The sequence below is a fragment of the Cololabis saira genome, chromosome 18 (assembly GCF_033807715.1).
Source record: "Cololabis saira isolate AMF1-May2022 chromosome 18, fColSai1.1, whole genome shotgun sequence".
Taxonomy (NCBI): domain Eukaryota; kingdom Metazoa; phylum Chordata; class Actinopteri; order Beloniformes; family Belonidae; genus Cololabis; species Cololabis saira.
Genome location: NC_084604.1, coordinates 21,208,845 through 21,323,974, shown reverse-complemented (window position 1 = coordinate 21,323,974; position 115,130 = coordinate 21,208,845). Strand labels below are relative to the sequence as shown.

At 40.7% G+C, this 115,130-nt stretch overlaps 4 protein-coding genes across 5 annotated transcripts; 2 read left to right on the top strand and 2 right to left on the bottom strand.

Moving 5' to 3' along the window:
* Positions 1 to 29,970: 29,970 nt before the first annotated feature.
* LOC133464700 (potassium voltage-gated channel subfamily F member 1-like) lies at positions 29,971 to 32,871 on the bottom strand. Its single transcript, XM_061746831.1, has one exon. It carries the CDS (start codon positions 32,723 to 32,725, stop codon positions 31,241 to 31,243), a length of 1,485 nt encoding a protein of 494 aa, XP_061602815.1. The 5' UTR covers positions 32,726 to 32,871; the 3' UTR covers positions 29,971 to 31,240.
* A 7,344-nt stretch (positions 32,872 to 40,215) lies between these two features.
* pdia6 (protein disulfide isomerase family A, member 6) lies at positions 40,216 to 47,193 on the top strand. Of its 2 annotated transcripts, none has more exons than XM_061746322.1 (13): positions 40,216 to 40,329; positions 41,072 to 41,213; positions 43,054 to 43,111; positions 43,622 to 43,748; positions 43,958 to 44,061; positions 44,179 to 44,309; positions 44,949 to 45,063; positions 45,274 to 45,414; positions 45,704 to 45,788; positions 45,920 to 45,992; positions 46,072 to 46,230; positions 46,327 to 46,423; positions 46,524 to 47,193. In XM_061746322.1, the coding sequence occupies exons 1-13, from the start codon at positions 40,230 to 40,232 to the stop codon at positions 46,593 to 46,595; spliced, it is 1,404 nt and encodes a 467-aa protein (XP_061602306.1). In that variant the 5' UTR covers positions 40,216 to 40,229; the 3' UTR covers positions 46,596 to 47,193. The 2 variants fall into 2 exon arrangements, with proteins under 2 accessions (XP_061602306.1, XP_061602305.1); XM_061746321.1 differs by having other exon boundaries at positions 44,176 to 44,309.
* Positions 46,870 to 54,366, bottom strand: hpcal1 (hippocalcin-like 1). The gene is made up of 3 exons (XM_061746323.1): positions 53,989 to 54,366; positions 52,001 to 52,106; positions 46,870 to 47,767 (listed from the first exon to the last, which is right to left on the bottom strand). The coding sequence occupies exons 1-3, from the start codon at positions 54,364 to 54,366 to the stop codon at positions 47,676 to 47,678; spliced, it is 576 nt and encodes a 191-aa protein (XP_061602307.1). The 3' UTR covers positions 46,870 to 47,675.
* Positions 54,367 to 74,976: 20,610 nt separating this feature from the next.
* Positions 74,977 to 94,154, top strand: apobb.1 (apolipoprotein Bb, tandem duplicate 1). Its single transcript, XM_061707298.1, has 30 exons — positions 74,977 to 75,025; positions 75,777 to 75,987; positions 76,340 to 76,372; positions 76,496 to 76,608; positions 76,719 to 76,864; positions 76,962 to 77,109; positions 77,216 to 77,368; positions 77,633 to 77,757; positions 77,879 to 77,964; positions 78,301 to 78,745; positions 78,849 to 78,963; positions 79,667 to 79,813; positions 79,917 to 80,128; positions 80,211 to 80,406; positions 80,503 to 80,682; positions 80,769 to 80,972; positions 81,089 to 81,256; positions 81,348 to 81,553; positions 81,637 to 81,819; positions 81,909 to 82,039; positions 82,134 to 82,344; positions 82,430 to 82,602; positions 85,149 to 85,309; positions 85,409 to 85,521; positions 85,607 to 85,980; positions 86,214 to 92,198; positions 92,280 to 92,391; positions 92,486 to 92,509; positions 92,657 to 92,843; positions 92,930 to 94,154. The coding sequence occupies exons 2-30, from the start codon at positions 75,933 to 75,935 to the stop codon at positions 93,923 to 93,925; spliced, it is 11,382 nt and encodes a 3,793-aa protein (XP_061563282.1). The 5' UTR covers positions 74,977 to 75,025; positions 75,777 to 75,932; the 3' UTR covers positions 93,926 to 94,154.
* The last annotated feature ends 20,976 nt before the right edge of the window (positions 94,155 to 115,130 follow it).

Genomic DNA, 115,130 nt, shown 5'->3' with positions numbered 1-115,130 from the left:
TACCCACACAGCCCCCCCCCCCCCCCAACGCGCACGCACACACACACACACACACACACACACACACACACACACACACACACACACACACACACACACACACACACACACACACACACACACACACACACATAGACATTAAAACATAATCATCATAAATAAATGAATAAATAAATACCTAAATAAATAAATACCTGCACGCTGAGGTGAGAAATGATATCTTGGTGATCTATTTACCCCAGCCCCTCCACCAATGACCAATGAGGGCATCACCACGGTAACCGCCCAGATCAGGGCCGGCCGGCGTCCACACCACAGCCAAGGCTGCAGGGCAGGGCGATCCCCACAGTAACGAAGTGGGCATAGTCCCCGGTGTAGAGGATCCCCATGAGGAAAAAGCACTGGAAATAACAAATTAAAACGTAAAAATCAACCTTGAAATAAACTTAAGAACAAAACAAAATAAAAAAGTTAATATAAAAGAATAATTACATAATAAAGTAATTGAAAAATAAGTAGTTAAAATAATAAGAAATAACTAGATAACAAACTAAACCAAACTAATAAAATAAATCAAATTCAGTTATAAGCTAAACTAAAAAGGACGTTCTTGAGCCTCTTTTTAAAAATGTCAACAGTCTCTGGTGATTGATGGAGATTGTCCGTGGGCTTTTGTTGCTGAAGTTTGGGTGAATAGCTTACCTTTTTGCTTCTGGGACACTATTTAATTTGTGTGAAATTGATTTATCTCAAATGCTGTATTGTTAGCACTGAAATTAGCACTGAGTTATTCAGCTATGATATCTCACTAATGGGGATAGTTGATGTAGCTGATCTGTTGAAACGTAAGCCAGATCAGGAATTGGCTTTCCATAACTGCATCATATCATATCTCATATCAACCCAAACTGAACCATACCTCTCATTACCAATGTAGCCTTTCATGCTTCAACTTCAATTTCTCCAGTCTACCCTGCAGCACATTGCACCTTATGGGAACTGTTCCTGGATGTTTAAGTACCGGGTACTTTTGGTATAAATGTGCCCAATGGTGCTTCAACTTTGTCGTAGGTGCTCTCCCAAAATTAGGTGGAACCAAAGGTGGCCTTACTGTAAAGTAGCTGGTTTACTTTAGATAATGCATGTGTATGGAGTTAGGTTAGGCAACACTGGCACCTGCACTTAAAAAAACCTTGTTAACACAGATGATACATCACTCATGCCAGCACCTTTCCTTGACTTCAGCTTTAATTAACTAAACAGCACAACATATGTGTGCATCTATAGTGAAGCCCAGTGCTTATTGAGCCTATTTACAAAAGCTACTAGAACAGCTCCCACACCGTGCTACAAAACAGTTCCCAGGTCTCTGTACTCTTGTCTTGTCTCTTGTCCATCACTGATACACTCCACACCTGCAGAGTCACCTGGTTATTTCTGCAGAGGAAAATACTCCAACTTGTACTGGAAGTCTGAGGTGTACAATGTAAAGAGGAATGTCCCCCAATGGCGCTCCTGTGCTGCTGATCCCCTGGCCAGACACACAACCATTCACTCTTACAAACTGTGGTCTGTAATCCACAGGTAGTCAGTAATCCAGCTGACTGTAGAGGCATCGCCCTGTGTCTTCTGGAGTTTATTACATACTAATGCAGGCTGGATTGTGTTCAATGCACTGAAAAAATTGAAGAACATGATCCCCAAAATCCTTTGTCTCCCTGCTTTGTCCAGATGAATGTTGGTACATTGAAGCAGGTATATGATGGCATCTTCAACTCCAACCTTACAATGCAGCATCGTCTGATGTGTTTGGAGACAACAGTGAAGCAGCTGCAAGATCCATGAGTGAGGTGGAAGATGAGACAGCCAAAGTGTAACAGGGAAGCTGTGGGTCAAGGGAGGATGCTTATATTTATTTTGAGTAACTAGTCTAACTATGTATGAAAAAGATTTGGTCATGAGCTTTGGAAAAGGAAAGAAACCATTAAGACAACACATAAAAGTAATAGCAATTATTTTCCTTCATCATCTCAGCACCTGAGAGAAAACCAATGAGCTTTGATATTCACAGATAGGTGGAAGTAGAGACATTAGTCTTTGTCTTGAAAGAATCCAATTGAGGCTTTTTGGGAATCTCATTAAAATGCCCAGTGAGCTCTGAGGACATTCCTTTGGAGATGGTGTGGGTACAAGGAGCGAAAAAGGAAACCTTATAACAGACCTGGGGCCTCATGTACAAAGATGCATGGATTTCATCGTGAATCGTTGCGTGGAAATCTAGCAAATAAAATATATATTCAGATGTTCGTACATGATCCATACACATTTCATTTAAACATCACAACCAACGTGAAGTTGAACATGGATGCGTGAGCACGACACTCCTCCCTGTCTCCTCCCTCAAGCAGATACATTTGAATATTCTGATGAGGATAAATATCCATGAAAAACCGCTCATCCAAACAAGGAACCTGCAAAAGCAAGTGAAAAAATGAAGAAAAAAAAAGACTGTGAGCTGGATATGCTCCTGTCAGAAGTTGAGGCCTGAAAAACCATTTATTTGGCAGCATTTCCTCCGATTTAAGCTGTAAAAGAAATCAGAGTAAGATGCTGTTGTTGTGTTGATCGCTTAGGTATTGTTGTTTCTTGTTCTGTGTTGAGTTCTGTGAAGAGTTGTGGGTTTATTATGTTTGCGCGGGTTTGTGAGTGTTTATTTTCAGCTTTTGTGCATCATTAAACTCTTTTTTTTGTTTGTATTTTAATAATCGACACCATGACGTCACGTGACCATCACGTGATTTACATGCTGCAGCATCCCGATCTGATACTCTTCCGCTGCTGAAATAAAGACAAGTTGTGCCAACGTGACTATCGACGCGCAAACGTGAAAAATAAAGAAAAAAGGCGCTGTAACTTGGAGTGTTGCAGCCGCAGGAGGACAGAGCAGTCTTGGTCCCGGCCTCCATCACCAGGAGGAGAGACCGGTGTAGGTCCCGGCCTCCATCACTGGAGAAATACTTTCTGGAGTCCTGCAGCTGACTCGATATAAGACTGAAAGTAGTCTAAACAATCAATAACAACTTTATTCATATGTTGCTGAGTCACATCAGCTCGTACCAACCAACCTTTCAGTGACATTTTAGTTTTATTATAAAAAGGACAACTTTAGAGAACCGGATCTTGAATGTTTGTCTGTTCAGACACAGTTATGGGATATTTTCAGGATCTGGCTTTTATCTCGAGTAATTGTCCCATGCGGTTGTCATGGCGACTGAGAGATGTCCGACCTGCCAGCAGCTGCCACTGACTACGTTTACATGCAGTCAAAATTTGGGTTATTGCTAATATTCCGGTTACTGAAACATTCAGAATATTCCATTTACATGGTAATGAATCATTTGGGATATCTGGATCAAACCAGACGATGCGCGGAGAACGTGATGACGCAATTCCCGTAATTTCCGCTTTTTCTTCCTGTATCCAAATTCAAAACAAATGCTGCTTCGCGCAACTTTTCGCTCACCTTCTTTTAAATCTCGCTATGTTCATATCCTTCATTAAATTTATGAAGCGATTAGTCTCCTCCTCAATCCAAAAGTGTGGCATGGTCTCGCATTTCTCCGATATTCCGTTTGGCGTTTACATGACCAAATATTCTGGTTTTAAAAGGAGTAACCCAGGGGTCATATTTTAAAAACCTGAATATGACCCCTGAAAACCCGAAAACCCGAATATGAGCAAATTCGGGTTATTCAAAAGGGTTATTGGTGTTTACATGGCCGTGCAAATTCGGGTTATTGCCAATATCCGGGTTTTAAAAGGGTTATTAACTGCATGTAAACGCAGTCACTGAAAGGTTCATGTTCAGAGCGATCCAGAAGGATCCTCTTGCTAACCTGAACTGGCTGATTATCCAGTCTACTTCCTGGACCAGCAGATCGGTGTGGTCCCTGAAGACTCGCTCCTGATCCTGCATCACAGGTTCCTCTAACAGAGCCAAGGCTGTCATTGGGATTTGTGGGTTACGTTTTCTTGCGCCTACCTTTATTTGGTCATGTGGTTAATTGTGAAATTGTTGCAGTTCCACTCGTGTGTAACATATTTGGTGATGTGGGGGCTGTCATGGATGGATGGATGGATGGATGGATGGATGGATGGATGGATGGATGGATGGATGGATGGATGGATGGATGGATGGATGGATGACACTAAGACACTTCAACCGAAGACTATGAACTCTACTGGAATGTATTGCAATTAAAAAGAAAAGTCCAGGTACATTTCCACATATAATGCATCAATTTTCATTTATTCTTCATCCTGGATGTTTCAGAGGTCACACTGAACTTTAAATGTTCATCTCAGGCTGAAATAAGAAGATGTTAGAATCATTAAAAGGTTCCCTGAGGTTGGTCAGAAAAGTCACACTGCAGCTGCTTTTAGAAATTAAATGTCATTACCACCTGAGCTCCTAACATCTATTAAATGCTTTTACTGAACTCTTCATCAACTTTTCAGCAGTTTTTATGCAAGACTAAGTTATTTTTCCTCATTCCCCCAACCTGTGTGTCAATAGATCCAGCATTCATCGCAGCTTGCCTCCCCAGCACATTGAATCAATATACAGTTGAAGGTGAGTGTGAAAAGCAACTGGATCCATGCGCTTTAAGCAGAATCTTCATTTATCTTAATCCTTCATGGATTTTAGTCATCTCATTCCTCCGCTCATAAATCATTGCCTAGCTTGACAACATACACACAGAGAAAGAAACATGCACTTTGTGCATTATCTCATTAATGACAAAGAGGCCCGAGGTTGCTTGCACTGCTTTGTGCCGGGTTGGTGTAAATGGCTTCCTGTTCTCCCCAGAGAAACAGGCTATTAGGGTTGAGGTTCCACATGGATGTTGAGTTAAACAATCTGTAACAAATTGAGGCTATTTTTTTTAAAAGGAGTAAAAGTTGTTTTTCTTATGGTGCTTAAAAAAAGAGAAACATCTCTCAGGATCAAGGAAACAAATATTCAAAATTAAGAATATTAAACTTGTTTTGTAACTAAAGTGTAATATGTTCTTTTATTTTATTTTCTTTGTGAACACATTTAGCACCTTGTTTTGTTAACCCTAGAAATGTTCATTTGGATTATTATGATATCTCAGTCACCGCCTTCCTCACACGGCATCTGAGCTATATGGCCCCCCCTTGGTGGTGAAAGGGGGGTCAACATTACATCTTCGTGCTTTGCCTGGCTGGGCCCAGTGGGTGCAGACCCGGCCACCAGGCACTCATTACTGAGCTGCACCTCCAGACCTGGTTCCAGAGGGGGTCTCCGGTGTATTGTGACCTGGCAAGGGAAATAAAGACTGGTGTTTTATGTCATCATATGGGGTTTTTTGCTTAGCTACTCATCAAGGACCTGTTTGTTTTGGGTGACCCTACCAGGGGTATAAAGCCCCAGACAACTGAGCTCCTAAGATCATTGAAATAGACAAACCCCTCCACCATGATAAGGTGCTGGCTCTAGGTGGAAAAGTAGAGAGGGGCATGGGAGTTTGCACTGGGGGAGGTACTCCGGGAGTACGGGGTGCTGGTGTGCTGGTAAAATAATGCTTCTAAAACACTTAAGTTGACTCTATTAAATGTTAGGTCTTTAGCTGTGAAAACATTTTAATTAATGATTTTATCATCACAACCTGTATTTTATGTTTAACTGAAACTTGGTGGGACCAAAATGACAGTGCAGCTGTTCCCATCAAGCCAACCCCACCTAACTTAAGATTTATCAGTGAGGCCAGAGTGAGCATTGTTCTAAAGCTGCACGGGGAACAGAGCGGTATGCTTCCTTAATTACAGTGTGAAGGCTGGATTATGGTTCTGCGTCAAATCGACGCCGAGTGTGCGCCGCAGGTTGCGCCGCAATGAGCACCCCACGGCGCACGCCACGCCGTGCCTGACACGCACCTCCAAAAAATTGTAACTACGCGTCAAGAGGTCACAGAACAAGAGGGCTGTGATTGGTTTGCTTGGTAGCAACACATTTTCAGTTCCGGTTCGTGAAGCAGTCGTGAACTTTCAGCTCTCTTTTCTTCGTGTGTGTGTGATTTTTTTTGTTTTGGTTTTTTGCACAATAGTTGTCCTTATCTCTTTGATTCACTGTGACCAGAAAAGTCGGATAAACCATTCAGGAAAAGAACCCGCTTGCGGGGGGATTGCACCACGGCGAAATGGAGTGACAGAGAAGTCTGAAGGATTCACGACGGCGTCACGGCAACGGCGTGTGCTCTGCGTTGGTTTAGCGCAGAACCATAATCCAGGCTTAACAGTGGTCCACTGTCTGCGTGTCCCTGGTGGGGCACGTAACATCTTGCCTGTATTTAGGAAGTTCGTGGGTGAGGTTTGCTCTGTTGAAATCCCCCAAAACAATGAACATTGAGTTCGGGAGTTTTTTCTCCTAGTCCGTTATCTGGTCGGTCAGCAGCTGCGTGGCTTCAGTCACACACGTGTGCGGCGGGATGTAAACGCCGACCAGAACAAAGGAGGAAAACTCCTGCGGTGAATAAAAAGGTCTGCAGTTCACAAAACGTGTCTTTAAGTGAGGGCTGCAAGAATCTTTTAACAATGTGACATCTGTACACCAACGTTCGTTTATGTAGAAGCAGATTCCACCTACCTTTGTCTTGCCTGAAAGTTCCTTGCTGCTATCCGCTCAGAGGAGCCGGACTGCCGGCAGCCGCACCGCGCTGTCCGGGACGAGATCACTGAGCCAGGTTTCAATGAATCAAACGGCGGCAGATCTGCTAAAGTCAGTGATGAGTAACAGCAGCTCATCCATCTTGTTCGCTAGGGAGCGGACGTTCCCGAGGTGTATGGAGGGGAGCGGAGTACGGACGCCTCTCTCCCTCAGCTTCAAGAGAGCTCCGGCACGCTTGCCTCCGAAATGCTCCGTCGAAGTAAGTTTAGCCTGACCCACTTACATGGGCTCATCGTTTGTGGAAGTGGGGAATGGAGTGGACTAAACATCATGCCTGGGGAGTGCTCCAGGTCCCATGAGTAAAGGGTGCAGACCGAACACTGGGTAGCATTACACAACGACCACCAAGTTTTGGATGCTGGCAGCATCTGCTGCCAGCATCCAAAACTTCTGAGAGTAGTCAGCTACACTCATTGCGCCCTGTCCAAGATGTTTGAAAGCGTTTCCACAATGGTTACTGTGATGCAATACAGTCTTAAGCTTTGCCAAAAATTCCTCCAGAGTAAAAGTAGTAAGCGACCGGTGTGAATTAATTGCCTCTGCCCAAGCCAAAACCCTCCCTCTCAATAACCCTACAATGTACTTTACCCTGGATTGGTGTCACGGAAAAACCTATTAAACGCTCTTTAATATGTTCTTTCCAACTAGGTGAATAACTGGACTGAAACTGAGTGTCTAAGTTACCAAGAATAAGACTTGAGAGATGATCCAGATTTCAATAGATTTAATTAAAAAGTTACATGCAAAAGGGTCAAAACATACATCAGGCGTCTCAATGCAGAATGACAATGAAACAAAGGAAGCATAATGACTTTAAGGAATAAGGGATGATTCATTCTTTGGATTCGAGTAGACAAAATCTTTTCTTATTCCAGGACATGCACTCAAAGATGACAGAGTGTCACGAGCAATAGGGCTGTGCAAGAAGGTGGTGGGGCACTTCTCACAGAAGAAGAAGGCAGCAATGACTGAAGCACAGAGGGAGCTCAAACTTCCTGAACACAGCCTTATCACTGAATGCCCAACAAGATGGGGTTCGAAAGAAATGGTGATTGCCAGGGTGCTAGAGCAGCTCAAAGCCATTTCCCATTTCTGCATCCTCTCCTGGACTTTACAGATGCGCTCTCTGGAGTAGAGTATGTGAGCATCTCCTACCTGTTCTGCACCTTCTGACCACATCAGTCCTGGCTGAAGACCAAGAGGACACTGACCCGACTACGTCAATAAAACTAAGGTCCTGGCATACCTCAATGCAAGTACGAGTTGGTTTTCCTTGCAAAAAATTACTTACTTTACCTGCAGTTTAGTATGCATGATGTTACTGACTAGAGAGTAAGAGGATCTTTGCAACTTTAATAATTTGTAGCTTACAGCTTTTAGATGGCTGTTAATGTCTCATATCAAGAAGTGTCTTTGAAATCTCCAACTCCATTTGAGAAGAACAAAAATTGCAAGGCCGGTTTGACACCAAAATTCAGAGAAAAGAACAGATCCTGTTTGTGGAAATGTAAACATTTTTAAATGTACATGCCATCATGTGTACATTTCATAGCATGAGACACTTTATAGTATTTGTAAGTTTAGTTCAGACTCAGGTCAGCGCTCGATCCTGTTTATGATTTGCAAGTTACATCTGACATTAAATAAGTATGTATTTGTTCTGTTTCTCAGAAGATTTAAGGTGTTTTTTAGCATGAGCCAAATGTCACGAACCGGGCTGCACGGCCATGACAAAGAGGGAGACGCAACACAAGGAAAGTCAATTAAACATGGTTTTTATTAAATAATACCAAATAATAAAGCTAAAAGAAGAACCTTAATTAAGTATGGCGTGTGTAGTCAGTAGATCAGTGGTGTAAGTGAGTGCATGCGGGAAACAATGTGGGTGTATGTGTGTAAGGTGTAAAACTAAAGCAAAACCAAACCACAAACAAAATGCTGCCTCAGGGATGAGAGAGAGGGGAGAAGTGAGCAGCCAGAGCTTCTTAAAGGCTCATTGAGCAACAGGTGCTGCCACTTCTCTGATGACCCTCAGCTCCTCCCACTGCCACCTGCAAGGGGAAGACCAGCCACAAGGCAGGAAGGTAAAGAGGGTCGTCACACCCCCCCCCATAAGACGAAGGTCCCAGGACCGGAGTCCCCAAACAATAACACCTGCCTATAAGAAGAGAAAAAAAAAAACATAAACCACATGCAGGCAATATTAAAACTAGAGCCCGCGACAATGCATCTGCTACCACATTAAAATCATCGCTTCAAACGCCAAAGCCTGCGCTGTTGGCAAATATCTAAAAAGGCTCCTCAAGTTCTTCAGGGTCTCTGAATTTCTCAGCCGACCAGACAATAAAACCCTCATCAGGCTCAAACACAGCCTCACCTCCACACATCAGAAAACTCACCCACTGTGTCAGCAATCAAAACAGGACTCTCCCCCATTGACTCCTGCTGGACAGCACTGGATGGACTAGCAGAGTGAGCATAGTAGGGTTTCAGCAGATTCACATGGAACAGTTTCAGGGGACCACACAAACGTCCGGGACTCAACCAACGTCCGGGACTCAACCAACGTCCGGGACTCAACCAACGTCCGGGACTCAACCAACGTCCGGGACTCAACCAACGTCCGGGACTCAACCAACGTCCGGGACTCAACCAACGTCCGGGACTCAACCAACGTCCGGGACTCAACCAACGTCCGGGACTCAACCAACGTCCGGGACTCAACCAACGTCCGGGACTCAACCAACGTCCGGGACTCAACCAACGTCCGGGACTCAACCAACGTCCGGGACTCAACCAACGTCCGGGACTCAACCAACGTCCGGGACTCAACCAACGTCCGGGACTCAACCAACGTCCGGGACTCAACCAACGTCCGGGACTCAACCAACGTCCGGGACTCAACCCCAATAGGCACTTCCCCCTGCACCAAGCCACAATCTAAAGTCATCCTATGCACTGGGACAGGCAACAACCCCATCCCCATCCCTCGCATAAGGATCCTATCTCCAGTGTCAGTCTTCTCTGAAAATGGCAAAACAGTTTCCACAACATAAGATTTAACAGCACCGGTATCTCTCAAGATCTTAACGGGAACCTTAGTGTCACTCCCAGTCTGTGTTACAAACCCATCAGAAACGAAAGGCCCATAAGACACGCAAGGGTCCTCAACCACCCCGAATTCAGCCTGCCCATCTTGACACCGTCCAACATCCACAGAACCAGGAACACTTGCCGCCAGGGCAGCCGGCTTTACATGACCGCTTCCTGGGTGCTGCCTCTTACCCCTAAGCTGTGGGCAGTCTGACTTCCAGTGGCCTGGCTCCCGGCAGTAGTGACACAAATTCTCACCTCTTCCAGGTGTTCCCTGGGTCCCCTTACCCGAAGAACCCCCAGAGCGAACCGGCGATCCACCACCAACATTCTTATGCCCCACAGGCTCCCACACCGGGTCACTAAACCGGCTTTTATGAATGAGGACATACTCATCTGCCAGTTCCGCAGCCTCCGCCGCAGTCTTAACCTTACGCTCCGTAAGATGTGTGGCAACACGACTGGGCAGAGAGTTCTTAAATTGCTCCAAGACGATCAACTCGCGCAAACTCTCAAAGTTATCAACATCAGAGGACATACACCAACGATTGAAATGGGTAGTCAGTTCCCTCGCAAACTCCATATGCGACTGGTGAACCTTTTTCTCCCACGTCCGAAAACGCTGGCGATAGGCTTCTGGGACTAACTCATAGGCTTTTAACACAGCATCTTTGACTGACTTATAAGTCAGATTGTCATTCCCGGGCGAGCCCCCACTTGTCACGAACCGGGCTGCACGGCCATGACAAAGAGGGAGACGCAACACAAGGAAAGTCAATTAAACATGGTTTTTATTAAATAATACCAAATAATAAAGCTAAAAGAAGAACCTTAATTAAGTATGGCGTGTGTAGTCAGTAGATCAGTGGTGTAAGTGAGTGCATGCGGGAAACAATGTGGGTGTATGTGTGTAAGGTGTAAAACTAAAGCAAAACCAAACCACAAACAAAATGCTGCCTCAGGGATGAGAGAGAGGGGAGAAGTGAGCAGCCAGAGCTTCTTAAAGGCTCATTGAGCAACAGGTGCTGCCACTTCTCTGATGACCCTCAGCTCCTCCCACTGCCACCTGCAAGGGGAAGACCAGCCACAAGGCAGGAAGGTAAAGAGGGTCGTCACACAAAGCACAATCTATTTTGGGGTTTAAACGACTGCCCTGGAAAATGAATGCAGGGACATTGTTCCATTTTCATTGCAGTTCTTATACATACTGTAAATAATACTGTACTTGCTAAAATTGAGTTTATTTTGGGGGGTTTTTGGCAGTAGTTTTCAGTAATATGCAGGTGTCACCTTCTTATCCCCTATAACCTACTCCTGCATAAGAATATAATTGATGACCTAATTTGATCCAGCTGGCATTGTTCCCTGAAGCCTATACCCACCACACATTTATCCAGGTGTAAATATATATTTTCTTTGATGTTTTACATTAGTCAGTCATTGATGATGTAGCGTCGTAAGAATGTTGGTGCTTAAATGATCAGGCGTTAATCTCCTCAAGCTGAACATTTATTAAACTCAGCTACTGAAGCTTACAGAGCAGGAGGAAAATATAAAAACAACTCAACGTCTATTCTCCATCTCGCAGTTAGCAAAAGAGCGCCAGTTACTTTCTGTTGTAACTGATTTCAAAATAAAAGCATTTCCTGTCTAGACATATTTTGCTGTAATTCATTTTAACTGATATCTGTAAATAACGTAAATCATACAACTCATACATTGTTAATATTTATCTTAAACACAATATGAACTAACTGCTTTCTATCCCCTAACCAGAATGAATTACTCCCAACTGATGATTATTTTGCAAGAAATCTTCCAGATTATTTTTTGTTTCTGATTAGAACAAAAAAAGAACAAATTTGCTCTCACTCCGACTTTATAAACTCCCTAACTTCGTGTTTAAACTATTTTTTTGTTTCTTTTTTTGTGTATTTAACTTTCCAATTATTTGAATTTGAATCTTCTTCAAATGATCGTAATACTTTGTTGTATGAGTCAAACCCGTTTAAATGTCTACTGCGTTTCATTACCGGGAAGACTGAAAGTTACAAGTAGGACGTATGTGCTAATTTCCTGGTACAGCATTGTGATGATATAATGGCAATCAATAGGGAATATCAGGTAGTGGGATACCCTGCTACACACACACACACACACACACACACACACACACACACACACACACACACACACACACACAGAAAAAAAGACAAAATACCCCCCAGAAAGAACAAAACATAAAATTATTTAAACAGAACACAAACTACTTAATTTACACCTCCAAACCACTCAGTAGATAACAGGCCATGGCAATTGAGAATATGTGCACATTTTATCAACATACAGCTAAAGGCCTCATCCAGAGTCCTTAATGTTCTTAATGTTTACAGGGCCCCCAAACACTGTGGGGACTTTTTTTTGATGATCTCAGTGAACTGCTGTCTATGATTTGTGTTGACCATATAACTATTGCTGGTGATTTTAACATCTATGTGGGCAACCCTCAGGTTGAGGGACTAAAAGACCTGAATAACACTCCTGACAAGTTTGGCCTGACTCAGTATGTAACAGGGGCCATGCACAATAGGGGGAACACTCTAGACTTACTTATCTCTAAGGGTCTGAGCATTTCAAAGGTTACTGTGACTGATGTGGGCCGGCCTGGTTATTCTTGAGTTTTCTTTGAGAGTACAATCTCAGTGCACACAAATGTTTCAACAGCAGTGTTCAAAAATGGTGTATAACTGAAAACAGTGGTGATATCTTTAACCAGGTCCTCTCTTTAACACCTGCCCTGCGCGGAGTTCAGTCAATGAGCTTGTCAAAAGCTTCAATGCTAAAATGTTAAATGTTATGGATATTATTATTCCCCTTTAAGGTGAAGTTTATCTCTGGAAGGACAAAGTGTCCATGGCAAAATTCCACACTGGTGAAAAACGGGAAAAGAGAGTGTTGGAAAGCTGAGCGCAGATGGAGAAAAACAAATCTCCAGGTTAATTTTGATGTCCTCAAAGAAAAACACTCTTATAACTTACAAGGAAGGCCTACTTTTCTGACATAATTCCCAAAAACAGTCATAGCCTTATTTGCTACAGCCGATGGCTAAAAAACCTTCCAGTGTCAGTGGCAACTGAATTTCACTCCGCCATGGCCTGAAATGACAAATTCTTCACAGAAAAAATCCAAAATATTAGACAAGCAGTTGGTACATCAGCAGCAGGTTCGGATTATGTACCGTGTCCACCGCAAATCGGTTTGAACACCAAGACATCCCATTAACAGCTGACCTGGAGGACATCTTACGTCATCTGAACTCCTCGTCTTGCTGTTTATACATCATGCCAACAGGTTTTTACAGAAAGGTCTCAGATTTTGGAGTCAGACCTCTCACAGATTGTGATTGTGTGTTTCCAGAGCCAATGAAAACAGCTATAATTAAGCCTCTGCTGAAAAACAGACTCTTGACAAGATACAAATGAACAACTACAGGCATCTCAAATATTACATTTTTAAGCAAGATAATTGAAAAAGCAGTTTTTCAATAGCTAAATAAGTTATTAACACAAAACAACTGCTATGATGTCTTCCAGTCAGATTTTAGACAGCACCACAGCACGGAGACATTTTGGTGAGCACTGTGACAGTAGAAACATTTCAGTCTTATGGCACTTTTCCACTAGTACCTCGGCTCTACCCATCTCAACTCAACTCAACTTGGCCCAGTTTCTTTTCCATTAAAATCCAGTACCCGGAGCAGAAGTAGGCGGGGTTGGAGCGAAGCTGCTGTGACGTACCTGACTGTGTGACACAAACGAAGAAGAAAAAAACAAAACTAAAGATGTACAGAGGAGGAGATGGTATATGTGCTGTTTGGTCTGTGGCTTGTGTTCCATATCAAGCTAAAAAATGAGAGTGAGAGAAGCTTCAAGCAGCAAGGCCTTTTAATATTTTTTTAGTTTGTCTCGGCGCCGCTGAAAAGTCTGTCGGTAGCTTCGAGCAGCTATGGACTGACAAAGCTTCTGGTAGAATTTTTCGTTCCTTATCGCCCATCTAAATCCCTTTGAATTATCTCCTCAGCCATCAGATTTAGGAATGTCTGCACCTCAGAGTTGGACCAGAACAGACTTTTGTGCTGCCATTCCTGGTTGGATAAAATGAACAAGAAGCCGCCGTCTTAGTTGCTCTTCAAATGATATCCTGACTCAGACAGTCTTTGGAGCCGAAGAGAAACGATTACAGATCTCAACAGAGCTTCAATCTATACACCTAAAGCCCACTAATCAGATCAGAAATCTGGGTGTCATGATGGATTCAGGCCTAAATATGGAAAGACACATTAAGGCAATAACAAAGTCAGCCTACTATCACCTTAAGAATATATCAAGGTTAAAAGATCTGTTGTCTCAGCAGGACCTGGAAAAAATAGTCCATTCATTGATCTTTAGTATGTTTGATTATTATTATTTTGATTATTGACAGCATCTTTACAGGTTTACCTAAAAAGTCAGTTAGACAACTGTAGCTCATTCAGAACTCGAGTCCTCACTAAGACCAAAAAAGTGGAGCTCATCAGTCCAGCTCTGAGGTCTTTACACTGGCCGCCTTCTAGGACCAAAATACATCAGTGACCCCCTGACCCAATATGAATGTTCAACACCCCTCAGGTCATCTGGATTTATCTTTTTTTATCAGTTCCCAGAGTCAGAACCAGATATGGAGAAGCTGCATTCAGCTTCTATGCTCCTGAAACAAACTCCCAGAAAGCCTCAGATCAGCTGAAACCAGTTGAAGACACACCTGTTCTCAGCTGCATTTGAATAAAGCTCCAAATCTGCACAGTTACTTTTAAACTTGAGTTTCAAAACTCAATTATATTTCAACTACTGTTTTAATCTATTGTTTTAAAAGGGCCAGAGTCGACTCCACCTGCTGAGGAGACTGAGGTCCTTGGGCGTGTGCAGGGAGCTCTTAGGGACTTTTCATGACTCTGTGGTAACGTCTGCCATCTTCTATGCAGTGGTCTGCTGGAGCTGCGGGAGCTCGGAGAGAGAGAGGAAGAGACTGAACCGACTGGTCAGGAGGGCTGGCTCGGTTCTTGGTTGTGCTCTGGACTCTGCTGAGGAGGTGGGTGAGAGGAGCATGCTGGTCAAGCTGAACTCCATCATGAACAACCCTCTCACCCCCTACATGACACTGGGGGAGCATCAGCAGCTGCTTCAGCCAAAGACTGCTCCACCCGCGCTGCAAGAAGGAACGCTACCACAGCTCCTTCATCCCCACAGCCATCAGACTCTACAACAACCAACTCTAGTCACTCAAGTGCAATAACCTGCTTTTCTGAAAGTGCAATAACCTTCTCCCTCTAAATACTTCACTGAGGGGGGCACAGTGGCGCAGCTGGTAGTGCAGCGGTCTCACAGCAAGAAGGTCCTGGGTTCGATTCCCGCCGGGCGACGCTTTGGGTGCTGAAGTGCGTGTTAGTTCGTTAGTTAGTTAGTAGGTTGGCGAAAGGGCCTTTCTGTGTGGAGTAGCTAATGGGAGCTACCCTCACAAAAGACTGTCACTTAGGTAGGAGCACGGGGGGGTAAAAATGGGAAAAAACCAGGATAAAAATATTTTAAAAAAATAAATAAATACTTCACTGGTATTTTTGCACATTATTAGTTTTTCGGGTTTAGTATGTCTTTTGTACATTGCTTATTTTTTTTATTTTATATTGCTCTTTTTTTAATTATTTAGCTATTTATTGGTTGGTTGTCTTTTTTTCGGATATACTTTTTTTTATACCTTTTCATACTTCCGTGTGTATTTTGTAAAAATTGTTGAGCGTGTGTATGTTTGCTGTTGCACAAGTGAATTTCTCCTCTGGGGGATCAATAAAGTTTATTCTATTCTATTCTATTCTATTCTATACTATTCTATTCTACTGTTCTATTTTTTTCCTTTCTTTTTGTTTAAATTTCAAATCATGCTTTTTATTGTTCTTTATTTTCTACTGTGTGATAATGTTTCAGTCCCTGTAAAGCACTTTGAATCACCTTGTCATCAAATGGTGCTTTACAAATAAACCTGCCTTACCTAAAACCTGCTCTACCTGCCTTATTCTCTTTCTAAGTCCTATTGTCACACTTTAATTCCATTGCCAAATACCTTTTAATCCCTGCAGCATCAGAAGGCATAACATTTCTGACTGAGAAGCTTATAGCCTATTAAAAGAAAAGCCACATTTCTTACACTTCCCCCAACTTCTCCTGTTCAGCTTCAGACTGTTTATATCCCTGTATTACTGTATTCTACTGCAGCAATGTGCTGTGTACAATCCCTACCGCTTTGATCTGAGGTAAGAGCAAAAATCACCCTGTCGCTGGGACCTTTATGTGTCCTACTCTGTAATTTTTCTTTCCAGGCATGGCAGATTGATTTCCACATTACCATCTATCTGTAATTACCCAGAGTGACTGACCACACAGCGGACAAATGGTTTAAGGGAATTTAATTACCTTCAGGCTCGGAGACAATAGCACAGCATTTGATCACAGCTTGACGTCAATCTCCACAATGACCTCTTGCATCCTTTTCCCGAAACTTCCGTGTCTACTCACTGAGGTTCTTTCACACCAAGCTCATGTACTGTACATTGTCATCTATTTATTTTTGTCCTTAGACGCCATAAACTGTGTCTTTATCAGAACTTTCACTTGTTGTAATAGAGTCACGCTCAGGCGCCTGCATGATCTAAAACTTGTTTGCAGCATCTATAGAGACAAGGCCCGAGCTACTGAGCAACATCATGTCTCACTGTTGACTGGAGTGGGAGGAGGTCAGGCCAAATTCTTCCAAGGTCAGGCTTAGATGGAGCAGCTAGAAGAAAAAACAGAAATAAAAAAACTACCATGAGCTTAAACATTCGTGCGCAGCTTACTGATTCAACGACCTCTGAAAAGGTGTGCTTCAGCGTGGAAGAGACGTCAGAGGCTGACCTTCTCCTGGCTCTTCCATCATGCCGCTTATCAGTTTCTTATTGAGAGGTTGACAAGAAGGTGAAATGAGAAGTGGGACCAAGTATTTTTTTATGAGGCCACAAGAAAATGTGTTAAGACTCTCCGTTCACCTTAACTGGGAGCTCGGCGGACAGATCGTAGATAGTAGAGGTTGTCTTTCTGATTTCTATCTGTTATTGTAAAGCACTTTGTGATTTTTATCTATGAAAAGCGCTCCATAAATAAACCTTATTAACTTACTAGTGCAAGCATCATTCAAATGCTTTGGTGAGCGTGTCAACTGTAGGGTTGTTTCTTTCTATAAGACACATAGCTAGGTCATGCCAAGAATTACAAAAGGATATTGTGAGTTGTAAAAGTACAAAGTTACTGTTCTCTGGAGGGAACTTTGTATCTTGACTCATAACTGTTTAATCTCATACATTCAAAACCATATTAAGTGAATCCATCTTGCCATGATTCGACATCTGTAACACACGTTCAGATCAACTGGTTTCTTTGTTTCGTTTCTTCGTTTGGTGATACTGGCATCAAGCTTCTTTATTTTTGTCTCAGTCTTCTAATTTTCGGAAATGCACAACGTTTGTACGCTGGCCAAAATGTAAATGCCCAAAAAACATTGCTGTCACTTTTTTTCTATGCTCTTTTTTTATTTTGTATTCTTTTGTTTTTTACTCCATTGTGTAGCTTGGTATGCAGACACCAACATTACTCTTTTAACTCTCACAGTTCTGGCTTACATTTTGGTTCCTGGGTTTTGTAAAGCAGAACGTACCTCTGAGCCTTTAGGTATCAGACTCTTATCTGGTGGAAACAGCTCTCTGTTTGGGTTCTGGGGAGAAACAACCTCATAAGATTAGACTTAAAACTTTCCTTTTTTTTTCATAAAGCTTAGAATTGGTGGCTGGCCTGAGTGGCCCCAAGACATCTTTTTAGCTGCTATGGCCCTAGATCACCAAGGGGACTTCCCATGATGCACTGCACATTTTCCTCACTCATCTTATTCTTTTTTGCATGTATATACTGCCCACGTCTTGCCAAGTGTCTTTATGTTTGTTAGCGTCTTTCTCTCTGATTTCTCCTCTCTTTTCTGGACTTATGTCTTTAAGATCAAAATCCAGGAGAACTCATGAATCTTTGGTGTTTAAATCCAAGCGACGTGGTGAGATCTGATCATCACAAGTTGTGTAAAGTTTTGATTTTCTTCCACGCTTTTATTTGAACCGTCGCCACTTCTTGTCTACGTAACCAGCTGCTTAGAGGGTCCCCAAAGCCAGTTACCCTGTTTGAAAAAGTGAAAACAATAAATGTGGTCATTCATGACTGCTTTCATGTTACTCTGAGCAAGACGTGATAAGTTTCCTTCAACCTCTGTTTCACTAATTCCTTAGTGCATTCAATGTTTCATAATCATTGTTTCTCTAAATATCTTCAATGTCTCCTACACCTCTCCTGCGCTGCATACTTTGCACATATAATTAATTCTCTTTTATGCTCTCCTCTCCTGGTTGTGGTCTTTTATATTTTTCATGACAAGCATAGCACACTTTTTATGTTCACCTCATTTCCGCACATTAGCCTGGAGGGACACAATCCCTAGGCTGCTCATTTCCATAATGCAAAAGCGTTGCTTAGGCAAATGGAAAATGCAGGTCTGTCTTTTTTGTGACAGACACAAATCCTGTCTCATAGGTCACATAAATCTGGTGTTACCGTCACTAAATGTTATTTTCCACTGTATAAACTGCAACCCTGAACTAAATCTAATCATTGCAGCAATCCACTATGAGACAGTGACGTTCCACTACATAAAACTTAATTGTCTCCGGACATGATAACATGCAGAGGCTTGCCATCATTGAAGGGTCATATCTATCATCTATGGTCTTGCCAGGCCAATTATCATAATTAAATGTCCATATATCCATCAGCAAAAGTTACACAAGGCCAAAATAACATGTGGATTAATTGATATGTGTCCTTTGTAAGCTGCTTTTAAAATGGGGTATGTCAGTGAAGGGCATAAACTGTGTGATGGAAACAAAGAAAGAACAGCTTGTGCCGGAGAGATGGTAGTCAGAGCTCTTCAGAGTGCAGCCTGTTGTACTCAGGAGAGCTGTTTCTTTTATGTTGCTCTTTATATCATTTCTAATTAAATTCATTTGCTCGAAAAGAAAAAACCCGGCATTGGAGGGATTGATTTTTAAATAAACTCAAGCTTTAACAAGCTTTGGCCCCGAACAAGTTATCTGAAGCAGTCCGTCCTCACAAGAGCTGATCAAAGCAGCCGGCACTACAGGAACACAAAACACAAGAAGACCAAGTCAAACTCTCTGGAATGCATCAAAACTGGCTAACATTTTTATTTTTTCTACAAGTATAACAAGAGTCTGACTTTTAAATTACGTATTACATATGTATATGTGCTGAATGAGAATTTTCTGAACTCCGGGGTACACTGCAGTATCGGCCTGGCGAGCCAATGGGGGAATGTGAAGAGTTGTTTTCTTGCCCCCACAGTGAGCATTTCTCTTATTATTTGTTTGAATTTTACTTTCAAACAAACAGCTCAACAGTTTACTGAGTTAAGATAAAAGAAGAGCTCAGACTCAGAGGTTTAACTGTGTTTTAACTACACAGCCGGGAGGAGATGTGAAGAAAAGCCAGAACCAGGGGGAATTCAGTTCGTGTATCTCGAGCCTAATTTACCCTTTAAGAGGAGCATGTTTATTTGTTTATTTTATTTTATGTTGAAACAGTGAAACAGTGAGACAGTGAAACACCGGGGTGATGTCGCTTCAAACGCGTGGCCATGCTTGACGTGTTTCCACTGGCGCATTAGCTTTCTTGTGCCACAGTGCCTACACACCGTCACGGTTTTATCCACTAAACTTCTTTCCGTCATCATATTTGACAGGGAAACCAAAGTGCTCCCATACTGGGGATTTCAATGACACTGGTCGTTCCAGCTCCGCCGTTCCTCTGCACTGAACATGCGCACCACTTTTTTTTTTGTTATAAATCAGTCCGCAGATCACGTATGTGCCGAACCGAAGTTATTGATGCAAACGGATCAAGGATCAATGATGATCCGTTGCACCACTGTTCATGAATATAGATGATTAGCAGTTCCGGTGATGTCTTTAAACCTTTAGCTATTACTCTTTTCCTCATTAAGGATTCTGCTTTGTACCTTCGGAGTCATCTTGGCTGGAACTTTTTATCCCTTTTGTGAGGTATGGCTCATATCAGTAGATGCCTCTTCTGAACACTCAATTCAAAATGTTTGAGTGTTTTTTATACATCTAATTAGCTCTAAAGCACATCTCCAGTCTGAAAACATTAATTACACTGTGAATGTTTAATGGGTTTGTTCAATAAAGACATAATCACAATGGATTGTGTGTTATCAGTTTAAGCATATTGTGTTTGTCTGTTATTGTGATTTAGATAAAGATAAATTCACATTTTATGGCAAATACATTTGGAAGACTACTAAAGTCAGATTTCTTCTTGTCACTGCAGTACATGAGAATACAGTAATTAATATAGAGCACCATTAATATACACTCCCATTATGTTTTATATTGATCTTGTGATTATATCTAAAATGAGGTCCATTCTCCAGGTGCTTACGTTTCAGGATTTGTACAGCAGAGTATTAAAAATGTCAACCCAAGCTCCTCTATCCTCAGCAGTTCCTCCTCCTGAGGAACACGGCGCTGATTGTGGGTCAGATATAATCTCTCCAGTGAGTCCTGGGTGACCTGGTCTAAACGAAGACGCCAAGGGAGTCATTCTCATCAGATGTCTATCAATATGAAAAAGGAAAACTGCTCTCCTGTGTGAGATCCGCTCAGACTCCTAGATGATGTTAGAAGCTCACAGGAGACATTGATGGAGTTAGAAACCACAATCTGCCTCTGGAGAAGCATCTGGTATGTACTTCTGGTTTCACCAGTTTAATTGAATCAAAGTAGAATAAATGTAACTTTTCTTTTTCTTTTGGCTGGTCAAGAGAAAACATGAATTTGTGTTAAGTGAGATTTCTAGAAACAAGGATCAAACTGAAATGTAATAGCTCTAAATGCAATTCCTTTTATTCCTTTTATTTATCCCTCATTATGCATGCTACTTTAACATACAGTGAAGACCAAATACAACATGCTTTTGTTGCCATTTCATTATATAAAAGTGTATAATACTGTAATATCAATAAGTCCATGCTCCCAAGTGGTGTAATTAACACAGGAGAACAAATACATTCGCAAGCACTGAGTTATGACATAATGAGCATTTTTATTACCTGACTGGGCAAGCAAATCAATGACTAATTCTTTAATGTTAGGCCTAAAAAAACATAATTTACCAAACCAATAATGCACTACGAGCTGCTATAATACAACGCAATGAAATAATAAGTTCATAAACATTTTATTGGTCCTCTTGGCATTCAGAGTGAATCTAATCAGGCGTTTTCTCTAGAAAGATCTGCTGTATCTCGGCTGAAGCAGGATTTGTTATCAGCAGCAGGGGACTGGTGGAGAACAGGTCAGTCATGACGAATATGGAGGTTTTCACGGAGTTCAGAGCACATTGCTTCCTCGAGACTACACATTCACTGCCATAGTCCACAAGCATGCGACCTCTATTTATCATGAAAGACAGTATAAAAGCCCTGCGCTCAACAACCAGAATAAAATGAGGTCCAAACTTACCAGCCAATCTCAAGATACTGAGCCCACACTCAGACCGAATTAAACTCTTGACACCCCTTTTCTTTCATCTTTTTCTTTTCAGGTGGATGGGTTTTTCGGATAGCGGTAGATTTAAAGGTCTGGTGTGGGTGTCAAGGCTGCAACCTTGATCACAGTTTAATTTCCAGCTCAGGAGTTTCTCAACACGAGGTAATAGTATCAGTGCTCTCATCACCATCACTCAGGCTTTTCTTGCAGCTGTGTTCGAGCAGGATCTTAAGTGCTTGCAAACCCTTTCACCTTCCTGTAGGAGTAAAAGCTTTGCTTCTGTTAGTCCTGCACACAGAGATGTATTCTACAAGCAAATCTCTCCTCTAAATTTGCATCGCAAGTTCTGTTTTGGAGTCTATTTTTATTCGTCCACATGTAAACAGCTCCTTCATACTGACTGCTCGGCATTTTAATTACAGATGTTTCGTTTTGTAAGGCTTGAAATTAACATTTTGCATCGTCAACTGAGAAGGATTTGAAAACTATAAGCTCTTTATGGTCCATCCATTTTAATCTGCATTGTTTTAAACCCACAAAAACAGGTATGGACATGTTTTAAAAGAAGGTATTAAGCAACATAGAGGAGTTATAAGTGATGGAGTAGTTGAGTGAGGGGGGCACAGGAGTCGTTTTTTGCAGACGGGTTGAGTGGGCTCAGTGCAGCGTCGCATTGTGCTGTTTTTGAAGGTCATATTTAATCAGAGTAATTAGTTTCAGGGAATTTCATGCTTCTCTCGGTCGAGGTGTCGAAGTGTACTGGGGTGCAGCTGTGGAGCGTTTCCAACACATTTGTTGAAAAAAATGAAATTGGACTCACAACAACGCTTGGCTATAGTGTTTCCTCCTGTCTTCAAACCTGACATCATGCGGATTACCTTTTCCCTTTCCAACTGCTGAAAATATCTTTCAAACAGCGATTATGCTCAGAGGGGCAGGCTGATAAGCTGTCGGAGTATTTATGCACAAACACGCTTACACCAGCAGGATATGAATCCATTAAAAAAGTTCAATTTATTTGCTGTTACTATATCTTGAACCTCTTCTTTCGTCTCTCCCTCTTCCTTTGATTTTCTTTCTTTTTTAATTACTTGACATGTTTGTTTCAACCTCCTACTGAGATCTAAACTTTTACCAAAGAACAAAAAAAAAAAGTTTGTGACTTTAACTGGGAAATTCCTGTGACACACTGCACGATTTCAAAATAAACTTCTGCCATCATCCACCTGATCTTGTCTTGAGCTTTCATTTGTCTATTTGTTTCCATGGATCTTGCTATTTTTAGGAGGAGGAACAGGTGTTGACAATTCCCCGAAAGGTCGAGGGGGAAGCGAAATGGGAAAGCTGCCTGTGCTGTTGTTAAACTGGTTGAGTGAAACTCAACACTGACAGCGTCAACACTTAAAAATCAGCGCTGGGGCTCGGGCGAACATGAGACGTGGGTTCTGGGAGTCGCACTCATTACCTGAAACACACACAACGTCCACTGGTGATGCCTCCTCTCGCTGTGTCGCTGTGTCGCTGTGGAGTTTTACTTGCTGCATCACACAAACATGATTCGTACATAAATTGTAGACCGGCTCACACACTGGTGTCACACTTAACAAACTTGCTGGACAATTATTATTTCAGCTTTCCGTTCGTCCAGCTAAAGCAAGAAAAAGCAAACACCAACAAAATTAAGCGCTGAATAATCACTCAAAGGCAGACTTCTCAGTTTCAAATTACTCACCTTCTGGATCAGCTGAGTGTCAGATTACCCACCATGCCACATATCAGTGTGTCAAATATTCTTTGAAACAGGGACATCGCTTGACATGAGCTCTTTTTCTGGGGTACGGGCCCCATATTACTTAAATCACTTTGTTTTTATTGTAAAGGCCCACGTCTTACAGAAAATGTGTGACATATGCCATGTGAACGTCTCCCTCCTGTTATGGCGACAGCCACATAACATACAGCTGCTGAACCTAAAAGAAACAGGTAACAGTTAAAAATGAAAGTTAATAAAAAAAAATATATACCTACTAATATAACTATATTAAATGATAACATTTATAATTCCCCATACCCACTGTACACCTATGCCATAGTTTTACTTGTCTCAGCACAGCGGATGATCTTTCCACTCCATTCTCTCCTTCTTCTCCATCCTTCCCTTCTCCTCCAACAAAAGCAAACAAAAAAGTTAAACTTTGAAATTATCGCACAAAACTGACTGACTGACTGATTATTGGATTGTTGTAGAAAATCCAGTCAGTAAAGCTCACTGTGACCTTTATCACTTGAAGGTTACGGTTGGGGTTATCCATCCATCCATCCATCCATCCATCCATCCATCCATCCATCCATCCATCCATCCATCCATCCATCCATCCATCCATCCATCCATCCATCCATCCATCCAAAATGGTAAAATGTACTATGGAGTTTCAGCATCTTCATTTACAAGGCATACGTGGAGATGTTGGGGTGATGAACTGAGGTTAATCTGCCTCCACAGACTCAGAGCCTAAAAGTAGAAGAATGAGACGACGAGGGCTTTTTTAAGAGCAGTAGCAAGCTTGGTAAGTGAGACACATCCGAAGACAAAGGAGAGACAAGTAGTCCTACATCTTGCTCCTTAAATAGGTGTTTGAATGAGATGGAGTACATGGAACGCGCCATGCAGGAGGGTGAAAATGAGCACAAACAGAGACATCTTCCTGAACTAGCTCCCGAGGGTAGCCTCATTAATTACATGCAGCTTCGCCGGTACATATACGAAGGAGGCACCAGAGAGTCACACTAACCATCCATCACCATCATCTCTGAGTTGGTTTTCTGCTCACTTTAGTTGTTGTGCCTGGTTATCATGCCACGATCAAATTTTCTCTATCACAAACACTTCGCCTTTTTTCTTTTTTTCTCTCTCTCTTCAACGCTCATGACATGCGTGTCTAGCAGTGCATCATGCAGCATTATCAGTCTGCAGTTACAACACACACAGGGCCACAAAAGAAGCCCCACTCTGTACAATCACAGACAACTCAATGATCACCTCAGCTCATTTTAGATGATCCCGGACTACTTACTTGTTTTTCTTCTATTTTTTCAGTTGCTGTGTGAGATTTTATCAGGGAACATCTGATCAAAAACTGGAGCACAGGTCTCATTAAAAAGAGTCTAGCAGCACTAATGGTTTGAAACAATCTAACCTATTTTAGATCAATGCTGAAGCCTGGCTTTTGCAGCTCCGAGGAAAGTATCCATTTGAAAATAACACGCATTAGTTTGGTGGTTAATAAACTGATCTTATTTTATGAAGGGATAATGAGCACCATTTGGTGTAAATGCCCACTGAATGCAACAAATGAGCAACTCGTGGGTGGGAAAACCGGTGATTAGCCGGCAGATCACAGCAGGTCACACATGCCTGTATGGGTGAATGGGTGTATATACATGCGAGGGCAATGACTTGTCTGCACATGTAGGTAGGCGGTAGAGAGGAGAAGCGATGTTTGGATATACCAGCGTATCTAAATTTGAACTTGACGGTGAATGTGTTTATTTGCATGTGCCTCTTTTGGGAGAACATTGTACTGCCACACAATGCATGCCTTTAACATTCCTCCTCCACCTGTCAGCGGAAACAAAGGGCCTCTTCTGCTCTGACATGTTTGAATCTGCTTCTGGACTGAAGAGATAGCCGTCCTGTGTTGGACATGTGTGGGTGGACAGTGTGCAGAGTCCTTCCTGACCAGCTTCACGTATTTTCTTCCAGGCTGCATAACTCAGAGCACAGCGGAGACTATTACCAAGGAGATGGCCGGGCTGAATGAGCGCCTTCTCTTTATTCAAGCACACTGACATATTGTTAAACTCGCGGGTGCACAAACGAACAGTTGTTTTCATTAGAAGTGAATCAGCACAATATTTGCCCTCTTGTCAGATTTATTAAAAAAATCTGAAAATAATTTGAAAGTTCGATGCTTTATGATTTAATTCTTCCTTTTTTATCATAATGTGTACTTGCTGTTTCAACCAGTCGTTGACTGAAACATGAACTAGGCTACTATGGTGACGAGTATTGACGAGTGTGCAGAGGAGATCAACTAATTTGGTAAAAACTATATATTTCAAAGTTTTGTTTTGTTTTGTTTGTTTGTTTTAAGAACTATTTCTGTATTGTAATAAATGATAAAAGAACCGACCCAGAATCAAAAGATTCAAGCAAATTAATCAGAATAAAAGAGGTCTCATTCGCTGCTCAAAACTGGTGACCTCATGAACCTTTTAACCAACAGAGAATATGCATTTTTGAGATGGCACACAAGTTTACATTTTATTAAATTGTCTAAAATGACCTAACAACATGAACACTTTTGTGACCTTTTATGTTTTAGGACTCTTTCAATTCCCTGACATGACGTGATGTACATCAAGACTTGTTTCTGCTAGTTCATAACAGTTTCTCAATTTTGTTTTCAAACACTCTTTTTGTGTCACTTGATGTTAGTTCCAGAAGTAGCATGATAAAACCTTGTTTTCACTATGTTTTGCTTTGTGCACATTGTTATCTTCCTTATTTTTTCCTTATTTTGTCCATTTGCCTTTGTCGTAACAAACTGATAAACTGCATAACTGAAGACTGCTTTAGTGTCCTTTGTCTATACACTACTGTGCTGGAAAGACGGGAGCTTAACATTCTTAAAACTATTATGAGCTGTTAAAATATGCAAATTAAATATTTGGAGATTGTCTTTATGCATATTACGGTAGAATCTGTGTTAAATCATTTTTGACACTCTTGGACAGCTCTTTTTTTGTCTGTTATTGAGAAAGAAAATAGGTATCCAATTTTGCTTTTTCATGTTGTACAGTTACTTTGATGTTATATTTGATTGAGTTGAATTGAATTAAACTGAATTGAATTAATCTATTTATTTGTTATTTTTTGTTTGTAATTTTATCTGCTGTGACATTTCTTTCCAGGTTGTGCGGTGTCATAAATTTTGATTTGCTTTTTTTTTTAAACAAGTTTCTGAAAATATTATTAATTTAGTCAGAATTACAGCATGTCCAGAGTTACATGACATATACTGTATGTATATATATATATATATATATATATATATGTAGATATTGCCAAAAGTATTTGCTCACCCATCCAAATAATCAGGATCAGGTGTTCCAATTTCTTCCATGGTCACAGGTGTATAAAAACAACCACCTTGCAGACTGTTTTTACAACTATTTGTGAAAGGATGGATCGCTCTCAGGAGCTCAGTGAATTCCAATGTAGAACTGTGATAGGATGCCACCTGTACAACAAATCCAGCCGTGAAATTTCCTGGTGCTTAAATATTCCGCAGCCAACTGTCAGCTGTATTATAAGAACATGGAAGTGTTTGGGAACAACAGCAACTCAGCCATGCGGTGGTACAGTAGGCCACGTAAACTGATGGAGCGAGGTCAGCGGATGCTGAGCCGCATAGTTCGAAGAAATCGCCAACTTTCTGCAGTTAATGGCTACAGACCTCCAAACTTCATGTGTCCTTCAGATTAGCTCAAGAACCGTAGCCAGGCAGCTGCATCCAAGCCATACATCACCAAGTGCAATGCCAAGCGTCGAATGCAGTGGTGTAAAGCACGCTGTCAGTGGACTTCAGAGCAGTGGAGACTTATTTTCTCTGGAATGACGAATCTTCTCCATCTGACAATCTGATGGAGGAGTCTGGGTTTGGTGGTTGCCAGGAGAATGGTATTTGTCTGACTGCATTGTGCCAAGTGTAAAGTTTGGTGGAGGGGGGATTATGGTGTGTGGTTGTTTCTCAGGAGCTAGGCCTGCCCCCTCAGTTCCAGTGAAAGGAACTCTGAATGTTTCAGCATACCAATACATTTAGGACAATTCCATGCTCTCAACTTTGTGGGAACAGTTTGGAGCAGGTCCATTCCTCTTCCAACATGACTACGCACAACGCAAGGTCCATAAAGACATGGATGAAGAGTCTGGTGTGATGAACTTGACTGGCCTGCACAGAGTCCTGACCTCAACCCGATAAAACACCTTTGGGACACCTTTGGGATGAATTAGATGAATTCCCATAAACACACTCCTAAACCTTGTGGAGAGCCTTCCCAGAAGATTCGAAGCTGTTAAAGCAGCAAAGATTGGACCGACGTCAAATTGAACCCTCTGGATTAGGAAGGGGATGCCACTTAAGGTCATATGCCAGTCAAGGCAGGTAAGTGAATACTTAGGGCAACATAGTGTATATATATTTTGTTTACAGTAAGAACATTCTCATCAGTGTTCAAGGGAAAGATCAAGTGTCTACTAGTACTGGTCTATTGTACTGTACATTAAACTGTGTTGGGAGAAGAGGAAGTGTGGTTCAAACATAAAAATAATATTGCATCAGTCTGTACACTCTGTCTCCAGTCTGTGAGGTTAAACAGCCACACTTAATGCATTTTCCACACTCAGAAAGTAATGTATGCAGGTTTACACTTCATGTTGCTGTCCTCCGCAGATCACCGTGTCAGAGCTCTAATCAGATTACTTCCGACTTTTGCAGGAAATACTGAATCATCCTAAATGTGTGCATGCAGACAAGCAATGAACCATGACTCCCGAACCTTGGATCTCCACAGTCCACTACACCAGTTGTCTCTCTCTCTGTCTGTCTGTCTGTCTGTCTGTCTGTCTGTCTGTCTGTCTGTCTGTCTGTCTGTCTGTCTGTCTGTCTGTCTGTCTGTCTGTCTGTCTGTCTGTCTGTCTGTCTGCGTGCGTACGTACGTGCGTGCGTGCGTGTGTGTGTGTGTACTTAATTATGTGTGTATATATTTATGTATCTAATTATTTAAAACTGACACAGCAGCACTTGCAGTGTTGTAGTTTTTAAGTCAAGTCAAAGGATTTCTACAAAGACATGTAGATGTACTAATTTTTACTCTTCCTCCTTCTTTTACTCGGTAACTGTTTTCTCATTTTCTCATCCATCATTATTAGAATCTCTAAATCCTGATTTATGTTTCTCCATCGAATTGACGGTGTTGTGATGCAGAGCCTCTCCAATGACGCAAACCCTCCTCTGCAGACCTCTTCTTTGCCCAACTTGCACCTCCAAAATCTTCTGACTACACGTTGACGTGAGATAAACTGCAAGAGTTGTCATTGGTCCGCTGTACTGCATTAATTCCAGCACTTTTTCTCTTCTGCTAACCTCGTTTAACTTTTGAAAGGCGCTGAAGAGTAGGCAAGCCCTCTGAGGAACTGAGGGCCTTCGCTCTGGCTTGGGTCATTTTGACACAGGCCTAAGTGCCTTGCAGGGGTTAAAGGCTGTGCAGACGACATCATTGGAGAGGGATCTGGCTGCAGATTGCATAGAGAGTGGAGCTCCACAGACCTCCAATCTGGACCAGAACCATATGACTTCCAGGCAATGGAGCGACCATACTCTGGAGGTCACATGGTTCCAGTCTAAAGCGAAAGTCAGTGGAGCTCGACTACATACACATTCTGCAGCCAAGTACTCGTGCCTCCTCACACCTTCATTACGATGCAACATCAGCAGTAAAAGCATGTGTTCCTTATCGGTTTGCTCCAACTCCAACATCGCCCTCTCTCATAGACAAATGAAACTGAGAGGCAAACACTCAACCAACAAGTTTCACATGAGTTCACAAAAGATCCTTCCGAAACAACCCCTAAGCGTTTTGGCTGTGAATTGCTTTGTGGCATTTCCACCTCAACACAGAACCTAAAAAGATGGAGAACCTCAAGTCAACAGCATTCCTTTTGCGTAGAGTTGACGGAGAAGCACAAACCACGCTTACGGTAAGTCACCTTTACTTCTGCCGTGACGTCGACTATAGCTCTGTCAGCTGGTTTCATCACTGTTGATGTGTGGCAAAGTACTGCAAAGTGAGTTGTCTCACGAGGCAACAGAAAACATACCTTTCTGGGAGACTGTGATAGCTCTGATTCTTTCTAAAAAATAAGTAAACATTCCTTCAAATGAAACTGAAATGAATCTTATAATTTGAAACAAAAACATATTTTGTGGTAGTATTCCAAACACCATGGACATAGTACAACAACCAGTCCTTTTACTTTAACCATGTCTTTGCGCCTCTGTTCATATGGGGCTGGAGTCTGCTCTTCCACTCGACTCCACCTTTTCTTGTCTTCAGGGTTTGCCTCTGTTAAAATCGATATTGGAGCCTCCCACTTCTCACTTCTGCAGTGCAGAAGTAGAAGCATGTTCGGAAAATGAAATAAAGCAGGAGAAGCTGATCTACTTCGGTCGGGGTCAGTGATGTCATAGGGCTCTTCAAATCTAAGCAACCTTTCCAGGTTGTGTGGTGTTATAGATTTTTATTTTTTTGTCACTTTAAGCACTCAAACATACAAACACAAATGTTTTTTTCAGAACATATTCAGTTTAATGTCTTTATTGTTTTAGCCTTTTCTATGGTGACAGTCATTACACGTCTGCTCACAGCATGTGCACTAACATCTAAAAAACAAGAAAAGCTCATTTAAATTTCCATAAAAGACACATTAAAGGTACCATTTGAACCAAATGTCAGGTTTTAATGTAGCTCTCCTGCTGTGCAAATTAATGCTTGCTCTATTTGTCCAATGTGTTGCAAAAATGCGACCATTTCACCTTTAAATATAACAAATATTAAGCCAAATTAGGGTCCAGTTCAAAACCGGGAGGCTGATCAAAGATCCATCACGCATTCAAGTTTAATATAAAGTACCGGTAGATCAGTCATGCATGAAGATAGGCTTTCCGACAGCTTTATAAATGTTTCAGCAGTTTTGGTTTTCTTACAGATTTTCCACCTGTCACCCGTCTCGCCTGTTGCTGGTCTCCTTCATCCACAGCTTCAGGTTGATCCCTCTTAACATCAAGAGACGATGACGGCTGCTGCAAAATTTAAACCCGTTATTAGAGCATGCCCTGCAGGCTAGGAGGCTTCTTATCGGTCCCTAAAACGGAAACTCGAGTTTAACAAAAAGATCAAATAAAACATACATCTGCTAAACTTTCTGCGCGGTAGAAGAGTTGTATATTACTTTACAGTCACACAGAGTCACGTACACAAATCACATTGATGCGATCATAGGCACAGACATAAAGAAAGAATCAGCTTTCGTGTTTCCTGCAGCCAAATCTGCTGCAACAGTCCCCTCATCGCAGTATTAGGATGTTTGTACAAAAATGACAGACACCAATCTGTCATTTTTGTATTTTTTTCTTGAAAAGATGCCTATTTTTAAAAAACTGAAATATACAGAGGAACAAGCTACAGAGTAGTCTACAGTATGAGTGTGAAATCTGGGTTTGGGGGGTGTTATATAAGATGGTTCGTTGGTGGAAACCGTGTTCTGGCTGTTCAAACAGAACCTCTCAGAATACAGGGACTCGCTGCGCAATGGCGCAGCTCATTAATTCAGTATCTCACTCAACTGTCCATTTATGCATCACTGCGGATCTTTTATTTCTATAAAATAAAATTGAAAAAAAACTCTATTTACAATCCCTAATCATCATTCCGTCGCTTACCCAGATTTTCTGATCAGAAATGAATGATTATTATCACTATTATATATGAATCATTCTATGAAATGAGGCAATTGTCCTGTGAGTTCATGAGATGAAGTATTCAGTGGCCTCGGCTGTGCTCTCAAAGCTGGTTTCCATGCTCGGGGTGTGGATGCCCGGCCCTCCCCTGGGGTGCTTCAGTAAAGGTGTGTATGTGTCGCTGTGACAGGAGCTCAGAGAGTGGCAGACGTGCTGATGCGCCTCGGACGCAGCAGCTCTCAGCTCGCTGTCGCCGGAGCGCAGAGCCATCAGCTCGATTTCATGCTTGGCGGCGGTCTCCAGCACCTGTTGCTTGTTGTAGAACAAGACAAAATTGTTGATGATCGGGTGTATAGGCAGCGCTATGGCGATGACCCCACACAGAAAGCTGATCGCGGCGTTACACCGACCTAAAGTGGTCTTGGGGTACACGTCCCCGTAGCCCACCGTGGTCATGGTGATCACGGCCCACCAGAATGACTGCGGGATGCTGGTGAACAGAGTCTCCGGGTGGTTCTGCTCCATGGTGTAGCCCAGCGCGGAGAAAAGGAAGACCCCCACGCCCATGTACATGAGGAGAAGTCCGAGCTCCTTGAAGCTGCTCTTCAGCGCAGACGTGAGCGTCTGGAGTCCGGAGGAATGGCGTGCCAGCTTGAAAATGCGCGCAATGCGCATTATGCGTAAAGCCTGCACCGCCTGCTGCACGTTCGCCAGCTCCATCACCCCCGCGCCCAGGGAGGTCAGAATCAGTACCACGAAGAAGGGCATGATCGCCATGAAGTCGATGATGTTCATGAAAGAAAAGAAGAATTTAATTTGATTTGGGGAGGAGATCAGACGGAGGAGGTACTCGATGGTGAACCAGCCGATGCACACCGTCTCGATGATCTCCAGAGTTGGGTGCTCGGTGAGGTTACCCTCAGAGTCTTCCACTTGCAGGTCGGGAATGGTCCCAACACACATCACCACAGAGGAGATGAGGATGAAGATGAATGAAACTATAGCGATGATGTGGGCAGGCAGCGAGGACTCCGGCTTCTCCATCAGCCTCCAGACAGAGAGCTGGAAGCGCTGCCAGCCTCCCGCAGACGGGTCGCCCTCTCGGTCCACCAGGATAGTTCTCACTTTCTCTGCAATCTCTGCAAGTTCGTCCTCTACCTCTTGCAGGTTGCTTTTGCAGCATTCGTCCAGAAAATCCGAGCCGATTTTCCAGAATTCCATCTCTTTCATGAAACAAATAGGGCAGATGCCCTTTTTCATGTGTATCTCCCCATAATAATACAACTCAATGATGCACTTGAATGCATCGGGGTCTCTGTCAAAATAAAATTCTCCTGTGTCTGAGTCATAATCGTCACATAACAAAGATATTTCTTCAGGGGACTTGCTGGAGCAGTCCACCAGCTCTGCCAGTCGCGTCTCCGGGTAGCGGTTCAACACGTCCCCGTGCAACACCTGCTTCACCCCGCCGATGTTCAGCACGACCTCCGCTTCTTCACTGGCATCGGAGCCGTTGCAGCCTGCGAACCGGCTCCTCTGGATCCCCCACATGGTTCTGGAGAGCCGCAACTCGTGCGCAAACGCGTACTGGCAAAAGTATAGACCAAGAAGTCACCAAACGCACCGGCAGCAGCTTTTAGTTTGGAGCCTCCTGGAATAAAGTATTTGTCTCGATGGAGAATAAGATGATGGTCAGACGCGACTGCAGCATGAAGTCCTCTCAGTTTCCACTCAGCCGTGTTTGGCAGCGATCAGTGCGCCTGTGCGCACAAAGTTGGATCTGAAGTGCGTCTATTGGGAAGTTAGACATAGTCAAAGAGAAACTTCCGGGAGTGGATTTCGAAATAAAACAACGTCACGTACAACAGAGGAGTATCTCTCTGAAGAGTCTCAGAACAAAAGTAGCTCCATAAATAAGCGAGAGAGAAAAGGGAAGCATACACCTCAAGTTGGTTGTCCCAGCTCGTTTTATAATTAATAAATAATTATTCATCAATAATATTAATTAATTAGAATTCTTTTATAGCCCCAAATACACCAACTCAGTTAAAACATCTGACCAATCAAGTGACAAAACCAACCTACATACTGTAAGATGTTTAACACTTTTCTCATTTTTTTACCCTTCCAATACACTCACGATGACCCCAGATCTCAACAGATGCCAGATATGTTTTATTCTTTAAGGTTGGCCCATTCTTTCATAACATCAGACTGGTGTATGTCTGTGGATAGATGCAGCAGTGCAGCCAGCACATCTCCGCAGTATGGGAGGAATTATTAAGTAAAAGCCACAGATACAGACTTTGTTCCCTGAGAGGTCAGAGCATCAATTGGTTGAATGGCAAATGACAGATGGCACAAGTATTTTTTTAGGTTTTTGCAGTTAGCCTTTCTCTACCATCAAATCTGCATGTAAATGCATGTAAAATGCATGTAAATGCATGTAAAAACAGTGGTAGTTAGCAATTGATTGGCAGTTACAATGAACTGGCGCTTAAGAGTAACATGTCTCCGTGACTCTCAGAAAAAGGACACTGACCAGGTTTCTAATTATAGGTGGGATTGAGGAGGCCCCATCGAGCTTCCCTTCAGAGGTAGAACAACAGGTTTGGGAGACTGATTTCACACTCAGCTGGAATATAAGTATCATTGTATATTATTTGTGTACAGATAAAGATATATTTATCCAACACCTAGGGTGTATTAAACCATTTATAACCATAGCATTAATGGAAATTGGTCATTAAAGCTCATGTTTCTGTCTGCTTGGTAAATAATGTTACTTTGATCTGTATAGTACAACATAACTTTGTGCACAAGACTTTCTTCTGTAAGAGTTTCTGAATTGTATTATGTAATAGCTTGGTGTCTTGTCTGTGACATTGTACATTTGTGTTTGATCTTAGAAAAAACAAGGAAACAGGAAAACACAAGCAGGCTTTTTGTTTCCCTGGGTGTGATCCAAGCAGCGGGGCTTCACGTTATCTGACAAGTGAGTGTTTTCTGTGAGAGCAGTGCTCCGGTTTTAGAGACTTACTGTCACTGTTGGCACGGTAGCAGCTCAGCTGTGGGTATAAAAGATTGTTTCTTTTCTTAGAGAAAAGGGGTAAATTTGGCAGTGAGAATAGAGGAGGTGGTTGAGGAGTCGTCTCCTGTCGCTGCAGCAGATGAGTCAGAACATGAGAGCTGTGCTGCCTCTTCTGCAAGATCAGGTTGGTGAACAACAGAGATTTGCAAAGTTACTTCTGTCTAAAACAGTGATTCTCACTTTTTTTTAAATACAAGGCATGCTGAAAATAAAAATAATCTTGAATTGGGAAATGCTTGTGTTGCCGCAGAGCAGAATGCAATTGATTAACAGTTGATATTGCGATGGTTTGTGCATTTTAATGTTAGTCAGCTACATCCTTCGATACTGGGCCATAACGCACCTGCTCACCATGATGTTTTATTGATTTTGTCTTTGATTCTGGTCCAGCTTTATGTGGGTCTCTGTTTGTGTGAACATGCTGATCTGCTGTTGTTGTGTGGGGGTCTCATATGTTGGCATTTTTGTTTAAGAAGACTTTATCAGTTTACAACAGTGTACAAAAGCTGTGTGAGCTGTTGTAAAACATGCTGTCAAATATGCAACACCATCACGCAAACCCTTAAAAATGTACTTTATACAAGGAGGATATGTAGAAACAGTTAGTTGGTTGATGAAGATTGCATCTGTGTTCTACTTGACTTCCTCCATGCAATTATTCAAGCAATGCATAACTAAGACATGACTCATGATGATTAATAGCATGTAATCCAAAAAACAGCAACTGGTGGGCAGTTTCAGCCTTATCAACAGCTGTCAGGACATTCGTTCCTGAGTCGCAGAAATCAGGTGAGACACAATGAGACAACACAGAAGGATCAGGTTGAGACTCTGCTGTTCACCTGCATCTGGAGGATGAGGGATACTCTTCTGAGGACAGTAATGTATACACTCTGGACAGAGGAGATGGATGGTACCCAGGTGGTAAACAAAGCTGACAAAAGACCCTGATGAATCACAGAGGAGTGAACAAAGAGGTGAGGGGTGAAAAAAGAAACCTTTTGTATGAGCGGTATAACATGTTACAGAGTCTAAAAAGAAGTCTAGCTGCACTTCTACTCATAAATATTTGCATTAGTATGACCAGGATGACCGAGAAACCACACCAAGAGTTCACATTTAATGGATAATCAATTAGGAAATAATAAATCAAGACCAAATTTAGGTGCATAAACTTTCATTACACATTTATGTAGGCGATTTATTCTGAAACTGCAGGTTTTCAGAGTAAAAATAAATAAATCTTCGTTATCAGATTTAAAAAAAACTTCAAGTCCATCTGAGCAGCTCTCCAGGATCAACAGTGGTTAATCGCCAGACCGGCTTTACAGCGTGTCTTGTACTTTGTCTCCATCTAGGGGCAACGTTTTCATACAGTTCCTCCAAAAAGGCTTTTCTGTTTTTGCAGTTCATTAGAAATAAAAAGAGGTGAATAAATGACTGACATATAACTCATACAACGATAAACTCTAGTCTTTTAACCTAGTTACCATATGTTCTTAAGATTAAAATAAAGACCTGCACATACACCCTAATCATGAGTTGAATATGACACATGCAGATATTAGACTGTACTGCTATTTCTATTTTACTGTTCCTTTAATTCTTTTTAGTATATCTTCCTGCGTTTAAATTAGGATTTTTGTTTGACTGTTTGACTTTGTTGTTTTCAAATTCAAATTCAAGGACACTTTAAGGTAAATTAATTAAAATGTGCTAATAGAAAAAATGCAACCTTAACCTGGACTATTTCAGTTTTATGGCTCTTTCTACCTCTTGACGGTTACATTTTAGAAAGAAATATTATGTACAAAAGTTTAGAGTACTTGTTCAGTAGATAAATATAATGCAGATTAAACATACTGCAGGACTGAAACTTAAACATTCATTTAATGATATTCATATATACAGTAGCTGATCAATGTCACTTCTTCCTTTAAAACAATGACAATTATTTAACTTGTAAATTGGCAGCAGTCTCAAAAACCTTTTTCCTTATGAATGAATGATACATTTTACAACTTATATATAAGTTATATCTCATACATATTAAATACACACTTTTACCCACAAAGTTGGAATAAAACTTTTTTTTAACCTATTCCCATGAAATTATTGTGAAACAAAACGTGTTTGTTTCTGAAAACAAAATAATTCCAACTTTATGGGCATCAGAGTATATTACACTTAATATACACATTTCTTAGCACCGTTGCCTCATAAGGAGAAGGTTCCAGGTTCAAACCCAACCTGGGGGCCTTTCTATAAGGATTTGCATGTTATCTATTTTCTTGTGTGGCTTCTCTCCAAATACTCCAGTTTCCTCCCAAAACAAATTTTACACTCATTGTTGTCTCTAAATTGATGCTAGGAGTGAATACAAGTGAGTACCTGTAGTTGTTAATCTGTGTGTGACGTTGTGATGGACCAGTGACCCGTTCAGGGTGTACCACACCTTTCACCTGTACACAGGTGGAATTGGATGAACATAACACTGAATGGGACTGAGGCAGGTGTACCTAATGGATGTGCATACAGTATCAGCAGGGTAGATTGTGGTTTGAATCCAGTTTACCCAAAAAAATCTCCTGACTCATTGTTCCATTGTCAGGTGGATCATAGATTCATTTATCAGACAGTCTTTTGCTACGTACTTTTCATCAGTAGACGGTATCTGGATCGTCTGGTGATAACGTCAATATCTTTCTGGGCTTTGCTCAAAGTATGGAGCCATGTGCGTACTTGTATTCAATGAAGCCTGACAGGAGATACTCAGTTGTGCAGAGGCAGGTTGTTGGCTAGATTTATCTCCTTCTTAGGATCATGCTGCCTTGATATTCTTCCAACAGGGTTTTTTTTTTAAGTATTGCACATTGCATGACCTCAGAGCTTCTAGACATTGTAAATACATCTCTGCTTTCAAGTATCTTTCCTCAGTGCCTAAACACAGCCGTCATTAAGCCACTTTAAAAAAGAACAATCTCAACAGATCACTTATCAACAGCTATACACACAAACATATAACCATCTCGCCAAGAGACTATTCAAACATTGATCAAATTAAAAAGTGGATGTGCCAGAATTTTCTTCAGTTAAATGAAGACAAAACAGAAAAAAAATGGTGTTTGGAGCCAAGGAAGAAAGATTAAAAGTCAGCACTCAGCTTTAAGCAGTAAAGCTACAAATAGCCATGCCAAAAATCTGCGAGCAGTTCTGGACTCACATTAAGACAGTAGTGAAGTCAGCCTATTATCACCCAAAGAACATATCAAAGATTAAAGCTCTGATGTTTTAGCACTTACAAACACATGCCAATGCTTTTATCTTCAGTAGACCGACTACTGTAACACTGTTCTCACAGGTCTCCCATCAAACAATCAAAAATCCATCAAACAGCTGCAGTTAATTTAGAACGGTCAGACCAGGAGAGTGGACCATAAAACTCCAGTTTTTAGATCTTTACACTGGCTTCCTGTCTGTCACAGAATAGATTTTATAATCCTGTTGTTGGTTTATAAATCTCTGAATGGTCTAAAGCCAAAATACATCTCTGATCTCCTGGTCCATTATGAACCAACCAGAACCTTCAGGTCGTCAGAGTCACGCCTTCTTTCTGTACCCAGAGTTTGAACCAAAAACAGTGAGACAGCGTTCAGCTGCCTCTTCACCTGTAGAACAAACTCCCAGAATGCATCAGAGCTGCTGAAACTCAAGGTTGAAAACCTTTTTATTTACTGCTGCATTTCAATAATCTACCATAATTCACTGCAACCTTTATTTCTTGAAAGTTATTTTTAAAATTATTTTTAACCGATGTCTGTCTAACTTTAATTATTACTTTTTAACTGTTTTCTACACTGGTACTTTTATATTTGAGTTTCAAAACGTAATCAGGTCGTCAAAGTCACGCCTACTTTCTGTAACCAGAGTTAGAACAAAACAAGGTTAGACAGCTTTTAGAGTCCTCGGGTTTGACGTCCTGTAAATTCTGGTTAGTTTAAAGTCCCTCAGGTTTGAAGTCCTGCAAGCGTGTATTTTTTCATTTACTTTTTTTTCATTTTTTACCTCCCAAAAGTTTTGTTAATGCTTTTTATTCATGTTTTAATGTATTTGTAAAGCACTGTGAAATCACCTTGTTGTGGAATTGTGCTATATAAATAAACGATGATCAGAACTGATCAGAAATTATCAGAATTTCTGGCTGTTGATTAATCCTTCTGGGTGGGTCCCATCTAGCAGTAATTGCCATATTTGTGCCACTAAGCATTCATAGAGCGAACTTAATTGCTTTGGCCAGCAGATGTGCTGTCCAACTCTTTATACTCCAGGATGTCCTCCTGTCTTGGATTTCTCCCTCTGTGATGGTCACTGGTTCCTGATGCTGTTAGCGAGCGTTTAAATCTACTATTCTTAGAGCATTAGTATTATGTAATGCCCCTTTTCCCATATGTTTTTGGGCAGGTCTGTTCTCATGTTATTACCCTGCCACTGAGCTCACACTTTGGATGGCTCAGCGGAGAACATCCTGTTTATTCTCCTGGATCATGCTTCTTTACTGCACCTTATCAGTCAGACAGCCAGAGCTGTGAGTCAGCTTTCATATACTGTAGTCATTTCTTTGAGTTATCTAGCTTCCTCCCACACTCCGGAAACATTTATTTTTGGTGAATAGGTTATTCTAAGTTTCCCATAGGAGTGTACGTAAGTACGTGGTTGTTTATCTATATGTGGTCCTGCGATGGACTCCAGCCCCAGTTCTTTGCCTTAAGAGAACTGAGATTGTCTCAAGCAGCAATGGAATAAGTGGGTATAGAGAACAGACAAACAAAAACATGTTTTGTATTTAAGAACTGAAGAACAGAGAGACTGTGGGGGGGTCAATCAGTGTGCAATAACTGTGCAATAACCAGGACAGTGCAATAACTTTGTGCAATATTACACAACACTTTTTCCATCCATATAATTCTTTTTTATAGCACTGCACTTTTTATTTTTATTTTTATTTTGTCTTTATTTTGTCTTTATTTTATCTTTTTATCTTTATATAGGTGTTTGGCTTTCGGGGTGTTTGATTTGTAAATGACAGTGCTGTGTGTGTGAGATTGGAGATGTCAATTTCCCCGAGGGAACCTCCCAAAGGGATTAATAAAGTTGTCTGAATCTTCATCTGAATAAAGTACATGTACTGCATGTAGGGTTACCAACCGTCCCTTGAAAAACTGAATCGGCCCCGTATTACTGTGAGAGTCAAACAATGGAAAATGGCATTGAGCTGTTGAGTTCATAAGTAATTTTTTTCTGTTTTACTACAACTGTAGCCTACAGTCATGGCCTTTGAAGCACAAATATGTTTACAAGTTTTCACTTTTGTTATTGCACTAAAAATGTGCACTATTACAGAATGGATGTTCTGCTTTCTTTCTATTGTTTTATATTAATTTATACAATTTTAAGTTAAGCAGGACAGGTTTCTGTTTAAGAAAGATACTTATTTTATTAAGTTCATTTTGTTATTTTGTATTAAAGTTAATTGCTTGATAATAATTTGTTTTCCATGTGTTCATGGCATCTAATTCAATTCAGGTTCGAGTCAAATAGTAAAAAAATCGTTTCAGGCCCTGCCGATGAGGTGTCCCTTATTTATTTTTCAGGGAATTGGCAACCCTAACTGTATGTATATATGTCAATCTTCTTATCCACGCTCCAGGAAAATGTGTTTAGTGGTGAGGCCAAAGTGTTTATATACATCTTTCACAAAAACAAAAAAAAACACATGCTGACATGCATCATTACACAGTTAGTGAGTTGTCATATGTTACATCTCCCAGGAGTCTTCCTCTTCTCTCTTCCTTCCCCTGTGTGCAGCTTCATGGAACTACACGGCGCTCGCTGATTGGCTGGAGCTGAGCGTCACCACCAGCTGACCAATCAGCGCGGGCCACGGTGAGCATTTTCTCCTTTTCGATGCACTTTTGTGGGAGACGCAGTAACAGTGATAGTCTGACTTGTGTCTGCTGGAGAGACCGTGCAGGGCAACTTACAACCATGAGGCCACTTTTACTTGGTGAGTAGCAATAGGAAGTGCTTTTCTATTGATCTAAAATAGGATTCTTTAGGATATGCCAATGTTAATGGTGCATTTGAACGCATTTTAGCCACTCCGGTTAGCTTGAAGAGCTAAGTTTTGTTGCAGGGACGGTGTTTTGCCGATCCTTGCTACCTGCCGAGAAATGCTACTTTGTGGTTCTGCGCATGCGCACAGTCAATTTTCAAAGTTTGATTGTCACGCCAATCATTTCTTGCACGATGTAAAATTGATAATATGGGATGTTGAGTATTTGATCCTTCAAAATTCACTACCCATGACTTGAATTACATTACACTTTGTGAACATTATACGATAAAGAGGGAAAAAAACAACAATTCCATCACTTTATTTGATATTCATTCAGTAATTGGCCTTTATTTAACCAGGCAGGTCATTAAGAACACATTCTTATTTACAATGACGGCCTGGCAAACGACAAGGACCACTTGGGGGAAAGGAAGTGGTTTAGGGAGTAAAACACAGTCAAATTGTAGCTCTACAAAGGTAGAAACCCATTAAGGAGCATTTTTTGGCAAAGCAGCAGAAATTGGCAGAACACCGGACCTCCCCTTTTGCTTAATACATGAATCAATTCACTTTTTTTGCTATATAAGTTGGTCCATTGTTATTTATATGTGCTGGCTGGTTCGGTTGTATTGTTGGACATGTTTGGTCGTGTCCCTGAAGGAACCTTTGGTGTGGTCGTGTTGTGTTTCAGGGCTGCTGGGCTGCTCTCTGCTGCTGTGTGTTCAAGCCTTCTACTCAGCCAGTGATGATGTGGTGGAGCTCACACCGTCTAACTTCAACAGGGAGGTGATCCAGAGTGACAGTCTGTGGCTGGTGGAGTTTTATGCCCCCTGGTGAGTTCATGCAACAGAGACGGTTAAACCAAAGTTTTATGGTCCACCTCCACTGCAACATTGACCTTCTAATCAGAAGACACTTTGGAGACTTTTCTGCAAATCTCACTTCCACTCCTTGGATTGGCAAGCTATTTACACAAACATTAGTCTCAGACAAAAGTTCCCAATAAATATGTATAAAGACAGGGTTAAAATAATATTAGAAATATATTTACTTTGTTTGACTTAAAGATCACGCTCAATAGGGCTTGGTCGTCTTGACGTCACCACCTGGCGGAGCCGCCATATTGGAAGCTACCGTCAGAGTTAGAGTAATTTTTATTGTCCCTCTAGGGGACAATAATTCTTTTAGCAGTCTGGGAAAACAGTCATCATACAAACACAGACATACCAAAAGAACAATTAAAACGTGACATAGTAACCATAATAAATGAGTAAAAGCAAAAGTGCTTTCATCAGTGCAGGCAGAATGATAAAAATATATTAAAAATATTAAAATTTATGCGAGTTGATCATTTTAACAGCGGCCGGTTGGTATAAAAGAGAATTTATACCTATTGCTATTGGCCTTGGGAAGCCTATAGCGCCGCCCAGAAGGGAGAGGGACAAACTCTTTTGACCGTAGCTGCTCTTCGCACCAGTGCGCACTGTGTACAGACGTGCTCCCTCTTCGTTTTGTCTTAGCCTACCGGTACTTGTAATACATTCCGTTATTCTGTCAACCATGGTAACCCATTGCTGTGTTGTGGCTGCAGCAGCTCCACACATAACAGACGAAGGGAAAAGATCGCTAATGGTTTAACTCTTCACCGCTTTCCTGCTCGGAGGCAGAACCACGGAGGCCAAGTATCTGAGATAACAGAGTAAAAGAGTCGTCGGCTCGCTTGGATCGCGGCTGTAAGACGACCAAACATAACCTTCCACAGTAAACCACAAACAAACACTCACACGGACCGGGGTCGCATCATTCACACGGGTTTTATTCCCCACTTCTCCAGCTAAATGCAGTTGCTGGCCAGCTCTCTGCGGTGTGATTAACCCCAATCTTCAGATAAAACTAGTTTGTTGAGGAAAAAATATTAACTCTATTTGTAGCTGCAGAGGAAAAAAATAATCCCACGAGGAAAACAAAAATATTGCTCACGCCTCGGAGCCTCTTCAGCATAATATAGCAGTCAAAAAAAAGAAAAGAATAAAGTAAGAGTAATACAAAACATGTACTGTATGTTGTACTATTATACTAATTTATTGAAACACATGGCGAGTCAAACATTTACCAAAGCTGCTGCCAACAAGGTGGCTGAAGATGTCGGTTGTGCAGAATGCGACAGTAAGTCCCTACTAAAGAGTGGCGCTCCGACGAGGAGCTCCACTCTTTAGTAGGCATTTCATATGGATCCAAACCGTTAAAAATCATTATTTTCTCCATATACCGGTCCTTGGCTTCCTTGGTTAAGGTATCCCGGTAAATTCCAGTTCCTTTCCGGCATTTTAACATCTTTGTTTTGCGTTCCGTCTGTTCACTTGGTGCTACCACACTGCTACTACACTGCTGTTTGTTTACACTCACGAGGCTGCCAAAACGGCCACTGCGTCCCAGAATGCACCTTGGTGACCAAGCCCTATACTGTAATGAAAAAGGCAGCCAGTTGTTACAGTGTTGCATGATCTGGTTTAGTGACTTAAGGGTTAGAAATGCTTTCACTTTTAATATGGAAGGAAAGCAGGCTAGTGTTGGCACCTCAAGTGTTCAATAATTAAGATAAAGTTTGAGTCTAGGGTTTCAGTCTCTTATCATTTCACATCACCATCTCAGCATCTCCTGTTTTCCATGCAGGTGTGGGCACTGTCAAAATCTCACTCCTGATTGGAAGAAGGCAGCCACCGCCCTCAAGGTAAATAAACAGTTATTCTGCTCACTTTGCAGCATAAATCTGTCATAACATCTATACAAAAGGCGGCTATTGGTCGCAATTAATCTGAAATCTCATTAAACATTGGCAAGTTTAGTTATTTTGGGTCTGCCTCTTCCTCTGCATAACAGTGTTGCAACATACGTTATTTATATAAATTAATTACAGAGTCCTTGTTGAAAACAAGATGTTTATTTTGCTGTTACCATATGAAAGTCTGCAAGGGAACAGGGAGCAGTTTCTCCAACTTTATTCATTCATTTCACTGCATTTGGTACATTTTATTACCTGGCATTTACACATGTAAATGCTTGCTCTTTAATTCGTGGATTACGATTTAAATGACTTTAAATATTTGTCCGAACACCCTTGTTTGTGTGGGCAAATTCTGAGAATGGAGGAGCTTCGTGTCACATGTTTGTGGACACTCGGCAACACAGACAAAGTGATTTGTAACTGAACACTGAAACAGATTTTGGGCCTGTTTTTCAGGGTATTGTCAAGATTGGTGCTGTAGATGCTGACCAGCACAAGTCAATGGGAGGCCAGTACGGCGTCAGAGGGTTCCCCACCATCAAGGTCTTCGGAGCCAACAAGAACAAGCCAGAGGATTACCAAGGTGCAGATGAGTGCTGTGAAACTTCCTAAATGTGAACTTTTCTATGCAAATTCTAAGTTTCAACAGAGAAATGGTTATGCTTGTACATGTTAAAGAGGAAACGGGTGCACTTCATGCTCTCGTTGAGAATCACTCAACCGCTCTGAAGATCATTTTAGAAAATATGATCTTTTTACACTCCAACTAAAATCTCATCCTTGATAACTCAGGCGGTCGCAGCAGCCAGGCCATCGTGGACGGAGCAATGAATGCTTTGCGGACTCTGGTGAAAGAGAGACTGAGCGGCAAGTCTGGAGGCTCCAGCTACAAGCAGGTACAGGAAAACAGTAAAACTGTGCAGCACTTGTTTTATTATGTACTCATGTGAAGCTATGTGGGGAAAAGAAGGAGCGAGTGCTCTTTTAAATCACACCTGACTGCTTTCCAGCAGAGTGGCAGCGGTGGTGGCAGCCAGAAGGATGTGGTGGAGCTCACTGACGACAACTTTGACAGCATGGTGCTGCAGAGTGGTGACGTGTGGTTGGTGGAATTCTTCGCCCCCTGGTGTGGACACTGCAAGAAGTGAGTTTGGTCTCATTGGGAGTGAAAGGGATATTATTAGGATCTCTTATGTTCTCCTCAAATATGATTTTTATTTTTTTAATTTCTTTTAAAGATCTTCAATGATTAATTAAATATCAATTATTCACAAAGCCCACTCACTGAAAGGATGTAATTGAGACTAATAAATCACTACAATTTGATCAGGTCTTTTTTTCTCAAACTATTTCAATTCCATTTTCATGTTGTGCCACAAGTAGGGGCGATGTTCCAATTATCAAGAGTTATTAATAATTTTATTCAACAATTATTAATAATCAATAAAGTAGACTATTTATACAAAGCGTCCATTTTAAGAGGCATTTTAAAGCTGATTTCAGGCCGGGGTCGAATTCACATATTCACAAAATGTTCATAAACATTCATAAGAGTTCACATGATCACATTACGTAGCCCAACATTCATTATTAATTAGAAAATAAGGTGATTTATTTTTTTTTTTTTTATATTGAAAGTCAGCATCTGAGATGAACAGATGATTCTGTGGGCGAACATTTGTAGGCTTGCTACCCCAAATTTTGATGTTTATATTGTGAAACAAGTTTTTCATAATTATGATGGATGGTGTTTGTGATCACCCGCTGCCTCTGCTCTCAACAGCCTTGAGCCTGAGTGGGCGGCTGCAGCCTCAGCTGTAAAGCAGCAGACCAATGGCAAAGTTCACCTCGGAGCTGTGGATGCCACTGTTCATCAGGGTCTGTCCAGCCGATATGGGGTGAGTGAAAATAGAGCTGGGGAACTATTTACGCCTTCTTCAAAGCCATCACACTCCACTGAGGAGGGAATCTTGGTCAGACCTCATCATATTCATTAAATCAGGATACCTTTGCCTGACTTGCCTTGACTTCAAAGTCAGGAATGCAAATATTTGTTTTTCTTTATAAGTTGAATTGAAATATGAATTGAAGTATTTTCTTCTGTGTAGGTCCGTGGATTTCCCACCATCAAAATCTTCCGCAAAGGGGAGGAGCCCGAGGACTACCAAGGAGGCCGTTCTCGTGGAGACATCATCGAGAAGGCTTTGGACCTGTTCTCTGACAACGCTGCTCCTCCTGAGCTGCTGGAGGTCAGTATTTGTATCATCCGGTTGTCTGGAGACGTGTACCATGTTATTGGTACATCTTGTGATGAATGCAGAATTCAGATTATTCTAAAGGATGTTAAATGATTGACGACATGGTAAAATCAAGATTCAACTAATTTGGCATTTTAATGCTGGTACAAAGCAACTCTGTGCAGCTTAATCTCTCGCTTGTTGTGGTAACTCCTTGAATCAAACCTACAAGGAGCCTTTGTACTGTGTAAAGGGCAGTGAATTTGCATTTACAGTATTCATGTGCAAATATTTCTTTCAGATCCTTAATGAAGACATCCTGAAGAAGACCTGTGAGGACAGTCAGCTGTGTATAATCGGAGTCCTGCCACACATCCTGGACACGGGTGAGGCAACATGCACAAATCTAGCTTTAACATGTTAAATTACTTGTCATTTCATTATTTTTTTTCCCAAGCAGAAATACTCCATCTCAACCAAAAGGCAGCAGCTCATCATAGTTTTTGTTTCTCAACAGGTGCATCTGGCAGAAATGGTTACTTGGATGTCATGATAAAGCTGGCTGACAAATACAAGAAGAAGATGTGGGGGTAAGAACCCAACCCAAAGTTGTGGATTTTCATTTGTCACAATTTCAGTTGACTGACGGTTCGCTGCCCCCCTTGTCAGCTGGCTATGGGCCGAGGCCGGGGCTCAGATGGATCTGGAGGCGTCTCTGGGCATCGGTGGGTTCGGCTATCCTGCTATGGCTGCCATCAACACACGCAAGATGAAATTCGCTCTCCTCAGGGGGTCCTTCAGCGAGACTGGCATCCATGAGTTCCTCAGGTAAGAGGGCGCAGTTTGCCTGACCTTTCAACACCCTGAGACCAATTGATGCAAAAAGAAGCTGAATGGTGAAACTCCCATGCCTGATGCTTTCAGGGAGCTGTCCGTCGGCCGCGGCTCAACTGCCACACTGGGAGGTGGCAACATGCCAAAGATCCAAAGCGTTGAAGCTTGGGACGGCAAAGACGGACAGGTGAGTTGGAGCAGTCGGGTTCTAGTTGTGCATCAGGATCATTTCTTTAAACCAAACAGTAAATGGTGTGGTCTTTTCTTCTTCTCCATGTGATCCTCAGCTTCCTGAGGAGGAGGACTATGACCTCAGTGATGTAGACCTGGATTTCGACTTCGACAAAGAGGAGTTATGAGTCCAATCCTACTCAGACAGGGTAGGATCTGATCCAGACAGGGTTTGGTCTGGTCTGGTCTTGCGTGTCCTACCTCCCCTCTCCTGTGGACGAATGGGAGGCTGAGTTGACCAGTTACTGAAATACTCCAGCAGACACCTGCAGTTTCTCACATCATGTTTCCATCACAGAGGGACACGAGGGAGGGGAGCACGTGTCCCTGGAGTGAACTTTCTCACAAACCAGCTGAACATTAGAAGCTGCATATTTATATACCTGCTGCCAGCTGAGGGGAGGGAGGAGGCTCTGAATGTCACATCATTCAATCAATCCTTTTTTCCCCTTCAAACATTGTTCCCTCTCCCCTCCTCAGCTGCCTTCAGGCACCTGTTTTATAATGTGGACTTGTGAAAGTAACACGTCAACCAGATGTGATTTAAAAAAGTGTTTTTTCTAATTTGAAACCGTGAAATCTCGGGGGGTTTGCATCATGTCTGTCCAGGACAGGGGGACTACTGCAGGACGACTTGTGTAGATTTTTCTTACACGACTTTTATTTCAACTGTGTGAAAACAAAATGACTTTTTTTTGTTACAAAAATAAAAAGGAATAAAAACTGTCACGGCCTCCTTATTCACAAAAGCACGACCAGAAATCACACATCACTGAGTTCATGCAATACCAAAGGCATACACAGCTTGTTGGAAACAGCTTTTTAGCTACTGTTGATAGCTGAACAACAAGAAGCAACATTTCAGCAGCCAAGTTCAATCAGAATTGAAGTTAATTGGTTTCTTGGTGTAACATGACAGTCCTAATACAATCTTATATTCTATTTAACATAAATATTTTAATATGGCACGTGGAAAATATTCCAGGTTGAAAGAGTTTTGGAAAAGCACGAACACAGAATACTTGTACTGATAAGCTCATCATAGTCCAGAGAGAAGGAGCCACAACAGTAAGAGATGCATACATCGCTGTAAACATGGAGTGTTAAGTGGGTGTTGCGTTGAGTGGGCTGCTTCTACTGAAACGATATAAAGCTGGATTGACGTTGCATGCTTATTTGTTGTTTTGAGCCTGTCAGTGGCATCAGAACTAACGAGAAGCCCCCTGATCCGACTGCAGCAGTCTGACGATGGACGGGTCACTCTTGGCACCTTTAATGAACTCCTCCAAAGACAGTCTACCTGTAGAGCAGAGACCAAAACAACAAAATCCATCACTTGTCACCGTCAGCCTAGTTAAGAGTGACTCATGAAACAATCACCCACGAAAAGCATCTGTTCTTGTAGGAAGAAATACAATGACTGCTGTACAAGGCAACACAGAACCTGTGAAGTGTCCATTATATCTGGGCCATAACGAAACAACGTGGATTGAAGACGTTTGGTATTTGAACACAATATGTGTTAACAGCAAAAAGCAGCTAATGTCAGCATTTGGGCCGATCAAGCTACATCAGAATTAATTCCCATTTCAAGAATCTTGCAAGCCTAAAATGTGTAATTTCACTGAAGTGATGGTGTGGGTACGGAGCCCTGCAGACGGACCAATTGTTTGTACAACCACCTCGTTATAAGTTCACATGAACTCTCCTCCTTTTATGTCTATTGACATGCATTTTTTTTGCATCTCTTGAGCGACATGCAGGTGGCAACTGGAAGGAGATGTTATGTAAGGTGTCATCTGTAGAAACCTAACCACACTACTTCCTAAGTGGAGTAATATTTTTACGTCTTCTCAGAGGCTTAAAATAATTTAACATACCTTGATTGCCCAGTTACTAAAATTATTTGCAGTTTTTTTCTTCAAATACATATTCCATTATAACTCAAAATTGTTTCAATTGATCTCATTTTGGTCCCTAAAAAATCTTACACTTCTTCCCATCTAATAATAGATGTACGATCAGACCTTTCCTCTAACACTGAGTCAAGAGATGTCAAATTACACCAGTCAGCAGGTGATGCTGTTGTGTCATTCTTTAACTTTAAAATAACTAAAGCCTCTCTGAGATACTGACAAAAGGTTAACAAAATTTGACTAATCTCCCCTGGATGTTTGATGAAACTTTTCAACAAAACCCTTGTTGAGTTTGCCTTTGTGGTTTTTGACCTGTTAAAATATGATGTAAACCTGAGTCTGAAGTTTACTTTGACCATCATCCTTCTGCTCTAAAACAGACTACCACAAGAACAGCTTCAAATCTCTGAGAACGCACTCAGAATATTAAGACATATCACATGGGTGGAACATCACCTTTTCACACTAAATGTCAGGCGAGCAGCATCAGAGAGGATCAGCAGGCTGAGATGCAAACCACCAGGATTAGTACTTGTTTCATGAGTTGCGTTCGTGTCATATCACTTTCTTCATCTTCGGTCCTTTCTGTTACTCATTAAAATCCCCTCTCATTCGCAACATGATGGATTGAAGCATTTTTCATACATAATCTTGACACTTTATTTCCAGATGAATGACTAGCCATCTGCCCACACTTATTTTTAACAAAAAAATAATAATCTGTTCATTATGGATGACCAGCATACTCATGAAGTATACATAACAAATATTCCCACCGAATGATTAAATCCACCTTTTTATTCCCTGTTAGAAGAGCCAACTCTAGAGGCATGTTTTGTGAGGGATATTATTAGAAAGTAATGGCATTTAGGAACAACAGCCACAAAGCAGAAGACCATGTAAAGTCATGGAACAGGGTCAACAGCTGCTGAGGGTCAGAGTGCATAAACGTCACCAGCGCTCAGCTGATTTTATTGCTGAAGAGTTCTGAACTTCTGCAAGCGTTAACGTGAATGCAAAAACTGTGCGGTGGCAGCTTCACGGGATGGGTTTTCAAGTCCTATGCCAAGTGTCTTGAGTAATGTAAAGAACACCAATTCTGGACTGTGGAGCTGTGGAAACGTGTTCTGTGGAGTGACGAATCCCACTTCTCTGTCACTGTATCAGCTGTGAAGTTTGGCATGGGGGAATGGGACATTTTCAAGACATTTTGGACAATGCTACTTTGTACATCCAACTTTATGGCAATAGTAAGAGGAAGGCCCTTGTGCAACAAGTAACAACTAAAAGGACATGGTTTGATAAGTTTGGAGTGGAAAACTTAGCTGGCCCACACAGAGCCGTGACCTCAACCCCATCCAGTACCTTTGGGATGAACTGGAACAGAGATTTGGAGCCAGGCCTTCTCCTCCAACATCAGTGCCTGATCTCATAAATGCTCTGCAGAATGCAGTGGCACGAATTCTCACAAAACACCCCAAAGCCGTCATTCTACATGCTACACAGGGCCTACACACTCCTGGAGAAGCCACGGAGCATGGTGAGGATTGTGCTCTTCGACTTCTCCAGTGCATTTAATACCATCAAGCCATCACTGCTGGCAGACAAACTAGCAGTGATGTGTGTAGAAGACTCCCTGACAGCCTGGATCCACAACTACCTGACAGACAAACGACAGTACGTTAGACTGCAGGGCTGTCAGTCTGAGGTGGTGGTGTGTAACACCGGCGGCCCCCAAGGAACTGTCCTGGCACCATTTCTCTTCACCCTCTACACCTCCCACTTCCAATTCAGCTCACACCAGTCCCACCTGCAGAAGTTCTCTGGTGTGCGACACCAACCGCCTTCTGCTCAACACCAGCAAAATCAAGGAGTTGGTGGTGGATTTTAGGAAGAAGATAGGGACCTCAGCCCCCATCACCATCAAGGGAGTGGAAGTTGAAAGAGTGGACTCTAGGGCTGGGCGATATGGACCAAAAGTCATATCTCGATATTTTCTAGCTAAATGGCGATACTCGATATATATCTCGATATTTTTTCTGTGCCATAATTGGGGTTTCCCCCAAAGCATTATAGCATAGCATCTCTGTTAGCTTAATTTTTTTCTGAGGCAAAACCTTAAAAAAACAGTCAGTTTTAATACAAAGCCTCGTGCCAAATGTCACACAGGTACCTTTATTAACAGAGGTCTGCACAATATCAAAATGTATAAAACAAATGAAATAAAAATAAACTACCTGCATATATAGAATAAAAATGCTTCTTGAATAAAATAAAACAAATATCCCTTTCCTGCATAACAATTAAATTAAAATACACTGTGCAATTAATACAATGTAGACAGTAACAGGCAGACTTTTCCACTGAGGTTGACAGTTGTGCAAATAACAAAACATTTGTGCAAATCTCAAATAAAACATTCAAGTCAATTTGTCACAAAATAAGCTATATCAAAATCATTAAAAAAAATGTAAAAATTTTTATTTTTTTTTTTAAATCGATATAAACGATATTGTCTCGTACCATATCGTGTTTGAAAATATATCGATATATATTAAAATCTCGATATATCGCCCAGCCCTAGTGGACTCCTACATGTACCTGGGGGTACACATCCATAACAAACTGGACCGTACCGACAACACCGAGGCTCTTATCAGGAAGGGGCAGAGCAGGATGATTTTCCTGAGAAGGCTGAGGTTGTTTAATGTTTGTAACAGGCTACGGAGAATGTTTTACCAGTCAGTGTCTCCAGTGTCCTGCTGGGGAGGCAACATCTGTGCCAGGGACGCTACCGGGCTGAACAAGCTGTTGAAAAAGGCCGCTCTGTGGTGGGGACCGGGTTGGACAGCCTGGAGGTGGTGGCTGAACAGAGGATCGGGATAAAACTGGCGGCCATGTTGGCCAATCCCTCCCATCCACTGTACATGGAGCTGACGGGGATGAGGAGCAAATTCAGTGACAGATTTGTCCTCCCCCGTCAGACCACAAAGAGATTTGGACAGTAGTTTATTCCAGCTGCACTCCGATTCTACAACCACGGGGAGACCTGGAGCTAGAGTTGATAGGCTAACTGACTTGGGACTTTTGTCTGCACATGATGCACTTTAGCAAACTACCAGCTTGCACTGCATATGTATTGGACCAGCAGTGTGTTTATATTTATTGCATTGTCAACTCTGTTTTTCTGTTTGTCTTCCTCTTTTTAAACATCATGAGCTGTTTGACAACTGATTTTCCCCAGAGGGGACAATAAAGGTTTCAATCAATCAATCAATCAATCAATCAATCAATCAATCAATCAATCAATCAATCAATCAATCAATCAATCAATCAATCAATCAATCAATCAATCAATCAATCAACCAATCAACCAATCAATCAATCAATCAATCAATCAATCAATCAATCAATCAATCAATCAATCAATCAAAGTCTCGTGGAAAGTCTTCCAAGAACAGTTGGATGCTGTTATGGCTTAAAAAGGGGGGAGTGGCTCCACATGTGAGTACATGTTTTTTAATACCGTCTCATTACAGTCGCTGTTGATGAGATGGTCAGGCATCTGATTACTTACATATTATGTATATAAAACACAAAAATTACATCATTCTTACCATCATTGTCAATGTCCATTTGTCTGAAGATCTTATCTGTCCTTTTCTCTGGTGTTGACTCATCCTCAGGCATCTTCATCACTGATGACACCATCTTGTAAATTGCCTACAAAGAAGTGTAATAACAATTATAGCAATTTGAATATTGTTCTTTTTGGTTGTTGGAAGAAAAGAAAAGAAATAAACTGACTGAATAAAATCATTTCTGACATTTTTCCTGATGATGATGATGGTGCTTAGACAGATAAACCTCCTGCTGTCATGTCAACTCATTGATTTTAAAGCAGGATGATTTGTAATAATTAGGCCTTTTGGGAGGTTTTTCCACATTAATTTATATCTACAAGGAACACAGACTGAGTCAATATTGATACAGCCTCACAGCTCCAACACTGGAAATGTAAATAGAGTTCCAGAGATAAGAAAAACAGCAAGAGCGACCAGAAAGCACGAAAGGGATGAATATCTTGTGAAAATTCAAACCTGATAAAGGCAGATGAAGGAGTCTATAATGGTAAACTAAAAAGCTTTACCACTAAGGCCTGTAGAGTTGGAATGAAACAAAATCCTGAAAACAAAATTATTCAAACTTCATAGGCGACAGTCTATTTATAAACTATTTTTACCAAGAAAAAAAGCCAGACATTGTTAAATTCCAGCAGTTGTTGTTCATCTCATGAGTTGTGTCTTATGTTAAAGTAAAACATTTCAGTTTTACATAAGTACCAAAACAAGACTTTAGGAACAAAAAACGCTTCATTTCTAACAATTTCATGACATTTTGTTGATAAATTATGAAAGAATAATTCCACTTTTAGAAGACAATTTAAGTCAATATTATATACGGAAAACGTATAAAGATGTTCTTGAATAATTATGCACAAAATTAATAAATATAGCCATCAATTCAATTATTGAAAAAAAGAAAAATAACACTTACTTTACACTTCTGCACCTGCCCTATTTTAATTTAGTCATTTAAACAGATTAAACAGATGAACACTAAGTGCATTGGTTAAAGTTTCTTACTTTACTGAAACGTGATGTTGCTCCTCACCAATAACTCACTTTGGGTAAAAGCATCTGCTAAATGACTAATTGTAAACAAAAAAGTAACTAAACAAAAAACAAATACATGTTTTTAACTCTAATAAATGACTATTCAAAGGAACACTCACTTATTTCAGGGCACTTTCACTTCTTAACTCTGCATGTATTAATTTCAGAGGCTGTTATTTTGTCATGGCCCATGCGTTTGCCAGCTGCCTTTATTTCTATCTCTTCTGTTCCCATTAGGAGGTGCAGTTTTCAGACTGAATCAGACAAGGCAGCGGGAGTTAGAAGTGTGGGTGCCGGACTGAATCAGCTCTGCTGCCTGAACCAAGCCGTCTCTGGTCTTGCTGCTTTGTCTCTGACTCAGCAAGTAACCACACCCATTCATCTCAATAGAGATTATGGAAATATCTGGGAAATAAATGTGTCATGAGAAAATAAAGTTCTCCAACATAATCGATGACTGAATTATATAATATCATGCTTTATATTTATATATTATTCAGGATGTATTTCATAGGCTTAACTAATGTCATAAGCATACTTGTGTATCAGGATACTTATTAATTAACTTTACATTCATTAAAACTCCATTTCAACTAAACAAACCTTTATACGTTATGATTTGTGAAATAAGTAATAACCTACTTACAAATTTTAATTCAATTTTGTATGATTTAAGTTCATAAAATTGGTAACACTGAAGGTATTTTTCTTTTAATTTCCTGTGTTATCATAAGTAAAACTGCTGGCGTATAACTTGAAAAAAGTGTCACATTTGCATTCCCCACACTTCTCCTTCTCATTTGTTTTCTATCAGAGACAGATGTCTCTATGTAAAACACATGTACTGCTGGATGGCATTAATATCTCACATTCCACATACATGGTGCATGCATGTATGAAATAAGTAAAAGAGTGCGGGATATCCTCACCTGCACTATCTCCAGCATCTCTGCCCGGCTGATGTACCCGTTCCCGTCCAGGTCGTACATGCTGAAGGCCCAGCGCAGCTTCTGTTCCAGCCCGCCACGAGACGTCACGCTCAGCGCTATGATGAACTCCCTGAAGTCAATGGTGGCGTCGCCGTTAGTGTCGAACGTGCGGAAGACGTGCTCAGCAAACTTGGAGGCGTCTCCGTAGGGGAAGAAGTTGGCATATATCTTCTTGAACTCCTCCACGGTGAGGTGGCCGGTGGGACAGTCCTTCAGGAAGCCGCGGTACCACTCCTGCAGCTCGTGGTCGGTGAACTCTGTGTTTTCTCGCAGGTCGTTCAGGACCTCAGGTCGCAGCTTGCTGTTCTGTTTTCCCATGACGGATAGCCGGGCTGTTGTGTCTCCCTTCTCCTCTCACTTCTCCGCTCTCCAAGCGCTTTTGCTCTCCACGTCAACGACTGCTCGGCTTCCTCTGCTCCTACAGGGGACCAACAACCCTCATTAATATCCTTGTGTGAATTTCATAAATGATTCATGGCTTCAATTATTCCTCTCAGCTTTCACCAGTGTTTCACCATAAAACATATGCTGAAGATTTTTCTCAAGCAGCCAAGCCCAGAGGAGAAATCAAGATAGTTCAGGCAGTCTACAATCACTGAAAATACGGATATAAGATTACAAGCCAGATGGCAATAACACATTATATGTGTGCATCTGTGTGGGTGCATTTGTGTGTAATGGGGACGAGGGGGGGGGGGGGTACCCTGGTTTCCGTGGATACGTTATTACTCCTTTGGCACAGTGGTAAATCATCGACCCTGCCCTGCATGGCGGAGGGACAAGTGTCCTGGGGCATTGTAATTCTGAATAAAGCTACTTTCTAAAAGGTCAGACTGGTACCGACTGCTGTTCCTGAGAGGGCCAGACATTCACGTCAACAATAATCACTCCTTCAGGGGAAAATGGGACATCTAATTGATTTTAAGCACATGGAAGTCACTTACTGTTTAAATACAACAAAAACAATAGCTGAAAAAACACCACATGAAAGAAGGCAGGATACTGAAGAATTTCGACCATCTCGGTCTCTTCACCTTTGGTTTCTGTGGTTTGTCTAAATTCTGTTCCCATGGTTACATTATTTTCTGCTAAAATCTCTTTATTCATGTATGCAGGGGTATCCATGATTGGGGACATGAGGATGCATGAATGCAACATATCCAGATTAAAGTATAACCTTGCGCATGGTGAAGCAGACACAAGTATGATTGTTTGCCGTTAAAAGAAAGAAAAAAGAAAAAAAAGTGATGAATTTATACATTTTTTAATAAATAAGACAGATCTACAAAGGAAGGCGTTGTGATGACTCCTTCTTATTGTCATTTTTCAAGCGAGCCAATAAATGGTATCTAAATGTGGCGCCTCTGCCTCAAACATTTGAAGGATTTTTATTCTAGCTTTTGAATTTCATACGACATCTGAGGACAATATGACCGTAGAATATTTCCCTGTTAGTTAGAAAGGATTACAAATACATCATAGCGCCAAACTGACAAATGTCATCTCGAGGCACCTCAACACGGTCCAAAAAGTACAAAAACTGTCATAATGAAATAAACAAATCATATTATCTGCTCAAATGTGGGAGAAAGCGCACAAAATATGACCCGGACGTTTAGTTGTGTGTTCAGTGTGAGTGGGAGGGAAGGAAAAGAGAGATGTGTGGGGGTAGGGAGCAAGAAAGAATGGAAAAAAGTATGACACATAGAAGAAACAGTATTTCCAGCCAATACTGCACAAGCTGCTTTCCCAATACTAGAGGTGGAATAGCATAATAAGCATTCTGAATAACACCTCCACTTCTCTGTGTTACCTTTAATGAATTTATGGGAGGGGAGATGTAATAGCTCCCACCGTTCCTCTGTTACTGGTGTAAGAACGATTGTATCTGAAGAGCAGATGAGAGCTGCGTGAATTGGGATGAGCTCTTTTCAGCGCACAGATGCCATAATTTCTTATAATTGTCGCACAGGTGTAATTTCCTGATGTTTTATGAATCAAAGTCACAGAAGAGACAAGAAAGGAACCGTTGAGAAATAGCCAATGACACCATCTCTCAAAGATGTCACTCAGGCTTATGAACAGAAAATAAATAACACACATGCAAACAAAGGTGATATAACCAACTCCTACTTACTCCTATTTTTTTGGCATCAGGTTTATTTCCAGGTCTCATAACTGTACAAATAAATCTAATCTCACTTTATGGATAAGACTTTTTTTTTATTAAAAACTCAAAGTAAACTTAAAACACATTTCTCAAATATGATCATTGACCTCAAAATTTCTTGTTAGCGCTGCTCATAGTATTTTAGAAACTCTAACTCAGGGGAGTTAGCCTGGAATATAATATCTACTACACTATCATCAACTAAAACTGGCATCTAAATATTAATCACAAACATTGATAATCCCAGTAGGAGTATTTTACGATTATTAACATTAACAGATGTTTTAAAAACCTTATTGAAATGCTCATTCATACAGGAAGGCTCACAATTATCTTCTAGATTATATATGTAATGAATGTTGAGTACGTGTGATGCAAACAGGAGGTAATATACTACATACTGTGTTTGAAATGTCATAATTTGCCTCAACATGTCTTTACACAATTAGGAAATAACACAGTGAATAGACTTCTGCCAGCATAGTGCATGCTTTGATGGTGGACATAATTGATATTGGTACTGGAAGAGTTTCAGAGCTTAAACAAAGTAATCCCTCCCTTAGAGGTATGTGAACATGAACAGCCTTTTTAATGCCTCATCCATCCCATTTTCAAGTACTTTTCATCTCAGGTGTCCATGTTTTGTCCATACTTTGAGGCACGTTGCCAATTTGACTTCACAGCCTATCTCAAACTGTTTTAAACTAATCCAAAAACCTTCTAATATATTCAAAATAAGCACATTGTGACACCACGTGATTATGAAGTGATTTTTACATTTATTAAATATGATCTCATATCTGTTTATTTTGTGTTATCTGGGCAACAGTATAAATAACACATTGCCCTGCAGGCCTGACCACTGAACTTCCTTTTGAGCATACAACAGGATGAGGAAGCGGCAGGACCTCCTCAGCTTTGGCTCACATGGAGTTTTCCAGGACAGCTCAGTGTTGAGCAGGAACAGACACAGGGGCGTTGTTGTCCTATCCCCTCAAAGACATGAAACTGACTGAATAATCAAAACTGGAAAAAAAAAAAGCTGTCCTGATGCTTCGAGAAGCTCTGAAGCTTTCATTAAAAATGAATTCAACAGTGGAGACAGGGACAAATGTAGAGTTTGCATGTTACAATCATGCAGACATAAGGATGTGGGTTGCAAAAGATTACCGGAAAGGTCAAAAACATCATTGTTAAAGCCCAAAACAAAGCTTGTGCTTGTGCTTACTCAATCAATAAACATTTGTTTTGTGATTTTTGTTTGTTATTCTCACCAGTCAATGGCAGTTTTCTGTGATCATTTGAAATATAATGTTTTATACGTTTTCACAGCAGAGCAATTTCTAGTTTGTATCATTTTTATTGGTTGTTCCTGCACTGCAATACATTTTTGCAGACAGGAATAACTACTTGATATTAGCTTGACATCTCGATGGCCCCCCTTCATAGACTAAATCACCATCTCCCTGTTTTGGAAACTGGAGTTGCAGAGTTAGGTTAACATACTTCGTAGCCTGTGAGCCTTGCTTGATACACAACAGCCCCTCGAGGTTGCCTTTCCACATTCAGTGTTTGCAATTCCCCTCGATTGCACAGCAAGAGTCTCACTTCTTGTCCCCAACCCCCACAGCCATCCCTGGTCCGTATGGTCCACTATTTCCAGTGGGCTCCTCACCTAATGAGACTATTTTACACAAACTCCAGTGCAGTATACATCCCCTTCCCCTAGGCTATAGAGAGCTCATATAAAGCGCTGAACACTTTTATAACCCTTTGCCAGCTTTATACAGGACATGAGTGCACCAAGCTGTGCCGTAACAAAAAACTTGTTTTCAATTTTTCACAAATACAAATTTGTCTATGCACAGCAGAGAACAAAAAATATACAGGTTTTTACAAAAGAGAGGCAGTACGTCTGAGCATAAATAGCTACAGTTTAGATACAAGCTCTATGTGACAAATGAATGAAGTTTGGAAAGTTAAATGTCTTTCCTCTTACTTGATGAAGGATTTCAGACTTGCAGCATTTCTTGTTTCTTCCTCTTCTTTCTTTATTTTTTCAACCCGAGACAGATATGGACTACAAGCAGGCCAGTTTAGCCCCAAGACCCTTTTCCCACAACCAGACCTTTTCCCTACAGAGCTCTGCTCTTTACGTGGCATTGTCTTGCTGACTTAATAATAATAATAATCAATTTTATTTATAGAGCGCTTTTAAAAGATCTCAAAGACGCTTAAGCAAGTCTTTAAGTTTTTAAGCAAGACCTTCCGTGAGAAGAACACTGACAGCACATGTTGCTCTAAAACCTGTATAGCGTATGTCTTTGTGCATCTATAAAACTCAAATAGATGTGCAAGTTATCCATGCCATGTCAAAAATGCACCTTCATACCACAGCAAATTGCATAACTCATTACTTGACACTGTTTGCTATACAGTATCTTACAAGTCACTAAATAGTTTACAGACAGGTTAATTGCTCATCTTAACCTCTGTAAGTCAAAGCCTTAGATTATCTTATTATAGCTGTCTTATAGGCCTGTTGTGAATAACCTCATAAGTTGTGACAATCACTAACTGGTGTTTGGGGTATATTAGTAAAATGTTTCTTCTTCTGTCTGTTCTCTATTCTCCTTTTGTTTTCACGGCAAGCTTTTCAATTCAATTCAATTTTTCTTACATAGTGTCTATTACAATAGAAGTTGTCTCTAGGTGCTTTCCAGAGACCCAAATCATGACAGCAGCAGTGTCAAACATTTTTTGGAAACAATTTATTTGCAAATCAAATGTTATTTTAAAATGAAAATGAGACTTTTGTAACTCCGACATTGCAAATTAGTTATTGTTTTGAACTCTTGATTGGACCGGACTGGGGGATTAACAATGTACCCTAAGACATCATAATGGACCTTTTAGACTTAATGAGTAGGCTGACCAAAAAAATTAAAATCACAGTATTCACAAAAAATTATTTGGCTGTGAACCTTGCCCCCATATTTTTCACAAAATCAAACATTTCCCATTATTACACAGAAAATGTTTTTACATGTTCTCTTCACTGTGTCCTTTTTCTTTTTTTTTTTTACAATTCAGCGCACATTCACCAATTAACTATATATCAAGGGCAGCAGAGCTGCCCTCCAGCCTGAAACACTGTGTACTTCTGGGACTGCATCAGGTGGGAGAGGAGTCCAGGGTTATATGGAAGAAAACGAGAAAATGAACTCTCCACAAATTCTCGCTTTCAACGCCGCTTCATGATATTCTCTCTGAACTCATGTCAAAGAAAATCATGCAGTGGATCCAGATGAAGTCCCCTGACACACCAGTAGTCAAGGCAACAGAGTAGTAGTGTTAGAGCTGATGAGAGGGTGGCAGTGTAACTATCAATCTGGGGCACAAGCAGGGCAGGAGATATATTGAGACTCAGGAGAAGCAAAAACTTTTTTTTTCTTCTGCATGTCAGTGTATCAAATGTTTGCAGTTGATTTCAAGGTTATTTAATCAGAAACAATTGTTGTTTTTTTTTCATTCTATTTAGGTATGTGTATATGCCTTCTCTATTACAACTTGCTGTAAATAAACATGTGATTTACAATATGGCTTCCTACATATTAATGTTTTCTGACTTGTTTTGTCAGAACAATTTCAGTTTGTATAAATTGTCCAGACATGGTGGCACTGTTGTTTCCATCCCCTTTATTGACACATTTCTATCCACTAAAACCCAAGTCCTCTGGCAGTTTTTCATTTGGATGGTTAAAAACTGTTACTTTACAGTTTACCAACTTTAATATCACCATTCTAAAAATATATGTTGAGTCTAAAAAAAAAAAAAAAAGCTACTGCTGAAAAAACTAATTCATTCTTACATTTTCTCCTTTTCATGTGAATGAGCATAACTGCATATGTGATATGAACCCAGCAGATGAAGAAGAAAGCATCTTACATTCCCACTTCACATTCTATTCTGAAATTAGAGTGATGAAGGGGCGAAAATCCCGGGGGGGACAGGGGGGACAAGTCCCCCCCATTAGTAAAGCTGTCCCCCCCTAGAATAATTTGAGACAGAATTAATAATTTTGGAACAATGCAGTAGTATTTAGTAGTGATGCACCAAAATGAAAAATTGTGGCCGAAACCGAAATCGAAAATAATAATAAACAGTAAAATCTCATTACACTTAAAACAGGACTCATCACTGGAAAAAAACAACAATTTTCACCTGTTTCAAGTAATTTTTCACTTGAAATAAGTAGAAAAATCTGCCAGTGGAACAAGATTTATCTTCTCATTACAAGCAAAAAAATCTTGTTCCATTGGCAGATTTTTCTACTTATTTTAAGTGAAAATCTACTTGAAACAGGTGAAAATTGTTGTTTTTTCCAGTGATGAGTCTTGTTTTAAGTGTAATGAGATTTTTTTTAACTAAAAATTAGACATTTTAACTAGAAATAAGACAGATATTCTTGTTAAGATTTTGGGTTTTTGCAGTGTATTATGTCAGATGTGCTGTATTATTGCCACCTTCCACCTAATACCATTGTTTTGTATTGCTCTAAGAAAGGTCTTCTGCAGAATAAAAACTTTTATTCCTTGTCCCCCCCTGGATTTATTCTCTAAAATTTTACTGTTTATTGTCCCCCCCAACTATGAAACAGGATTTTCGCCCCTGGAGTGATGTCTGATCTGATGTTCAAACTTTGCGTAAAGGATATTACATAGCACAAGCAAAACTTGCATTGCCTAAAAATTAATTTTGAGACTGCTATTGAAATACTTTCAGCCTGTTTAAATCTCTTTTCCAGAGTACAGCTGGGTGAGATGTGGGTGAGTCTGGGATGGGTGTAGTCCGTCTCACACGCTCCTCAGCATGTCTGGGAAAACTGCCTCAGTTTTCCAGGACAGATTCACCACTGGGGTTTACTAAAGGTAGTAAATCATTTCATGACAAAAGAATGCAGCCTTACCTTTGGACCGGCTTGTTTTGGGGTTTGTAGGTCCAGTTTATCACTTTATGTGTATATATAACTTATATATAACTAGGGTACTCTATAGCCTCCGACTGATGAAACAAGAACACGGAAAAACTAAATACTGGAGTGAGGCTAAAGCTGGTCGCTTTTTCTTTAAAAGATAAAACAAAATAAATCGGCTTTGACCAGTGTCAAAATGTCAATTTTGAAGTTCGGCTTGAACTCAGTCTCTTGATCTTGAGAGCGACTCTATCGTTTACTAGACGATGTGGCACAGCGCTCAGTTTTCCTCCGACTCGCCCACTTTATGGCAAAGGGAGTTTCTTTTCTATTTGAATACAACAAAAAACTGTTCTGAAGCCTGGGCCTACTTACAAATATACACAAGTGTCAGTTAAAAAATGACACGAACGTGCCTATCAATTACAATTCACTTTATCGGGATTTCTTCATTTATTGATTATGGGAGGCACATCAAGTCCCCCCTCCCAGTACAGAGAGTGGTTCCGTCCACACTCGCTGCCTCAATGTTGCAGAAACAGTCACAGCAGCGTCCTGTGGAAAATTATCAAAGACTATTATTAGAGCAAAATTTAAAATAAACAATCCTCATTTGAGGGAAAGTCTTGAGCAGCAAGAGAGGACAAAACACGCATGTAATTGTATGAAAAGAAACTCATTTTCTATGTCATTTAAAACAGTAATTCGGTTTAGGGTGAAGCATGGGATTTTATTTTGATTTTACTGATGCCAAAATGTTATTCTTTGTAAACCACAGTGAAATGTTGCCTCTTTTTGAATGAGTGCACACGTTATTGAAGCCTTTTAATTACAGACTATTCACCTGCATCATTACAGCAATTACCTGCGTGGTCTATTCCATCCAGTCCAAGTCCCTCTTACGTTTTGGGACAAATTGTCCAGCACAATATATGTGACATTTATTTGTGCATGTACTCATTTCTCTCTTTTTTTTTTTCTCCCAGTGCATTCTGTTCCATCGGTTTCTATAATTGTAACTCTTCTTGTGCTAAGTGACACTGTAGTCAGGCTGGTGTGCATGTCAGCATTTCAGTGCGTGGATAAATAATTAACTGTGAGTGGGTATAGTTGTGTGTGTATGTGTGTCTCTGTCTTCCTGAAGCCTGACACCTGTTTCTGTAAGCACATGGAGTGTTTATCTAGACCTCAGAATGGGTACAATACAGATGGATAAGGGGATTGGTGGCAGTGATGAAGTGGTCTGAGGTTGCTTTTGTGCCTGTTGCCTGTTTAAAACCTTATACAGACAGAAGAAGCCAGTAGCTGGCTGCTGAAATAATGGATACAAAACAATATTTATAATTGTTGGAATTTTGGGGATTCATCCATCGAGGACAAAAATAACATAAAACAGCTTTTTATGAGTAATGTAGAGGTCAATACAGTTCAAACATAACACAGTTGAATATTATTTTAGCTCAAAATAACCCAGACCCATTCCTCCTTAAATGTAAACTACACAGAGCACAAAACATACCAAACAGATATAATAGATCACTTTTCTGTGGGTAATAAAGTATACCATTGTTTACTGTGAAAGGTCTCTGAATTACTACATATATATCATATTTGGCATTTTTGGAAAATATAGTGCTTAGGTGAAAATAAGTCAGCTTGACTAAGTTGTTTTTGTAAAGCAGATATTCAACACTATCCAGTGTTACATCGAAACATTTTAATTTGTCAATTATTTTCTAAGTGAAGTAAAGACAAAGATCACATTTCTCACGGATGGCGGTGGTTGCATTGACTTGTAGCAGAGTTTACAATAGCCACAGTTTTCACAGGTCAGTGTTCAGTGTAGTCAGTGCAAACATCTGTAATCCAAACACAAACTCTCTGAGTAATGGTGGAGGAGCTGTAGCACTGACAGGTGGCTGAAGCCTTTCTGAATGCAAAAGAATCAGGCATCTGATCTGGCCATCGAAGCTTTTAAATTTCAGTGGCTCTTGGCCGGGGAGTACTTTCCTGCACAGCGGCAGCCCAACTGTGCATTGACTATCTGATGTGATGGTTTGCAGAACAGTGCTTATTTAGTACTTTTACCCAGGAGGTCATGCTTGGAGGAGGTCTATTCACACCATAAATGTGTTGGACTCCAAGCAGTCAACTTTTGCCTGATCCTTTCATCTGCAGTAACAATGTTGTGTACTTCCTTAACATTGTGCTGCCAATTACTATTTATACTAAAGAATAAAATAAAGCATTACTGAAATATGACCAACATGGGATAATTCAAAATCTTTTTTTCATTTTATTTTCAAAAAAATGTGTCAGCTGAAAGCTGAAATGCAATTATAATACTGATTTTCATTTATACAATTTACTTTTAACCTAATCAGTCGGACAAATTAGTATGTTCACATTTTTTTTTTAATTTTGCCATGAATATAACTAAATAAAATATAAACACATTTGAAGCAAAAAACCTAGCTACATTATCAATGCAGTAACTTGCATTTTCTTTCATTGTAACAAGTGTCTCACATGAGATTTTTCATGACTATTTTTAAGTCAATAACCTAATGTGCCCTTTGATATTTTCTTATCTTGATTTACTGTATATAAATTTGTCTGTACAATGTAGTCTCAATAAATGCAAATAACCTTTTTGTATTTGTTAAAATTGTTTAAAATTGAATAAATAAGTAAGCTTTCAAAAATGAGGTTTTTGGGTCACAGCTTCTGGCCAAGCACACAGTCACTTTTGGAAATGATGCGATTGCATTGCAAGTTTACACAATGTCACATGATTGCAACAGGACCTTGAATGGATCGTTTTTGGGCTTTATGAGCGTCAAGGATAAAAGTGAAAATAGAACTCCCCAGACCATTTGAACTGTTTATTACACACATGTCACCAAATCTGAGATTCAAGTTCCTAGATTTGGCTTATATTTATACCTTCAATAGGACAACATTTAAAAAGAATTTAAATTGACCCAAATATTTTTCTATTTTTTGGAATGAAAATGATTAGACTGTAAACCTCAAAAACAAAATACCATGGAAAAACACTTACATTTCTTTGTAGTCTAGGTTAAAATTGTTAGATATTTTCAGAACATTACAACAGTACTTGTAAGGCATTAACGTGGAGTGAGACGAACGCAACCTCACAGAGATGCAATGATCCACTAGAGGCCACCAACAGCCCTCAGTATTCTTTCGGGTAGATAAGTCTCTCATGCAACTGAGCTGATAGGAGGGCTCATGGGAGCAGGAGGGAGGTCTGCTTATTTGTGGTAGGGGTGTTCACGGCCAATGTCCCCTTCCAGCCAATTATCAAACAGTATTCTGTATTAGGATGCAGTGGTGCCATGCAGTGTCATCCCTCCTTGTTAATGCATTGTGCAGCTGCCACAAATATATTTCTCAATCTGGACCAATTTAAAGCTATTAGGCTGACAAAAATGTTATTGTTTTAAAAAGTTTTTCCTACTGCCAATTTCATAGTCTTTTCTTAAGTTAATTTAACATGTCCTGATTTTCAACTCTGATACTTGTCTTTGTGCTGTTTCATTGTCATTTTTCACTAAACTAAGCTGTTCCCCTTTTTTTTTTTTTTTACTAAATTAAGCATTTCTAAGCTGTTTTTACTAGAATAGGATCATTTGGATTCTACAAAATTAACTCTTTTAACACTAAATTAAATACATTAGGCAATCATGGTGGGATACTAAGGCCCATTTTTTGCAAAGAGAAAGAATTACAATCATCTATTTTCCATACATCAATTTTAATTAACTGCATATCATCTTCCTTTTATAATAAGGTTCTGTGTAGTTCTCATTTAGGACCATACATTATCTAGAGACTATTTCTCTTGTGGGATTAGGTTGTATTTCCATTACCGGCCCTCTGCTCTTCCTCTGAGGTGCTCATGTACACTTAAGCTTCTGCATAATTTGTGCCAAGCTCTTGTCAGATATTGATCTGGGGGATTTTCAATTAAACATTGTGAAGGACATTGCTCCTGTCATTAGTGCTCCAACAACATTTGAGGAACAAATACTACTAAATTTTAGGTTAACATGGTTTTGCGAGAATAACATTACTTCTGATCCTCATTAGGTCTCAAGATTATATAAAAACAGCCTCAAATGAACAAATGAATGCAATTAAGCCAAAATGCATATTACTGGTTAAAGTGAGGTTTTCTGTAAGACTCTAACATCAAAGTGGATGAATTTTAGCCCAGTCCTCTTGACACAGGGATTTCATTAAGTTTTGCAGGCTTTTACTTATATACGTAGCTCTGTTAAGGTTCTACCAAAACATTTCGATCAGACTGAACTCTGGACTCTGGACTGAGTTGCACCATTGCAACACCTTAATTTTCTTTTTCAGCAATTTTGTTATAGATTGGCTGGTGTGCTTGGGTTCAGGGTGTTGCTGCATGAACTCCAGCCTGGCTTTAGCTGGCTGATTGGTGACTGTGATATCTATCTTTGTGCAAATATGCAGCTTTTTTCATTACACAGCATTTATAGTGTTACATCTTCACTAGAATAGAATAGAATAGAATAGAATAGAATAGAATAGAATAGAATAGAATAGGGTTTTTATGCATTAATTATTGAGAAACAGTGGGATTCATGGACAATATACATTTTTATCTTAAAAATTAAATTTAGTATCATCATTATTATTATTATTATTATTATTATATTGTATTTTTTTTAACTATTATTATTATTATTATTATTATTATTATTATAGATTTTTTGTCTGCTAGTTACACAATGTTCAACATGGTAAAGGTTTTTGTGTCTTACAAGACACAAAAGTTGAACACTTGTTTAGCATGTCTTTTAGCGCATTTTTATTCCATTGTATGCATGTCAGCTTAAGCAGGATTTAATAATAATAATAATAATACATTTTATTTGTATAGTGCTTTTCAAGGCACTCAAAGATGCTTTACATCAGTCAAAATCATAAAAGCAATACACATAGGACAATTACATGACACAGGACAGTACATGAGGACACAACATGACACAGGACATTAATCACACATTAAAAGCAGTTCTGTAAAGGTGAGTTTTGAGATGGGATTTGAATGTTGGAAGGTCTGTACAGTCACGGATGTGTTGGTTCGGTGCTTGGTTCTGACTGACTGATTTGTATATTTTAAATGCCAAAGAATTCTTGAAATAACAGTTATGTTTTAAGAAATGCAAAATGCAGATCTTGGTTTAATACAAGAGCTGATTCTTACTTCTCACTACTATTAACTCTCATTGAGTTCTGTGTTTTGACTCGTCGACACCAACAGTCTACTTACTTTCAGCTTTTGGTGTTTCTGCAAATCCAGTGGTGTCTGGACCTCCTTCATTAAACAGTCCTCCCATAAAGTGTTTCAAAACAGAAAACACACTTGCTCATTTCCTTACCTGAACCCCCCCTGAACATGCAGGACAGGGGCATTCGAGGACCAGGGTTGGGAAAAACTGCACTTCACCATCAGGATATGATAAGATAAGGTATGATATTTTGTGACATTTTGTGGCATAGCCAGTATTAAATCAGATAGTTTTTCCATCATGGGAGAAGAAGCAGAGGTGGTGGAGGAGTATCAATACCTCAGTGTTGGACAACAGACTGGACAGGAGATGCAACACTGATGTTGTTTATTAATAAAAAAGGACAGAGCAGACCTACCGGTACTTCCTTGAGGAAGCTTCAGCATTTGCAGCAAGACACCGTATATGTTCTATAAGTCTATTTGCGAGAGTGCAGTTACATCTGCAGTCATCTGTTGGGGGACCAACTTCAGAACCAGTGACTTAAAGAAACTGAAAACAATGATAAAGAGACTGCCTCTGTTCTGGAGCCTTTGGGGCTGATTGTGCAAAGAAGGATACTTCACAACACAGTGATTCAGCAACAGTGTCTCCAGTCAGAGTCTTCTTCAGATCTGCTGTAACACAAACAACTACAGGAGAACCTTCCTGCCCACAGCACTAACCCTCTACAATGAATCTCTGAAGAGACTTAAATCATGACTACTGCAACAATTAATTTTCCCTCAGGGAGTAATTTTAAACTGAATTGAACTGAATGAACATACACCTTTCCCTTACAATCAAAAACACATCCATTTACATTTATCTTGGAATCAAAGGAAACATTCTGAATAAGTAGAAGAAAAGATACAATATGCTCATACACACACACACACACACACACACACACACCACACACACACACACACACACACACACACACACACACACACACACACACACACACACACACACACACACACACACACATATAGCCACTCAGTCACATACGTATACATACACATACACAGCCACACAAACATATACATACACACACACACACATAGCCACAAAGACATGTACACACACACGCACGCACACACACACACACACACACACACACACACACACGCATGATCATATACATACACGCACACACACACACATAGACATACACACTGGCTTGTTCACCTGCATGCTTGCTCTGTAGTTTTTGGGGTAAGTTAGCGGTAGCTTAGCTCAGACTGTGATTTGGGTCGATTGCTGCTCGTGTTTTGGTCGGCTCCGTGTCCGTTTTGTCGGTTTTGTGTTTTGTTTGTGGTTTTTGTTGCAGGTTTCCAGAGCTTGACGTGTGCCTCCATGTGTTCCTGCTTGCCTGTTTCTTTTTTACCTGCATGGTATCAATCATTAATATGTGTGCAGACAAGGTAAAAAAGAAAAGATAGCCTACAATATATAGGTAGTTGCAGGGACACTGTTCGTCTTTTTTCTCCATATCATCCAAAGATTTTATCTTTGATTGTTGAAGATGGCATGGGTGTGAAACAACAAATTAAGTCAAGCTAACAATAAAAAAAGTATTTAAGTGTTTGCAATAAAATATGGCAGACGGAGTATTTCCTAGTTTGTTCAAGCTGGACAAACTTCCATGCACCCTCACACTGACACTCACATACTGAGGGTAAATCCAACAACATGTATTAGTAATTTGTAACCATGAGGTTTTTCATGCTAATTATGCTGAAATCGATTTCTGCACATGTGAACCTGTGATGCCCTAACTTTGACCTGTCTGTGAGGAACAATTATATCAGAGCAGCTAGTTTTATTTCTCAAGTCTGTTGCTATCAGATCCCGATAAAGCTGAAAATGGCTCTCAGCCAAGATTTTACGACAGTGATGCCCAGTACATGACTTCATTGTGTCAGAGTTTGCTCAACTAGATTGACTAATAAAGTCAAGTCAATGAACTGCCGGAGAATACGTAATGCATTTATACAGATTAGTTTTCATTTCATACTTTTTTTCTTTTTGTGATACAATAAAATCGTATTTTACTATTTAATGCTGCATGGCATACAACACTCATTACTAGATGCACATGACAAATACTGCTAGAGTACATTAAGGTATTCATGCTTTTGCCCTTTACGCGACTGATGAATGTGAAAATGGCAAGCACTGGAAACTTTAATTTTTATTTTGTAATTTTATCAATTATGTTATATGCAATTCCATGAACTCTTGCAAGATTTTTGTGAACTCAATTTATGTATAGAATTAAGTGCAGATATGTAAAACCTTAATCCCACCTCACCTCCCACCCCCACCTGAATTGCCACGTTAACGCGGTGGAGGGGTTTGCATACCTGGATGATCTCAGTGTGCTGTTAGGGGCTGTTGCCCCTGATAGGATCCCTGCAAGAAAAACGGTCTTGGGAGAAAGTTAAACAAAGAGTGATTTAACAATATATATATGGAAAGGGGGGGGGGGGGGAGTAAGAACCTAAAATCCCTTGCCTTGAAGTGAGTAAGTAAGGCTTCACTTTGGAGCAGGGCCTGGGAGAGGGGCTCATCAGTCATCATCATCATCGGCGATCACTTTAGACGAGTATGACAGTCTTCTTCGCGGGGTCGTCTACTTGTGGGTCTTCAGGTGGGCGTAGAGGCCGATCCGAGACCGACATATTTTTTTGTGCAATGTGGACAGGGGAAAGTGGTGGTGGGTTGTGATCGTGCTGGAGCCTGTTTCTGTCTTTCCTTACGGAGTTGTCGTTTGGTTTGTGCGACACGGTGGAGTTCCTTCTCATAATGTGCAGCACCTTCTTGCACTGCTGCCCTCCAGCAGTGCCTGTTCAAGGCCATGTGCTCCCAGTCCTGAGATGTTATCAGGAATTTCTTCAGATTGTTCTTGATGTTGTCCTTGAAACGTTTCTTCTGCCCACCTTCTCTGGTGGTGCTGCTCTAGAGCTCTGAGGTGCCTGCTGTAGGTTGTCCATGATCCTGCCCCATACAGCAAGGTGGGGAGAACCACAGCCTTGTAAACCAGGAGCTTGGTGTCGACCCGGAGATTTCGGTCTTCAAGGACTCTTTTCTGGAAAAGAGTCTCATCAGTAGGCACTTGATGGCAGGGTCTTTATTTATGGAGTCTGGCTGGGCTTAGCTCACATTAACATGCTTTAGGCATATCCAACTGGGCGGCGGCCTCGAGGCACAACCGGGGTTGCAAAGGAGAGGTTATATTTATCAGCTCGCCTGGGAAAACCTTGGAATCCCTCAGAGGAGCAGGAAGAGATGGCTGGAAAGTTGGACGGCTGGGCTTCTCTGCATAAGCTGCTGGCCCAATGATCCAAGCCTAGATAAGGGGCGGATGGATGGATGGATGGATGGATGGATGGATGGATGGATGGATGGATGGATGGATGGATGGATGGATGGATGGATGGATGGATGGATGGATGGATGGATGGATGGATGGATGGATGAAAAATACCTATAAGTTGGAAAGACCAATTACAAGAAACCATTTATCATTAATGAGATTCTGCTAATTCATGATACTTGTTTAGTACAGTAATCTTTTAGCTGTGCACAACCTATTTTGTGCTCTTAAAAAATTAATTTTTCTTTTTATTCCTTCAAAAACAAACAAGTGGAAATACTTATTTATTCTTGGGACTAATTGCCATCATCATTTCCATTTGAGTCCATATGTTAAACACCTTTCTCAAGTTTACAAGCAAGTGTGTACTGCTGTCAGGTACACGTGGATCAAAAAATCTAGAAAGATGGAAGGATTACGGGGAGTTTGTAAATCTTTCATCTGAAAACACTGACCACCAAAACATAATAGCTTGATTTAAGGAGTATGCGTTAGTTTTGAAGCTGAACGCATCCTTCAAAAATATAACCTGAGGATAATGTTAGCCAGCTGATACAGATTTGAACCAATGATTGTGACTTGAAGACCAAAAACTGCAATGCCATAAAAATAAGCAGTAAATGTTGTGATTATTCTGGAACTTAATAATTCTGACCATCCTATTTGAAGCAGCTGCAATCAAAGTTTTTTTCTTCTTTTTGATTTCTCAGAACCACAATGTGGTGTGGTCATAAAAGGTGATAAAGAAGTCTCTCTAAGCAATGATTGCACAGCTCACAGTGTACCGTTGACAATATCTGAATGACTGTATCTCTAAAAGATGTCTCTTGTGCATATTATCATGTAGTTAGATCACCTTCAGGAGACTATGTCGTTTTCCAAATAAATGTAACAAATGAGAATTTGCAAATAATAAGATAATCGATCTTGGAAAAAAAAAACCCAATGGTATCAGCAGATTAAACCACTGACCTTTAAACTCATTGATTGATTAGGCAAGAGCCCTTCCAGCTGCTCTGCTGGGTTGCTGCATGTCTGTCTCCATGTGTGCCAAAGAGAAAACACATCTCTTTCATGGCTTGTCCTAAGTCTGGGTACGGTGTGAGCTGATCATCGTCTTTTGACAAAGGCCTCTTTTTCCTCTGCAGTTACATAATCTAATTATTTTTCCACTTTTCTTTGTTTTCATCTGCAGCCTATGCTTGGTTTGCAGCAGAGATGAGCAAATAAAATGGTTAATTATAAAATGCCTAAATGCCTAAAGCAACATCAACCAGGGACTTGTGCTCCTAAACAAGTTCAAAAAACAAGAGAAAAAACATCCCTTATGCCACCTCACCCACCTGCAGGAAATCTGCAGTTTTAAGAGTGATTGAAAACGTTTAAATAATTAACTAAAACACATTTTTCAACCTCAATGATTTATGCAGCTGACTACAATGTCAGCCAAATCAAACAACCTTACTTGGTGCAATGCTGCTCGGTCCACACGTGTTGAGTCTCCTCATCCCTCACAGAAATGTAATCAGTTAAAGACGTGTTTTCAACTGGGAACTGTCTTAGAAAATCAATGTTGAGAGTGAGTATGGTAAAAAAATCAAATGTTGAGTCTCATGCTAGACGTGTGATAGTTAGCAGCTCACTCATTAATAACGTGCTTCAGTCTGCATGTGTTCTCAAACTACTATCTGTCCAAGTCTGAAGGACCCATGAGCTGAGTGATGAACTCATGGAGATTATGAGCTTGCCTTTAGCGATGCAGTGACCTTTTCACTATACTTGTTTGCGTCTCCATTCTTTTGTAAAGTGTTTTACAAACATTTTTTGAAAAAAAAAAATTCTACCTCTGCACCAAACCTTTGTTATCACTTGTTGCAAAACATGTGTATGAGCTCATTGTCTGCTTAAGCCATTTGGTACAATTACACACCTGTTATATTTAGTTAATATGCATCTGATATTAATATGCATCAGTAGACTGATCTAGAATGATGATATTTAGATCTAAGTTACTAGCACAACATGAAAAGAATCATGTAGACTACATCACATGCTCTACTGCGGGACAACATGGGACATCAATACAGTATGTCTACTGATGAGATACTGACTGGGGAAACACAAACTTAAGCTTTTGAACGCAGAAGTTGTTTTGTTTAGCAGCCTTGATAACCAAAACGAACAATGTGTGATCTGCTTAGTCAACTTGGAAGGCTCTTGATATGGTTTAAGGGGAAGTTTGCTCAACTGAAATACCTGGCTGGTGTAAGAGCTTAAAGCCAAAGAGCTTAAAGGTATAGTCTGTAATGTTGGAGAGCTAGCAAGATTTGAAAGTGGCACCTCCTCTAAGCCCCACCCCCTCCTCCCCCTCCCGTCAGCGCTCCGTCCAAAGCCACGCCCCCACAAACTTTGGGGAAGGCGCATTTGCAGGAGTCGAGTTTTCCAGGATATTTTGGACAGCACATTTTCAACAAAACTACCCCATGTCTCATTCACCTGGCTGTAAGCAAGGCCAGTTTTAGAGGGGGGCAGGGGTGGGCTGTGCCCACCCAAACGTGCGTCCTGCCCACCCAATGAAAGTTATGGGGATCCTTTATTTTTTTATAATTTTATTTTTTTATAAATATAAAAAAATATCACTTAAAATGAAGGCATCTGATTGGTTCCTTCCCCCCTGCCAAGCCTCTGGTCCTCTGACCAATCCGTGCCACTCGGTGCGCAAAAAACAGATTGGTCAGAGTTTTTACAGGATTAAAGCTGTCAGAGAGGTCAGATTTTTTTCTTTCCTTTTTCTGAACACATTTATCACTGGCTACTCTCAGCATGGAAGGACCATTTCACATAGTATAACAATAAATGTTTTTGAATACGATTACAGACTATACCTTTAAGACGGTCTAGCTGGCATCCTCCAGTTAGCCCTGGCTAGCCACGTTTTAAAGGGGAGAAACTATGGTTGCTTCCCTTAGGTTCACAAACACTTCCAGACCAACCCATATTATATTTAAGTCAATGATTATGCACTGTAACGTCCTTATTCCCAGTTCAGAAGTCAAGTTCACTGAATGTGCAATATAGCTAACCAGGGGCTCTGACATTGACATTGTCATTGCCGCGAGTTGCGCTTGCGCTGACTCCCGCTTCCTGATTCAAACGTCTGACGGCCCCGCCCCCCGACCAATCAGTGGCACAGAGGGTGGTGACGTCAGAAATAGTCCCGGCTCAGCCCGGATAGAACCTCGCCAGAATGGTTACAGAAATAGTATCGGCTTGGAGCGGCTCTGCCCGTCTCAGCCCCTAGTGCAAAAGCGCAAGACGGGGCCGTGGCGGGTAGAACCGAGCTGAGGCGGGACTAGTGCGAAAGGGCCAAGAAGTAGCAAATAAAAGTCTTTCTATCTTTACAAAAAGTGCTGCACTGCAGGTCAGCCAAAACAGAAAAAAAAATGTAGAGGAACTAATTCAGGGACTAAGAGAGCTACACAGTCAGTGCGTTTACATGCACTCTCCAGTACTGAAAATCAAATTGTTGCCTTAATCCGACCGATATTGAATTAATTAAAAGCCATGCATACACCTTGGCTGGGCTGTAGTCGAACTGAACTGAATTTTAATTTGAGTTATTCCGGCATGTATACGCCTGTATAAGCCGAGCAATTGACTGCCCCGGGACTCCCCTTTCTGGAAGTGACGACACCGCGAAAGCCAGAATATCAATACAGTAGTAGAAGAAGCAGACGAACAACAAAGAACCAACTGGAAGAACGCCGACGCAAAAGTGTGTGTGGCGCCACCTAGCATCGCGGAGTCAAACCCACCTCACTCAATAATCGATTGTCTTTTCGCGCTTGTATACTTGGATTTCTCAGAAACTCCAGTTGAATCCTTAGCTAGATTGTTGCCAATAGCTTGATTTAGATGTGCATGTAACCGCACCGAGTGAAGCAGAACACAAAAACAGAAACTGGTAACAAACAATAGATTAGATTAGATTAGATTAGATCTTTATTGTCATTCTGATGTAACAACGAAATTAAAAGTGCCATCAGTCAGTGCTAAAAAATAAATACTATAGTATATAAAACATTTACACACAACATAAAATAAAACAAATAACTGATTATAATATATAGCCACGCCTCGACTGATAGACAGGTGTCAACAATCAGAAGAAGTAAGATTAAGGAAATCTAACTTGAATTTGAGACACAAGGGACACGGCTTAAACAGGAAGTAAAACAATCCAAGTATCATTATAAAGCAGCTCGTCAGCAATGGGAATTCAAGATACTATAACACAACTAATAGAACTTTTAATTTCATGGTCAAGATTTTCTTTTTCTTCCCCCATAATAAGTCCTTTGCCTTTAAGCATCCTTGCTCTTGACAATTTCATATGCGTGATGTACTCAGAGATTGTGGTACACTTAACTGTTCCAGGATTTCAGTTACAAGAGCATACGAGGACACAAACATCACACACTGATAAAAGTTTTTAAAAAAAATATTTACAGCAGGTTTAAGTAAAAGACAGACATTACTCACGAGAGTCTCACATTAGTCTTAATTTGGAAAAATCGAGCCTAAACAATAACCTACCTATAAAGATGATATAGTTTATTGTAAAAAAAAAAAACCCCTGTATCTAGAAATTTATACTAACATTTGACAGTGTCAACTCAAAAAATGTTGTTTTAAGACCCGGTCAGTGTAAATACTATTGGTACAAAGAACACTTTCACAACATCAGCCGGAACGTAACAGACCATTACACAACTATTAAAATATATGTTTTTGTCAAAAGAAGAGAGAAATACATCTAATGAATTGCATAATCTGTCAAATTTCGAATTGCAACAAGAAATATTTATCAAGAAAAGGCTAACAAATAGACGACTTAAAGCATTCCAAGGTTATTGCTGTTTATTCAGGATGTGCTGTTCCTGGCACAAACTGAACCAGAGTCCCAATTCAAACAGCAAATCAAACTTTGCATAGACCTTTGAATCTTTGTTGATCAAAGTTCATCTCCTTTCCCCCAAAAAAACTTTTGACAAATGTTTCCAATACTCATTTAGGGCAGTGGAAGCACAACAACGCTATTTGCAGGTGCAACCGTGTAAGTACTACAACTCTGATTACTTTTGTTAAACAGATTACCAACGCCATATTTTTTAAAGTAAATTATAATTGCATAATGTTTACGAGTCTATCGTTTATAAATGTTTCTAAATGTGATTAGAATGTTAAACTCACAACAAAGACAAAAAAACAGTCTTGTGGTTAACAATGGTGCATTTATAGATACAGATTAGTGTAAAAGTGAATAAAAAAAAATGACCAAACTAATACTAAAGGACCAGTTGCACATTACATAATAGGAGAAATGCTGCTGTAAGGATTTGTCTTTGCTGGTTTGTCTGGTTTGTCTTTAGGTCAGTATTATCAAGAGAGATAAGTTTATCATTTTCTCATGTAAAGTAGAGGGACTTTGTGTTGGAATCACACACTGATCACTCAGTCTTCACTGATGAGTGTCTGTCTGTGACCTGATATATATTATTGTGAATAAATGCTTTAATCAGCTTGAGCTTTCATAGATTTAACTGTAAAGGGTAAAATCATTGCATGCATTAATGCTGACCAGGCATCTGTGTTTAATATACATCTAGAAGTAATGTAGGGTAACCTGATAATGGTGACCTTTAAAGTTCTTAAATTTAAATGATGATCTTCCAAATCCAATTTCTGTGCAAATCCAATCCAGTTAAAACCAAAAAAAATCCTTTAAGGAAAATTTATCAGTTTTGCCCCTAGGCTTTGATTCGTGAGTATCTTTCCAAAACCTTTGCCTTTGTCCCTCCACACAGGAAGGTGCACTGGACTTTGAGCCTGCAAAGCACTGTCTGGGCCCCCCACTCTTACAGAGTCCAGCTGAGGGTATAAAATAGTCAAACTTAGGCCGAGGCATCAGTCTCATCTGAGTACTCGCCAACCTCAAGGGAGAGAGCTTCAAGGAACCCATCATGGGGGACTTAAAGCTTGGCCTTTTGCTGCTTCTCAGCACGTCTGCCTTGGCTTGTGAGTGGAACTTAACAGCATTTACATGACAGTTTTCAACAATTTTATGATTGTAAAAAATTCTTTAAAGGTTTTCTTTATTCATTTATCTATTCAATGTGTGCATTTTGACTATGTGTAGCCAAATTTAAACAGTATTCCTATAATTGTCAACACTAAACTCTTTTACTCTTTTTTTTTACAAGGCTTTAAAATTGTATAATATAGTAACAAAGACTGTTTGGATTATAAAATTAACTGTTTTAAACCTATATTTGAGCTGATTTTAGGGCATTTTATTTTATTCAACATTCAACATTTGTTTGAATTATTATTTTAAAAAAGATAAAACAATCTGATTCTTTTTAAACAGTTGCCCAAAATGACGACCATCCAACCTGTTTGCGTAAGTTTATCTTTTACATCGCTCATCTTCACAAGCTTCACATATGTGTTGGTATTGAGCCAATGCTAATTTTACAGACTTGATTAAAGGATTATTAAATGTTGATTTTCCTCTAACTTTTAGTGGCTCAACGGTACAAAACCCTGCACAAGTATGAATACCTGTATGAAGCTGAATCTTTAAATGCCATCAACGGAGCCTCGCAGCTTAAGAATGGACCCAAAGCCACCTGCAAGGTTTGACATTTGACTTCACAGGGATCTTTAGCTTTTGTTCTGCTAACTCATGTTTCTTGTAGACTACTGTATATACGGAAGAAAAAATAAATATTTACCCTGTAACACAGGTTGAAATTGAAGTGCCTCAGACATGCAGTTTCATCATCCGGACCACTGACTGCAGGCTGAGCGAGGTGGTGGACATGGACGCAGAGGGAAACCCTGTCTTCGACCCTGCACCCACCTCTGATGCCTTTGCAGCTGAAATGGAAAGGTAGGGTACTGCATGAACTCTCCACAATGTTAGAAATATAACTTCTTCTTTGATGAGCACGTGAAAACCAATGCGCATGCTGTACATTTATTTTCAGGTATCCCCTGAAGGTTGTGATTGAAGGCGAGTATGATGTGAAACTGTACCCTGAGGAAGGAGAGTCAACAACTATCCTGAACTTCAAGAGGGGTATCATCTCTGCCCTGGCTGTGCCTCTTCTGGAAGAAGACAAGATCAAAAACATGGTACAATGAAAGCACAGACCAAATAAAGTCCATGCAGAATCCTTACTTTATATTTACGAAAATGCGTATTTGCTTTCTTTGTGTCTCCCTATCGTTTTTTTTTCAGCCCACGATCCACGGCAAGTGCAGGACCTCATACACCGTCAATGCCAGAGAGGACATTGCAACTGACATCAACGTGAGCAGGGATCTGTCCACATGCGACAAATTTGTGCCCATGAGAGATCACACCAGTCCCCTGGCACTTATCACTGGCATGGTAAGATATTAAAGTCAGGATGTTAGATGCTTGCATGAAACTTTCAAAAACAAATCAAAGTTTATATCCTCAAATTTTGTATTTTTTTTAATCAATCATAATGACATATTTAGAATCATAATAGCCATCTCTCCTGTACTTTGAAGTCATTATCTGTATAAAAGTTGTATTTGAGTGTACTTTATGGTGAAAATGCACATAAAAAATGTCCCTAAATAACTTCCAATAGTCCCCAAGGTTAATATATATATGTCTGTTTTTCAGAACTATCCTCTTTCTAAATTGATCAGAAGCTCCCAAACCTGCAACTACAAATTTGACAATGAGAAAAAACATATGACCTCGGGTTCCTGCACAGAAGACCACATCCTCATCCCCTTCTCCCACAAGTAAGTTTAACCTTGCGTCAGACTCTGCAGACTGCCTGTTATATAAGTGTGCTGTACAGACTAATATTGCACAACGTCTCTCTCATTATATAATTTTGTTTACCTTGTGCTCATCCTACAGAGGGAAATATGGAGTTACCAATGTTGGAAAGCAGGGGCTGACCCTGGTTGAGGTTTCCCCTCACAATGACAGAGTCTTTGACCACAGTAAGCACATTGCTGAATTTTCATTATCTCAATCTATTTGACGAGATTTTCTAAAAACAGATAAGATATTCTAGTATCCTAACTGTTTTTAGTTTTCAGAGGTAGAGATAGGGATCTTTTGTGGTAATATCAACATCAAAAAAATCTGCTTTCTCATGACCTTGATGAAATAAGGAAGATATTCTTCAAAGGACATCAACAGAACGATACAGCAGAATTATTTGTATATACAGTATTTTGAATATTTTGAAATTTTGTTTTTGTACTATTTTGTTAGTTAGAATAGTTACAAACATCAGTGCTTGCTCATCACAATTATGTTATTTATGTGTAAAGATGACAACGCGAAGGACCTTCACATGGAAGCTGTCGATGACAAGAGTGCCGTGCAGGATAAAGAAGCAGCTCTGACTCTCATGAGAGAACTGCACACTCTGCCAGAGACCGAGGGCGAGAAGAGGGCCCACCTGTTCAACAAACTTGTCTCCATGGCCCGTGGAATGAAGACCGAAACCCTGAGCAGTGCCCTCCCTGAGGCTGTTGGCTTGTCCCGCTTCCTGACCATCCAGGTTCTGGCCCAGTGTGGAACCCCTGAGTGCACCAGTGCTATCATGGAGAACCTCAGGACCTTCGACACCTCCTCCCTTGAGGTCGATGCCACTGTTGTCGCCCTGGGACTCATGTCCAACCCTTCTGCCCTCCTGATCAATGACATGCTTGAGATGGCCAAGTACAAGCCCAGCAAGCCCATCATGTATGCTCTGAGTAATGTTGTCAAGAGGTAGGTGAAGTTGATCAGTTTTATGCTTGGTATTCCAGTAAAATAAGCTATACAGAGTTGTTGTTTTGTTTTTTTTATATATATTTCTTTTTTTTTTTTACAGATTTTACAAAGCTGAGGGAAAACTGATTCCTGAGATTCACTCTGTTGCTGAATTCATGGCTGCAGAGTTGGGTGACTGTACTGGAGACAAGGATCAAACTTTCATGACACTGAGGGTAAGCATCTCACTTCACAACACAAACTAGAAATAAAAGCAAAGACATTGAGAATTTTTGATACAGAGTTATGAATGTCTGAGTTGTATGAAATCTGATTCCCTAACATACTGGTAAGTCCCTAAATTTGTCAATGTAAAATAAACATTTCAGCAAGAGTAGTGATCTTTACTGAGCCCCTAAAGGGACACAGATTTTTTTTTTTATATATAATGAGTTTTAAGCGCGCGCGTAAAACCTTTAAGTGAGCACGTAAAGTTGTTTACGTGAGCACGTAAAACGTTTATGCACTCCCTAAAAAGTTTCACGTGCTCTCGCAAAACTTATAAGTGAGCGCCTAAAAGTTGTTCTACGTGAGCGCGTAAAAACAAGTGCATGGGAGTTTTGCTGGAACAGGAGACCCTCCAGTTGCGCCCTGCTCTGTTTATGAATGGAAATGACATTACAGGATTTAGCTGATCTATATTTTAATCTGGGACTCCATTATAAGGACATTACCACTTTGCTTGCAAGTAAACAACTTTACGTGCTCACTTAAAGATTTTACGCGCGCGCGTAAAGGTTTCACGCACGCGCTTAAAACTCATTATATAAAAAAAAAATAAAATCTGTGTCCCTTTAGGGGCTCCGTAGATCTTTGTTGGGTTTTTTGATGTGTTTGTTTTACATATTTTTAAATGTAGTGGTTTTCTTTTCATCTAAGGTGATTGGAAACATGGCTCCAGCTGTGGTTCCTGCTAGTCCAGCACTCAGAAAGGCTGTCATCCAGTGTGTGAAGCAACCTGCTGCCTCCCAAACTGTGCAACAGGCCGCCATCCAGGTGTACAGGCAGATCCCAGTCTCAGCAGAGGTAGGTCAAACAATTAGTCTGAGAGATTGTTGGATGTCTATTGTCAGTAATTCAACTGTATGCTACATTTCAGTGTGTTATTATCATATTCTCATGGTTACAGGACAGAGAGGTGTTTATGCAGGTGCTTTTGGACAACAGCAAGCCCGTTCAAGAACGCGTCGCTGCATACCTAGTACTTATGAAAGACCCCCAAATAAATGAGCTCTCCCAGATATCTAAGGTTTTGTTCAGTGTAGAAGACCTACAAGTCAAGAGCTTTATTGCCTCACACATCAAAAACATTTTGTCATCTACTGAGCCTGAGACCCAAGAGTAAGAAAAATTTTGATTTGATGATCTATGGATTCCCGAATCACCAAGGTAGATTTAACTGTCCCTTTATTCTTTCACACAGCCTGAGAGAGATGATTTATAATGCCATCAATGTTAATGAAATTGGGCTTAACATGGACCCCATCAGTTATTCTCGCAACTACAAGATCGGCTCTTTGCAAGGCAACATGATCTTTGAGGGTGCAGGCTACCTCCCCAAGGAGGTCATGCTTGATATGACTCTGAAGGCATTTGGCTTTGAGATTGACATGTTGGAGGTAAACATTTTGAGCTAACTAACAAAATTGTGCTTTATGGCTTTTTTTTCATTTTTTTACAAGCAGTACTGTTTAACTGTGGGAAAATGTTTGCAGATCGGTATGGACGGCAAGGGATTTGAGCCAACAGTTGATGCTCTGTTTGGAGAGAACGGATTCTTCCCCGACACTACTCTGAAGACGATGTATTTTGTCTCTGACAACATCCCAAATGCCGTCAATGAGATCCTGCAGAACATTGTACCTGCTCTGAAGAGGAACCGGATGAGGAGAGAGGTACAAACAGGATATTGCTTTGCATGCATTAATTACAATATGAAATTTATGTAATTGCCTGGTAAATAATACACATTTGTATTTAGGCTTCCCGGGGCCTGTTGAAGGGGATTGGAGACAACCTCAACAAACTAGTGAGGGAGCTGAAGGCTGCAGGGTCTCCTGAGGCCATGGTTTATCTGAGACTCTTGGGAAATGAGCTGGGATATCTGAGGACCAATGACATTGAAGAGATGACCTTCTCTGCTGCTATGATGATTAATAGTCTGTTCAAAATGTTTCCACGAGATGTAAGTTGAAGTATTTAAAATAATTCAATTGCATCCCAAAAAGCAAAACCAAATATTCATGAAGAAATTCCTTATTCATACTTTAAATGTTCTGTGTATGACTTTATTTGCCACAGATAATGAAGTCACTGATGACTAACCCTGACACCACAATCTTTACCCACTACATCTTCATGGACAATGAATTCTTCCTGCCGACTGTCACTGGTGTGCCTCTGAGGATTGCATTGTCTGGCACTTTCGCCCCAGGTTTCAAAGGGGGACTTCAGATCGCTCGTGACATGGTAATTCTTCATAAGTGCATTTAAATGTCACTTATGGTTTTTAATACTCCATCAACATATGTGTTAATAGTTTTCTTGTCTTGCCACACAGAGCGCAATGACCTTCATGCCATCCGCTGGAATTGAGTTTGTCACTCAGGTTGGCTCTCACATCCCTGAATATGTCAACTCTGGATTGGAAATGCACACAAACATTTACCATGAGAGTGGGATCAGTGCTAAGATCTCCATGGGACAGGAACATGTTAAGCTGACCATCCCTGCTCCAACAAACCCTACCAAGCTCATCAAAATTACGTAAGCCACTTGACTTTTATTTTTTTTTTTACTTTTGTTCTAAAATGAGTTTTTAAACATATAAAGGTGCTTTGATACTGTAGAAACACCCTGGTGGCAGTGACAGGATCAAAAATGATGACTATCCCTCCCGTGATGATGGACAAAGTTGACGTCAACAAGTGTACCCCAGCCTTTTCTGGAATGAAGTTCTGCACTGCTCTCCAATACATGGATGCTTTCTCTCATGAGACAGCTCCTTACTTCCCCTTCACTGGTGACAGCAAGTCAGTAAGGCTTTCTAAACCACAAACAAATAGCTATTACTCAAGTAGAATTATTTGATAATGAACTATGTGCTTAATTAACAACTCAGATTTGCGGTGGAGCTCCACCCCACTGGGGAAGTCACAGAGTACACAGCCACTGTTGCCTATGAGCTTCTCAAGGAGGGAGATGAGGGTCGGCAGAAGGTTGACACACTGAACTTTATCCTGAAAGCTGAAGGTAATACGAGATATAGACAATTCTTCATTACAAATTTAAAAGGTTTTGCTGATACAGTGTAAAATGATTCGATTGATTATTTGGTGACCTACAGGTGCAGAATCCACTGAAGCCAGAGCAGTCTTGAAATACAACAGAAGGAAGAATGTAATCACAGCAGATATCCAAATCCCTGACTACGATGTGGAGGCTGGGCTCAGGCTGGGTGTTGTTGATGGAAGAACCAGGGGCAAAGGAACTCATTCCATCTCTCTTGACTTTGTGAACAAGAATATCCCACAGCTCTCCCTGATTGGCCGTGCAAAGTAATAAATCATTCATAAACCCTCAATGGCAATAATGTTGCCCTTATGATTCAACAGTATGCTGACTAATTTGTACATCTTTCAGTCTCAAGGCTATGAAGGAAGGTATGCTGCAAATTCAGCTTTTGGTGCCATCAATTGACACTGATGCTACTATCACAGCTAACATGAAATATGATGAAGAACTGGAACTGGAACTGGAGAGTGATATCAAAATCATGGGTGCCACCTCTGAGCAGGAAATTTCAATGAAATATGGTAAAGTCTTTTCTCAATCCCCCCTTTTTTCCCTATTTAAATCTGATCAGCATGTTTTGCACAGAAAATATGCCATTGTGTATGGAGCTAGAACAGTCTCATAATTCACAAATGCACAGGACAAGTTTTACAAATGCACAGACCGATTTCCAAATACACACACCGTTTCACACGTGCACAGGACAAGTTTTACAAATGCACAGACCGATTTACAAATGCAGAGGACAAGTTTTACAAATGCACAGACCGATTTGCAAATACACACACCGTTTCACACGTGCGTAGGACAAGATATACAAATGTATTTTTGATGCACACACAAATATAACCTGATTTACAAATGTTTTTTTGTCTGTGAGCTGCGCTGGATTTGTGTGTGAGTTTTGAGACTCCCTTGACGTGACTAGATCCACAAATGTGGTTTTTTTTAACACGGAAGGATCTGCAACCAATCAGATTAAAGGGGCGGATCCACCTGCTGTTTGAACTGCGTTAGCGCTGTTCACTTAGAAAAGTGATTCATATTTCGAGTTGGTGGAATAAAGATAAATAAACACCAACAGGAGATAAAAGATAAATAGACAGGATGGAGAGGAGATCACTGTTCTTATTTTCTTGTGATTTCGGTAAATAAAACAGCGTGATCTGAGATGGTTTGTCGGGCTGTTCAACCAGAGCCGTCAGGAGGGCTCTAGTCCACCGCCCGCGGGCCCCCTCGGCCGCCGCCGGGCGGGGGGGGGGCCTCGCAGGCGGTGGGTTGCCTCCCTCCTACTTCTCCCCTCTGTGGGGTTTGCCGGTGGCCTGGGTTCCGGGCTCTTCCTTGTCGGCCTCTGGTCTCGCGGGTGGCGGGGTCGCTCCCCCCCCTCCCCCACTATAGATACACTTCAGGTGGAGCTTTGTTTGGTTTATTTCACACACACACACACACACACACACACATACACACATATAGTCATTTAGTCACATGCACACACACACACACACACACACACACACACACACACACACACACACACACACACGCATGATCATATACATACACACACACACACATAGACATACACACTGGCTTGTTCACCTGCATGCTGGCTCTCTAGTTTTTGGGTTTAGGTAGCGGTAGCGATAGCTTAGCTCAGACTGCGATCAGATCTCAAGATTTAGGTCGATTGCTGTTCGTGTTTTGGTTGGCTCCGTGCCGGTTTCGTGCTTTGTTTGTGGTTTTTTTGTTGCAGATTTCCAGTGCTTGACGTGTGTCTCCGTGTGTTCCTGCTTCCTGGATTGGCAGCGGATGTCGTCACCCCCCCCCCCCACCCCCTCCCCCCCCCAAAAAAAAAAAAAAAAAAAACACTGGGTTTGTATGTGTACGGTATATTTATGTATGTGTACGCATATGTGTGCGTATATATATGTATATATTACATATAGTAATAATGCACATATATACACTTTTGGTTTCTACCGTCATGGTATAATTCAATAATATGTGTGCAGACAAGGTAAAAAAAAAAAAAAAAAAGGAGGGCTCTAGTCCTGCCGATGCAGCAACTGATGATGAGAAACAGCGGAGATATTTCTGTATTTGAACTACAGGTGTCTTTCAGGAGAAAGAGCCTGTTGACGGGGGTGAATATTACTGCAGGTTGCGTTCTGGCTTTGGCCGCGAGTGGCGCTGGTCCCGGTCATACACCAGCTGACCAGTGACCAGACGTGGAGGTCAGAAACAAGCAGCTGTTATCCTCACATTTATGATGTGACATTGCCACCAAACAGAGACAAACATGTGTCAAAACAGCAGTGGCAGATCAACACATTCCCGGTGCAGAGTCATGCTCATGGGAAGATGCAGCGGTGATGATGCTGGTCGGGGTTTAGTCCACCGATCATCAAACATCTGAGCTGGATACAGAGGTTCTTCGGTTATCAGTCGACTGATACCGACTTTACTGCGGATATTTCGGTAAATTAATCTTTTGTGGATCTAGTCACGTCAAGGGAGTCTCAAAACTCACACACAAATCCAGCGCAGCTCACAGACAAAAAAACATTTGTAAATCAGGTTATATTTGTGTGTGCATCAAAAATACATTTGTATATCTTGTCCTACGCACGTGTGAATTGTTCTGTGCACGTGTGAAACGGTGTGTGTATTTGCAAATCGGTCTGTGCATTTGTAAAACTTGTCCTGTGCATTTGTGAATTATGAGACTGTTCTAGCTCCATAATTGTGAGGATTGTAGTTCATTTTTTGCATACTAAGCAATCACTTGACATTTAAAGACATTATGAAAAATGTTTTTCCAGAAAATTGACTGAGGTCACAATAGTCACGCCAGAATACAAACTATAAGCTTGTGATAAAGGCTCAGTGGTTCAGACAATTCAGTGTTCAATACTGGCATTTATGTGTGGGCTTTAGGTGTCAACAACAGCAGCTTTGATCTGTGTAACAAACAAATAGGGAAAAATGCAAGATTATCCAATTATCAAACCTGAGAGGAAATGCCTAAAGAGAAGTTTCTTTTTCATTATATTGTCACTTGTTTCAGATGCCAGCAAAATTGAGATTCAGGTCAAGTCTGATGTGGAAACCAAGACCACCTCCCTGCCTAATGCTGAATTCATTGAGAGGTACGGCAACGAGATTCTTGACATGCAGGTGGGGCAGACAGACATGAGAGTCCGTCACATCTTCAAGAAGTTTGTGGAGGTATGTATTTTCTTCAGTCATTAAGATTTAGTAAAATATGAAACAAACATAAAAAAACTCCCTGCCTGATTTTTTTTTTTTTTTTTACAAATATTTTAGGCAGCGAACAATTACATGGACAAGTATGGTGCTGAAATGCTTCCATACATGCAGAACTTCAGACTTCCTGATATCCCTGAGATTTCTCTGCCGGAGAAACTTTTCCTGAATACGTGAGTGTGAACATGGTGACCGTTGAAATTAACTGAATTGATTTGTTTTTTTCACATTAACATCTTATGTCTGTATTTTTCACAGCAACACAAAGGCTGCCTATTATTTCAACGATGATCACTTCACATTTGCTATCCCCCTGCTTTTTGGAGGAAAGTCAACAGAACAGCTTAACCTCCCACCAGTTCTGGCCACTCCTAGGGTGTCTCTACCCCAGTTTGGATTTGAACTCACCCCTATGGAGATCCCCATCCCAAAGCTTGTGGTTCCCGAGAGGCTGACTCTGTCTATTCCTCTTTTCGGCAAGGCTGAGGTTTCAACAATGATGACAAGCAACCTGTACGATGTGGAGGGCTCAATTGCTGTTGGTAAAGATGTTGTCGAACCACCAAGCTACTCAACTAGATTTGATGTGAAAGGAACTTCTCCGATTGACATCTTCTCAGTAGCAGTTGAAGGTATGACATAGTAAAGGTTGTTAAAGATAAACTACATTTTCTATATTGTGATCTTTAACTAGTTTAAAATTAGGTTTTGCTTTCTTGTTTTAAAACATTTTTTATTACAGTTTTCACTTGAATGATCAGCTGTGCATTTCATATAGGTCTCAATATTTTCTGTTAACTAGTCACTCGGCTGAGTTATAAATGATCAATTATATCATTTTTTTTCTCCTGTGTTTGGAATTTAGGCTCTGGAATGGTGTCCACCATAGATTTCCTCAAGGCCCATTTGAGAAGCTCTTTGAGCCATAAATTTATTGAAGCAAGAATTACAATTACAGAGGACGCAGTCATGACAGACCGCATCAGTTTGAAATCAGTAAGCAAGTTAGACGTCACAAGCCCACTTGGTCTCAATATTGTGCTAGAGCACACTGGCATGACAGGAGTCAATACTGTAGAAATATCCGGTGACCACAACTTTGAGGGAACATTCAAAGCTGGACCCATCTATGGCAAGACCACTTCAGGCCAGTCTTTTACCATCGTCCCATTCCAACCGGAAGCAAAGATTGAGTCATCTGTTAAGTTTGAATCCACAGCAGTCAACGGCCAGAACATAATTACAGCAGAACTTTCCAATGGTGAATTATCTGTTGTGTCTAACTCCAATGCCTTTGACGGCATCTTCACCCATGACGCTGAGCTTTCCTTCAAAGACAACAAGTTGACAGTGAAATGTGATGCAAGTGACATTGTTCGTGGTATGACCATCCGGAACCAAGCTGAAGCCTCTGCTGATGCTGGTGAATTCATCATCAGGTTGGAGACAAATGGAGACTATGCTGAAAACCGCATCTACTCTCTTCTCACTGCTTCTCTTGACTCTGCTGGTTTGGCTGTGAACTATGACGCCAATGTGAAGCTTCTTGAGAATGAGGCGCTGCACAAAGCTATTCTGACACTCAACAAGCAAGGTTTGACCACAAGTGGAACAACTACCATCCACAGCCCCCTGTCTATGGAAAACACCTTTAAAGCTGGTCTTGATGCATCAAGTGCTACTCTATCAATTATCAACAAGGCTGCAATGCATGATCTCAAAGTTGATAATGACAACTCTCTAACAGTAACCCTCTATAGCCTTGACTTTATCTCAAAGGCTGAAGCCAGTGCAAGTGAGTATGCCTCTTACACTCATGATATCACCTTTAACCTAAAACCATACAGTGCTTCTGCTAATGTGAACAATGACCTGAAACTGCTGGGTGCCAACTTTATTAATGAGGCACAGCTCCAGTCAGACCTTTACAAGATAGACCTTACTGGAAGCCTGAAAGCTGTCTATGCAAATGAAGAGATTAAGCACACCTATCAGATTAACTCTGCTGATTTGAGTGCAAATGCAAAGTGTAGCACCACTGGAAAACTCTTTGGTTCTCACATGAGCCACAATACCGAGCTCGAGATTATTGGCCTGGCTGCCAAGTTCACCAATGATGCCCGCTTCAACTCACGCTCCATGCGCTTTGACCACACCATCCGTTGCAGCATTGTTCCTTTTGATTTCAACCTTGATTCCCTGTTCAATGCTGATGGAGAAATGATGTTGTATGGAAAGCACACTGCACAACTTTATGGAAAGTTGCTCCTCAGAGCACAACCCCTGGCTTTCGCCAGCTCACATGAATGCAGAGCTTCCTTGAACCAGATGCTGGACAATGGCTTGTCCTTTGAAACCACATATGACAACAAGATGGATACTGTTCTGTCACTCCAAGAGCAGAAGACCAGTTTTAAAATTAAGTCTAAAATGAACGAGCATGTCTTTAATCAAGGCATGGAGATTTACAACACGGCTGAAAGAATTGGAGCAGAGGTATCTGGCACCATCCTCACAAATGTCATTAACACAGCCTCCAATGACAATCAGGAGTTCACCATTTCTGGCTTCCTCAAGTATGACAAGAATACAGAGAGCCACATAATTCAGCTCCCTCTGATCAGAAATCTGCCTGTCTTCTTGGAAAGCATCAAGGAATTTGCAGTGCGTGTGGCAGAAGCACTACAAGGTTTCCTCAACAACGAGGAGGTGAGGGCTAGGCTTGAGGCTCTTCCCCAGCACATAATTGACTTTGTTGACCAAATTGACATAGAACGCGAGATAAATCAACTAATGCAGTATTTCAGTGACGTGGAAACATTATTGACAAACCTGAAGAATGATATTCTGGGAGTGGTGCATGTATTCGCATTATTCATCGAACGTGTTGTGGATACAGTCCAGGATGCTACTGTAAGTGGAATCTTGCCCGAAACCTTCATTTTGGAGATGCAGGAACTGTTCAATACCATTGTTGAAAATTATGACATCAAGGCTATCCTTGTGCATACGATTGACCTCATAACAGAAATTATCAATGAGATTCACCTGGAAGTGCTAAAGGACAGCAGCATTTCATTCCTGCATGATATTGAGAGCAGGTATGAGATCAAGGATAAAGTAAACACATTTCTCACTGAAGTCAGAGATGCCGTTGAGAATGCTGACCTGGCCGAATTTTTGGCTGAGCTGAAGACCTTCATTTTCAGCCGCTTAAGCTCGTTCAATGAACTGATACTGAGGGAAATTCCCGCAGAAATTATCGGTTATATAACCTTTATCATTCAGGAAGTAATTAGGGACTACGACATCACTAGCAAGATCAACGCACTTAGCGCAAAGATGAAAGAGTTGCTTTTGCAGTTAAAGGTGCAGAATTTCTTGGAAAAAGTTGTGGAACTCATTAAGCAACTCAGGATTGAGGAAACTATCAAGGCTGTAGCTAAAGGGGTGAAAGATGCAAACATTCCTACCAAATGTATGCAAATTTTCCAGGATACCATCAACTACTTGAAAACGACAGAGGTTAAAGAAATCATTGAAGAGCTGAACAAATATATTGAAATTACTGTTCAAAAACTGAGGTCTCTGGATTACAATAGCTTTGTGGATCATGCAAATCAGATTATTGCTGAGTACACAACCTATGTGAATGAGATGATCAGAACTCTTGAAATTCCCCAGAAACTTGAGGCAACGCGAGAATTTGTCAATACGCTCTTATCCTTTATTCGAGGGTTCGTGGAACACGTGAGAGAAATCAAAGTTGCAGAAATGATTAAATCAGCAAAGGAATTCACTGAACAGTTTGTGTGTGATCCCCTTAAGACATATGCAGAATACATAAAAAATGAAGTCAGAAATATGGATGTCAAAGTAGAACTTTCTGTGATTCTGCGCTTAATGAGAGATTTATACACAGACTTTATTACCACCTTAACTCACGTGGTCACTGACCTGTTTGAGATGTTTAAGTTTGTGTTAGATGACCAGAAGATCATCAGTGAGATTGAGCAGATCATTAATGTGTTCCTTTCTGAACTGAAGAAAGCTGAAATCAATTTGCCATCATTCACCATTCCTCTGACTGATCTTGCTGTGCCATCCACAACGTTTAGCATGAATATGCTGAAACGGTTTGAAATCCCAGAGCAGCTTGACATCCCTGAGTTCACGATTATGGGCATCTACACCATGCCAGCTACCACAGTTTCTTGTGAGAATATCAAAAAGATAATAATCGAACTCATTGATTTCATTGTAAACTATGAGGTCAAAATGATAGATGTGGAAGCAATCTATGGAGAACTAAGTTTGAACTACCTTCCTACCCTACCTGACATCACATTGCCACAAATAACTCTTTCAGAGATTACTATCCCTACCATCCCTAAAGTGCCCATTGAAAAACTTGTCCAGTCTCTTGAGGTTCCTGAGATCAAGCTACCAGCCATTCCAAGTGAGATCATGGTCCCATGCTTTGGTAAACTCCATGGTGAGATCAGATTCCAGACTCCCATCTACACCGTCAAGACTTCTGCTGAAATCCAAAACTCCACTGAGACTAAAATAACACCCCTGTTCACTGGATTATTCACTTCCCAGGGCAAATCTCCAAGTTTGGATATACTAAATTACAAGCTTGACTCCAACGTTCGCTTTGCAATCCCAAAAATGAAACGTGTTGTCCTTGCAGAGAGTATAAAGTTCAGCCATGTTGCTCTTGGAGTTGAACATCAGGCATCTGTGACTCTTTATGGCAAATCAGCTCAGGCCCAAGCAAAAACCACAGTTAAGGTTACTACTGCACCTTACACAGCCAATTTCCTTAACACAGCCTTTATAGCTGTGGAACAGGGAATGACTGGCAATATTGAGACAAATTACAATCATGTGGTGAACATTCCCATTGCTGATCTCCAAAGTGACGTTACTGTAACTCTGAAATCCCTTGTTCAACAAAATGGCTTCACCCTCTCTTTAACAGGAGACAATTCTGGCACTGGAAATTTGAATGATCATAATGGAAAACACAATAGCAACCTCAATTTGTCAATCAGTCCCAGCACCACTATCCTGTCTTTCACTGGTGACACAGATTCGAATATCTTAAAAATGAGGCATCTCATAGCAGCTGAATTTGGCACCCTAAGCTACTTCAAGTTCAATGTCAGCAATAAGGCAGAGGCACCAATCATCAAGAACAGTGTCTTTGAAGCAACTGGACTTGCCAGCTTTCATGAAATGAAGATTGATCTGAAAGCAAAACATGAGACAGAACTTAACGGTGGAGACAGCAGCATAATTTCCAATGCTTTCAACTTCGTAATCCGTCCTGTTGAGTTTGTCTTTGAATTCCAAAACAAAGGAAATGCCAGGGTCAACATTTTTAGATCTCTAACTGCTAAGGTAAACCTGCAGAATGATTACTTGGTCAACCTCAATCGTGACAGCCAAAAGATTAACACAGTCTTCCTGGTTCGCCTAAATCAGTACAAAATATTCTCAAGCCTTACTCTGGACAACAATGCAAAAGAAGCTGGCATCTTCGTTGCCATGGATGGTGAAGCCAATCTGGACTTCTTGAGATACCCTATCAGCATTCCTGAAATCGACTTGCCTTTAATCGTCTTCCGTAGTCCAGCTATCACAGATCTGAACTTGTATGAGGCAACTGGAATGCAGAACATTTTGACGACCACTGAGCAGGCTGTTGGTGTCAATGCCAAGATGGTTTACAAGAAAAGCATGGCTCCCCCACTTATTGATGCAATGGGTCTAATTCGCATTCCCTCCTTGGGTAACATGATCACAGACCTGTCTTTCAAGTCTGCCATTATTAATCTGAATGCCAACACTGAACTATCAGCTGAAGATGATCTTGTGTTCCGTCTGGCTGCCACCACTGCATCCGTGTTTGAGAGTCTGAAAGCCAAACTTGATGGCACCACCAGAATGACCACCAAGAGAGGAATTAAGATGGCCAACTCCTTGTCCCTTGAAAATCAACACATTGAAGGCAATCATGACAGCACCGTGAGCATAAGCGCTGACACTTTTGAAACTGCAGTCTCTGTGGAAACAACTGCAAAGATTAACCTGCCTATCCTAAACTTGGATGGAAGCCAAAATCTGGTTGCAGTTATAAACTCCAAACCAAATCTTCTCTCCACCTTGAAGATGAAGGGTGATGTCATCATCCCTATGATTAATGCTACTGGAAAGGCAGAAGCAGACCACAGTCTGAAGCTGGAAGGAACTTTTGAGTACGTTTCTATGGAGTCATCTATCAAGTCAAACGTGGATGGCAGAGTGTTTGAAAAGAATCTGGTTTTGGGAGTCCTGGACAATGACGCTAATCTGTACCTAAACAAAGACGGCCTCCGTGCTACTTCCAAACTTATTGCTGATGCCAAGTTTCATCATGGAACAACCAAAGTCTTAAACATGGATGTGAACAGCAATCTGGCTGCTGAAGCCAACATGGGCCGTGTGTATGCAGAGCTGAAGCATACTGTCAACAACGAGGCAAACATGTTCTTCATCGTCAACACCAAGGGGAAACATCGTGCCAGTGCTCTAGTTGACTTTACACCATTCTCGTCATTGACAGCTGACATTGAGATTGACATGAACCAGCCGAGCGACTTGGGTGACTTACGTTTCTTGGAGAAGATTGTTGCTGAGGTGGCAACTTCCAAGCAGAAGATCTCTATTAACACCAAGTTTATTAGCCCACTGTATACCACCAATATGGAATATGAAGTGGAAGGCAATGCTCCAGTATTCAGGGTTGTTTTTACGTCCTCTGCAACCTCTCCTATTGTGGTCTTGGAGTACGTCCTAGATGGTGAGTTAATGAAAATTAACATATTTATTGTATTCTCATCCTGAAAACTGTTAAACTTCAAATTGTTTTTTCTTCCAATAGCTTCTACCACTGCAAACTTTGAGAATGACCTTCTGAACATGGTTAGCAAGCTTGCTCTGACCCATGCTGACCTGACCATGGATGTCAACCACATCATTGCTCAATCTTTAAGGTAATATTCTCACCACGTTATAATGTAATAATATAATCAAGGTAACTACTATGAAAGTTTCAAGTAATTAACAATTTTTCCTCTGACACTTTAGGATAAAGCGCCAGGCTGATGAAAGGTAAATATTCTCTAATATTTCATTTACACTTTTACACGTCTCACCTGACCCATGTGAGGTCCCAGCATTTTTGCTGGGGAACTGACATGAACTTCCCACATTCTCACCTGGCTGGTTTTAATTTGAAATGCTCTCTTTCTCCTCTAGTGTCTCTCGCCATACCCTGAACGTGGATATCACCAGTCCGACTTTCACCGATATGAACCTTCGCTATGCTTCACTCAGAGATGCTATCAGCGCTTCAGTATCTTCTCCTTCAGCTGGCTTCCTTGGCTATCAATTCAGTGGTAAAGTCCCATTCCAGATGAATGCAAGAGTCTTTGGCCGTTATCCTGTGAGTATCATTAACCTTTTTAGTAAAATGGGAAATTAAATTCTAAAATCAAAACATGTCTAAAATAACATCTGTCCTTTATTTAGTCTACCCCAGATGCAGATGTTGACATTTTGGTCATCAGAACATCCAAGGATGCTGATAAGGCCAACCTGCAGATTGTTTACGACATGGAAGCCCCTGAGGGAATGTTCACTGAGCTTAAGGAAAGACTCCCCTCTATTATCTCTACAATCACAGCATTTGCTGACAAGCACCACATCACAAGCAGTATGGAGATGCTGAAGGACTCAGTTTTTGATCACATCAGAGAAGTCTATGACGATGCAATCAACTATGATACTCAATTGAGCCAGTTGTCCATTTTCTTTAGGAGCACAATTGGCAGGTATCAGAAAACTTTCCTGTCCTTCCTTGATGCTTTCCTCAAGGTTTTGAGGGAGACCCTCTTCATAGTCCCTTGGTCCAATGAGATGCTCACCATCCCTGATCTCCTGGACACAAGGCGAGGCGGAAGCATTGCTCACATGCTGGATATAACGATCCAGACTATCGATGAGAACATGGAGGTGTATTACAGATATTTTGCAGAGATAATAAGCAATGCTAAAATACAGATGTTAGATGGTGAAGTAATGACTGGAGAGCAAATCATCAATCAGGTCAAAACAGCTGTCAGAAACATCTTTGATGAAGTGGTGGGCCGTGTGACAAGTGGGGATAGGTTTGACAACTATCTAGAAAGTATAGGTTACAACCTAGAGGCTTATTTTGAGAAAACCCAGGAGCTTGTTGACTCTATCAATTCGGACTACTTAGATGAAATGTTCATGGGTATCAACAGGTTGTATCGTGAACTGGTGACAGTTATTATGGACATGGCTGACCAGATCTTTAGTTTCAGAAGGGAGCAGTTCAACAGAGTGTGTGAGTTCATCATGGAAGGCATCATCAGAGCAATAGACCAGTTCAATAATGCATTTTATGAATCCGTGCAGCAAGCTCCAGAGGAAGTGCGAGCCTACATGACAGTTACAGGTGGAAAGGTTGAGATTAATATTCCATTTTATCTCCAGTTTTAATTGATTCTCAAAGACAGAAAGCTAAGCTCACATGACACACTATCACCTGTTCAGGACACATGCCTAGAAAGAGCATGGACATCCTAGCGATATTTATAACAATGACTTTCACAGAAACAACTTTTGTATCACTTGAATTGTGATGTTCTGTTTAAAACTGAAAATGAAATGTTGTATTGATACTTTCTGACCAAGTGTGAAAAGCAAAAAATAAAAGCTGTTATTACAATCTTTGAGTGTCTGATTTATTGCTTTATGCATGTTTTTCTTTAAACATACATAAAAAAGTGAGGAACTTTAACTACCCTAGAAAGTTGATTGATGTTACATCAGTTTGCATGAAGCACATGGAAAAGCATCCATTAATCTCTGTACCTCTATCATCCTGCTTGTGGTTGCAGGGGAGTGTGAGCCTGTCCCAGCAATCACTGGGGGAACAGCAGCACATTTAGAAACTTAATCAATATTTTCTAAATAGATTTCTTCACTCATTAGCCGATTAGAATGAGTAAATTCAGAACTAACAAGTTTTTAATTTTATTTAATCTTTATAATATTTTAAAGGAAAAAAACTCCATTTAGATTAGAAAATCTCTGTAACAAGGACGTCCTGACCAAGATGTAAGTAGCATGCAGCATGAAGTGAGCCGTCTGTGAATGTAGCAAAAGTAATTGCCAGTGAAAAACATAGTCACATTTTAACAGACCGTGGGGACTTTGCCTTTGGACTGGCAAAAATAACTTTAATCAAAAGTCTGTCTTTAGACAGTTTGAAGAAAATTGGCCATGAAACCTTCCACTTGAAGGTGGGTATGTTGTTAAAATAAAACTTTGTAGCACAGCACAAACACCAAAGCTCCCTCTCATTAGATAAGAATCTCTATCTCCAGTCTCTGTTCAGACTGGAGAATTTTCTGGCGGCCCTGATTAACATTTATTGAATGCCTTGTTAACGTCCTATGCATTCACCTCTGTTGAAAAAGAATGGTACAATTTTGTGGGGGGTTGAGGTGGTAGAAGTTACTTTGTTTTGAGGATTAATTGATGGCTATCTTTGACTCAGATTTGTTTGTTTATTTATTTATTTCAGTTTTAAGTTTTTTATACGATTTCACGTTGATGTTTTTTATCTAATATTTATTTATTTATGTATTTCAGGTTAAAGTTTATTTCCATTTAATATTTGACTATATTATATTGAACTCATCTTCTCATATGCCAAGTGGAAATTGTTATGCACATCATTTTGTTAATACTTTACATACACCATACAGTGGTGTGATACTGTCACTTTATCAACAGGAAGGTTTTCTGTTTAAATCGTGGATACGTCCCTTCAGTGTTAAGTTTGTATGGTCTTCACATGCCATTCTGGGTTTTTCTCAGGGGATCTTTGATTTCTCACATTTTAAAAACATTCATGTGGGATTGATTAGTGATCCTAAATTGACCCTAAAAATGTTTGTGGATTATTGTTTTTTCTGCAACTCTGTGATGAAGTGGCAGCCTGCCTACTTCATCAGAGGACTGCATCCTACTGAATATGGCTTTGTTGAGCCCCCAAAGGAATTATATTTCTGCAGTATGTGCAGTACAGTAAGGCTTTTACTATTATTTTTTTTCTTTCTCTATTATTCCCTTTCCAAAACACTTGAGAGTCAATGTGCCAATGATGATGCTAACCAATGAAGTGCCCTATTCTGCTTTCAAACATGTCTTGGCCTACATTAATCTTTTAGTCTTTCGATACCAGAGCAGGCAATGGCCAACAAGAGCTCTAATATGGATGTGTCTGACCGTATTACACGTTTGCACTGTGTGATGGTCTGTCCAAGATAAATCCAAGCCCAAACACATGAGTATGAGTATGCTGCCTCTAAACTAGTTTCTTTTTGCGGTCATGTTTTTAAGATTATGTGAATGCTGCTCCGTATTGAAGTGCTTGACCAAGGTTTCCCAAAGTAAAACTCACTGATGTGAATACATCAGCTAATGACAGTTCTGCAGTGCCTTATGATAGACATCAAATCCAGAGGCTTTCAGCTTAGACATGCTCTCTTGTCCTTTAGATACTTGAATCCTCTATTGATATTATGCAATTGTCAGATGCGAGACAGGAAAACCAGATGCGTACATGAAACCCAGAAGGTTCTTTATTGATTAAGGGGAAAGGGGATGGGGAGAGTGAGAGTCTGAGTGGAGACAGTGGAGACAGTGGTTCCAGTGGTTCCGTCAGTGGCTGACTGGAAGGAGCAGCGGCACACACCAGCACAGGCTGGAGCTGGGGTTGGCAGGTACAGACAGAATGTTCAGGGGCAGGAGAGCAGTAGTTGCCGGGTCAAACAGGCTGCATAAAGCACTGGGATCAGTTGAGGGAAGCCAACGAACAGGAACATGCTGAATCGCAGACGAATTGACACTGAATGTCTGGAAACCTGTGCCTTAAATAGGGGGGTGTGGCAGTATTGGAGCCGGGAGCAGATTCATAACATCACTCTTTATCTTTGCATATATTTTCTTCTGCAAATTGTAACCTTTCATGGATACTTCTTTTGTGCCAGATTGTCATTCCAACCTCCCATAGCCTAAGAGGGGCACAAGCCAATATCTTCATGTGGCAGCCCCAAGCCCAGATAAATGGATTGTGTCAGGAAGGACATGTAATGGGTAGAGGCCCGGGTTAACAATGACCGCCACCAGTGCTGTTAAACTGTAGGATGCTGATGGAAATTGGGCTACTGTAGGAGGAAGAGGGTGGAGAGGAGGAATACATGTTCAAAGGCAGAGAAAAGAGAAAAGTCAAGAGGCTAGGACTTAGAGTGAGGACTTTGAATGTAGGGACTATGAACGGAAAAGCTAGAGAGTTGGTTGACATGGTGCAGAGGAGGAGGTGGAAAGGTAGCAAGCTGTTCTATCATGGTGCTGATGGGAAGACGAATGGAGGAAGAGTTATCTTGAAAGAGGAGCTTGTTAGGAATGTTCTAGAGGTGAAAATCGTGTCAGATAGAGTGATGAATCTAAAGCTGGAAATTAAAGGTGGGTTGTTCAATGTTGTCAGTGGTTATGCCCCACAGGTAGGATGTGAGTTGGAAGAGAAGGAGAAATTATGGAGTGAGTTAGATGAAGTGATGCAGAGTATCCCCAGAGGTGAGAGAGTGGTAATTGGAACAGATGTCATTGAACATGTTAGTGCAGGCAACAGAGGTTTTTCTTGATTTTCCATATTGTCCAAATTGTCAGATTTTATGTAGTAAAACTTCAATGTTGACACACTGCCCTCAGCAGTTTCACTGTTAGAATTGTGGATGAATCGATGCACAAAAGCAGTACATATATGTAACCAGAGGAGGTCACTGAACATTTGTTTTTCAGAAAATACAGCTCCAATCAAATGTTTGTTAGAGCTGATATACCATTGTGCATATCACCATCCAGCCACGCAGAACATGTACATATACATCCTAACAAAAATGCAGTACAAGTCCATCCAGGACAGGATTTTGCTGAAATGTGGACAAAAAAATCTTCCAGATATACAGTAGTAGGTGGAAGTACATATTTCGTTCACCCACACAGATTAGGTACACAAATATTTTTATGGAGAAAGTGGTCTAGACAAGGATTGGAACCAGTGTGAGAGTTTTTTTATGGCCTAGCATCAGACACTGAAACCTTTGACCCACGACTGCCGTCCCTGAACAGTCCAGGAACACGTTATCAAGTCGGTCTGGTACGTGAGCGGCAGCAAAACATTTTCAGGGCGGTGTCTGTGAGCAAGTACAGACTGATATCATGTACTTCGCAATAATGTGTCATTAGTAAAGGCGTATTATTACACAGTGGTAGGTGTTAACCTGGTTTAACCCAGATGATTTTTATTGACACAGTAAGAAGGGGAAACAGTGTTGGCATAGCTTTCACTCTGGACAATCTACAAGAAAATGAAGAAAGACTGAATTTCAGTAGAAATGTGATCTCAAGTACAGTAAAGTCATTATCTGTCTAATTTCTGTTACTGTGTAACGCTTTAGTATTGGTTATTTTGTGTCTACTAATAGCACATAGGCTACATGTAATTATCCAGTTAAACATCATTTATAAAAAAAATAAAAAATTTAAACAACCACTAACTGATTATTAAGCTGTGGTTGCACTCATGAGTTCAAGGTGAAATGATATAAGCGTTATAACAACTAAAAGTGAGAAATTCACAGCTACAGCGTGTTCACAGTACTCTAAAACTTAGTATTGTCATGCCACAACACAGTTAAAGATTTGACATATGTAGGTAAATACTGACTTCTCTTAATTCAGTCCTTCTCAATGCTGATAATAGAAAAGGCAGAGGAAGGCCTCAGGATTTGTTTTCTTTTTTTGATTTCTTTTGATTAATCTCTTTCAAATTAAAAGTCCTTTATTTGTGAAGCTGAGCCAGCCGTATAATAGTTATACAGTATGTAATATATTTATATCCTATGTGTTAAATGTAATAGTCATATCCTATTTAGTTTTAAAATATTAGCAAAGAGGTGGCTAGTAAAACTAGACTAGTAAAAACCTAGACATCAACCCATACCAGTGAGTTTAATGGCTGCAGTTATTTATAATTGTACACCAATGTACTTCTTTGACTGGATCCAGCTGCTGGAGATCTAGAATTACTGTTGCATGAGCTGTTGCTATAGCCAAAAAATACTACTTTTTCCTACTGTATTACATATAGCATGACAATGACGAGTTTGTAATACTTTCAGATGGTGAAAATGTTAATACAGTAATGTTAAAATGAACACAAATGAATCCTGATGGGATCTTAGGGCAGAGAACCATAATCTGGTTATAGTTTGATAAATTGGGTAGACTTCATATTAAACGTTTCCACTAGTGACATTAACAAATCAGGTCTGAATGGCAGCTTTTTAATGAGATGGCCAGTTCATGATAGGCTTTTAAACATAATGCAGGGACATTTCCAAATTTATGGCACATGCATATTTATTAGTGAAATGTTTTAGCAGCTTTTTCAACAATGCATAAATCCACTAGGAGAATACTGAGTCTAAACTCCGTAAAAACGTTATTTTGCAAGGTGCAAAGTGCAGAGTGTATGTAATGATGCACAGGATCATCAGTTTTTCTTCCAGGCACTCTCCTGGCTGGAACACTGAAACGGAGATTACACAGTGATGAACTCACAAGAACAGAGATTATTTTGCGAGTGATTAACAACAATTTACCCCAGTCCTGATCCTTAGACTCCAAGCTTACAGGTGGATGCTGCTTTTTGGATACACCCTGGACAGATTGCCAGTCCATCACAGGGGCACATATAGGCAGACAACTACACACTCACCTCTATGGGCAAACACCATTTAACTTGACATACATGTTTTTGGACTGGGGGACTGTGGGAAGCTGGAGTACAAAACCCACACAAGCGAAAGGGGAGGAGAGAACATACAAACTCCACACATGAAAGCCTCTCCCGGGATTCAAAACGGGAACCTTTTTTGCCAGGAAGCATTTTCCGCCTCAACCATTACTTATTATTCAGCTGCAGTTTCAGACGTCTCCACCAGGAGGCTCCCCTGCACTTGTACCATCCATGGAAACAACTGGAAAACAGTATCCCATGTTGTTTCTCTACCATACAACTCAACCTATGTGATGCGTGTACATTTATAAAATCCTTAATATCATAACGAGTTATTCATTATACAAATAATACATTGAATTATGCTTTGATTGATGATAATTGTACTTTTAACGTTTGCTCACACAGAAATACAATTAATAAATAAAACAACAAATACTAATTCTCCTTACTACGAATGAGGCCATTTTTGTATCTATTTGGAAATTTTAGAATAACACCTGAAATGTCCACACAAGATTCAATACATGTAGCATTGAGTTACTAAAAGTGGATAAAAAATTATTATATATATATATATATATATAATATATATACATATATATGTATAATTTTTCTCCCTAGTCCATATATGGCTTGTTCCAGTTGTCCATTTCACATCTCTGTGCCCTGGTACCCCAACATCTGACCTGTATCTTGTTAATCCGGTTGACGCCCGAGCCAGTATGGCATATCTATTTTATTCTCTCACTCATGGTTCTGTAGCCGAGGTATTTGACTGAAGCCTCGTCCTGACCTTGATCAAAACAGCCACCAGAGGCAGGATGTGAACTGGGGCTACCAGAGGGCAACGTATCTGATGTTCCGGAGAGCTACCCCACTGGTATAGAGGGTATGCATTGACGTCACTTTCCCACTGGCAAAAACGGCTGCAACTAGTAGGGGAAAGTGTGGAAAAGACGGGATAACAGCCGATTATCAGCTTAAATTAAAGGCAGTTGGACTTGACAGGGACCCGTACAGTTACCCCAAGAACCAGTGCTCCATGGACATTAATATTTGGCCACGAATCGAGTTTCCTGATATTTATATGTACTTAATTTTCTACACCGGAGAAATACACGAAGCAAAGCTTGAAGGCATACAAAAGTCTTTACGCTTGGTCCTACTTCAAGGCAGGATTTGTTGTAGAAATGAAAGTGATGAGGACACCGAACTTTATTATTTGACGCGTTAACGTTAGCTACCCAAAAATGCAACATTACCTGATACAAAATGGGAACCGCAAATCCACGTTTCGGTGCCTGGAATCCAGTTGTTTCTGCGAATTGCAGCGATCCATTTGTTTCTCTTAAGCTTATTTTTCAGCAGTCTGTAAAACGATTACCCCGATTTCTTGCTAAATCTATGACTACAGTCGATCCCACAACAGCTCTTTCCCATTTTAGATGTTTTCAAGTGTGCTCAAACTGAAAGTTTACACTGCAACTCATTTTTTCTGCCACTCAGTGGGCATAACCCGCTGTGAAGTCGCATCTGTGACGTCATGCGCATTCCCTCTATAGTCCACTGGCCACAGGAAAAGATAAAAGCTGCTGATATCAACTCAAGGAAGCTACTCACGATGAGTGGAGGGGTTTTTCCCTAGTCTAACATCACGAGACTCTACACGAAGCAGAAAGAGGGAAGCTACAGATTAATGAGCATCAAAGCCACCATACAGGATGAAACAACAAACGGCCAGAAATGCACCAAGAAGTTGGCCCCTAAGGATAAGCTGCTAAGTGAATGTCTCAAACAACAGAAACCCACCGATGAAGAAAATGTAGAGGAGGAACCACACCGTTGTTACGTTAAAGAAGTGGCTGGCACTGAGAAATCCTACCAGTGGCTGGGAAAGGCTGGACTGATGGACAGCACAGAAAGCCCCTCCCCCAGTTGTCTGCATCTATATTAATGGTAAATACCAAATTTGGCAAAGTGTAGTGTATGTGAGGGAGTGTGTAGTGAATTGTGTTGGATTAAAGGACAGACACTTTAACAAAGGCCAAACAGATACATACAAACAGAAAAGGACAGACAGGGAAGGGGAGGAGCATTCCTTGTTCAGTCGTGTAATTTGTGTGCAGTGTGTGTAGCGTGTGTGTGGGATGCCTGTTGGTTTGTGAGTATATTTAAATGGCTGTGTCTAGGTTGTGTGGGAATAGGACATAGATACATATCCATTACAAGTTACATATCTATGCATAGACATACAAACAGTACCTTTAATTGCTCATACATATGTTATGTACCAATATGAAGTTATATTCATGCAGTCACTTATACAGTAAATTACATATACATTATCATATATCCTTTTGTATGAATGTACATACAGGCGTGTATGAAATTGAGTTTCTTTTTTCCCCTTTTTCCTTTTTTCCTCTCCTTTTCCTTTCCCTTTTGCTTCTTTCCTTTTTAAGAGAGAACTGTACACTTGCTATGACTACGATACTGGAAATAAGTCTGATTACGGTCAGACCACTATAAACACGCCCGATCTCGTCTGATCTTCATTGCAGCACAAGAGTAGGAGATGAGCACAAGAGCGATAGAGGCCAAGGTCTATCACACAAGGCAAGACTCCAGGAACATCTGCACCAGGCAGGAAGTGACATGGTGACACACACACACACACACACACACACACACACACACACATATATATATATATATATATATATATATATATAAATATATATATATATATACATATATATATATATATCTATATATATATATATATATATATATATATATATATATATATATATATATATATATATATTTATATATATATGTCATGATCACAGTTCATGGTTTTTTTTGCTGTGTTACTGACTCTCCTGTCATCTGGATCCTGCCACCCTCATCAGCCTCATTCCCTTCACCTGTGCTTCCCTGGCCCAGCTCCACACCTGGTTTCCCTCATCAGTTTCCCCTTCATAAACCGGCCCATTTCCTCATACCAGTTGCCAGATTGTCGTGTGTTTTTTGCCTCGCTTTCCAGCCTTCATGTCCTGTTTCTGCCTGCCTGCCTGCCTGCCTGCCTGCCTGTGACCCTGCCTGATTCCTGGTTTATGGATTTTTGCCTGCCCGTTTTGGTTTTGTTTGCCTGATCTGCCTGACTACCCGGTTTGACCCCCGCCTGCCTTTGACTAAGATTAAAGCCTCTTGGACTCTGATTCTGCCTGGTGTTGTGCATTTGGGTTCTCTGTCTTTGAGCCGTGACAGTACTGTCACGATCCAGATAACAGGAGAGTCGGTAACACAGCAAAAAAAAAAACATGAACTGTGATCATGACTCTATATATATATATATATATATATATATATATATATATATATATATATATATATATATATGCTGTATATAAACACAAAGTAATGACATTTGTGTTTGGTAGGTTATTTCTTAGTTGTGACAATGCTTTTTGGCAATAAATCTTATACCTTTGGACATCCTGTTTATTTCCCTCATTAGACACTTGTATCCACTTTTATCCACATGCATTTGTGGGATGAGCAGCAGAGCTGAGTATGTGTGTACAGATCTGTAACTTATTTAGTACCGCAGTATAAAAGTTCATTTTTGCAACACATCTTTACACAGCAACCAGTTTTAGCAGGTTGAGTGAGTTTCTCATATAAACTATTAAATATAAGAATAAATTAATTTATTAAATAGAATAAATACAGTATATTAATTAATAAATGAATTATAAGTACTTGAATATTTTTGAATATTTGGCATTGTAATGTAGTGTGTGCTTTTCTCGGCTGTGGGATGCAGTGGGCCGATGGTTCAGATATCAGAGAAATTAAACAGGCAACACTACACAAGATCTTTCATTAATGTCGTCTTCAAAGCTGCATGCACCTTACTGTTCATACAACTCAGTGTACAATTGCACTGCATACTGTGAGTGTGGTCATCCTTATTAAGTCTTATAGCACAATAACATAAATTGTCCCATGATGCAACATAATTCTGGTTACATGATTATTGTGACTGGCTTCTACTACAGTCAATATTTTATTAACAATATTTTATTAACAGAACTGAACAGAACCTATATCTTCCAGTAATTGCCAATATTTAAGTTTATTCAAAGAGTCATTGCAGAAGGCTTTAAAGGTGGGGAAGTGGGGAGGAAGGATCCCGTGAGATGATTGTTACACACTCAGTCTCCTGTCCATCACTGACACACCCAACAAACAATCATCTGCAGAAATACTCAGACTGGACTCTGACTTATACTTGAAGCATGAATGGTGAGAGTACAGTACCCTGTGGTGCTCCTTTGCTACTGATAACCTGGTGAGACACACAGGACCTCAGGAACTGTGTTCTGTTTGTCAGACAGTGAGTTGTTGTTATACATAAATAACTGTGTAATGGTCACGCGTAAGGATAACTGCTCTGGCATCGCTAGACAAACTTGCTAATGTAATTTTAAGAAGAGAACAGTTATTTAGAAGTTCCGATTTTTTTATATTTTCCTAGATGGAAGTTGGTTCTTGCTCTGTGTTTTTCCAAGATCTACTTAAAAAACAGTCACCGTGGTCCATATGTACCATCCACGGGTGGGGCTTCAGGGGGGGATTGGGGGGGGGGGGGGGGTAGGCTACTCCCCCCGGCCCAGCGAAATTAATTTTTTGGTGTTTTTGTGGCACCACTTGGTTCATATTAGATATATTAGATATAAAGCATGTATAATATGTTGTGCTGAGATTTTCACACTCACAGTTAACATTAAAACAAAAATTGCAAGTGAATCTCCAAATGTATTTTGGGTAAAATCGTTTGTCATCCACAGCCGTCTATCAACGTCATACGTCAATCACTTGTCAACAGAGCGCAGTAATCCTGCAGCCTAAACATGAGCGGGAGTTATAAACACAAAAGTGGAGCGATAAAACGCAAAGAAAAAGAAAAATGGGAGCAAGAAAAAGCCAAATTGCCCAAGCTAGACGCATATTTTGTTCGCCTTAATCCTCCTCCTATGGGAGATGAAGCTGACGTTGTTTAGCAGTGCTTCATCCCCGGGCCCCAGGCGAGTTCGTGGAGCACAAGGCTCACCGAGTACCTTCAAGTAGTGGTGAGTAGGCCACAATACTTCAAATTGAATTTGAAATTGTATGTGAATTTATGGGCCGCCGTGCCATTTTACTACACTACTGTCATTAGTTGAAGTGGATGTCAGATGATGATTTCAGCGTGATCTGGTGGCTATCCGTGGTGCTGAACTCCTACAAATGCGTTGAATTTGTGTCTGAAATGTATTAGTTTTATTAGGCTATGTTTTTGTGGTTTGTTGGACTATGTTATGTGTAAAGTTATTCCAACCTGTTACAGTACAGTATAAACCTGGTTATGTCTCAGCCAATCAGGGGGCTGGTTAGTATGTAGGGACCCGGATGTGTTCTCATTGCTAAGGACGTTGAAGTAAACGGTTAACAGCAAGTCACTCTTTCTATCTCGTTATTTTAAGATAGTTAAGCTTAGAGTAACATAACATGGTGTCAGAATGAAAATAAAAGCACATTGAAAAGGGATGAGCCTCCAAAAGTGAAGTGGTCCGAAAGTACAGGAGACGATTGGCGCTTTTGCATTAGTCTCACTTCTCCCCGGTTCTACCCGCTATGGCCCCATTTTGCGCTTTCGCACTAGGGCTGAGACGGGTAAAGCCGCTCCAAGTCGATACTTTTTTCTGTAACCATTTCAGCCAGGTTCTTTGCGGGCTGAGAAGGGACTATTTCTGACGTCACCACCCTCCGCGCCTCTGATTGGTCGGGGGGCGGGGCCGTCAGACGTTTGAATCAGGAAGCGGGAGTCAGAGCGAGGCGACTCGCGGCTCGCAGCGATTTTATTATAAAGCGCAAAACGTCTGTTTGGTGATCCAACTCTGAGGTGCAGATGTTCATAAACCTGGGGGCTGAGGAGAAAAAATTTAAAAAGGGATGTAGACGGGCTGTTTTACTCTCAGCCGCTCCCGGCTCCAGCTGATTTCTCATCAGCGCGACATGAACAAAGCGGTTGCGCAATCGAGTACGTCACAGCAGCTTCACCCAAACCTGCCCGCTTCTCCCCTGGCAATGCGAAAACACACGGGTGGAAGCGTGCCGTACCGCGCCGAGCGGAGCCGGGCTCAACCGATACTAGTGCAAAAGAGGCAGATGTTAGTGCTATTTAACTGGCTCCAGGCTGCAAAGGGCTCCGTCATAAGCCCCGCCCCCCTCCGGCCTGGCTCTGATATGTTCCGCTACTGGTACCATCTGTGCCTCAACAGAGAACTGTGTGATTCAGTATACTAACTTGGGTACCCCAAATCCTTTCAGCTGATTTTTGACCTCTCATTTGTAATCCAAAACATTTTTCAGGGTCCTTTGCTATGAACTCGTACAACTACGAAGCTGAGACCTTCAACAGTGTAAACGGAGCTACCGATTTTAAGAGTGGCCTCAAGATCTCCTGCACATTAAGGGTGCTTTCACACAAAGATGCAGGACAAAACAAGCGAACCGAGATCGCCTAGGAGAGGTGGTCTCGGCTCGCTTCCATTCGAGACCTGGAGCGGTTCGTTTGCAGTGAGAATGTAATCGACACAGCAACCGACACAACTCACTCATAAAGCAAGGCAAGGCAAGACTGTTGCGGTCTCTACACAAATAACATTGAAATAATATGGCTCGAAAATGGAAACCACAACATCAGGAAGGACACCAACAAAAGAGCACAAGTTTAACAGCTTTTATTAAAGCAACCTCCCAAAATAAATAACACTGAACAGAAATCATAATACTCACTATAAGGAAAAAGGGGACCTGGAGACGCCGGCTGGACTAAGGAGGATGGGGGGGGCACAGCCCACCCCTTTTAAGGGACATCGAAGCTGGACCCCCTCCCTAACTCAGGGGGCACGGTGGCGCTGCAAGTAGTGCAGCCGTCTCACAGCAAGAAGGTCCTGGGTTTGATTCCCGCCGGGGACGCTGTGGGCGCTGAAGTGCGTGTTAGTTCCTCCATTAGGGTTGCCACCCGTCCCGTAAAATACGGAATTGTCCTTTATTTGAGAAAAAAATGTTGCGTCCCGTATTGAACTAATACGGGACGCGATTTGTCCCGTATTTTCATAAATTTTTACACCATATTCTAGTTGAATTATTGAAATAAATTAACTTTTTCACCATATTCTAGTTGAATTATTGAAATAAGTTAACTCCTAAACTATATTCTAGTTGAATTATTGAAATAAATTAACTTTTACACCATATTCTAGTTGAATTATTGAAATAAATTAACTTTTACACCATATTCTAGTTGAATTATTGAAATAAATTAACTTTTACACCATATTCTTCACCTGTAGGCTATATTACATCTGGGCTGATATGGACATACGTAGCATAGGAGGCTATTTCAGCTGCTATATGTTTGGCTGTCTGTACAGTCATGCAAGTTCAATGCTATTAAAGCACTTTAAACTTTAAATCAAAGCATTTTGTTTTTTCATATAAAATAAACACATTTTTATTCAGTTTAGAAGTTTTAGGGCTTTTTTTTTTTGCTCCTGCGCTGCTGAAATCAGGGCGTCCCTTATTTCTATTTCTGAAAGGTGGCAACCCTATCCCCCATGACTTCAGTGCCCACACCCTGGGTGGGGTTGGCGAAAGGATCTTTCTGTGTTTGCATGTTCTCCCCGTGTTCCCTTGGGTAGCTAATGGGAGCTACCCTCACAAAAACATGCAGCAGTGCTGGGCTATACATGCCCCCTCTGGCCAACCGGGGCGCCAGATGGGGTGGGGAGGATCCGGCTGGAATAACGTGATCCTTCCACGCGCTACGTCTGGCCGGAGAAACCCCACCCTGTCTGGTGAAAAGAAGCGGCCTGCTCACTCCTCAGGTTAAGGAGGAGACCTGAGCTCAGTGCGGGGCCCTCCCGGGGTTGGTAGAGGACAGCAATGCCCAGGACTGTTAGGTAGGAGCACTGGGTGATAAAATGGGGAAAAAACCGGGATAAAAATATTTAAAAACAAAAAGAAGCTGGACCCCCCTCCCTAACTCAAAACCCAACTAACTACAAACAAATGAGCAAACGACCTAAAATAAAGACTACCGGCAATCTCCAGGCCCAAACTAAGGATCAAATTAAACAAAAGCTAACAAAAGAGCATCTGGTTTGGTGTTGCTTGGTCTGTCTCTGCTGGCACACTGAGCAGAGAGGAGATATATAGGCAGATAGAATGGAGTTGATTAGGTCAGGTGTGCCAGTCTGGGTGTGGTACATCTGAGATGGGAGGAGACAAGATTAATTAGATGATTGAGAATGGTTGGGTGGGAGAGAGAGAGAGAGAGAGAGAGAGAGAGAGAGAGAGAGAGAGAGAGAGAGAGAGAGAGAGAGAGAGAGAGAGAGTCATGGTCACACGCAACAAAGGCAAGTTTATTTATATAGCACAATTCAACACAAGGTAATTCAAAGTGCTTTACAACGACATTAAAACCGGCAAGACATAATTAGACAGTAAATAACAAATAAAATGAAATAAAATTATTAATAAAATTATAAGAAAAGAAGTAAAATAATAAAAAGCACAAGTTGTTAAAAACAAGGGCAATAGAGTACAGCATGTAAGTATTTAATTTAGGAGTAGCTTGAGTAAACAGTAATGTTTTTAGGCCTGATTTAAAGGAGCTGACAGTTGGAGCAGACCTCAGGTCTACAGGAAGTTTGTTCCACCGTTGAGGAGCAGAATAACTGAACGCTGCCTCACCTTGCTTGGTTCTGGTTCTTGGGAACCACAACAAACCAGATCCAGATGAACCTCAGGGGTCTGGGAGCTTCATAGGAACTAACAGATCAACCATGTATTTTGGTCCAAGACCATTCAGTGCTTTGTAGACCAGCAGTAAGATTTTAAACTCTATCCTTTGACTCACTGGAAGCCAGTGTAGCGATTTCATGACCGATGTAATATGGTCCAGTTTCCTGGTGTTTGTAAGGACTCTGGCGGCAGCGTTCTGGATCAGCTGCAGCTGCCTGATAGATTTCTTGTTAAGGCCTGTAAAGATGCCATTGCAATAATCCAACCTACTGAAAATGAATGCATGAATACGTTTTTCCATGTCTTGTTTAGACAGAATACCCTTAATTCTAGCAATGTTTTTTAGGTGGTAGTAGGCAGATTAAGTGATAAACTTTAGATGGCTGTTGAAGTTCAGGTCTGAGTGAATAATTACACCAATATTTCTGGCTTAATTTGTAGCTGTCAATGAGCCAAGGTGAGCGCTGATCTTTTCCTTTCCTTTCACATTTAGGGCCAAAAATGATCACCTCTGTCTTTTCTGCATTTAGCTGGAGAAAATTCTGGCACATCCACTCATTGATTTGGTGAATACAGTTACTCAATGAGAGTAAGGGACTGTAGTCATGTGGGGACACTGAAATATAGAGTTGTGCGTCATCGGCATAAGTATGCTAGGAAATGTTATGATGTTCCATAATCTGAGCTAGCGGTAGCATATAGATGTTGAATAGAAGCGGTCCAAGAATGGACCCTTGAGGAACCCCACATGTGATCTTGGTTCTCTTAGACCCATGGTTTCCAATTGACACAAAAAAGGCCCTATCTTGCAAGTAAGATTTAAACCATTGAAGTATAGTGCCGGTAAGTCCCACCCACTTTTCCAATCTGCTGAGAAGAATGTTATGATCAACTGTGTCAAATTCAGCACTGAGATCGAGTAATACCAGAACAGAGGATTTTCCTGAATCATTATTCAGATGAATATCATTTAAGACTTTGATGAGTACAGTCTCAGTGCTGTGGTGTGGCCGAAATCCAGACTGAAATGCGTAAAAAAGGTTGTTTTGCATCATAAAAGCATGGATTTGCTGGAAAACAACCTTTTCAATGATTTTCCCCAAAAATGGCAGATTTGATATTGGCCTATATTGGCCATAAGCTGCATAGAGCACGGTTTGCCCCGCGCCCACCGCCGGGTAGGGCGCAGAGCCAACTCAGAGGCTCCACCACCTTCTCTCCTATTGGACACAACTTTCTCAACTTTCTCTCTTCTCCCTTCTCTCTCTTCTCCCTTCTCTCCTATTGGACGCGCCGAGATGTGTATAAATTGGAGTACGGAAGAGGAAACTCCTTCTGTGTTCATTTCTGACCAATGAGAGAACAGTTGGTTTGCGCATGGCATTTGAAACCCTACAGACGGTTGCCTTGTGAACACAAACGCCACAAACAAAAAACGAAACAACTATATCGATTTAGCCCCTGAATCAGAACAAAACAAACGGGCCACAGGTCTGAAAACACCCTAAGTCTCATCGCCATCGACAAAAGAGAACAATCATGATTATAGATATAAAACAGATGTGCCAACAAATGTGTTTAATGTGCTGCACAGGTTGAGGACAAATATGTAGCTTTGTCCTCCACACAACAGAGTGCTCCCTGATGAGATCACCGATCTGAGTGATGACAGGAACCTTGTGTATCGTCCTGCTTCGGGAGCTCAAGCTTTCAAAGCTATGGCCAAGTAAGCCATCATGTTATCATTCCAGTGTCTGCACTCATGCATCACTCTAAAGACACAGTCACAACAGTCAGAGATGTGAGCCAATGTGACAGAAAACTTGGCTCCAACTATATTCATATACAAAGCAGTCAAAATCTGGGCATTTAAATCGCAGTCCTTAAAAATAGGGAAAGTGATTATATGCAGTTTATAACCGAGAACATTTTTTTGTCTCATTTATTATATACAGTATCTCCTCATTTAATTTATTTTGGAAATGCACATTCATGATGGGGCATGTTTTCTTGGGGAGCACTAAAGGGAAGGGGAGGAGCTAGTTCTCTGTGTTTTGTTGATGTTTTTATCAATTATCAATAGATGTGAGGTCAGAAATTGCGCACCCTACCTTTAACACACTTTGCCTCGTGTTGTTTTGATTTGTATAAAAGCAGAAACACTCTCTTTCTGCTAAACACCGCGCACCTCACGTTTGCATTTCACCCACACTGGTTTTGAGGAACACTGCAGTGACCTACGACTTCATGTATCTCAGTGAACCTTATTGATCAGATGACTCTTGGCTCTTGTAACCCTCAGTGATCCCGGGACTTCTCATAGTAAACTTTGTCTTGAGCCAAGATCTCCAGCTCCTGATTATTGCCAAATTTTGACTGCATGCTATTGCAGAAGTGCTGGTTGTATGTATTTAGTTTTTCCTCAACAGAGCACGCCACATCTGTGTTAGTAGAGTATTTTGGCGCTTGCAACTTCCAACACACACAATAACTGACCAAGCAATGCAGCCTAAAGGAAGAATCCTAGATTTGATTCATCTTATTGGTTAATACTTAATTCTAATTGTGTGGTTATTGGCAGAGAGATATCTGTATTTTTGCTTTTCTTGTTAGAAATTGTGCCGGTTTACCAATACCTGGCACATATCCTAGGATGATTACTTTTCTTATCAGTGGTCTACATACAAGATACTTATTTGCTTCTCCCGAATGTTGAGGTATATTCTATGATTTATGTCTCCTGACAAATAGACAAATGGCAAAAGTTATATAATGCAGCTGTACCTTGCGGAAGGCAAAATGCCCACTTGTTCCATGTTATTGTGACATACACTATCTATACTGTACATACTGTAATCACTCTCTCAGACCTGCAACATCAGCCTTTTGTGTCAGAGTGTCTTATCTGTTGTAAACCTGATCAAGCAGTGTTCACCGACTTCTCTTACTAGGTTAAAGGTTGCACAGGTAAGACTCCACGGCTGAGATTTGACTTCATTTTTATCAAGAAGGTTTGGTAGTTAAGACTGTTTCAGTCCCTTTTTTAAAAAAACTTCATTTTTAAATTTAGGCATAAACGTGGCATCAAGTTCCACAGGAATTTTATGCCTCCGTCCCATATCATAGATCCTACATTATGAAACCAGTGGAGTTATCCTTTGACAAGTGGAATTACAGCTATATCAGCTGTTGAGTCCACCTTTGTTGTGTTGGAGATATTAGAAAAGGAAGAAAGCAACAGGAGGAAGGATGGAAGTAAGATAATGAGACTTCTTGAGTTACTGAGTTACAGAAATGTACTGTAAGCTTTTCAGCCATCTTTAACCCTTATTATGTCTATTGTGATTTCCCAAAGCACTCATTTTGCCAGTTTAATCCAAAGAAACTTTTTAATGGAGTAGGTGCCATTTCCTGCATCTTGGTGCATTTTAACAGGTTGTTAAACACCTTACTTTACTTTTAAGTAAACATTTTATTCATTGATATTTCAGAGACAGTTTCAACATCCATCTATACCCGTTTTGTCCTTTGCAGCGTCACAGGGTCTGCTGGAGCCTGTCCCAGCTCATCACAGGCGAGAGGCAGCTGGGGTTCAACCTGGACAGGTCACCAGTCCATCTCAGGGCCACATACAGACAGACAACCAGACACACTCACACTCACACCTACGGGCAATTTATAATCATCAGTTAACCTACTATGCATGTTTTTGGACCGTGGGAGGAAGCCGGAGTACCCGGAGGGAACCCACGCAAGCACGGGGAGAACATGCAAACTCCACATGGAAAGACTCCCGCCGGGACCCGGGAATCGAACCAGGAACCTTCTTGCTGTGAGGCACTAAGCCACTGCGCTGCCCCCTGCTATGACTAATATACTGAAATGTATTTGACACAATCTATTTAAAATAAAACTAATTTAATTTTAAGAATGTTTTAGACTGTGGCTTTAAAGGAGCTGTATGTAAGAGCAATAATAAAACGAATCATAAAATGACCCCGATATGTCAACAGACATTAAAAAATCATGTTCATTTCAAATACTTATGTCACTGACAACAGCACTCAAGCCAGGATATTCCAGTTTAAAAAGAGGAGTTGCAGCCCTCAACTGATGTTTATGTTGTCATTTTTTGTTTTGTCCTGAAGCTCCACCCTCCACCTATCTCCCAATCACCAAGTCAGTATTGTTTCTGAAGCTCCACCCTCCACCTATCTCCCAATCACCAAGTCAGTATTGTTTCTGAAGCTCCACCCTCCACCTATCTCCCAATCACCAAGTCAGTATTGTTTCTGAAGCTCCACCCTCCACCTATCTCCCAATCACCAAGTCAGTATTGTTTCGGCATCCGGGTTGCCAGCTTGGCTCTAATTATCGCAGCCATGGCAGCCTACGTTCCTGCTGCATTCTGCAGCCTACCTGGCAACCTCTGGTCGGGGGGAGGAGGGGGAGGGTACACGCCGCTCAACAATATTTTGAAAGTGACTGCAGTACCAGTTTTGGCCATTTCTTACAGACGGCTCCTTTAAAACCTGATTGGCTTTCATGAAGTTTATAAACTTACTAAAAGCACTTTAAATATTATTTGTGTGTACATTTTGGATTTGCAGGTTGAAAGTGAGTCGAGAGTACAATGAAGCTCTTTGAAAATTCTGAGACAGCCATTTCATTCATAACCACCCAGGAGCCGTCAGCAGCAGAACCTTTTCCACTGTTCCCGCATGTGGACTCTGACTCACTCACCATCAACCCCCTTTCATTGAAGTGAAACTGAACAAGTGAGCTTTAAAAAGTCAAGAAATTAGCATGAAATGATATCAGTAAATGACACATTTGGCTTAGTCTCATTAACGGTTGTGGTCCCCTTGTATCCAGTGGTCTCATCATCTGAATTTAAAAAAGTAAAGTTGTTGTTCTATCATTAATGGGCTGTTTTAAGCAGAAAATCCTGAAAAATACTAAACTTCCAATACCATATTTGGATGTGATTATTTTATTCTTGCCGATGAAAATCTTCAACTTCGTGGATGGCAGTATTTCATATTTGCTGATAATAAGCATACCAGCAGAGTAAACTCTATGTACTATACTGTAGCTGAGTAGAACATTACAGAAGTATTCAGACCACTATATACAGTAACAATATGTATTTTTAAATCTCAACAGGCAATCAATAAATATCATCAGAGCTGACTTGGCCTTGCTCTTGGCCTTACGAAACGATCTAACTGTCAAAAGCAAATGTATGATTGTTTTGTATCATTACTGAATTTGGATGAAACAGCCAAATCAAATCTGTCATTAGTTTGACAAACCTGGTGAATAATTGGAATAAAACCAAAAACAAATAAAAACCTTCAATTCTCTTTTACTCTAATGTAAAGTAAAGAAGGTAAAACTTCCTATTATTTTTCATAATTTAATTTAATGTAACATCAATTTAACATCCCACGGGGCTAATTTTGAGAACATGTACCAAATGAGGGGTTTTACGGTTTTAGCTGCACTGTTAGACGGCAATTGAGCTGATGTTACCTTATCCCGTTTTGAGCAGTCTGAACTCATGGCTCACTTCAGTTGTAAACATCACATAGTTTGCTAAATTTACAGTTGGAATGTAGGTAATGGATGCTGTAGGTGAGAGGAATAAATTTGTGGGAGAGATTAAAAAAGAGAGTGTAAAAAATATCCTAAATATGTTTGTTTGTTTTTTTCAGTGTCACAATTCAAACCCTCCTCTTCATTAATAACTACTAATAACTATTTATTATTATTATTATTATTATTATTATTATTATTATTATTATTATTATTATTATTATTATTATTATTATTATTAGTATTATTATTATTATTATTATTATTATAGTATTTCTTTTGTAACTTAAAGGAGCTTGAGGCCGGATTGTGGCAAGATTTATGAAAAAAATCCGTATACATTTTAAGTTTTCTAGTAATAATGTCAGATGAAGCGTTCCAAACCCAAAAGAATGATCCCTCTAGTGTATCTCTCCTTTGCCTTGAACAGGCTGTGTGCTGCAAAATGTGCTGCAATTCGGTCCCGAATTTACCGCGCTGGGCTGCGGATGTGACGTCACATGACGCTGCATGCACGTTCTCCCCGTTCTCCCGTGCCGGCTTCACTGTTGGCTGCAGTACCCCCAACGGCCGTCGTGGTGAAGGGTGGCGCTAGAGAGTCTCATTTCTTAAAAGGAGCCTCAAGGGGCGCCCAGCGCGGGAAATTCGGGACCGAATTGCAGCACATTTTGCAGCACACAGCCTTTTCAAGGCAACGGAGAGATACACTAGAGGGCTCATTCTTTTGGGTTTGCAACGCTTCATCTGACATTATTACTAGAAAACTTAAAATGTATACGGATTTTTTTCATAAATCTTGCCACAATCCGGCCTCAAGCTCCTTTAAAGAGATATATTACTTTTTATTTTTCTGGGTACGAGAACCTAGGTTTTAGAGTCTGAAGTGACTGCCCAATCTAAATCTCTGGCATAACACAATAATACCAATTTTTTATGGGTAGTCGACGTCTAAGATAATTCACTCAAAGTTATGAGGATTTTGTAGGGGTACTTTGATATCACAGACCTATGTCAGAGTAGAATTCACCAGCCCCAGCATCATTATCTCCATCCAACTTCACACATTGCTGAACGTCCTCTCTGGCAATATAGCACCAAGCTGGAAAACGTGTTTCAAAAGAGGCACAGAGAGAAGAGGGAGGAGTGAAACTGACTCCACCTCCTGTCCTATGAACAGAACTGTAAATTCATGATCAGAAAGAGAGCTATTGTACTGTGTTCCTGTGGTGTTTTGATCGAACCATAACGTGGATATATCATCACAATCTGTAGAAATGATGTCAACTTTTTTCTTTTTTACAAGGCATAATTTGTCACGTTCCTCACATTTGATTAATTTATTTCTCTATTTATTTTTATTTTTTATAT

What these genes read in the sequence shown, in the direction of transcription:
- pdia6 (XM_061746321.1), top strand. Translation starts at nt 40,230, where the DNA reads ATGCACTTTTGTGGGAGACGCAGTAACAGTGATAGTCTGACTTGTGTC. An exon ending in GCCACACATCCTGGACACGG is followed by an intron (nt 45,789 to 45,919) that starts GTGAGGCAACAT and finishes GTTTCTCAACAG; the next exon opens with GTGCATCTGGCAGAAATGGT. An exon ending in TACAAGAAGAAGATGTGGGG is followed by an intron (nt 45,993 to 46,071) that starts GTAAGAACCCAA and finishes CCCCCTTGTCAG; the next exon opens with CTGGCTATGGGCCGAGGCCG.
- LOC133464700 (XM_061746831.1), bottom strand. Translation starts at nt 32,725, where the DNA reads ATGTGGGGGATCCAGAGGAGCCGGTTCGCAGGCTGCAACGGCTCCGAT.
- apobb.1 (XM_061707298.1), top strand. Translation starts at nt 75,933, where the DNA reads ATGGGGGACTTAAAGCTTGGCCTTTTGCTGCTTCTCAGCACGTCTGCC. An exon ending in TTCAGATCGCTCGTGACATG is followed by an intron (nt 81,257 to 81,347) that starts GTAATTCTTCAT and finishes CTTGCCACACAG; the next exon opens with AGCGCAATGACCTTCATGCC. An exon ending in CTTGGAGTACGTCCTAGATG is followed by an intron (nt 92,199 to 92,279) that starts GTGAGTTAATGA and finishes TTCTTCCAATAG; the next exon opens with CTTCTACCACTGCAAACTTT.
- hpcal1 (XM_061746323.1), bottom strand. Translation starts at nt 54,366, where the DNA reads ATGGGAAAACAGAACAGCAAGCTGCGACCTGAGGTCCTGAACGACCTG. An exon ending in AGATGCTGGAGATAGTGCAG is followed by an intron (nt 52,107 to 53,988) that starts GTGAGGATATCC and finishes ACTTCTTTGTAG; the next exon opens with GCAATTTACAAGATGGTGTC. An exon ending in AATGGACATTGACAATGATG is followed by an intron (nt 47,768 to 52,000) that starts GTAAGAATGATG and finishes TCTGCTCTACAG; the next exon opens with GTAGACTGTCTTTGGAGGAG.